General features: G+C 50.3%; 11 protein-coding genes across 13 annotated transcripts; 6 read left to right on the top strand and 5 right to left on the bottom strand.

Annotated features, from left to right (window-relative positions):
- Nucleotides 1-25,822: 25,822 nt before the first annotated feature.
- Nucleotides 25,823-29,553, bottom strand: LOC131212313 (5-hydroxytryptamine receptor 1-like). Its single transcript, XM_058206124.1, has 2 exons — nt 29,525-29,553; nt 25,823-27,230 (listed from the first exon to the last, which is right to left on the bottom strand). Exons 1-2 carry the CDS (start codon nt 29,551-29,553, stop codon nt 25,823-25,825), a joined length of 1,437 nt encoding a protein of 478 aa, XP_058062107.1.
- Nucleotides 29,554-31,300: 1,747 nt separating this feature from the next.
- Nucleotides 31,301-33,004, bottom strand: LOC131212302 (uncharacterized). Its single transcript, XM_058206109.1, has 2 exons — nt 31,752-33,004; nt 31,301-31,688 (listed from the first exon to the last, which is right to left on the bottom strand). The coding sequence occupies exons 1-2, from the start codon at nt 33,002-33,004 to the stop codon at nt 31,301-31,303; spliced, it is 1,641 nt and encodes a 546-aa protein (XP_058062092.1).
- Nucleotides 33,005-75,146: 42,142 nt separating this feature from the next.
- On the bottom strand, nt 75,147-79,828 carry LOC131212298 (protein Daple-like). Its single transcript, XM_058206104.1, has 7 exons — nt 79,795-79,828; nt 79,522-79,614; nt 78,868-79,172; nt 78,465-78,735; nt 77,438-77,973; nt 77,280-77,344; nt 75,147-75,393 (listed from the first exon to the last, which is right to left on the bottom strand). Exons 1-7 carry the CDS (start codon nt 79,826-79,828, stop codon nt 75,147-75,149), a joined length of 1,551 nt encoding a protein of 516 aa, XP_058062087.1.
- A 106-nt stretch (nt 79,829-79,934) lies between these two features.
- LOC131211187 (protein chibby homolog 1) lies at nt 79,935-80,312 on the top strand. Its single transcript, XM_058204560.1, has one exon. The coding sequence runs from the start codon at nt 79,935-79,937 to the stop codon at nt 80,310-80,312; it is 378 nt and encodes a 125-aa protein (XP_058060543.1).
- A 4,081-nt stretch (nt 80,313-84,393) lies between these two features.
- LOC131209878 (fibroblast growth factor receptor-like 1) lies at nt 84,394-91,517 on the top strand. The gene is made up of 5 exons (XM_058203030.1): nt 84,394-84,819; nt 89,910-90,157; nt 90,256-90,365; nt 90,451-90,682; nt 90,759-91,517. Exons 2-5 carry the CDS (start codon nt 90,031-90,033, stop codon nt 91,400-91,402), a joined length of 1,113 nt encoding a protein of 370 aa, XP_058059013.1. The 5' UTR covers nt 84,394-84,819; nt 89,910-90,030; the 3' UTR covers nt 91,403-91,517.
- A 431-nt stretch (nt 91,518-91,948) lies between these two features.
- LOC131209436 (uncharacterized) lies at nt 91,949-96,215 on the top strand. Of its 2 annotated transcripts, none has more exons than XM_058202508.1 (4): nt 91,949-92,294; nt 92,373-95,470; nt 95,540-95,752; nt 95,837-96,215. In XM_058202508.1, exons 1-4 carry the CDS (start codon nt 92,045-92,047, stop codon nt 95,915-95,917), a joined length of 3,642 nt encoding a protein of 1,213 aa, XP_058058491.1. In that variant the 5' UTR covers nt 91,949-92,044; the 3' UTR covers nt 95,918-96,215. The 2 variants fall into 2 exon arrangements, with proteins under 2 accessions (XP_058058491.1, XP_058058490.1); XM_058202507.1 differs by having other exon boundaries at nt 91,949-92,303.
- Nucleotides 96,216-98,451: 2,236 nt separating this feature from the next.
- Nucleotides 98,452-105,833, bottom strand: LOC131209837 (ankyrin repeat domain-containing protein 50). Its single transcript, XM_058202982.1, has 8 exons — nt 105,747-105,833; nt 101,808-105,689; nt 100,390-101,743; nt 99,960-100,265; nt 99,550-99,863; nt 99,284-99,476; nt 98,884-99,199; nt 98,452-98,816 (listed from the first exon to the last, which is right to left on the bottom strand). Exons 1-8 carry the CDS (start codon nt 105,831-105,833, stop codon nt 98,627-98,629), a joined length of 6,642 nt encoding a protein of 2,213 aa, XP_058058965.1. The 3' UTR covers nt 98,452-98,626.
- Nucleotides 105,834-117,076: 11,243 nt separating this feature from the next.
- On the top strand, nt 117,077-120,075 carry LOC131209279 (sodium-coupled monocarboxylate transporter 2-like). The gene is made up of 5 exons (XM_058202308.1): nt 117,077-117,574; nt 118,021-118,521; nt 118,590-118,949; nt 119,018-119,680; nt 119,755-120,075. Exons 1-5 carry the CDS (start codon nt 117,372-117,374, stop codon nt 119,843-119,845), a joined length of 1,818 nt encoding a protein of 605 aa, XP_058058291.1. The 5' UTR covers nt 117,077-117,371; the 3' UTR covers nt 119,846-120,075.
- Nucleotides 120,076-123,392: 3,317 nt separating this feature from the next.
- On the top strand, nt 123,393-126,932 carry LOC131210410 (protein pygopus). The gene is made up of 2 exons (XM_058203652.1): nt 123,393-125,953; nt 126,056-126,932. Exons 1-2 carry the CDS (start codon nt 123,393-123,395, stop codon nt 126,174-126,176), a joined length of 2,682 nt encoding a protein of 893 aa, XP_058059635.1. The 3' UTR covers nt 126,177-126,932.
- Nucleotides 126,933-129,107: 2,175 nt separating this feature from the next.
- On the bottom strand, nt 129,108-133,966 carry LOC131210997 (tubulin polyglutamylase TTLL13-like). The gene is made up of 6 exons (XM_058204332.1): nt 133,578-133,966; nt 132,031-132,096; nt 131,212-131,505; nt 130,895-131,152; nt 129,724-130,798; nt 129,108-129,644 (listed from the first exon to the last, which is right to left on the bottom strand). Exons 1-6 carry the CDS (start codon nt 133,964-133,966, stop codon nt 129,108-129,110), a joined length of 2,619 nt encoding a protein of 872 aa, XP_058060315.1.
- Nucleotides 133,967-136,424: 2,458 nt separating this feature from the next.
- On the top strand, nt 136,425-139,006 carry LOC131210274 (zinc transporter ZIP3). Of its 2 annotated transcripts, none has more exons than XM_058203499.1 (3): nt 136,425-136,559; nt 137,481-138,132; nt 138,200-139,006. In XM_058203499.1, exons 2-3 carry the CDS (start codon nt 137,636-137,638, stop codon nt 138,807-138,809), a joined length of 1,107 nt encoding a protein of 368 aa, XP_058059482.1. In that variant the 5' UTR covers nt 136,425-136,559; nt 137,481-137,635; the 3' UTR covers nt 138,810-139,006. The 2 variants fall into 2 exon arrangements, with proteins under 2 accessions (XP_058059482.1, XP_058059483.1); XM_058203500.1 differs by having other exon boundaries at nt 136,542-136,596.
- The last annotated feature ends 1,453 nt before the right edge of the window (nt 139,007-140,459 follow it).

Below are 140,459 nucleotides of genomic sequence, written 5' to 3'. Positions count from 1 at the left end.
AGCGACGGGGACGGGGACTCGGGCTCAGCATAATTCATCGAGATAATTGTATTATTCTTTCCCACTGGTGCGCCCACGCTGGGGTGTAGTTATATTTTTTTTCTGTTGCTCCCTTCTGTTTATTTCATTTCGCTCCCATTCCGTCCCGATTTACATCCCAGCGTACCAGCCATTTGCATGCAGCAGCAGCACCAGCCTCCGGCGATGGAACCATCGTCTTTTATTTCAAACAAACACAGGGCCACCGGAACCGGATTTTGGGTTCGTTTTGCGGACAAAAGCGTGCCGCGAAGGTACACACGCAAATGCATCATCGTCACGAGTCGCAGAGAGATGCACCGCAGGCCGAGTGCCGTAAACGGATTCACATTGCGCAGACCGGAGCAAATGGCATTTTTTGCCCGGGATCCACACAAAAGCCTGCCAACTGCCATTCGGTTGATGCAACGGGCACCGGAAGCAGGCAAACGAAAAATGCTAATTTGCGACCCACCGGTGACTGTCACCCTTGGGCGGCAGCAGCAGCACCGTAAACATTATCACACAGGGGGGAGAGAGAGAGAGAAATATGAACAGCCACCCATCATCGTCCCGACGTCACGCGTTCGCCCTGGGAGTGAAGTGCTTCCTCGACCCGGAAACTCAAGCTCCATTCATCAGCGCCGGTGTGCAGGAAATGTGTCAAACGCTGGAATTTATGCTCCCCGTCGTTGTCGGTGGTCGTTGCCACGGATCGGTCGGGCTTTTGGGGCGGTGGGAAATGGAAATTTACAACGATGATAGGTAAATGAGCAAACGTCATGGCGCGAAATGCTTCATTCTTTTGTGTCGCCCAGATCCCGAGGTCCCGAGGTACGAAAAGTGGGTTACCGCCATGACGACGATGGTGCGTCACGAAGGATGAAATACGAGCTGCCATTTTGTGGACTGTGAATTGAGCTTGTTTATGTTTTCCTAACAAAAAATGTACAACATAAAGCTCTTTTGGCGAATCATCGAATCATCGTAAACCTTAAATAGTGCATCGTACCGGATTTCAGTTCGGAAACTTTACAGGCTTCCACTCTGAACATTCTTCTACACACACGAACGACCGCAGCAAACCATCAAATATGTTTGTGTCAAATCACAAACTACACCTCGAACATGTGTACGCTCATCAACGAAGCAAAACCTGGTTCCTCAACAGGTTGCTAGTAACGATTTTCTGAGAACTGCGCGAACCGTGCACCGTGGACTGCTGACCGACCATCAATAATTACTCCACCAATGATAGTTTCAACAATTGCATTTGAATGAGTAATGTGCACAACGATGCATGGTGCCCGTAATTAAACAATGTAATCGGATCATACCGGAAGCTGCCCATCGCGCGCTGCATCACCGATGGGCACGGTGCATAACACGAGTGCCGGGACTACGGCACTAATGCTACTAATGGAACTAGCTTATGATGATAGGCGAAGTGAACCGCCTTCCGATGGATGCTGTCCGGTTCCGCAAACGCCGTTACTGCAGCGATATCCTTGGTAGCGGGTCTCATTGCATCAAGCAAATTGCGTTGCGGGTCCTCGTTATGTGACGACACGTTTTAAAATGGCCCAATTAAGCTGCTGGCCGTAACAGCTACGGGTGCTTAGTTGTGAATTTTAGTCAAATAAATAACCAAAGTGTATGCAAAGGGTAGCTAGATAAGTTTCCTAGAAACCATTGAAAAATAGCTACGTACATCGTGCGAATCCATCTCCAGATAATCATCTGAAAACTCGTTTGTATCAATTATCGGTATGCATTGTAAATTACGGTGCCAACTTTCGAAGTGATGGAGCTTTCCGTGTGGCAATGGTCGGAAGTAACACAGTGGCGTAACCACTCCGTTGCGAGCATGTCTCTGTGACGGTAGATTAGATGCACTTTGCAGATAGTGTAGGCCGAGTGCTGAAACTACAAACACGAAAAGCTGTAATCACGAAAAAAGCTGGTGGTGAAACCTCTTTGAGAAGATTACGGAGCCCGATTTCGAACGGTAATTAGCGTGGCTCGAGCTAGCGAACATGGGTCTTGAATAATAACTGATTTTCTCAATACGCCTAATTAACGAGTGCCACTGGCCACGAGCCATCGCAACATTGTAACGGCACGAACGCGTCGCGGCTTTTCAAACTCACACGCCGAGATCTCTGAATATCTGACAATTTCCACGAAACGGCTCTAATTAGGGCCGTTTTATCATTTGTACCGTGCACATCCGGTGCACCGCTCACTGCAGTCGCCCACTGTCCATTGACTCTTTTTCGGTAGCCAGTATTGACGCCTCATGGAATCACTTTGGGGGATGATCAACGGCCGGTCGGCAGACACGGAAAGTGAAGCCACCCGGAAAACGATTTCGGAAAAGTTTTCTAATTAGTCGCATTCCGCATCCATTCGGTGGGCAGCCTCGCGGATAGCGGTGTCAACCGCTAGATTTGTGGCCACGAACCAGCTCGAAACTCCGAACACCATTCGCCACCATTTACATTGGCCTGGGCACCGAAAGGATGTGTCTGGACCGGTTACCCCAGTGCCGGGCAGACAATGGAGAAACAGTACCACTGTTTACCGCCCAGTGAATGGCACAGCATCCGACGCTTGAGACCCAAAAACTTAATCCTATCCCAACCGACCGACGACGGTCAGGATCGGTCGGAATGCAGGACGTCCCTTGGCGGGTACTTGTCGGCCAGTCGTGGACAGGGCACGGAAATGGCATAATAAATCAGCTGAACCGACGAGCAATGGTTCTTCTTCTGCTTAGCTCGTCGATCTGTGGTTACGGTGGTAGAACCACGGTACAGCAAGTGTTCACATGCCGTTGGTATCATAACCGTGACATGTGTACCACACGGCTGTGGCAAAACGATCCTGGGATCAATCTACCGCTGAAACTAATTTGAAACTATTGTTTTCCTTGTGCAGCTCACGTTGTTCACTCGCCCATCACTTTGTTTCTGTCAGGTCAGGTAGAACAAATATTTAAAATATCATAAAATACGAGGCATATTCAATTAAAGTTTAACTCTTCCTGGAAAGTAAAATTATGCTGCAAATGAAAGAGCAATAAGGCCACATTGGATTACCTACTATAACCAATTTGAAGCAGAACCTTTTTTCCAGGAATTTGATTAAAGGATAATGTTAGTTTTCTATCCATCGCAGAAGCGCATCCCGAAATGGCGCAACATTTTGCATGGTTGTTATTATTGTTTGACACACTAAAATGTATAACCACAGCTCGTTCCCTTTACGTGAAAAGGCGATCGTAAAAACTCAAAGAATGCAAATGTCAATCGTTCAACCATCATTTGCTAAACCATTCCAGGCGATGAAGCTTAATTGCCGGTGTGTTTGCCGGTAACTTTATTTTATACTCCCTTTTTACATCTTCCGGTTGAGTTTGCATTTGCACTTAGTGGTTCCATTTTGTTACGCTTCCATGTTCAGTGTGGCTTCCACTGTTGCTACAGTGACTGTAGCTGGCTCCAGAATCTGACAGATAAGGGTAATTGCTTTGTGGCCCCAAAACCTTGCGGCTCCGTCGCCATCCAACCATTTTACGAAGTGTGAGATTTAATGGCATTTTTTCTGCTTGTTTAATTACACTTTAGGTTGCAAAGGCTGCCTGCAAGGAAGCTTCACTGCGCAGCCTGAATGATTTCGTGATATTTCGGCTATTTAAGGTGGTTCAAAAATAGGATCGTGGCTTCTAGAATTGGGTGGGTCTCCGAGGTGTTCCGAGGACCGTCTTCCAATGTTGAATCTTTGTTGCTTACAGCTCCATTGAAACGTGTCGGTTGGGAGTGTAGCACGACATGTCAAACAGCCGCTGCCTTCGCCCGATCCCGCCACACTTCCACCGCCATTTTCACGCACCATGAATATTTCATAGCCGTAAAGGCGCCACGTGCACGTGCGAATGGCACTGGTTCGTGTTTTATTATTGTTTCTCTTTTTTAGTCATCCAACCTTTTATGGAAGCTCGTCCAGGGGCTGATGTATTTAAAAAATTCATAAGTCTGGCCCCCCACAACCGGTGCCACATTTATCGTCGGCAATTGCGTTGGCAAATAATTTTCGCAATGATGCGTGCCGGGCGCTAGGAGTGCCGGAAAAAATGGCGGCAAATCGGCCACTGCTCCGTGAGAGTGATTTCCGGTGCCGATCGGGGAAGTCGAACCGCGTTCCCAGCCGCCGGAACACATTTTAACTGTCACACACGCTTTCATTTTCACTTTTTCCCACTTAACGACCCAGCCGGCTGACAGTGGGCATCGGCTTAAAGCTGTGCGTGCTTCCGTGGCTTCGTTGATGCTGTGGCTCCCGGTGGATCCGGAGAAAGCCTGCGGATCGATGATTCGCCCCGGAGTTTTGCCCAAACGATAATTGCCCGACAGTTTGAAAGTATCTTAAAATAAACCCATCTACGCTGGCAGCATCGTAAGGACTGGTCCTGGGTCCTTCACCGGTGTCCTTGAATAAAAACAAACTCCCCAAAGGATGTCTCGCTCCCAGAGCGTTGCCGGCCCGACGAAATCAAAACGTTCGTTAAAATCTAAATACAAATTACACCCGTAGATATGGGCCACACGACATTTGCCACAGCTGCTGCCGATGCTCACCGACGTCAGTCGCCACCCGACCGGGAACCATTTGTGCGAGGGAACCGTTTGGCAAGAAAAGCAATATCCTTCGAATGGCAAACTGCAGCCGTGCCGCCGTGCCGCGTGTATCCCTGCTGCGAGCCGCTGTGCGAGTGTACCGTTTCCGATTTTCCGTTCCGGCCAAATTTCGAAGCCCGAACATAATTTACATTGCAAATGAAGCAATGTTAAAGCCCGACAGCCGAACATTCGACGTGAAACACACATTTGGGGAGCTCAAAGTATTCGGTGGCTCCGGGGAACGATATTCCGCAGGACGGCGCATCGCTTCCAAGCATCTTTCCCGTCCACTTTAAGGAAGGTTGATAACGATCTTTGGTACTGTTTGTTTTCCACCGGGCACCGCTAACGAATGTGGCCCAAAGTGACGCGCGTAAGTAGGAACGAACGAAACCGTAAGAAAATGGGCTAAAAACCCGCCAGCGATAAAACAGAGCTCGTCGGATCGGCTGACAAAAAGTATCTTCCCTACGGCTGATCACGCTGATTGATCGTTACGATTGTTGGTTTTCCATTTCGGAAGTTACCGCCGAGAAACGTCTGCACCGTGTACGTCCCCCGGTTTGCTGGGCTGTGGGCTCGTAAATCAAACGAGTACTGACATCTCAATACCGTTTGATGGATTGGTAATTTAACTGGGTCAATCACCAGCCACTGCCGTTACCGTTTGGTGTTGTTTTTCCTTCTGCCGTCTTGCCATCGTTTTCCATTTTCCAGAGGTACGGTGCCGGTTTTTATTTGGCTTCGTTGTGGCGCGAATCGAAATGGAAACAAACATGCAAAGTGCCTAAACCACATCAAAGTCGCGAATATCTCACGTCACTCAGCTCGGCCATTAATGACCAGCCGAAGAGCATTACCGGCGGTGTTTTATGCCTCCAATGACACTCCAATGGGCTTCAGTATTCTTCTAAAACAGTGCAAGAAGATTACCCTGAGGTTGAAGGGAAACCCCTAAAAGTTAATCGTATAAAATACAATAAGGAATACCCTTCAAACCTCTTTCTTATCTACCTCAAATCCGGAAGATGATCTCTCCTCATAATCCGCCAGTTCGAGGCCACGCAGCCGCTCTGGAAGTTAAATAAAAGGACCGACATCTCTGGCGCGTTGACAGCACCCATTTAGAATGTGGTGCATAAGAAAAAAATGTTTTAGCAACACACAGGCGACAAAAAAAACGAAAACTCAGCCAAGTCCACCAATAATCCACTGACACCAAACCGATCCTGTGTCATGCTGGCTTTTTTTTGTACCATGCTTTCAGCAACTCAACGTGCCAACGCGTGATACAACAGCCATGAGCGTGCAAAAGGGGTTCTAAGCTTGGCTTTCAACACACCGTCCGCGCACAGAAAGGGTGGCCCAGAAGAAGGACGTTGGGTGGTTGATTATGCCCCGTGCGTGAAAGCGTCAAAAATCCTTCTCCGATCGATTAAACTCCTAGTCGCCGAGTCATGCCGGAAAACGGAGCACCTGTGGGTTGCGCGGCCCGTTAATGGTTTGAGGACGGGAAAAAAGGCGACTCCGACCAGCCGGCCAGCAGGCCAGAAGTCATCCAAGCGTGAACGGGAAACCGACAGAAAAAAAGCAAACTCCGCACCGAACAAGGCTATTGACCAAGCCATTGACAAGCGCGAGCGCGAGGAAGGAAGCGAAAAAGCGGTCGTTGAATTTCGATTTACGCCCCGACGAACAGCGCGACCAGGCAACTGTCAGCCTGGTCACCGGCGGCCGCGTTTCCGATCGTGGTGCCGTACATGAAAGGGCCGGTTGACAGGATGTACGAAACTTCCTTTCACTTGTTGGGGTTTCGACGGCGACAGCCCGCTAGTTTCTCGCTCGCAGCCCAACACACAAAGCTTGCTCCACACGTGGCCGGAACAGTTGCCGGTTCTGTCGGGACAACTCACCTCAGGCTTCTACCAGGCAGCAGCCGAACATGTCAATGAAAAATGATGTTTCAAATCTTGCCTTCCCTTTATGTGGGGCGCACGGTACAGCATAAAGCGGCGTTCCAACTTCAAAAGGAAAAATAACCCCTTGCGCTACATGCGGGCAGGTGCCACTGTGGACGCTGTTTCGTTCCGCTGCTGCCTGATGACGCTTTTCTCGTTGACGAAAACAAATTGTCATAATCGAATCGATCCGAAATCGAAGTGCGGTTTTTCCCCCCCCTGGCCGCCTTCACACCACACCTTATCGGGCCCCCTCTTTTTGGGGTTTTCAGGTATTATAAATGGTGGCAGCTCAACACGCAACGCAAAAAATGGAAGTGTTTCAGGAAATTGGATTTGATTGATTGGCAGCGATGCGATCGATCCGGCACCGGCACTGAGATACTAAAACGGTGCTTTCAAGTTGTAATTCGCAAATGGGTGGTTTAATCACGCGTTTTCGGCGTGTTTTCTATTTAAATTGGACCGATGGCTAGCAGCAAGGCCATCAGGATGCGTCAGTTATTTCATTTATTTGTACGGCTCTTGAGTGACGCTTACTGATAAATGAAGTGGACTCTGAAAACCGGATCTGGTAGCCATTTAATGGCAAATTTTTGGTTCCAACATTGAATTTAAAATTCTGTCACTACTCAAACACCCAGAACGTTACAGCCTAAAAGCAATTTATTCCACTCACAGATCGCTTGCCAAGTTGTTTAATGTGTTTGACAGATGTATCTACCCGTTTTTTTGGCGTAAATTAATAAATAGAAGGCAAATTCTGGCATTTACTAGCACCGTATTAATTGCTTTAACCTTCTCTGGGCAAAATTTAGGCTCCGATGATGATTGGCGTTGGCAATCAAATTAAATAACAGTTTATCGCTGGCCATCGTAAGCGACAGGTTTTGTGCCTGGAACGATGATATGATGGGATTAGTTTTGTTTCATGTTCTTCCATTCCAATGTCACTCCGCCGACACATGCTAAGCACCAGTTGATCCTTCCCGGGGCCCGGGCCAAGCGCCAAAGGTGCAATTACTGTGTCACAGGAGGCAACGCGCCGGCACGTGTGGCCGGCGCGGTGCACTGTAACATTACAACTTTGTTGCGAGGTTGACCGAACTTTCACCGGAGGGTGGCACCGGGTGACAAAGCTAGTGCGCCACTCGAAACGATGTGTTGCTGGGGCCGCGGGGGCGGTCGGGCGAGCCAGAAATCGAGTTTGCTGCCGTCCGGCACCCACCGAGTTCCGTACGAAATTCAATTTGACTCACTTAACCCACCGGTTAGCATCAAATGTCATGGTTGCTAAAGTTTCGCCCGGTTCCGGTGGCCCGGCACTACACGTCCGGTTTCGAGTTACTGGCTTCCCGTTATTTTAGACCACCGGCGTAGCCACCGTATGTTTCCTGTCGCCTCCCATGAGGTGACCCCTTCGAGGTAGCAGGAGAAAGTAAAGTGCGACTTTTTGCCACTTGTGTTCCTGCGAATGTCCTCAAAGCCGACAGCTACAAGCGCTGAGGAGGAGGATAATTGAATCGAAAAGGAGTTCGCTACATCTCAGTAATCATTTCGCTGTTTCAACCAAACATCGTCATATGCATATGTCACATCGCCCAACATCTTCGCTCTTCTTCACATTTTACTGGTGATCATCGGAACCTGCATTAATTAAATGTTTCCGCACCACCGAGGCCAGCTTACGAATAATTCAAATATTAAGGGAAAAAAACAATGTCTTTTCACTCTGGAAGATGAATTCCGTCCGTTTCAATTGCATCTCCTGTGCGGTACAGAAATTGCGACTCTCTCGGACGAGGCAACCATTCCCGGTATTGCACTCGACAGTGACTACAACGGGGGTGAAACATGAGAGGCAAAAAACCGGATAACACCGCTGCACGGCGAATGCAACGGCACTCTGGTGCAGGCCTGTGCATCTGAGTCTGAATCGCTGCAGGTTCATGTTAGTGTCACTCGCAATGACAGTGGAATGCGCCAAGGAATCAAGTGCATACTTTGCACCACTAGTGCCGAGTGGGACTTTGCACACTCACTGTTTATCTTTTGATGAAGATTTGTGAATCGCCTCCAAGATTTGCTAGGTAACGAGGATCCTGGCGATGATACGGAGAAACGTTCCGTGTCGCGTTCATGAAGGGATGAAATTAATCATTTGTTCGCGTTGAAATTATGCACCATGCGCACTTGGCGGGTGGAGCATTTCATGATGCGTTTTATTAGTTTTCCCGTTTGTATGTAAGTACTCTGTTCGTAGCCATCCATTTAGATAAACGTAAGTAAAAATCGTTCTGCTTTATCTGTGCTGTTTAAGCAGTGAATTAATTGTCCATTTGTGTCAAGAGCATTTTTAGTTCATAGTTAAACTTCCAAATAGTGCTGCATTCCGATACATTTGAAAAATTATCGAAAGAAAATATGGTACACCAACTATTATGATGCCAATCTGGACTCGACCAACAAACGCGGGCTGTTTGATTCGCAATATTATAAACACATCCAAAACGGCCCCCTCGACGTGCAACTAATTTGAATAACAACAATGGAGACAATCATTGATGAACCAAGTTAGCCGAACAGAAACAATGAAACGAATCGACTACAGCAGTCCCTCGGGTCCATAATCATCGCTATCATCATCAGCATGGGCCATGTGGCACCAATCGCAATTCAAACGTGCAGCTTCGAGAGTTGAACAGAAGCAATGGAACCCCAACATCATCCGACAGCCCATGATCCATCGTGCGCCGGGCTGACATTTTCTTCATTTCCCTCTCGAGAGGGCTGACCCACATTGACTGCCTGCCGGCGCTGGGCACACAGCCCCTAGGACCATCCCGGGCAGCCGGGCCCAATCGCGCGCTCACCAGCCGTTGTTATGTTTTTGCAAAATGAATATGTTCAAAATTGAATTGAAATCTAATTTTAAAATTTGTTCCCTTTCTCTCGCCAGCCATCTTTCACAGGCCAGCCAGGGGCCTGTTCGTGGCCCACGGCCAGCACGGGATGCTTTGGTGAACATTTGCCCGACAAACTCGCTGGGGCCTCGCTGGGGTGTGCGGGGATGAATTTCCCGACCGCCAGCCTACGCCAAGCACGGCTCGGCACTACGCTTGGCTCTCGCCGGGTTCGATGGGAAATTCAATTGCCTTCCGATCGAACCCGGCCGACGACTGCCGTGCTGCGATTGTGATGTTTCTTGTCTCAGCATGGCGGCCTTGTCCCGGTGTGATGGCGGTCCCACTCGAGATGTGGGTGCCGTACGATGGGCGATTGGGAGGACGAATCCAGAGCGAAAAAAACACCGAACGAAACCATACAAATCGGACGCGAACCACCGATCGCTGTCACCCAGCCGGACGGCTTACATGAACCCATTTACTATTCGATTCGATGTGAGTTTGCCAATAGCAAAGACCGATGTTGAGTAACGAAACTGGGCAGCTAATTAAAAGTGACAAAAGATGTCGGTAAATTTACTTTCTTGCCCGGAGTTGAACGCTGAATGGTGTTTGATGTTTACTTTAAGCACAATTTTCGAACAGCTTCACCACGATGACTTGACATGACTGGGTATAGTAAATTGTGCAGAACGTTCACTTTAATACGGAAAATGCGGACACTCACGATGAAGGAGCGAGGACTTGCGTTTTTTTTGTTCGCTTGCACCCACCTTTGAGCATTCGCATCGTAGCGTGAACCATGCAGGAGATTTCTTATTGTCGCGTAGTGATGCTTGGATGAGCATGAAAGTGTATGGAATGTTATGGCAGGTGTACAGGTAAACCCACAGGTGCTGGATTCACAGCCACTGCTGTGGAATTGGAAACCCAAAGCGTGGGACAACCTGCACCTTGAGCCAGTGCCAGTGTCAAGCCCACTTGTCGCATTCCTTTCAGATTGCATGAAACGAGAAGTGTCCTTACGAGCATAATGGACTTGAGAGATTCTGAACCACATCAAGATAAGTTGCCGAAACGCGAAGGATTAATGTAACTGTCTGCGAACGTAACGGTACCGAACGGAACAAGGTTTTGAAAAAAAATCTCCATTTAGTTAAATTGAGCCAAACTCGAAACTCTACAAACAAAGGAATGCAGAACAAGTAGACCTCAAGTGAAAAGGCCCAAAAAGGTAGTTAAGTGGACGATTCAATGAAAACCCACTACGAGTGTTGATAACAATCACCTCCCTTCGACACCTTCCCTGTGGCGAACTTTCCTGACGCTAGTTGCCGCCGACGAAATCCATTACTCAGTTCGATATTATCAGTAAAAGTGTTTGGCGAAGCTCAAGCGCGTTGCAAACGATTTTCGCCAAATTATCTCCACTTAAGCCGTCACTGAAACGTCTCTCATTTCCGCTATCGGGCCTTCCGATGCCCCGGCTACCTACGATGATGCCTAGTTTTGAAAGCATTTCCCGGTCCGCTGAACTTCCGCCAGGTTTTCGCCCGCCTCCGCTTTTCTTTCGAGAAAATCGACCGCTCACGAACGCTGCTTAGTGGCACCGGCAGTGGGGAAAAGGAAAGTCCATCCACGATCGGCGGTTCGCGCCCGAAAGACCCATTTCAATTAAGACGTTAACCATTTTGGGGGAACTTTTCGGGCAAGGAACTGTGTGTGGCAATGGCAATAAGTGCTTATTCAATCTAAAGAAGCACAAAAAAGAAGCACGGACATTGGTGGAGCCCCAAAGTGTCGAACCAAATGGAAAGGAGCGGCGCGCGATCGGCGTAAATGGAAAGTGTAACAAAAATAAAACTGAAATCGTTTGCAAAATTGTTGATTGTAACAACAAGATACGGGCGGTGAGGAACTGGCTGGTTTCAACAAATGGCCGATAAATATAATCGCACGAAATGGCTCCCCGTTCCTGTCGCCAACCCACTGCTGTCTGTTGTTGATGGTAGAAGCTCCGCGTCGAGCTCGTCTTCCCTTCGTTGCAGTCGACGAAACAAAAGTGAAACGTTATTTTTAAGGACGCTATCTATAAGGAATGAATAGGCATTCTGGTGCCTCACTCAATTGGTCTTTGAAACGGTCCAGTTAACGATTTACAAGAAGCGGAATGCTCGAATGGTATATTAATGTTTTTCATGACATTTTAAAATAACAAACTTTTTCGGGACAGAAGACCCCTAGAGAGAAGAAGCTTAAAAATAAATACTGTATTGCGAATAGTATCAAATTATCTGTCTGCCAGCTTGGGGTTAGCTTTTGAATGGAGGCGCATGGTAGCCGGTAAAATAGCATAAGAAACTACTGAAACTGGTACAATCATTGTGCTCACAAACAAACCAGATAACGCTAAAATACTTGACCTCGATTCTGAATTGAGCTTACATTGCATGGCCAATGAAATAAAGATATTAGCTTCGATGATCTAGTAAAACAAGACGACCTACGCCGAGTAACCAACGTAATTGAATATATCCATTCTTCGAAGAAATGTAGCGGTACGACTCTTGAAGCAATCATTGATAACTACTAATATTAGCTTCTTGCTTCCAATGCTTCCCTTGGGTGGCCACTGCAGTTCATTGCGTGAATAAATCATTTTTGACAGTATTGATTTCCTTTTGCCTAGCGATTGAACTTCCGCCCTGAAGTCCGTCGCTCGCTCTGAAGGCGGGTTGGTATTTCTTGGCCCGTGAGTGAATATAATGTCAATGTTATCGTTCAGCGAGCTTGACACAATGAACGACGGAGCTAGTGCACCGGTGCCGTAGTATCGGTTGGCGCTCGTTCACTAGTGAATCCGGAAAATTGAGGGGATGAGTGGGGAATGGAGAAATCTTTAAAGGTACGGCTTAAAGAGTTACTTTCTCCACCTTCGTGACGCACCGTTAGATGATTTGGATGAGCAGATACATACTTTTCGACGCACCCGGTTCTTCCCAGAATCGTGTCAATCCGTTTTGTCCTGCTTTTTACCTGAATGGTGGCGAGGACGAGCGACGCTAACGAGTGTAGTGCTCGATTCGCTTAAGCAAAACGATTCACGGCCAACAGAGAGCGGAACAAAGAATTGAAATCCTAACCGTAGGATACGATTGCAAACCTAACCAGCTGGGATTTGCAACCGGAAATGCGTTCCACGCTACAGCGACCTTTCCTGACGCGCAAGCATTTCGACAATGTGCTCCGCTTCCCCCTTTCCGGGAAGGAGCCGTGAAGGATTGGAAGACTGACACATTCTTTTTACTTTCTATCGCCATCACCTGCCACTGCGTGCTTTGTACGAGTTTTGCCTTCTACGCAGCGACGGATTACAATCCGAAGGCGAAAAGTAATCGATACGAAGCGTGTGTCTTGAGAACGTCGTCGCATTCCGCCTCGTAGCTCCCCGTTTTCTAGACATTCTGCCGTTCCGCTTGGAAATGGACGACGGCCCACCGTTAGCTCCTTGCTGCAAAGCGGACACGTCAATTTGCGTCGAGCATTTGAACGATGTTTCTACGGCCATGATTTATGGATTTCAGTTCTCCACACTAATCCTTACGTACACATTCGACCCGACAGGGCCGGCCAGCCATTTAACGTGCTCCCGGTGGCACCCTTCTCAGCGAACGGCGATGACTCCTTTTTTTCCTGCCGACGGAAGGCCACGCTTTTCCATGTTTCCTTCCTTGGGTCGCTTAAAGCTTTTCGCCTTCTTCAAACTTTCGACATTAATCTTTCCCTGTGGTCCCCCGTTTTTTGCACGCTTCCGCATGTATGTATGTACGCCGCGTGTTCGATGTGTGTTCGGAGATTTTACGACTGTTTTCGGAGCTTGCCAGGGTCAGGCTGCTCCAGTGATTAATGGTTGGTGAAACGGAAATGTCCCACACACGAGACGCAAACTGCAATCTGCGACCCAATAATGGGTTGTGCGTGGGCAATCCTGGTGTAACCGGTGTCGGGACGAAAGTTTTCCCCGCATAGCAACCTTTTTGGCGACTTGCAATTCGACTGTCGTTCATTAAACGTGATGTGTAAATGGTGACGATAATCGGCGCCATGGTCCGCTTTCATTAATGATTCGTTAGGAGCGTTTGCAGCCAACCATAAATCAGGTGGATAGTTTTATGAGATTTCATTAATTAAATATGCGCTCGATATTGCAGAGTTTGAGCAGCATCTACAAAAAATTGCAATTTTCTGTTTCTTTTAATTTGCCTTTCACGTGGATGAACTTCGTTGATTGGTCGCTGTTTTCCCAGAATCAACTCTATTAAAGGCACTAAAAGTAAGCAGGTCATTATTTAATGGCTTTCGGGAACTCGGGTCTCATTTAATATTCGCCGAATTTACAATCCCAATGCATTGTTAGCCAAAATTTAACAAAAGCATGATATGTTGCTGATAAAACTCTTCCTGTTATACAGACCTTTGTTAAGGACACTTCCTTCAAAGCGCCCGGTGCAGCTCTTTTCGTAAACTGCCCCAACGAAGATGTTGGGATTAGTGTGAAGATCACTTAGGCTGGCCACTCGGGCTCTCCTCGAAGCCCACTCGACGGGCCATCCAGTCATCGGTTTCTCATGCCCTCACCAAAACGAATGGATGGAACTCCAGGCCCGAGGCCTCGAATTTCCTTAAAGATCGTCCCTTGCCTTGGCCGACCAGTGGTCATCATTATCCGTCGCCCTGGAGTGCCCTTTTGTCCCTTTCGGTATGTTTATGCACTCGTGCGGCCTCATCTAACGGCCCAGCTCCACCGCCGTATCCGTGCCGATAGGTGTTTGCTTTGTCACAGTCGAGCAGGAAAAATTGAAACACTTGCGGCAAAGCACCGTTCCCTAGAATTCCTGCCTGGCCGTAGGTCCTTAGCAAACCGACCGGACGGCCAACGCTTGTTGGGCTAATGTTTGGACAAAAGACGTTACGCAAACATCCTAGCTGGGTGCTAGCTGTTATTGTTTTTCTTCCCTCGTTCTCACTCCGTCGGGATTTTTTGTATCTTTCTCGCTCTCCAGAACCATTTGGTGCGCTCTGCTGTTGGTTCAGGCAGTTAACGAGCTGCAAGAAAATCGGACACACATAGGGTCTCGATTCTTTTGACGGGGCTTACGATACGGAAAGGGCTCGACGCGTGAGATTCGTGGTAACAGAAGCCTAACCGACCGACTGTTGCGTCAAGCCAAGGCTGAGCTCGTTCCGAGAACCGTGTCTTAAAGTATACTTCGATTTTCTTCGTGGTTTTCTGCAAATAACAAGCGTAAGATTGCTAATTTTCACTTCACTAATGCGACTTTTCAAACTTTACAAACCGACTTTCAATTGAAAACCGAGGCTCATTTCTTCATACATTCACAAGCTGGATTGGATTAAGCAAATTAGGTTCATGTTCCGGTTGGCACTTCGGGTAACTTCGGCCACTTTGGAAGCACGGAGGCCACGGTACTTTGGCCGCTTATCCTGATTACTAATCAGCATCACAAAACGGAGCCTGCTCGTTATCACTTATCGTCTGCGGAGCAAACTAGGAGCAAATAAGCGAGCAGCGCGTTGTACCGTCGCCCCGTCTGACGCACAGCTTCCGGGACTCATTAGCCTGCGGTGTGAACTTCCGGTCGGAGAAAATCGAGCGCAAGTGAACCACATCTTCCGAGTGAGCTCGTCTTCGGTGATGCCGTGCACTCGGTGCAGTGTACTGATCGCGATGGGGCCCAGCTCCATCATCCATTCCCCCGGGTGGCTCGGGAGAAGCTGTTGCGCTGCGGTGCTCCATGGTCAACAGGAAACGGATACAAAGCGGCAACACTTCCGGTCACCGTTCCCCCCCCGCCTCGGTGGAGTGCGAGATAAATTATTTGTACGTGCGACGAATTTATGATTCTCCAAAGTCAGCCCGCCAGAACGACCGGGTCGATTGATTGGGACGAGGGATTTGGCTGCCCACAGCTGCCATCCGTCCCGGGCAGGGATCGGGCCATCCCGGTCGGAAGCACACGTGCCGGCCGGAGGCGGATTAGACGGCATTGTTAGTCAGTAGCAGCACCGGCCGGTTAATGGCGGAAAGGCTCCGCAGGAAGCTATCATGCGGAAGCTATCATTTTCACACATCCGGCCCGGGTATCTTTCCCGGGAGCGGCTGGCCGACCGGCCGGCTCGGTTGCGGTCATCAACTGCTAGTGTTTGCGGAAAACCGACGCTCAGCGAAGCGGAGATTTTGACGTTTTTCTCGCGCGATACAGAACACTCTCCCCCATCGGCAGCGGACAAGGGGTGCCCAATTATGGTAATGACAGTGGCGCGAGTGGACTGAGGCCTGTTTTCTAGTGTGGATCCATCGGCTAGCCCGGGCATCGGGCTATCAAGCATTTTGATAAATGGCTGCTAAATTATTACACCGAGTGGCCCCGTGGGAGGCCATTACGGGCCATAGATTGGTGCCCAATTTATGGGTGCTCCATTTCACGTTCGCTCCAATTAATGATGACTTTGATTTGATGCCCGATATCCTGCCGTGCCCGCACGGCCGAACGGCCGGCTGCGGCTGCGAAAGTCGTAAAGCGAAGTAATGAGATTTTTAATTTTCATGACCAAACTTTCTGCCGGATGTTATCGACGGCAGCTTTATTGGGCCCCATTCCGAAAGTGCAAGGCTACTCGTAAACGCGGCTCACCCCGGACCGGCCCATTTCTAATCAACAGGCCTTCGGCCACAAACAGGACCCTATCGGCCTCTGGGGTCGATTGAGTTGACGTTGGCCATGGCGCGAAGGATAGGACTCTGAATGGGCTGTCGTAACAGTTGCTCGTGATTGGCCCACCAGAGGGTGAAGCACGCACACTCACAGCAGTGACACTGGCAAGCACTCCGGAGTCACCGAGAGCACGTCTACCATTGCCGTGGCGTTGGCTGTGGGTCAACGGGATTGGGTTGATTGTATCAAACATACATCCACCTTCCGACCGCGGAAGGCTCCGCTGCAAGTGCAGACCGGCAGGCTGTTTACACCTCACTTCGGACGCTGGAACGTGCGCAAGTGTCGGTAAACATTATCAGCAACATCATCATGCTGCAACGTACTGCACCCACTCGGGTGGTGCCATTGAGTGCCCGATTATCTTACGCCCAAATGCGCTCGTCCTTGCCCGGCAGGGTGACCGGCGTAATGGGGTAATGGGGACTGGAGTGTGAAAGCAAATTTGACCGACCTCGACCCATACCCGCGCAAGTGCAACCTAGCCCAAAGTGCCCCGGGACCAACCAAAGTCGTAGCTGCTCAGTGAAGCCCCTTTCGAGCCCTTGGAAATGGGGCCACTTTCTTTCCGAAACCATTAATTGATTGGGAATGCAGATGAGTGGGTACTGAAGGACTAAAAGGACAAATTGGTATCGACTAACGGAGCAATCAATCGCAGAACCGCACGCACACAACGTCTATTTAAATTAATTCCAATGCACGGGAGGCTAGCAATTGCATCCCATCTTCGTCCGTGCGGTTCTGTGAGGGAAGGAGCACCCTCCGCATGCAAAACACACGACAAACTGGACGATACAAAATTTGATTCATATCGCTTAGGGTTTGGGGTTTCAGCTTCATCCTTCCGGCGAGGCCGACGGGCTGAAGCTAAACGTTACAAGCAGCTTATGTTGGCTTCCATCCGTAGCGTCAGATTTATGGCTATTGATTCGAACCAGAAAGACACTTCCTTCCCGCTCCTAGCATCCAGGCGTCAGCCTTTGATCCAATATTTTGCTCCCAATTTGGGTGCCGTTCTGTTCCGGCCAAACGAGAGAACTCTCCCAAGTGGTGCAACATGTTGCCCGTTTGTGTCGCTGAATATTTTATTAGCCACACACACCGGACCGGGGTGGGTGTTCCTCCGGTGGGCCACGCCAAATCCGTCCCCCGGAACCGGTCCGACTACAGCCCGTTTGTCGTTGTTTGTTTGTGTGCGGCGCTGGCCGGAGGAACTCGAATCGAACTCGTACAATATTCTTTTATTCGCTACATGTGGATTGGGGTATGTGCAGCATCAGCTATCGATTGAGGCCACAGGGCGGGCGGGAATGGTGTGGGCCGGTCTGATTGCCGTAGCTAAAAATATCCCGGCATTGGGTCTCGATGCGCTTATGATTCAATTGCCGGGTGTGTTTTATTTTTATGTTTTGGGCTGGAGTAGTTCTCACTCTTCCCTGGGCTCGTTTTCCGTTGGTGTTTGTGGTGGATTGTGGCGGATAGTTACTGTGGTGTTTCCTTTCGCAGCCCCATCGATACGGCTGTGCCTTCGGAGGCGTTCGGGGCTCCGAATCAATCTCATCAATCATGTAGAATCCATTTTCTGACTGCAAATCCATTCGAGAGCGTTTATAATCATGCTCATCCAGTTGCATCAATTAAAGTGAAACATTGTCTGCGCCCGGGACGGACTGAATCTCAGCTCAGATATCCTCCGTCTTCCGCTGAGTGACCATCTTCGAACAAACAACCCGCTTGGAGGCGGTGGCAATTACGTTCGCTCGTTGTGATTACCGGGCAAGGGCACAGCAAACATTAGCACAATCAATTTACATGCTCCGTAGGGGCCTCTATCGCACAACAAACCGCTCGGGCAGCGACCGGGCAGCCAACACGGCACGAAAATGGCAATTAGAAGCGTTTCCTAATTAGCCATCATGTCGAATAATCATCACAATCAATACGAGTGCGCGCGCGTCGTTGCAACATCCCTGGACTCCACAGATGTGTCAGCTTCGTGCTTTGCTTGCTCCGCACCCTGGACAACGATGGATGGCAGCGTGGATAACATCCTGGATCCGATTGTCGCTTGGGTCCGGTAACAGTGAGTGCGAATCAATGGCTTCCCTGCATACACACCCATTTATCATTTATCATCCAGTCATTGGAACTGCAGCCTCAATAACGATGGCAGCTGGTCGATAGATTTCCATTCCGGAAGCGCACATCATGCGATGCTGTAATGCATGCTTCTATCGGAACCGACTATTCAAACCCTCTCGAAGGCTCCGAAACGGGCAAAACTTGTTCCCGCTGCGCCATTCAAGCGCCGCCGAGATGCTGACAAAATTCGTGGCTCACGACGAATCACCGCAATGGTTTACCGTTTTCATTAAAATTCATTTAAAATCACTTGCCACCGGCCAACCGGGCTGCTGTTTACATTACGCCGCTCACGGGGACATTTTGCACGCTGCACGTCCGTGTCCTAATTTTGCGTGTCCCTTTGGCCGCCGAAGAGTGCCCAAATGTAAGCAAATCCAACATAGCGGGGTGATATTTGTCAAACAATCGAGAGTCGGTCACCTGTCCTGTGGGACCAGCTCCGCTGTGCAAACGCTTGATGAGGCTCGGGCGATTCCAAAACGATTATTGGGGCGACAGTTTGACGACGTACTTGTGCCGGGCCTCGGTAAGCAAACATGACAGAGCGTCTGGGGAAACTTAGTTACGGATTACGCAGATGATTCCAACACTAAATACGTTGCCATTTAGGGCTAACACATGCAACAGTGGCTGTTGTTGCTGGACAATTACGACAACGAAGGATGGTGTGTACTAATTAATGTTGGGCTTAAACACTAAATTTAAACTTAAAATATGTATGATTTATGTTAACCATTTCAGTGTATCTCCAATTTATTTTCCTTCGCAACAAGAAGGGACCCTGATTTCGGGGTTGCCCTAAAAAAAAGCAACAAGCAGTGCTAATAAAACTTCAACCCATTTCCTTCCATGCCGGTCGGAGCCGGAAAAGCCACGATAGCTTGTCCGGTGAGTTGTAAGCTATGTGAAATATATTTCCCACACCAACAACCTCCCCGTTTCATTGGGCTGAATGCCGGTGGCCAAAATGCCGGTGGCCAGCAGCATAGCAAGTGCCGCGGTGCAGCATAAAACTGGCTGGCGAACCAGCATGAACCTCCTTCGGTTGGAGTTTAAAATAGCTAAAAGAGAACAGAAAAGCGTGCACGAAACAGTATCGGTCCTGGGCGGCGTCGTGGCCGTTTCTGCCGGATGTTTCTAGTTCACCCACGTCCCGGTTGCATCCTGGCCACTCGCATTGGCTTCATTCGAGGCCACCTGGGGCGTCGCGTTTCCCAACAGTCCATGAGTGAGTGCGAAACCGGTACCAGAGTCCAAAAGAGTTTCATATTTTTGTCCCGCTGTGTTTTTGATCGTCCGCGGAAAATGGCCCCACACCTGATGCGGGGTGAAAAGACTAAAATACCACACGTATGTTGCGCTTTTTGGGGCGCTCTCCTGCAGTGCTCCAGGTTGTTTCTATTCTTATTTTTAGACAGCATGCGGTGGGACTAGAAGATACGGAATTCAACGAATTTCCATGAGATAGCTTCTTGGAGCAATGGAGGTTATAAAAGGTTAACAAAAGGGTTGCTGCAAAGAATTTTACAACTTTGATGCACCTTGCAGCTGTCGGAGCCGTGTACGAGGAAGAGGAAAGATCGTTTGTTCAGCAAGCACTTGTAGAAGTCTAAAACACGCATGTTGCTTGACTGCACAGACAAAATCCGATTGTTTTCAATTAAAATTATTATTCAATACAAAAATCATTATTAAAAGGGCATTATCATGAGTGAACCCTATTCATGGCTTACAAAAGAAAGAACAGTCCCTTCAAACTGAATAACAACTAGTAACCCCGGAAAATGCCAATGAAAGAAACGGACATAATAAACAAGAGTTCCAAAAGTAATATTTAAAATTATTAAAATCAAATATATTAACCATTATTATTAAGCTTAAAGCATTCGTCCATCGCCCTATGATTGATTTTTAAAAATTGTAGAACGAACTGAAAGTTCCTCACTTAGTGCCTCGGCGCAGGTCGATGCGTTCCCGACCGATCGAACATCGTTCTGGGCCAAACACCATGAGATCGGCGTTATCCACTTTCCCGTGCCAGCATAATCGGTGATATAAAGAATGGAAGGAAAAGTTCTCGAATCGCACACAGAGAGCAACGGTGGCCACCGCGGCCGTGGCACGTAACGAGCCCACGGTAATCCAATTACAAGGCACAAAGAAAATTATCACCCAACGTGAGCCTCCGGGGCCGAGGCTTTCGGGGACCGCAGGTGAAAATGTCCCACGTCCCGTGACCGAAGGACCCGAACCGGTAAGATAGCTCCGATAACAAAGGGGCGAAAGATACCCGTGGTGGCCTTGCAAACTTTGGCTCCTGCCAAACTCCTCCACCGAAGGCCCATTTTATGCCAGAAAGGCCGGCATTCGGCCCATGGATGGAAACGGTGGAAAATCCATTTAATCCACTTCGTCACGCTTTTCGGAGGCGGACGCCCGGCCCACAGCATTGTCAACGATCGACGGTCAGAACAGAACGCGGCACGAAGTTTTTGATTGAAACCCTTGCCGTGTATAAAAGGACTCTTTTTTGGGGGGGACAACTCCTTCACTAACGAGTCCTTGGTAGCGGAGGTGCACCAGGGCGGCGATTAGAAGTCCGGGCTATTATTTTCCCGTGCTTTTATTTGTGTTCGCGCTACCTTGACCGTCCGATTTAGTTACGGGTAGCGATCACACTTTGACGAAGGAAAAACAATCCATTCCGGTCCGGGCTTTTGCTAAAACCGTTCCGAAGATGGCGTAATGAGAAGGTAGCATTATTTCGGCCCAACGGCAGACACGACAGTGCCCTTCTAAATGCATTATTAAACGTTACGGTGCTGCCGTGTTGTCGCCATCCAGGAGCCTCTATTGTTGTGGATGATGTGAAATATGAACCAGCGGAACCGGCAACCTCCATCAGCAACGTCGGGAAAAGTGTTTTTCTTTTTGCATAATTCAATGCCGATGGCATGGATGGAGTAAGAATAGGAGAGAAACTGGCGGGCTTAATCATTCTGCTGTTTGGTTTAATCATGAAACGCGCAAAAAAAGGATGACACCAAAGTGATGGTTTCGGCAGCAAGGGAAGTGACAGAGACTGTCCCAAAAAGCTTTCCGCAGTAGAGCACAAAAAGGCCAACCGTCAGAAAGGAGCCAAATCCTCATTTCAGTTTTAAAGTCTGCCATCTATTCGCCGTCTCCGTGTGGCGCCGACAATTTTGGAAAGTGCTTTTCTCATCGGCGCGTTCCGAAGGTGCCGCCCCCCTCCTGGGCCCGGGCGCGTGTGTTCCATTGTTTCGTGAAACAATCGTGAAATTAGTCTGGGGCTCTGCAAGAATGAATTTGCACGATCGTGATAGGAAAATTAAGCAAACACGAAATAATCGGGGTTCGGTGTACGAAAAGTCCGGCGAAAGTAAATTTTGGACCCACCAGTGTGGGATTATCGGTGTTAGGTCTTACGTCATGGAATCGTTGTAACTGAAAGTGACTCTGAAAGTGACGTGCCCGACTGAGAGAATGTTACGTAATGAGTTGAAAAGGGCGCAACAGCGTGCTCAACTCTTATTTCAAGCCAGTGAACGACTCAAAACAGTGGATCAAAATTGTGATTGGATTGCGGCTGGAACTCAATCATTCTCTTTATTATACGTGCGACCTTTTCTGTTCAAATCACCCAATTCACTCGAATTAGTATAATCAATTTCATTATCAACATCACCTTGCATCATTACGAACATATTGTGCGGCCTCTAATGTACCTTTCTTGTAGCAATTTGGTGCCTGTGGCATCCATCACCGAATGACCCGGGCGCAGCCAAAAGCCTCTATTCCGGTGGCAGTATAACGAATAATGTGGTCTCCTTAAACCGATCGTATAACATGACACCCCGAGATGACACCCCGAGAACCATCAATTTTGTTGTTTCTTCCGGATGCTTGGGAAGGGCTTAGTAATTCGCCAAAAATCCATCATCCACCCAAATCGTGCCATCATTTTACGAACGGTGGCCGGAAGGATGTGACAGATGAGCAAACAAATGACCACGCTCCGTGTGCACGCATAAAACCAACCTTTGGGAGGCCTAGCAATGTTAGGCTTGATCCTTTCTATGCCAAACAATCTATTTGAGGATCTGTACAAATGATTCACCGTCCGGCAGTTCACTGCAGTTAGGCAGATTCCCGTAAGAGCCACAGATTAGAAGCATCTGTCTCGGGCGCATTTGCCATATTTGTCAACAGCTCAACAGGGACTAAAAAAATATGTTACCATAGCCCTGTGCAAATGAAAGCAAAACAAAGAGGAAAACAACTAAACGGGGGTGTGTCATCTCGATCGTTTGTTTTGCTATTTTCATTTCCCACGAATCGGAGCATATTTCGAAAGTCGGTGTATGGAGAAACGGCATAATTTTCCCAACAATACCTATGGTCAAATCCAGATGGCCAACCCTAAGCAAGAAAATAGGACCAAAATGCTGGTCCAATAAATTTTGCATCCTCTTTTAAACCGTTGTTTTCCCAAAACACCAACAACAAGATCCGTTGGTAAAATTCATGACTTCTCCAATGGAGGCGCCTGGTCTTTGTTTGATTGCATTTCATGAAACATTAAAACATAATCCCCACAAAACACTATACAAAACATTCATCAAGTAAATCAAACCGTACATTTTTCAATAAAATCATTCGCCACTTCAAATAATAAAAAAGTGATCCCGTTCATTAGCCGCACCGTGAAAGTTGATGATCATGAGGATGATTTATGGTGGTAGCTTCGGTTGGCGTTGTTGACGCTACTTGCATCGCTGGCAAGTTTGAAGTTTGGCCCCGGCACCTCTTGGAAGCACTCACTTTCTCACCACATAAGATGATTGATTAGCCAACCATCGTTCCAGCTTCTTCGGTCCATTCTAAGCTCCGTGCTCGAGAAGTGTACGACCAAATAACGTATCCGGTAGCTTATCGTCAGTATGACCAGCCCGTTGTAGCCGCATACGCATACGCTCGCTACAGCAGACGCACCTCTTTTAAACAACTTTCACTGCGGTCTTACCTAGCCACTCGGTGTGCGTGGTCCGGCGTTAGGGGCTGTGATATATTAATTTGGATTTAAGCATCCAATTTCAAGCCACTTCCCATGGGATGATTGAAAATTGCACTCCACAGTTCCGCACGGAGCGCCCCCGGACGGGTTTGTGATGAAAAATGCACATCAGTCTACGGCCCGTACGTATCGAAAGACCCGTAGGGATTCAGACCGTAGCAGCTACATGAACCAATCGGGGCTGTTCGTACTTACCGTCTAATACCGCGCTGCACGGAATTTCTTTCTTCAGCTTCTGCCACATTCAATCCGATACGGCCCCAACGGCCACGTGTTCAGCTACAAATTTCAGTTTTTAATTAGCTCTTCCTCAAATCGTTCGCCATTTGCCGGCACAAAAGTAGCATTACAGTTCCCCGTAGCGTCGATTGAACGGCGCCGCATTGCGGGTTCTAGTTGATATTTTTATGTTTAGTTATCTCCGGCCTCGCGACAGTTACCGTAGCAATAGGAGCAGTAATAGTGTTTATTATAAAACCAACCAGACTTTTGTGTTTAACACACGGCCGGTACGGCCGCGTCCCTGGCGCTTGAGTCGTTCCACGTGTATTAGTTTACTACGTTCCCTTTCGCTTCACTCGCTTCTGTCTCATCTCATTGCCTTCGCAAGCACCACATTGATCGGGGTACGCCACATAGAGAGCTACCGGGCGCTGGTTCCCCCCTACAGAGATAACAAAGTTCGAAAAAAGCTCCGTTAAGGTATACGAGTAGCAGTCGAGCCATTAGTTGCGATATCCTAGATAGTCTTCCCCACGTTCGCATCCCTATTCCAATACACTAGTGATTCTGTAGCAGAAGTTCCGATAGGAAGGAGGAAAACCAACGTCACAGTAGAAAACGGGGCAAACAACTCAACTCGTCACGGCACGGCACGGTGTAAATAATCGATCTGATGTGTCATCACACGGCTTCCTCCGGCTTGGGGGGGCGATTAACAATAAATTTTGGGACTAGTTTTTTGCTTGGTAACGATTAGCGATAGTTTTGTAAATAGTGCTCACCTAAAACGCCGACCGTTCCGCTCAAAAATAAACCCATGTTTTACGAGCGACACTAGACGGTCGCAATAGTCACAATAAACTCTCGTCCCTACGTGTGCCACTGGGTAAGAGGACCTGCTGGCCAAACCCGACAACCCGGAATGGCTTTGGTGGTTCGTTCTTTCCTGTACTTTACTAGTTGCCTTAGGACACTACATTCAAAACGGAACAACATAAAACACGAATCCTAACAGACTGTGTACGTGTGTATGTGTGATGTTTCCCGCAGTCCCGAGAAACCGAAGGATTCCAATGGGCCACCACGCTTCGTCGAGGCCTTTTTTCTAACCAATAGTAATTGTTCGTATTTTAATTTGTTTCTCTTATAGTCTTGTAGTCATTGCGGTTCCTGCGCTGCAACCCGAAACGATGCATCGAGAACCGGTCACTGAATATGCGCTATGTTTGATTTCACCGTTCCTTTCCTTGTATGTTTTTGTTTTGCCAGACTTTAGATTGCGGTTTCCGGTACCATTTCAATGACGTAGCCTCTCCTATTGCCGCCGCCACTCTATTGACACTGAAATTCGATTATTTTCACTACTTTAGGTGAGCTTCGGAGGGGCGCCACACGGTCCGACACCAAGTACTAAGCTTAAGCTAACGATTTCACTACGCGCTTGCTACAGCACTCTACGACTAAATATCGTTCCACGTCCACTGGGGAGCTGACGGGGTTGCTTACTGACGAAGCCTACTGCGGCCTAGTTGCCTACGAGTATATGAGAATGTTTTTACCGATTGACGCCCAGATTACGTGATTGTATTCGGCGACTGTTTCATACGATTTGTGCACCCATATCTTCACCTTATATTTACAACCAATTATGGGCCCTGCGAGGATACTGGGCGGCTCCGGTGGATGAGTAATCATTAATTTAATAATTACCTTAACGCGCACGCACACACCACCCACCTATATGTCTCATGGAAACCTAACACTCGCACGGCAACGAGTCCGTCGTTCTTCTATTTGTCTTACGGTAACCGGTGACCCCGTTACCGGGACAGTCCTGTCAGTGATCCTGTCCGTACGATATTTGTATAGTTAGCTTACTTCACTCCGCCGCACGGTTAGAACATCGATACTGTACGCTAGGGTTGCATTGCAATCACATGGAACTACGGGCGGACTTGCCAGGGACAGGACTCCCGGCTTAGCGGCGGCGGAGAAGTTAGAGGAAACTTTCGCGCGCCGTGTGCTGGCCCTCGTTTTCGAGCACGAACCGCTGTGAGCCCGGCTCCCCGTACTGGCTGTGGTAGAAGTCCTCGCGCATCAGGATGTTCAGGTTGGAGCAACGGAAGTACAGGATCTCCTGGAACGGCTTCCGGAAGTCGCGGTTCAGCGTGGCGTAGATGATCGGGTTGAGCAGCGAGTTGGCGTACCCGAGCCACAGGAAGAACGACGACAGCGTCGGGTAGTCGTCGTCCATCAGTGGCCGCACCAGCGCAAGGATGAAAAACGGCAGCCAGCAGATGGTGAACGCGGACATGATTATGCCGAGCGTGGTGGACGCTTTCCGCTCTTTGGCCAGCTGAAACCGGAGCTTCTTCTGGTGCGGCGATCCACCCCCGGCCAGGGCCGCTCCGGTGTGTGTCGCCGGCAGGGCGGGCATGATGGGCTCCGGGGGCTTCAGCGTGGTGGCCGTCGTCGTTTTGTCCACCGCCAGGCTGTGCTCGAGCCGCGTTTGGGCCCGCTTCTCGTCCTTCACTATTCGCCGGGCCGCCCGGAAGATCTGGTAGTACACGAACAGCATGACGGCGAGCGGAATGTAGAAGGAGCCGAGCGTGGCGTAGATCTGGTAGCCGACGTCCTCGCACACGGCGCAGAACGGCCGCCGGTCCGGCCCGTCGCCGATCGTGTGCTTGTTGCCGAGGATCAGGAGCGGCGGCAGTGAGATGCAGGCGGCCGCCAGCCACACCAGCGCCACGCAGAGCATCATGCGGCGGGGCGTGCGCTTGACCCCGTACTCGAGCGGCTTCGTGATCGCCCAGTACCGGTCGACCGAGATGGCGCACAGGTTGAGGATGGACGCGGTGCACGACAGCACGTCGAACGACACCCAGATATCACAGAAAACGCGCCCAAAGTTCCACTCGCCGAGCACCTCGTACATGAGGGCGGGCGGCATCACCAGGCAGGCCACGCACAGGTCCGACACGGCCAGCGACACGAGCAGGTAGTTGCAGGGCCGGCGCAACTTCCGCACCAGGCAGACGGCCACGCAGACCAGGATGTTGCCGACGATGGTGCCGAATATCACAGCCAGCAGCACGACGCAGATGATCACCTTGCGCAGCGTGTCCAGGTCGAGCTCGTGGTCGGTGGCGGTGGCGGCGTTCGCCAGCGTCGACGACAGGACCGTCGCTACCGTCGGGTGGGCGAGCTCGCCGCCCAGCCCGGCCCCCAGGCCGGCCCCGATCGACGCCGCCGGGTCGGCCGCCTCGATCTCGCCACCGCCGGTGAACCCCTGGCCGTAGCCATGGCCACCGGGGGTCGTCTGGTTCGCCAGCAACACGGCGAACGGCGTCGGAATGGTGCCGGGGCCGAGTGTCCTGGCCAGCAGCTCCCGGGGCGAGGCACTCCCGAACACGGGGGACGTCGCCGACGACGGTGTCGTCGTGGTCGTCGCTGTCGTCGAGAGCAGCAGCAGCGTGGACTGCGCCGAACTCCACTCCACCGGCAAGCCGGACGCTAGGTGGCGCTGCTGCTGCCGATGGATCTGAAAGTCTGGCGAGGGCTGCTGCGCGTGTTGGAGGTGCGGTCGTGCCCGGTCAGCAACTCCAGTATCATCCACGAGCTGCGAAACGGCTAGAACATCCATGCAATTTTTATATCGGCGCTAGTGCATCACTTTCGGTCAAACGCCACAAACGCTAGAAACCAACTGTCTAAAGCCTAGAGCCCAGCCCATCGGGCGGGACGGGTAGGCGAATGTCTGCCCCTTAACCGTTTCATCTTCCACTGGTGACACTTTACGCGAAGTCTTTGAACGAAGTCCAACACACAGTCAATAAAGTCACGGGACGCTACACTTGATTGGGAGTGCGTTGATCCTGACGCCGCCTCGGTTTCCGGTCATCCGTTCGGTGATATGTATATTGACTCTCCGTGTCGCTCTCTCCCTCCCTCGCTTTGGTGTGACTCCGTTCCCGTTTAATTACTCCCAAAGCCGCAAACACCGACACGCTGATGGGGCCACGGAAAAACCACTCCGGCGCCGACATTTATCGAGGGCCGAACCACCACCGGATCCATCGTCGGCACTAGTAGTGACGCAGGTCCTGTCACCGACAGGCATGGCTGGACATTTATTGCCGTCAATTGGGAACAACACTTTGGCGGTCTGGCGGGCGGGCACGGGGGAGGTACGAGGGCCGAAAACACTCACGACCCGGACCCGGACACTTCAACGCTCAACGTTCGTTCGTCCGCTTCCTGGTTTTAATCTAACGCCATGTCACGGCCGGCTAGCGAGCATCCTCCCGTCCACGGACCACGGACCGGACCCGATGCGAGACCCAAACTTCGATGGGGTTTACTCCGAAATGATTGATTACCGTAGGGTAGATTTGGACGATGCCGATCCGTGAGACGCGCGATGAGGTCACGCGTAGCCTGTGGCCATGTTGAAGTGGGTCGCTGACGCACCGCTGAGACATTAGTTGAATCTGTGGCACCTGAAACGACAACCAGAGAGCAAGATTATGAAATGTGGTTCCCGTTTCCCGAAGGGCTGGAGTTACATCGGTTTGGTTCGATAATGCTAAGCAGAAAACCTGAACCACTCGACCCCCCGTTGAGACCTGTTGAGGTGGAAAAACTTTTGCCCACTTCACCGATGTGCACCGATGGCGCTCTCAAGGCAAACCGTAAACATATTTATGCTGTTCTCGGATAAAGTGCACTTGTTCCAAGTTGTTCCATTGATTACCAGTCAAATCACCAGTTAACTTGAGAACGGGGATCCGATTTGAGCAGTCGTTGATTCGGCTCGTCTCGTTTTCACCCAAGTCAAGGGAACAGAAGGCGAAAATGACGGTGGAAAATTGGGAGGAAAATAATAAAATCTCAAAGAATCACTAGTATTTTCCAACTATTTTCAGCAGTAGTGAAAATATAATATTAAAATGATGTTCAACTCGAACAAAAATATGAATGCTAAACGCGTAACTACAAATCGTTTATAGGTTTTAAATTGTTTGTTTTGACGTATTTCTTTTCGTAATTCTTTGAAAAGATCCACACATTCCATGTGTTCTCTACGCGCGCATAACACGCCTACGGTTCGGCCGCAAATTCTCCCCAATATTAGCATATTGTAGAACTTAGTGGGGTTCGAATCGTTTGATCCTTGCTCGTCCAATGGACTCGTAAATATTTTGCAGACTTTCCACAGGGAATTTTAAGCCCATTTCCCTGCGGAAGGCGTCAACCGCCGGTAAGGTGGGAGTGTGCGTCGAAAAGAGCTTTTCCCAAAACTGTACCCTGAATGTCCTTTCCGAGTGCGATGGCTTTGATATTTCAAGGTTACTGTATTGCTAGAGACTCTTTTTCGATGTGTCTCGGATTCTGTTAAAGTAACATTTTATTCAAAGAAAACATACTATTGACAACTTGTGGAAGTTACGTAAAAAAAATTATTCCTCTTGTAAAGCAAACCGTACACCAAGCCAAGTTTTCGTAAAAAATAGAGCACTGTAAGCCCAGCAATGTAAAAATATGATATTCGGAAAGAACCAAGGACGGTGAGTTCGCCGCATGTGACAGGAATTGCGTACGAAATGATTTAATCATTTCTCTGACCGGTTTTCCAATATGCGATGGAGCGTCACCATGTAACAAAGTCACCTCATATTTATCATATCATATTAACCATATCAGCAAATTCGAACGATCCCTCATCGTACTATGTTGTTGCTAATGAGTTGTTTATACGCAGGGGTCCGATTCGCAAACACTGCCCGAATTAATCTGCTCGAAACATATTAGCGTAATGAACTTTCAATCCCCACCGTGTGATAAATAAGCAGGCTGTTGATAACCAATTCCTGCGAAATGTTCGATTATCCGAGCCGGTTCGACATGTAAATGATTCATAAAAATGATTGAACGCAAACAGATTATATTGAAACATTTTTAACGCAACGGAGCTCCACCGATACCGCACCGCTTAATACGCGCATTGGCCAATTATGGACACTAAAAGCATCTTTGTGGTATAGGCACAAAGAAATCTTCAAAAATAAAACAAGGTACTTTAATTATGACCATGGTTCAACTCAACACTTTCCCCAACATACCATCAAACGATAAAACGAAGCTGATAGCCACGGCGCCAATCGTAAAATATTGCTCGCCCCGTGCCCTACACTAAACGCTAATTGATTCGGGCAAATAAATCCCACCACATAGATCAGATAAAGGTTGCAAAAGGCTTTCTTTTATGACTGCTGCTGCGGTTATCCCGTTCGATTTTTTTATGGTAACTCCCACCCAAACCAATATCGGTACCATAAATCATCGCAAAACGTACACAACAAACAACCCTTTGCCGTAAATCATTTACGCAAAAATCGAGCCCCCTCTCATGGAGTGTGCGTGTCAATTGCCCTTTGAAGCCCATTGCAGAGCGTGTAAAAGTGATGTTCGATTCACGTTTCTTTTATATCCGCTCTAACGCTTCCACGAGTTGGATCCCGCCAGCTTGTAAAACGTGATTGAATGGACCACGTGGCCGGTACGATTCGTCATATCCATTCCCTTGCTAACGAAACCGCCCCGGTTGCTAAATATACCAGCTGTGCAGCCGTTGATATTTATTGCTGTTGAATTTAAAATTTCAAATCTCTTTCCGCACAATGGAGCGAAGTGTGGCCGGACTCGGAACGGGCCAACGAAGAGGAAACCCAACAGGCAAATCCTGCGGCCCGGCTAGCCCCCCAACCGGAAGCTCTGTAGCTCTGAATATCGCCTTTTGTTTGCCCCACAATGAATCATGTATCCGTTTTCAGGCCAGTCTGCTCGTTAAACCGCTGGCCATTGTTTCCATATTTTCCGGCCGTTTTTTGCTTCCCCCGCAGCTGGTCCGTGCATTTTAAATGCCCGTTCGCTCGCAATTTCGTTTCACATTTTCACAGGCGCAAAGTGCCGTGCATTCACAGAAAAAGAAGTGGTACTGCTAGTAGTAGTAGCAGGAGCTATGAAAATGTGAACCACCGGATCCGGCTGGGTGCAATAAATGTTCGCGCGCTGCAATTGCTCTCGCTTCCGGCTGCACTGTATCCACCGATGGCCGGCTTGGCATCACATTTTCCCCCAGCTTACAGGGCAGGTGAAAAGGCAGTTCATAAAACACTTCCTTTTGACCGGGTGCCACGAACGGCACCCGGTTCACCCCGGTTCGGCCACCATCGTCCAGGCGGCCGAGATTGGCAAACTGCAACCATTTATCGCCACCACACCAATGGGTGGTTCTCGCGCACTTTTTATTTCACCATTACCGTTGCCTTTGATGATGATTTTGCCACCGTCGTGCCTGCGGAGAGTACTTGACAGCGAACGAGTAATCGGCTTTGGAGCTGCGGTATTTGGCCAATCCTTGCACGTGGGAAATTTAGTAGAAATATTAGTGTGTCACCCGAATGAAGCGCTACTGCAACGAGTCACCCGTCAACTCCACCGAGCGCTTCCGGCCGAGTGAGTCCCTGGTGAGCTTGCGGGCGAGTTCGACAAAAAACGCAACCCGCTCGTCGGGCAGCGAACGGTTCACGTGCTGACCGATGGCGAGCAGCACCGGTTCCAGCTGTTCCAGCTGGTTCTGCGCGCATAAGGCCCGGGCATAGGTCAGCTGCCCAATCAGCTGCCACAGGTGACTGCCGCAATCGATCGCTTCGTCGGCAATCCGGTTGCCCATGACCTTCACATCGTCCAGCCAGCCGTTCCGCAGGTGCAGCCGAGCCATTTCGTGGTCCAGAAAGCAGCGCTCGATCGGATACTCGGCGCGTTGGTGGCGACTCTCCAGCTCCGCCAGTTTGGCCCTGAAAGCGATGCGAAACCAATGGGCTTCCAACCAAGGACTCCAGCCCGCCAGCCGAACTTACTTGTACCGCAGGAACCCACGATCCGGTGCGGTTGGATCGCGGTACGTCGAAGCATCACCGAAAACGGGCACCACCACGATCGACTCCTTGGCCGGTGGGACGGCGAACAGTAGCGGGAGTCTTTCGTCCGGGGCTGAGTCCATCAGGCTCGGTGGAATGCGTAACCCGTCCACGACGGCCAGACCGGCCAGGTTGCACACCTCCCGCACCAGCTTGCCCTTCTCCGGGAGCACTCGTCGTGGGGTGATCTTGTAGAAGTCACGCAACACTTCACCGACGAACCGGAACAGCTGCGAGTCCTGGCCACGGTCCCGTAGTTCGTGCATACGATCGAACTGCCCGTAGACGGCCCGGTACGCTCGGTAGCGGTACTTGAGCAGTTGGTCGATCTCATACCACTGCCGCCGGTTGTTCTCCGCCGGCCCGAATCGTCCGTAACGCTGGCTGTACATCGGGAAGCACGCTTGGGATTGCTTCACCTGGGTCGATATCTTCCCGTAGCAGTCCTCAACCAGTGCCGCCATCGCCCGGGAACTGGCTTTGGTCTGCGGCAGGTTCATAACACTCCCGTACCGCCCATCGGCCCGTAACTCCCGGATGAACGTCCACGTTTCCCAGCCACGTCCGAGATAGAGTTGGCCGAGAATTTGGGCGTTTTTCGCCCGTCGGGCCCGTTCGCGGATCGGTGGTTCCCGCTGGACCAACTCCTGCACACTGACCGCATCACACTCACCGGCTTCCGCTAGCACCTGCCACCGTGGACGCCCATCGGACGCTTCCCGCAACGCAAGCTGTTCGGCGGCCACCGCCGGAAACCGATGCCGATACTCCAACAACGAAGCCTGGCCTGCTTGCTCCCCGAGCGTATGGTCAAACGTTGAACGGCCGAGGTTCAGGGCGGCTTCAAAGTCCCGGTGCCGATGGCCTCCGGTGGGTCTCTGGCTGCGGTGCCCGTTAGCCGCGGCCACCAGATGGCGCTCGAGTTCAGCAGCATCGTACAGGGCTTGGCAATGCACCAGCGTGCCAGGATAGTTCCGCGGCTCGGCCAGCGTCTCCAGTGCCCGGGTCGGACCGGAAGCCGCCAGCTCGGCTCGTGCCTTCTCGACCCGCACCCGCTCCCGTGCGTCGCCATCGGACGGTGCGGCTTGCAGGGCTTCGGCCAGATCGTCGATGGCCCCGTTCACCTGCCCGAACCGGAGCCGGTGGACGGCGGTGTCCCGGGACACTTGCCACGAAAGTTCCACTGTTGACATTCTTCGGAATTTTACTTCGCCACCGACGTTGCCGCTTTTTGCTCCGATTGCCGTTCAATGCCAACTGGCGAGCCAATGGTTGCTGCGATGGTTTGAAGTACGATGAGAGCGGTGAGCCTACTGCAGTGGCTACCAACTTTATCTAAGATTTATTGGCCACGAAGTCGAGTAATCCCCCCGGGCTTACCAGTTACCAGGGGTTAATTATTCCAAACCCCAGCACCAACGCGACGATGAAGTTTGCGACAGGCCACCGGCGGTGACCAGCCTAGAAAGCTTCTCCAGGACCTAGAGACCAAACTGCTCGATTAAAATCCATACTTTTCGTAGGAATAGTGGTGGCCTATCTTAATTCTGGGTAGTTATGAAAAATTGAAGCTAGACTTTGATTGAGGGTTTGGTAGTGACAGCATCAAGGGTTTTGGTGCTGCTGTGACTTAAAATAGAAAATGCGAACGTTTCAGAAGCGTTTTCGTCAGCACGCACGGGGGCACGCTGCCCCACTAACTTGGCCCCGGTAGCCGAGTGAAAATGAAAGCGCATCCAAGTTTCGACCCCGAGTTGCACTTTTCCTGGCACTGCTCGGCTCTTTCGTTGATTGACTGATTTTCCACAGGACTGACGGCACGATTGCGTGCAGCGCGCATACCTAATGCCGGACGATGGAATTGCCATCGTTATCTCCGATCGGTGATTGGAAACAGGCCTCGTAGATGGGCGATTAGTGCGACCGTGCGTCAATCAGACAAGCGACTGCAACGGTCCGCGGCCCTATCGATCGCCCCCGAGGAACCTGGAGCGCATTAAATTATTAACTTCACCCTTGAACCGCGAACCGACGTGCATCGTGTAACGACGAAAGCGCCGGGCCCACAATTACAGAGACCACAACAGTGCACACGGGCAGGCGGTAGGCGATTGATTTCGGAACCGTTAGCCCTAGACCGCCGGTAACAGTGCGTCAATAACGATGTTGATGCTGATCGCATTGATGATGAGCGGCTCCCGACGATGATGCTGAGTAGATTATCGATGGAATTAAAATTATATCGGCAGCTTACGGTGCGCCCCGTTCTTTTGGCCACCATTCGGGCACACTCACGCACGGTTACGCACACATGAATATTGGCCGGTGCACCAGTGGTGTGCAATTAAAAACGCATTACCTCCACCCGAGACCGAAGCGTATGAAAGCCTTCCGAATTTTCCGAAGCATTTTCGCGCCGTGTTCTTCGAGTCCAGCGAGTGGCCAACCGAGCTTTTGGGGCTCGTCTGAGTGTGCGTGTATGTGTGCGAGTCGAGGGGGGGGGGTGGTAATGTGATTGTGATTACAGTCCTGCAACTTCCTGTGCCCGTGATGGGTCGCCATTAAATTTGATCCACTTCCGATTATGTGCCGGCCATTATCGGAAGCGTCGGAAGCAAACTGAAAGGATAATCATGGCCTCGATCGACGCGTGTCCTGAGCCTGACCCTGTCCCTGTTTGAGCTTCTTTCCGTCGTGCCGCGTACCTCCCATCGTCGCGGGTCACGTTTTTCTTCCGCAGATGATTAATTCCCAACCCATTTTTGGCCATTAACGGTGACCGGCTGCGGAAGAGATTAAGCGTAGCCGCGTGTTTTGTGGAAAATAATTTCCAACCCGGCTCCGGGTCCGGCTCCGGGTCTCTTATGTGCGCACCGCCCCAGTGTGTCGTTAATGCGCATAATAAAAAGACGAACGATCGATGCCGCCAGAAATGAAACATTATCGATTGACCGCCGGACCCGACGGGCGGGTATTTTGGTCAAGTTCAAAATCGCTAACACGGCCCGAGATTCGGTGCTCTCGCGAATGGCTTGAGCTTTCTGCTGACAATGGATGTGCTTCCGGATTGGCACGGGATCTCTGTTGCGAGCTCCCAACTTGGGCTATCTATTCCTGGTGGGAAGATTTTACGAAAGGACAAGGATACGCCAAGGTCTCGACAAGGTTTCTTGCCAGCCAAAAACTTTGCACCATCATCATCGGCACAGTCCGGGGAAAATGCAATTTCATGGGATTTCATCAGGATTCTCCTCCCAAACACGTATCGGAAACTAGATTTTGGCCTCTTTTTCCTTCCTTCACGTTAGTATACAGTTACCGATGGCTATAATGTTCCGCGCACTTTTTGGGAGGAAACGGGAGGGACGCCCGACCGAGAGCGGTGGTCGTACCGAAACTCCGTCCTGGCACCGGGTCCACCTCTTGAGCGGACCACGGCAAGTAAAGTGCACTGCTAACGGTCAATTATGGCGAAGCGAAAAATAAATCTGGGTCAAGTGTTCTGTTTTGGAACCGTTCCTGCTTTCAACAGCATTATTATATCTATCTGTTTCCCACTGTTTCTCTCTCTCTCGCACACACATTTTGGGGTCGTTTATTCTCTCCAAATTCTATTCGTGCTGGTCGTTGCACGAAAATGCCAAGGGCAAGCCCTTGAGAAGTTTTAGTATGATCACGAGTGTGGCTCCAAATTTCGGTTATTTGCGGCATGCGGGCTCCATTATAAAACTCTCCACGTTCGTTGTAAAACACCACTTTTACAGCGTGTAGCAACATGCAGTAGCAGGTTGGCTTGGTGTTAAATCTACTGGAATTAAAGAGGACGCAATAAAACGCTCCCCAGAAATGTGTCCGCAGAAATCCGGATTGCCGTTTTTCGTTTGTTGTCCCGTACTGTTATTGTTGGTCTCCTTCCGGTAATTGAAAAATAACGCTGTCCAAAAGGCAAAATCAAACCCAAGCTGTCAGGAGCAATTCGGTCGTCAATGTTATTGTTCATAAACCGATTTCTAACGTTTTTTTTTTTCTTTATTCCCGAACTGGCTTTTGCGCGCGCACAAACCGTAACCGTAATTTAATTTCATCACTCCATTTGCCAATATTTCAGGCAAATTTGTTTCTTCACTTCTCTTGCAGCGCATTAATTTCGTCTCAATCGCCGGCTGTTTTGTCAATTTAAAGCCCCGCTCGACAATCGTTAGTTTTCGATTGACGTTCCCCAGCGCCGGTGGACATCGTCTGCACCGGGCGTGTCCTTTTTTCCGTCCATTTGATCGTACGATTTGTTTCTTGGCCGTGTTCGGGGCGTCTCGCTGCTCACTCTGCTCACTTCAATCGGCAATACCCAAAAGGGAAGCAAACCCGATTTCACGCCTGGTAAGAGTTTCCGTTTATTTCGTCCGGATAATCGCCACCATCCGGAACCGGGTTTACGCTCACTTTGCACTCGACTTTGCTAACGAACGATACTTTATTTTGCTGCCATCTCCGTTCGCCAGACTAGACAGACTCGTGTTGATATCGGAACTAGCACCAAAAAAAACGAAACGAAACGTTGCACAGTCAAGGGATTTGGTACCGTTTCGCTGAAGGAACATAAACTATCGCGTTGACTCGATCAATCGCTTCGACAAAAAATAAATACAATAAAAAGGTAACCATCGAGCGTAATGCAACCGTGAAATGCGCTCTTCCAAAGAAACCCATTGCTGTAACTCTGACCATTCGAGCCAAAGTGTAGTAACGGGAAGAAAAACTAATAGAAACTGCACCGGATACTGGTTGGTTCTTGAACAGGCAGTTCTGTTTCGCTATGCTTAGCCATGCCACTGAACGGTGAATGGTGAATTCTTTTCCCCAAGATTCTTGCGTAGTACAGTGCTAGATATTCAAACGGGAAGCATATTTTCTATTACTTTTTTTTCATCGTCATTTTAATCTATTAAGACAAGAAGGATAAGGAGATTAAGAGATCTACGGCAGTTCTCCTTTCTCGAGGTATTGTATACTGAAAATTGCTCCCCCTTCTGACTGGGCTTGTTACCAAGATGTCGCTTTCAATTGTAGTTCTGCGATATCGATGCTAACGTTTTCTTTTCAACGCCTCAATCCGATTGAATAACTTGTTTCACTTCATCCTGCTGAATCGCCTTGCCAGTGGGGTCGTTTTTGTGGCCCCGCCATGAAACCTGCTGGGCTTTTCCGGAACCGTGACGGTAACCAGATGGTTCGGCAGACAACTGTAGGACAAAATACAGTTATGGGCGATGGAACGAATCCTGCATCAATCATTAATTGAGTTTCTATTTTTATTCCCGCCCATTTCCGCTCTTCCGGAAGTCCTTTCCCTGTGCCCCGTAAATCTTTTGCCCCACCGGCGGATGTAATGAAAGGCTTGAAAGCTTCGTCAAACGTCACGCCGGACCGGGCCGAGGACTTTGCCAGCGAACCGAAACTATCCATTATCCACTTGCATGCCACTTCTTATCCATCAGCCGGTCGAGAGGAAAATGGGCATACTTGACGGGGCTCGAGAGCTTTTATACCATCAAATCATTCGTCGAACTTGGCCGGCTTCACAAATCACCGGGATCACCAATCAACTCGTACTCCTAATTCAAGCCAACCGCAACGCGAAAGAGAGGGTTCTTCGTTTTTCTATGACGAAAAGTCAATATTTATCATCGAACGAGCATTTATGCTCGAACGGGTTTTAACACACCCATCGATCCAGATCGCAGTCACTCAGACTAAATGTGCCCTCTGCCGGAAGCACCTTCATGCTGATTATTTCTAATGTTTTACGAAAGAAATGCCATTACGAATAATGCAATCTTTTGTTAGTCATATTATTTTATTGATGCGCGACGTTCTCAGGCAATCGTACTTGCAATTTTCACACCGAGAGTATGCAATAGGAAAATCAATAATCTTGACCGTGCAAAACCGGGTACCAGAATGAAAATAGGCAAATGCCTTACGAACAGATACTTTATCATCACAATTGACAGTCACTCCGTTCGGACACCCACCGCCGGTCGAGATCGATCCCCAACCCGGGGATACATCCTGTGGTTCTCATGCTGGTTGGCAGCGAGTGCAGAGAGGCCGGTGGTTTAACTGGATCGAATCGGCCACTCACAAACGCAGCTAACCAAGGGTCCGTTTAGTTGGTCAGTTATGACGGTTGAATGGACTACTTAGGAACCGTTCAGCCGGTAAACGGCTCCCGCCACTGAGTTCATTACGGGCGCTGGTGATGTGTGAAATTCGTCCTTTGTGAGGAATTTATGTTTGAGCCAGGAGCAGAACTTACAAGACGCTCCTTTCTGCATCCCTCCCAGTCGGACGCCTTTCTTAGAAATCAAACCCAGCCGTATGGTACTGCGTTCTCCGACAACGGAAATGTACGGTTCCATTGGAAAGGACAATCGGATCGCGATTGTCCGGCCGTCGAAGTGCCTTTGGCAGATTTTTGTTACCCTCATCGTGGCAGGATAATCGTTGCAGGTAAGCGAAAATAATGCTCAGTACGGTAGGGTAAACATCGTTCAGTGGCAAACCGAAACTGGAAACGTAGAACTTCGATGACGCAACACTCGGTACCTGCGTCAACACACCGTTCGTGGTGTGATTAATATTTTAATCCAGATCTTCTGCGCGCCGAAATAAGCCATGCCTGCTTTCTGGCACTCCGACCTCCCAAGCGGTGCCATTTTATGGAACATTCGGTATCTTTCCAGCCTGCTCCCTGTTCTCAAAATATTTGAACCCACGGGCGAATGGGGGGAAGTGATTAATAAATTGTTTGCATTTGTCAAGGGTAATCCACTGGCAAATCCAGCGTCGAACGAATAGGCGCAGACTAGTGGAAGAGACCTAATCAATAACACTCGCTTCACTGATTTAGCCGATGACATCAGTGTCATCGGGACCATCAGCAGCGGCGGCGATGGCAGCAGCAGCACCACAGCACCCCCAGCCCACACTTTGTCATCGCTTCCACCCCGTTCGCAGTGCTGGAGACGTTCCGTCCGCCCGCTGATTAATTACGCGCAACGACCTCCCAAAAAGGGGGACCGATTAATATTCCGCTTTCATCTCACGCGAGTGACAGCGCGAAATATTTCACCGAACGGTACAAATCGGCGCACCAAAAGCCACTGCCAGCGGTGCGTGAAATATGTCTTAACTTGTAAACACGAGTCCCCGGAACAACCCGGAAGCCGGTGCGGTTGTCCAGCGAACAGCCGAACCCGAGACGGCCAGGCGCAACGCAACAGGAAGCTCATTTCGGTACGTCCAATTAAACTGACATAATTTAATTAAAAGAGATTATGAATAAATTAAACTAAACACCGCACAGCCCGTTCAGCCGTCCGGAAAATGATCCAAGCCGGGTGGTGTCCAAGCCGGTCTCCACAGTAGAGGACCGTGTGTCATCGACGCCATGTTACGTCGCCCGGTGTCAGGCCTCTGTCGTGTGAGAAACGAAACCGCGACACTCCTCGGCACCTGAGTGAAAGATGCAAAACGCGCCAAAGAACGTCGCGCCCAAGACGATCACCGACTACAGTCCGCAGCCCAAAGGGTGGATGCGTTTCGCGACCAAGAGGCTGCCAACTAAACGTCATCGGATTTACGGTGACATTAATCAGCGAAGTTGGTGCGGTTGCGGCCGGCTGGGTGCCCGTGGTGCTTGGCCCAACCCGTTCAACACCGTCACCGAGTCCAGTCGGTGTGCAGCGAAACCTAATTTATGGCCGCAACAGACGCACGATAGCATACAAGCGTGGGTGGAATCGCGAAGTGGTCATTCCGACTAAAAATACAACATCGCCGTAGTTCTATGGTTGGCGAACGAAAAAAAAAAACCAACTGCTGACACGATGTTCAAATATTTTTATACGTTAAGAAGCCGCCTTTTCCCCCAGCCGCGGTCGGATGGCACTACGAAACTTATCCATCGATCATTTCTCGGACCGGAGCAGCATAAACACTGGTGAAACTGGTCCAAAACCCTGACTGAGCCGCGCATGCAGGAACTCGCCGAGCACTCGCCACTTGACAGCATCTGACCGCATCGCTCTCTGACTCTCCGGGGCCCGACTTTGGCATAGTTTTGCTAAGTGCAACCCCTGGCCACGTCCCCGCCAACCTCCGGGAGGGGACCACTTCGTCGGTGGCGAAAGACCCGATCGCCGTCACCGGTCTGGGGCTTGATATATTAATGCACCGTCTAAAAATACCGACCTGCTGTCAGTCGGCACCGGCCCCACCAAGCATACGTACCGCGTGCGAATGCGATTGCAGTCTGCAACATGTCACATCCCATATTCGGTTCGGCAACTCGAAAACAGAACACTGGCCCCGTTGGCCACCGATGCGCTCGATTCCAACATGCTCCGATTCCGATATTCAATTTTGCAACGGGATGTCGGACGGACGGTTGCTCTCGTCTAGGAGGCGGCCCCCGAAAGCCTGGGTTACTACGATGGCATCGGTCCGCTACCGGCATCCGATCGAAACGATGGATTGTCAAAATTGATGGTTGGCTCGCATCGTAAACAACAACGTTTCGAGCATCAGCCACTCTGGCCGGTGGCGAAGGAAATAGAAAAAGCGTATTTTGCGAATTTAAATCACCGGTCGTACATGTCGAACGGACGTTGACGTATCTTCAAATCGGAACTGAAACCAGCGCTTATTGTTGAATCCAGCGGAATACCTCCCATAGAACTCGGTGCAGTGCAGTGCGTTGCTTGAAACTAATCACTCTCTAACTACTAACTGCTGGTAAGTAACCAATAACTCTGTGGTGGAATATTTTTGGGTTCGCAATTTAAATAACTACACTTCCTGCGGCACACTGTACGAATTGATCAAAATTTAATTAATGTGCGCCACGGAAACTTTCGCTTCAAAATTCCATCGGTTACACGGGCAACATTGTACGCGTAGCAGTCGTCGCAGTCGCAGAGCATACTTGGTTCTTAAAATAGCATCAAACGGTCTCAAAACCCAAAAAGTATTTCAATAACATCGGCATGCTCGTACTTCTGGTTTGTGTATGGGTAACAATGTTTGGCAAGCCAAGAAAAGACCTCAGGAATATAGGAGGAGGCTGTTCCCACAGGAAGCGGATAAGTTAAACTGGCGTTTGGTTTTAAATCCTAAAATGTCAACCACTCAACACCACCGTCGAATCCGGTAGGGGCTCAGGCGCCGTTGCGGTACAATTAATACTAATTAAAATACCACTAACACAGCCTGGGTCTTCCCCTCACGGACAATAAATCTGCCGGGCCTTTCACAGGGCCCCGGGAAAGTGTCTGCTCCGGTCGCTTGACAAAACTCACGGAGCACCTGGATGTGTCGCACCAAATTGATGGTGGTAAAACATTTGTTTTATCGATGCAAGGCCCCAGGGTACGCGCGGGCATTCGAGTGTGCAAATTTAATTAGTCACCAACCGGTACCTTCCGCAAATCAGATGATCAGACTCTGCCGGTACGAAGAGACGAAGCCGGGCGATGCAAGCGCAGGCCGTGAGACGAGTAAGGTGTGGCCCCAAAATGCAGCAAACCAGTGGCATGAACGGTGCAGCGGTGCAGTGTACCGCAAGTGCACTTAATGGACTGCAAATAGACTGTAAAGTAATTAATCGAAACCGCGCGACCAACAAGCGGCGGTACCAGGACACAGGTGTGCCCTTTTCAACGCTGAACGTCTTACAGCTCGGTTGAGGTGAACCGCCACCGTTCGGTGGCGAGCATCACGGTGGGACCTCCATAATATTTTGAATGCCGCGAATGAGCGCATTTCGTAGCGAAATACTAGGACACACATCCTGAGACGCTCGTTCAACGATTTCTTCCATGTATTGATTTTAACATGAAGATATATTTAAACTGAAGAAGTATGTCAATATATTGCCGTCAATCAGTGGCATATCATTATCAACAATGACCGTTCATATATCCATAAAATTGATTGAAGATTACTTTTAAGCAGCTCACATTCTCACAAAGGTAATCTCGTTTGACCTCCTTAAAATCTACTTTAAAAAATGGAAACTCTGGTCCTTTAAATGTTCTCTATGCCTCTGGTAAATGTTCTGCCAAACATTCTAATAACAATTACCAGGGTCCTAGTGCCCAGGGTCTAATACCAGGGTCCTAGTGTCGAACGCCAGATCAGATATTGCCCATTATTTTGGCATCCGTTTGAAGCATTCCCAGACAACAATCTGTTGGCCCAACGAACATCCTGTCCATCTTATCCCTCCACCTTACAGAATTTGTGAAATGTATCCCAATGATTCCCATTGTTTGCGCCTGCCAAACCCTGGCGGCTCCTGTCCGTCGGGTGATCCACCGAGCCACCGACCTGGAATAGGTTTATTTGCGAAGCCGAAGACTTCTCCGCGCTGTTGCCGCGTATCGGCTGCTTGTTTTGACGAATTGTGGCTTCTTTAATGTGTACGCTTTTCCACTTCATCACCCCCCGGAGCGGTACCACTCGTCGCCGGTTTCTCGCCGCAGTCGGCATTACGCAAACGAACCTGAAATGATTGACCGAAAGACGAGAAAAAGACCCCATTCCGGAGAATGGTTTGGTAAACCATCGGCGGGAAAACGCAAAAATGCCTCGAGCCTCGGCGAGCGGCAAGATTCGTTCGTTCGTTTCCCGGGAGATCAAACTTTGGTGGCCGCTGCCACTTGCTAAGCTCAGTTGTTTTCCTTCCAGCTTGTTCACCAATGCCGCGCCCAGGAACCGCGGGTCGCTCAAAAGTCATTATCCAAAAGCAATTCGTCGTGCCGGTTGAGCCGAGCCGAGAAGGTAATTTTGAACAAAGTTCAGTAATGAACCGAGGCGCGTCGTGAAAAATGCGAATCCCACAACCCAGCCACCAGCCTAACGTTGCAGGTTGTTGTTGTTGTGCAGCAGCAGCAGCAGCATCAACAACACAACTTTTCGTCACGCTCGGCAAACATTTTCGCCGACCTTCTCGATCTTGTTTTGTTTTAATCATTTTTCAGAAAGTCATCAAACCGTACCGTCGGTCGGAAATGAAATTGGAAAAGCGCTCCAGTGCGGCAAAAATAAATGGCCACCGGTCCGGACGCCAAAACAAGCCGGCGGCTCACCGCGAAATGGTTCCGTAATGAAGCGAAGCATGTACGGAAAATATGATTTATTGTTTCGCGCACACAAAACGAATTAGCGCTGGGCCACGGCCACGGCGTCGCAGCGTAGCGCCGATTCAGGTAGGGCTCGGGAAGTGTGTTACTGTTGCCGTGTCATGTTGAAAGCTGGAAAAGTTGCTAGGCGGCGCAATGACTGCGAACTTCTTGAGTAACTGCGTGACAGGAGTTTGTGGGCGGAAGAAAACGTGAGCCGCCCCAGGTAATCTGGAACGCGGCTAAAACTCAACGCTGAATTTGTTCTACGCACAGTTACGATATGAAATCGGGAAAAAGGGGATTGAAAAAGAAAAGGCGGATTATCCTGCTGCTAACAAACAAAATTTGCGATTGTTTTAGTCCGCTACAAGTTACTAATGTTGTTTTCAATGATCCTTCACATGATGCACTGGCGATTGAAAATCCTATCGAAATTTTTCGCCGACAAAGCTGAGGACTGAGGGCCATATCAATGAGGGCTCTCAAAAAATATCGTTTGAATTCAATTTACGTGGGCTCCGGGCGGTTGGCCAGTTACCAACCAGGAAGCGATTCTATCACACCGTGCAGCCAATCGATTGGTTGCCATCCATTCCGTCGGTGGCATACGGGTGTTCCATTTTTGCCCCACGCGATCCCAGGACACACATTGGTACGGGAAAACCTCAAAACCTAGCACTCAACAGGGCAGTTTACACAAAAAGTGCACAATTTCACTACCAGCGCATCACTTCCCACACAAAAAGGCACCACAATCGCCCGAAAACGAGCGCTCAGCGGCCGCGGCTTATTTTTTATCACTTTAAACCATGGTTGGTGCCGGTCAGAAGCATATCCTGGGGAAAACATGCATCAAGTCCGTTCGGTACCTAATGGAAGCTCGCTCTCTGTCTGTCTCCCGAGAAACAGGACACTGCAGTTGACGCAAGCCAACGAATGGGAACTATGTGCGAGAGTGTCTGTGAGCGCGTGTGTGGGCATGTGGAACGTCACCAAAACCCGGCAACCTCCTGGAGAACGTTATATACGAGTGGCCAGATCGGTAGAACAGCGAAAACAGTTCGCAGCTGGCTGGTGGTTCGCCGGAAAGACGAGAATTTAGATCTTCCGGCGCTGGCATCCTTTTTCGTCACGCCACGCCGTGGTTGTCATCCGGGGAAGAACACTGGCTGTGGGCAGATTGTGGAGGGATTCAATAAGACGACAACCCAATCAAAAACTCGATCATAAAGCATCGACACATAAACTGCTTGTTATTGCATTGGCTAACTGTCGGAGCGCATCCTCCCGATGCACAATAGGAGCAATCGGAGCCGGTGGCGACAATGCGCAAGAAACTGGCGGATGGAATCAGGAAAACTGGTTCGCACTACCGTCCCGACGCTTGCCGTGACCGATTGGTTTCATTCCGTTCGCTTGGCATTCAACCTTCTAGTGGAAATTCGGAAACCTTTTAAAATTAACTGTTAGCCATCGTTGCTTAGCCGATCGTAAATGAGGCATAAAAACGTGCATTCTTGTCGAATATTTCGGAAAAGTTCCAAACGGTAACGTCCTTCGTATTATTTAATGGGACAACATTGCATTCACTGAAATGTAATGCGTACCATAATCTCGTTCTTCCCATGCCAAGATTCCATTACCGTTGCATTAGTCGAACATCGTTGTAAAAATCAATAAATTCCGGAAGCTCCGGCTGCGACCTGCCTGGGAACGTTGCGCTGCTAAAACCTGGGAAAGCAAGTGCACTCGTTAAGTCTGCCAAGCACCAATTCAGCCCTCGCCAGAACGTGCTTAGGGTGATTAGTGTACGCAATAAATTTGTTGTACAAGCCGCACGGCAGCCGAGGCCGAGGTTCATATTTTAGCGCAGTACGACTACGGCATCGAGAAAAATATGTGCATGCCACTAATCTGGGATTACAGCCTCGTAATTAATTGATTCTCGGAATTGCAACGTACGGCCAACACGGCGATAATTCTTGCCGTGGTGCAGTTCTTTTTCAGCACGTATTTGTGTCGTGTGCTTCTTGAATGGCAATGTTTAGTAAGTTCGCAATTGCTTCACATCGTGATGTATTCAGCTCGTCAGGATTAGCCGCAACTTTCTACCGTCACTGCCGTACGTTTGTAAGGAATGATGGTTTCACATCCATCAGCCTGGACTCCGCGGTGACGCCTCCGTTTCTTTCACAACTCCACAGTGAAGGCTTAGCGCGAAAGCGCAAATAGTCCCACCCAGGGAACTGCCGGGTGGTTGGCTAGCAAACAGCAATCAGTGAATGAAATTCACTGAACATAATTACGCCAGCAAACCGAATACTTCAAGTCCTGCCGCGGCCACCGGCGCCAGTCGCTCGCTAATGGAATAATCAACGGAGAATTAAGTTAGTTTTCTTCGCTCGGGCCGCGCGCCTCGTTACATGGACGATCCTTCAGGCCAAGTGTAATACTCCGCCAGGCGCTACCAAGGCCAAGGCCCCAACGAGTGCTGGCAATTGCTTCCAGCAGCAGGGAATTTTCTCATAATATTCCTTCCCACAGTGACATTCCGGGCCCCATCATCCGGTTCAGCGAGTGGACCAAAGTCCAGACCCGACCGGTGGCGATTTGTGACCGTAAGTCGTTCGTATTTTCGTTCTCGTACCCCGTGCCGACGCACGGGCAGTCGTTAATAACTTGTAATGAATTTTCTAAGGAAATTAATTAAGAAAGTAAAACGAAGCGCTACTCAAACCGAGAGTGCCAAGAAGCGTCTGGCCGGTTCTAGGCAAAGTAGGTGCTCTCGCGGGAAATAGAATCCACCCTGAACGAATGGGATGCAGCTTTTTAAGGATATTTAACAAACTATTATTTATATTCAATCAATTTTTTCATCATCATCATTCAAATACAGTTGAGAAACTACAGTCGAGCAAAACTTTTTATCTTTCTCAGACGTTTTGAAGGAAGTTTTCTAATGCCACTCGAAACTGGCCTTAATTTGACTTAAAATTTCGCGTGATAGTTGGTGGTACCGAACTTTTCGCTTCCTGTCGACAGAGTGAAACAATTCCAATCCTTTCCCGGTGCACCGTTGAAAGTTAACTGCACCGTTGCCAATGTCGTCGTCAGGATGGCTCCGGAATACCAATGATCTTCGCGTTCTCCCATCGGAAACGGTGCTGCTGCGAATGGGACGGAATTAAATGTTTTCTGTAAACGCGACGAGTTGCTCGTTAATTACCGGCACAGAGCTTTCTCAAAAGACGTAGAGAAGCCATTACTTTTGAATGGATGTAAACATTATATTTGAGAATTTCATTTTTGATCGTTTCAATTTCGAACATTCTGTTTGCATTTTAAAAGCAGTTCAGTCCACAATATTTTGGTTTCAGTTAGATTCCAAAGAACTATTTAAGCCTTCCAATCATAATCCGAACGTAAACAACGTATAATCTGCCACTGGGTACTGTCGTGACTTGGACCAGCAATAGGCGAAAGCATGCGACAGCGGCCAATCGGTTGGGTGTGCGGTGTAATGATACAATAAAATAATAGTTCCACCATTAGACCGGCCATAAGTTTAGTGGCCGCTCGTAACCGCCCACCGGAGACCACTCGCAAACATTGCACAATCTCGGCTCCCATATTAGGGGGTAAATTAACCGGACCGGCGACCCACTCACGTCCGACCGGAACGGCGGGCCCCATATTCCCGGAAGGGGTGCGATAGAACGACATCTAATCTAATTTTCCTCCCTGTAAGTTCCACCGTATCGCCGGTGCTTGAAAAACCGGAATGGCCGGGCCCCACTTTCCCATTCCAGACGCTTGGCCGAGGTCTCCGCTCCCGGCTCGCGACTGCAAATTACAAACATGCAACGTGCAACTTCACATTTGCATACCAATAGACCGGTCGGTGGTCGGAACGGTGAAAGCAATGCACACGCGAAGGTTGCAGCCCAAAAATGGGCCCTCTGCTCCCCGGTCAAAGACCAACCTGCCTCCAGTTTGCCTAGTAAAGGCGGAACGCGAAGGCCACCTCACCGAGCATGGTGTGTCAGCGCTGATGTGCGATTGCCTGCCTCATGATGTCTGGGGCACAGTAGCACAGTATCGTCGCCACCGTGTCAAGGGTTAATAAGTCTCCTTTTTTTGCTTTCTGCATGTCACCATTTATGAGCAATTTTCTCGTTTTTCAAACGGCACAGAAACGAAAGGTCACGGTTTAATGCGGTTTCTTAAAGCATCAAAAGAACGCGAGCGAAGCAAACCCGGGACGAATCTAGCACGAGCCACGTTTAATCGATAACCGTTTCCGGGACGGACTCCGGTCACAGTAAACGCGACTAAGGGGATGTGATGAAGAAAATGGTTAACCTTAGGCGAAAGGATAAAATTACCCTCCTTGCGGCGAGGCGACCCGGCATTCGGTTTGCACTGTTTTAGAGACAATCTCGTTACGGTTCACGGCGGAAATGGTCGGCCTGAGTCCCGGCCCCGGGCGAGGATACGCCAACAAACCAATTTGAGCCCACCATGCCACGACTTCGCCGCGCGTTATTCGAACAACATCGAGCAGGTTGACGGTGTGTAGGTTGAGAAAATCAATGGACTTTGGCTAAAAATAAGTCTGTTCAACGATAGTTTTATAGGCCAGGAAGCGATTCCTTCTGCAAAGTGTGAACGTACTCGCGGAATTCGTTAACGATATCCAACGTTCATTCGAGCTGTTTGAATTTTTTTACTCTACACTAACTGGTTCTCAACGAGCAGCATTGGATAGCAATAACAATCATCCGACAGAGGAAATGCTGCTTTCAACATGAATGCCAGACGCATTTTGCCCACCACAAAACCCGGACCGGTCACTGGAATGGATGCGTGCGGGCCTCGCATCACACTAACCTACAAACCACCGAACGTCCTTGCAACGCCAGAGCATGGCACACGCGGTGCCATATCAGCAACGTCAACACATCCTCCGTCGGAAGCGACTTTTTCCCAGCCTTTTTCCTCGCACTGGTATCGCTGCCAAATTCCAATGTCGGCTTCCCACGGCCACATATGGGGTGGGCAAGCATTTGAAACGCATCGGGGTAGCGCAATTAAATAAATAATCTCACGTCCCGTCCGCCAGCGATTCGATCAACTTCGCGGCCCCACGATGGACTCTGTTCCGTCTGTTTGTTTATCGATTTTATAGCTCTCTCCATGCGCACTGCAAGCCCGCGGCGCGAACATCCTCAGCAGGCGGCGGCGGCTGCCGATCGTACGTTACTGTCGAGGACTGTTTGACTAATGTTTTCATTGGCGCGAGAGTTGGCCGCTGCCAGCGACGGACAAAATGTTGCAAACCGAGACAGTGTGCAACGCCTCAGAATGTGTTCGCTTGAGCGGTTTACATTTCGTGGGCTTTTGTTTATGGCAAAATCTTGGCAGTGAGTGAAGGATCGCACCGAGATACACACGCGCCGGCGTTCGCCGGTGCCAAGCGAATCCTTTGGCAGCCCCGCCGGGGGAACGATTCAGAATTTGCACACGATTTGCCAGAGATAGTAATGGTCGGTACTTTGTTGCGGACGCCAATGGATGCTGTGAAATTAGCAAAGTTGATTAAAAAAGAGCACCACAAATAAACCATTTACAGTCAATCATTTCGATCTGTTCAGGAGTGCTCCTTAAAGCTTGCAGGGAGCAATAGTTGAGCTAAAGTAAAATTAGTGTGTACACAACGCTTGAAAAATGGAAATTTTTCTTTGAACGCAACACTTATCATATTTACGATCCCATCCATTTGTCGTTCAGCGGCGCAACTGTTCGATCGTTAAGTCGTTTATCTCAATTATGTCAGAAGCAGGAGCAGATGGCAAACGAACCTACCTGCCGTGTTTGCACCAAACGGATCTCGACTGTTGTTCAGAAACGATGGGAAAAAAAATGTGGACCTGCTAATTGAATTTATCGACCGATAGTCACGTGCGTGGCGAAAAGTCAATATCGCGAAACACGAATCAACAACCCGCAGGAAAAGGATTATCAAAATAAAGCAGTGGATTTTCCGAAGAGCAGAAGTTCGTTAAAACGCACCCACACACGGACGGGGGAAGCATAATTTACGGGAATTCAATTATGGAACCGTGTCAGCGTTATTGTTCTCGGTGGGCCAACCCGCCGATCATAATCACCCGCCCGCGGTACGGGGCCCGAGAGGTCGGGTCGGGTACGGGATGTTTCAATTGGATAAATGCGATAAGAAGCAGATAGCACACGGAAAGGGATTTGTCTCTGCTTGTCCTGACAGCAAATGGCACTCGGGAGGCAGTGACGCAACATGATCGATCCATCAATGGTTGGCAATCGATCAAACGGCGTGCTTGAAGCGGCTATAAAGCAACCGCGACCCGCGCATTCATCTCGGCGGCGGCAGCGGCGGCCTACAGTTATGCTACGCTCGCGGACGTTTGCCATTTTATGTTCTCTCCGAGGACTCTCAAGGCCCGCGCAAATCAAGCTTCAAGCTTTTGCTTGGCACAAAAGTGAAAATTCAATTATGCAGCTGTTTTCATGTTGTTTGCCGTTTTATCGCCTTTTGCTCCCAAACAGCGCAGACGAGGCCGCCTCAACCTCAATTGTGCGCCGGCGGGCTCCCGGCTTTTCTGCTCCTGTTGCGTTCCTGTTGCGGGATGCGTTCCATAAACGTTTTATGCAAATGCAGTTCATCCTTTTATTAGACTATTGAGCGACAACGTGCAGGTAGGTGACTCGGGCCACACGACACGACCATCTAACACAACCACTCATACAGTGCCTGCGAATTTATAAAACATGCAAACGATTGAGATTTGTGGCTAAATTTGAACCATTTCCAAATAGATGATTGGCGTTTCTAATCGATAAAAAAATTGATAAACCAATAAATGCTAGAAACCGGACGTCCTTTTTCGCACGTCACTGTGCCGTCGGGATCCTGCGAACGGTGCGTGTATAAAATGCAGAGCCGATGAATAGGCAATTTGTTGGTTTATGAGAATTTTACCGCCTTGTAATGCCATGCAAATCAGAGTTTGAATACATTTGCCCGTACCAAATGCTGATATCGCCTCGCTCCTGCTCACTCACCGCCGGCCAGTTCGCCTGTAGGCTCGGGGTAGCGCACACGTTTGCCATCGATTCCGGTGCGTTGCGCACCGGGGACTATGCATAGAGAACCCTTTCGCCCAACAACGAAGGCATTATATTAGATTTAACGAGTTTTCATTCCTTGAAGCACCCGCGTCGGTTGTCGGGCGAGCGTGAAGCGTAGACAAGGATTAAGAGCTAGGCAATGATTGCCGGTGGCAAATAGGTTGCCCCAGGAACGGTGGTATTCAGAGTAGTTGTTGAAAGGCTCGACAAGGCTCAGGGCAAGAGCTGAGTTATTTGGATCTGTATTAACTGAGCACCGCTTCTAGATGCTCCCTGTAAACTACCGGCAGCGCTTTTCACTATAAACACCCACCCGTATAGAGTCGTGCATGTCGAGCTCCCGGCTCTGGTTGGTAATTCAAGAAGGGGCGATAATTAAAATCACGGTGAAAACTGTTAGTGTTGAGGTAACACGCTCACCTTTGTGAAGTTGCTTGCTCTACATTTGTGGGCTCGGCACGCGAAGGAGTTGCGGAATAAACGAAGATGATTTTATTGAGAGGACGTCTCACTATTCCGGGTGTACGCCTATTTGCTTGGGAAAATTAATAATTTACATTTTAATCATCCTTTGAAGTTGTGAGCTGAATTGGATGAATGCTAAGTTACGTTGCGTGCAAAACTGTCACTCTCTCTCTCTCTTTCTCTTTCTTTTTCCGCATCGTGCCAATTACGGCACGCTATCAAATTCCTTTTGTCCACAAACCTTTTTATTTCAATCAGCAGAATTTCGCGTCCGTTACGAAATGAATGAGCCTGCTAAAGGATGCTAATTGCACCTCCGCTAACTTTTCAATCGGTCTCATTAAAATTAAATCAAAACCGATCCACCAGCGCGGCCTGGTTCAATGATCGATCGAACGTAAAGTTCGAGTTTCCCATTTCGCACCGCATAGCATTAACCGGAAGGGGCACCGAAGAATAAAAAAGACCCTGCCAAAGTTCTTCCACCGATCGGCGACGATGTTGCCGTGTCTCGAAACACAACAATGTTTCCTCGTCGGGCGTTATTGTGAAGCAGTATAAGGGACATAGAGAGAGAGAGAGCAAAAAAACCCTAAGCATAAAAGCACTTTACACCAAAGTTTGGCCGCAACCTCAGCGCGCCGGAGATGCTTTTTGCAAACCGAGCTACCCGAGAAATGTCTGGCCATTACACGGGGCCCGGCAGCCCCAGTCATTGCACTTCGCTTTCCCGCAAGGAGCAGCGCACCCATGAAGTTGATGTTGAGCGTGGTTATGAAAATTAATAATCAACGTATACTCGTGAAACACGCAAGAAGCTGGGAAAGTGAAAGCCAGTTCCCGCCTCAAACGGCAAACCCAGCACCCAAGAGTGCAGGATTCAGGCAGGACTTTACGGTCGCACCGTATAACGAGGGACAGATACCGCGCGAACGAGACACAGAGCCAGCGCCTCGCGCGAACGTTCCTGCAGAAGGTGAAGGACACAAAAAAATGGTGTGAAAAAAAGCACCAACACTCCCGGAATGCCTTCCGGTAATAAATTGAAAAACTTTGTCCCACCGCCGGGGCCCGATCTCCTTGGGCACGTGTACGTGCGAGGAAAGCAAAAATTATGTTCCAACGGCCGACAAGCACCGACTTGACACCGACTGCAAGCCGAGATCGGAGTTCCCTCGGGTTCGGCACGGGGCGCCACTCCACCCAGGTGGTCACTTTTGCTGGCCTTTGCGTTATGGTACAAAATTAAAAGCGAGTCCCTGCCACGAATTGCACCATGCTTATGTACGGTCGTGTTTTGCCTCGCTGCCGGTTAAAAGGATTGACCGCTGACGAGCTGGCCCCGCCACACATTGGCACGCGGGATGAAAGGGATGAATATTTATGATGCCGAGTGAAAGGTGAGCGTGTGGCATCGAAACGGGAACCCCTATTATCGCGATGAATAAATTGAGCTCGGGTTGCGGTGCTGCACCTGGCCGGTGGGCAGCGGCCGAGCATAAGATGAAACAACATTTCCTTCTTCTGCCACTTAGCAAAGCACTGCGCCATCGGTGGGTCGTTGAATTAAGAACCTTGATCACCAAGTAGTAAAACACGATTTCCAGAAATCTGGCCCACGTTTGGCCAGAACTTATTTGGTTTTGCGTGCCGTGCATGGCGAAAAACAATGTTTTGTCTTTCAAAAATCTCCAACTTTGGGGAAATGGAAAATTGGTACGGAAAAATCGTGTCACTCTTGGTGGATGTCCAATTTCAATTTAACATTCCAGCGCCATGGGTGGATGACATCGTTTACCAATCTTTATGTTTATGCCCAAACCATTATCCACCACCATCAAAAGCACGGAATTCACTGTGCGGTTCTGTCATTCGGCGGAACATTCACGCATCCCCGTTCAACGGGGCGTTTCAAAAATGCCTTTTTGTGGAATCGGCTTCAGCATGGCCGCGGCTCCCAGCAGGACACTGTGACATTCCTGGAACAGAGAGGTGACACTCGTCAGCCACGATGAGCCATCCGCTGGTTGTCGCCGACAAAGCCAAAACTGGGCCCCGTTCGTTGACAGACAGTAACATAATAACTGTGAAAGCCCTAGAACGTGGACACAACAATCCAACCACGATGAGACAGAACCAAAATGGCGAGATCAAAAAACGGAAACGAATAAAAAAAGGTTTGGTGCGAATTAACGCACGAGAAATAAAATAATAATTTTAATGTTTGCGGAAATGGAGACGTTGAGCCCGGGGCCGGGCCCGGGTGCCGACTGCAACTCGTTAATGGAACACCCGGCCAAATGGTGCTGCCAGAATGCGAAGGAATGCTGAACCCCTCAGGCAGACAGCCAACAGGCGGCACCAAAACGGACGCGTTCCGGTCCGTTTCAATCTGGGCGAAATGGGAACCGCCGCCGGTTCCATGAATTAATCGTAAAAGCTATTAATTTCCGGTGGCTGCTGCCAGGACGACACTTCAGAATTATTGCGCCATCGGAGAGGCGCTCTGCTTTCCGTGTTGAATTTAAAACAATCCACAAAAAAACAAACGGCACCGCACGCACGGCACAGAATGTCGACCGAACGATACGACGAAGCAAAAATTGGCCAACGCCATACAACGCCGAGCAGCTCCGATCTTGACGAATCGCTGCAATCAACGCCGAAATGGAAATAAGTTCGCAAGTTCTATTAATCAAAACGAGGCGGGGTTCGAGAAATATTCCAAAAATATTCGCATCTCTCAGACCTTTCTCGAGGCGGGCCATCATTTTATTTTTGGCCAACGGCGATCCTCCTCTAGGTTCGCGCGGAAGGCTCCATCATTATCAGGCGCGCAAAGAAAAATACGACGGAATAAATTGAAACCTTCCCTTCCCGCAGGCAAACGGAACGCGAGCTTTTTATTCACTTAAAAAGCTATTTTTTAACGTTGGCCCGCCGTTTCCATAAACGATGAGAACTGGGAAAAGGTTAAGCAAACATCAATTAATCATATTTTTACAGTACGTGCGCCACACGATCCCCAAGCTGACCCTCAGGCTTACGAACAGGCGACGGGTTACTGTCCCAATGATTGACTGCTGCGCAAGGGGGTATGGGATTAAGTACGACGTGGTCGAAATCGGAGAAAAAACGGACACCCATCAGTAAAACCTCTTCCCGGCCACATTTCCGTTCGGCCGAGGCGCGTCGTGGTGGAAATAAGAACCTCCTTCTCACACCGACGGGAATAGATTAATTTTCCACAATATCCTGGTTCTCCATCTGCAATCCGCTTGCCCTTCGAATAACGTGCCGGAACGTACCAGGTCCGGTTTGAAAGCTCGTCAAGGGAGTTCGTGCCTTCGTCGACAAATTGCGAAGCAGCTCATAATAAAAGGGGTTAGTTTGGGCCGTCGTTATTCATATTGCTTTTAAACGCCGGCCGATATTCATACTGCTACCGCTGCCTGGCGAATCCGTACAAGGTCGAACCGGTTTGCAAAAAGCCAAAGGCACCAGCATGTCCTTTTTGTGTCATCGCACCCTCGGCTGTGACGGCGCCAAAGGTAAGTCCTTGGCCCCCGGGAAGACCCTTTTTCCGCTTTTCTTACACCTGCACCACAATGCGGGCTTAGCTTCGGGATTGGCCATTTTCCGATAGGAGTCGTGCCAATGGGTGCCGTGCCGCCCCCGGGAAGATGGGAAAACCCTTTTATTTGCCCCTTCGGGTCGCTTTTGACGTATCGCAAAGGTCAGGAAAAGTCCGTCCATCGTCGAAATTCCGTCGGCCCGGGGAAGGAATTTCATATTTTCATTCACTTTTTTGCCTCAAAAATGCGCAATGCTTCGGTTTGGACGCGCCGAGATAAGCGAAGAATACGCGCAAACTTTCGACCTTTTGTGGTCCTTCGTTTTTCGGCGTTTCGTTATCTTTCGCCCAGGCGACCGAATCGGATCGGAATGTTTTTTTTGTTGACTTTCTTGTTGAAGAAAACCATGGCCCGGAATATGATGCTAGTTGGTGAGTTGTTGGCCAACTTTTTCTGATCATTCCCCTTTCGCCATTCGATTTGCGTGACCACCGCCTGCTCCGAGCCCCCGGAACTATGGGAAAAGTATGGCAACAGGGTGAACTTCTTATCTTATCACACTTTGACACATGCCGCCGGATGCTGGGAAGACAAACTTTCTGTTCGACCCCCGAGTGAGTAACTGTTATCGTTTGGCAGAAAGTTTGACAAAGTCCAAAAGGGGCGCTGCCATGTGGCCCAATTGGCCACCATTAAAATAACATGTGGCATTTATCTGGGAATGATTTTTGGCTACGCGCATTTGGGACGTCTAGGTAAAGAAAGCCCAAACACACTTCTAGACGCAACGTAGCGGAATTGAAGTAAATTCAACGAACCGCCAAAATACAGGATCCAACTTTCAATTGCAATGTGCCTATTGGCAAGAGCCAAATCTACGAAAACTCAATTCAAAAGTACCTCAATTAAAACGCCACGCTAACGGCATGGAAGTGTTTAGCTGAAACAGAGTCAAGTAGCGGCTTACGAGTGATTGCAGCGATACAATTAGCACCCCTCCGCCTTTCACGGACGCACACAACAATGGGATAACCCCGCCGAGCGCTGGCTGGCCGAAAGTTTGGAGCACCAAACATCAAACCAGTCGCAAGCCACAGGCACTCTAGGCTACAGACTCTACCCACCAAAGTTTGCCCACAACCACCGCCCGAAAACTCCAATCGGACAGGATTTAGTGCATCGTAAAGCAGCAGCTGGGTGTAGTAAAAGTTTTCCATTTTCCAAACACCCATTAACCCCCATTGGAAATGGCCGATGGGGCTCCGGAACGCTACTACGTTCGCACTAACGAGGTTCTCCGGCAGAAGCTACTCCGGCCGACGTTCCGGACTCCAGCCGAGCACGATGGAGAGCATTTCAATAAACAGTAACTGGTTATGGGGCTGGGCATACCGAGAGGTCGATACACTGTACCGTGGATCTGATGGAACTGATAAAAGTTCCTGAGCCGTCTTTAATGCATCCCTAATTACACCGGGGGCAACCGCAAACCCGGCAGGCGTACACGATGCACTCAGGAGCACCAGGACTGGCCAGGACGATCCACAGTGATAAGGGCCCACGATAAGCGGGCGGGCCCGGGAGCCGTTTTTCCTGCCCATTTGCCGTCCTGCTGTTTTGGTGCCACCGAAAAAGCCACCCCAAATACCATGTTCAACCCAGGTACGGGCGCTTGCAACAAAAGCCAGGAAAATGGCCGTTACAAATTTGGTTCAACATGGATCGCGGCGTCGTACCCGGCGACGGAGCGACCCATTGCTGGCGCTGCATTTCCGTAGCAGTTGGGTTCGCCCGCACCGAACCACAGGGAGCTATCATGGACATCCACGTGGACGTGGACACCGGCTGTTGCGGCCTAAGAACATACAGATACAGCGAATTCAAACCCGGTATGTTTGACAAACGGGCGGGCAGGAAGAAAGAAAACCAACAATTACGGTGGGACCGTCGTCGGGGCGAGATGGACAAACCCAAACGGAACAAGTCAGCAAATTACCCGCACACCCAGCAAGAAATTGCGTGAGAATTTTCAATAGCGGCCAAGCGGTGACATGGCACAGCACTCGGAAATTCCTCCGATGACTCCTGGCTTAGGCTGTCCACACCACTTCCGGTGACGTGCAGCAGGACGAGTGGGTCGATGTGCAGTGGCTCGAAAAATACCTGACGTGCTGCTGGCGCCCCCCTGGCGAATGGCGACCGGTCTGCAAAGCTCCATCGAGACGGAAGTAGTTTCGAAGTGGGAAAAAAAGAAAATTCATTTCCCACGCCACGAAGGTGCACTCGAGCGCATTGGCCATGCTACGCGAATCGTAATGTCACTAGCGAACGGCGAGCGGTGGAATTTCGAAATGGAACGAAGGAATGGGTCCGTCGGCGCGAATCGCGAGGACTGTGGACCATTGGCATCGAAAGCGAAGGTAATGTTCTTCAAATAACGGGTAGGTAATGAAAAACAAAGAAAATTAAGCAAACGATGTAGCAATACGCTTAATGCCACAGTTTCACCGTAAGTATCAATCTCAAGTAAGTGGAATGACAGGCGATGGCTTGCCTGTAACGATGAAGTCACAGGCACAGTATAAAAAAAAACAAATAGCAAAATGAATCTCCTCACATTTTTTAGTTAGTGAAATGAGTATTAATATAACAACGAATAATTTAAAATCAGCTTAAAGGTAACGGTAGAAACCCAATAAAACGAAAACCTCTTAAAATGCATTCGCACATTCACACATTATTGTACAATCGAAGTTGATTATACATTTCCCCAAAATTTATGGAAAACAGAGAACTATTTAATTTGATGTTCTAGCTAGAAACAAACCGTAAAACAGTGTGTTCCGTTTCCATAGGACATTCAGCCGATGATGATGATGATGATTTATTATGACATTTATTACAGCATTTTAGGGAATTTTTGGCCCATCAAACACCGACATGCATCCATCATATCCGCCATCCATCACCATCTGGCCAACTGCAACCTACCGACACTTACATCGTACCGCAACCACGAATTACGCCGCCCTCGTCACATGCCGCCCAGACCAGTCCAGACGGCAGAAAGGATTGGAAACTTTTTCCACCGCAAACCTTTTAATTATGTGCGACAACCTTTCGTGTCGGATGGACCGGGGCAACCGGGACGACCGTGCGCGCGACGTTTATGGTCGTAATAGACGACTGCATGATGCAACCGACGAAAGTGCTGCTCACAGCTGCTGCACGGGACGCCAGGTCCGTCGGTTGAACGGTCCAACGTACCGTGATAATGTTGGGCTTGATTGACGTTTCATAGGAGACCACAGAACGTTCCAATGGCACAACGGCAAGCCGGTGCGTGTCCGACTCTGGCTTGGGGCTTGGGAAGCGTGATCATGTAATTGGTGGCTTCTAGAAAGCCACGTGGTCCTTGCATCGGTCATTGTGCCACACCAATGAGAATGGTGTATCGATGAAGCCAACTATCGACCGGCAATAGACGCACTAAAGCGTAATTGTACTCAAAACGGAGCGGGTTTTGAGAGACGAAAAGGATGTCCTTTTTTCGAATAATTGCTCCAAATCTAGGGCAAACAAACAGCAGAAAGTGCTGATAACCAAAAACATAATTATGAACCAGATGAAACGAACAGTTGAATAGGTAGGTACGGCGAGTGCAAAAGTGGGTTATCTCGGCACGGCCAGCATACAGCAATCAAGCAGCACACTTTCATCACACAATCTCATCAAACGGCAGCTTATTATTACCACCAACGCGATACCGCACTGCACGCCAAACCCCTTCCGGTGGTGGCGTCTCTTTTTCGCCGTGCAATGCTGCCTCTATGCTCCATCCATCATGCTGCGGCGGTGGCCACCGCTGCACCGACACCGACCGGGCATCACGAACGCCACAAGCCACGGCGAGGTTAGTGAAACAATGCTGCTGCCGTTAGATTGCGACGTCCGTCCTTCCGGTTTCGATTCAATCGCCGACTGCGGTCCGCGGGCCAGGGGTGCAATTTCGCATAAAAAAGATTGCATCACCACCAGCGTTCGGTCTTTCGGAGGCGTGTGAGTGCCGTGAGTAGTATCATTGTGGCGGCATCATCAACACCACTGTAATCCGCCGATGCAGGCGATGCGCTTTGTTGCAGCCCGCCACCCGCCGGGCGACCGGGCGTGTCACTCGTGATTGATCTGCCAGAAAAAAAAGTGCCGTTCCAACGTTCACTGACTTCCCGGACGGCTGTGTTCGTGGATGGTAAACATTCTGCCTTTCCGCCATTAATTCTTCGGTGCTAGGTCCAAACATTTGCATACGGATGCATTGGGTTTGTCGATTGGATGCATTAGATTATGTTTTGTCATTTCCCGGTACGTTTTCCGCATTTTCCCGTTCACGTACGATGGTGCCAGCTACAATTCTTCACATGCCGTGCCAATGTAATTATTATCTGTCGGCTCGAATGGAGCCGGAAGACGTGCGGTGCACTGCAACGTGCCCCGCTGAATCAGAACAAGGCGGTTGAGCCGGATGTACGTTGCCAGCGGCATTTGCAATGGTCCGTGTGATTTAAGAGCACGAACGCTGTCTGAAGTTTACGCTGCAACACTCCTCGTTTTTATGATTCAATTTTCTTTTCGGTTCTACGCTACGAGGGTTTCGGCTGGATGCTTCACGGTACCAAGACTACGGGAGCCCCATTCACACCGAACATACCATTTAAAGCTGGCAACGACGAATAGCACGTGAACCTTGTTCCAAAACCATTTCAATTCGAGTTGCATAAAACTACTTGTTAGGGGGCCCCATGAGAATGGATGGGCAAAAATGTTCTGCGTTTGATCGTTCAGTGTTTCTATGCCCAATCAATGTCGTCTCAATATTTGTCGTCTAGGGAATTTAGAGGAAAAAGTCATAACAAATCTCGTAATCGTGTGGCAACCGACCCGTCCTGCTATTCACGTAACAGTTCCAAACGGCCAGAAGTACTACTGAAGCAGTAACGGTGCTGCATTTGGATGTCAGGGATTTGACGAGGCCGTTAGTGACATAACGTTGCTTTTTGTGGCAACTCGAAACACTACCACACTGACCGACCACTGACCATACACGTTCTGTTTTGCGAAGGGCAAAAAAGGAACGATCAATTAACGTCAACAGTGACTGCCGTGCCTAGGAAAAATGGATGGAAAAATGCCTACCAGTTTAGGCATTTCCCAATAGGAACCTACAATGAATGTGGTACAAAACCTATGAGCAGAAACAAAAACTATCGCGCATTGTGTTGGAAGCCAATGGAAAGGGGGATAATTGTGCATGGATAAACCACATAAAAGGGTCTAACGTAGAATATCAATTAGTTTTAGCTCGCGCTAAATAGCATTCTTTATAACAAAAGGGATAATCATTATTCCATCGATCTTTTCGATTCATTTTATCATGATTTGGTATTCTACCCTCGAATGATGAGGGAATGCGACGCAGCAGTTTTGTATCCAATAAAACTAGGAAAACGTAGGAAATGAGTCTCAAACCGGTGTTTGGAATGCACGTCATTTTATTCATGCCAAACGCTATGATGCAGGATGTTCCAATTATCACGGAAACGGGCGTCATAACATTAATTTACATTTCATTTTAAAATGTGAGCATTATCGTTATTGTACTTCTCAATTGGTTGATCTACTTGAAGCCGACACGATAAAATGCCCCTCAGGCTACACAAACTTCAGTCGACCAAGTGAAACGCAGTTCTTTTCGCAGTTCTCCAATCCACTATCAATATGCCAGGCATAAGTGCGAACAGCCTGGCAAATGACGATGCTGCGGTCACCACTCGACTGGCCACTCAATCTCTCTCTCGTGGGAAAATCAATTTCGGCTTCGACCCAGCTTCCCAAACTTGAGCGATCCGCCAGAATACCTGCCTGTGTTAGTGACACCTGGCTGACAAAAAGGCAAATTCTCGGCTACCAATTTGTGCTGCCAGTGGCAAGAGGACGCGGGCGAAGCCCAGCATGGTGCAGCATAAATGCTGACAACGAGAGATTTCGAACAATAAACGTTCGCCACGGTGCGCCGGCCGCCTGCAGTACGAGGGGCGAAAAATCGATGAAATAAAGCATTCAAGTCCGGACCAAGCTCACGCCGTGCCGCCAGTGACCGAGAAAGCGACCAAATCGTGGGCCGACAGTCTTTCCCGCTGCTCGTGAGTGATTCATCCGTCAATTTTCGCAGAAAATAGGATTGGTCGTTAATTCAGTTGAAACCACTACGGCGGCTCCACTTAAAGCTGGCTTCACCCGAAACCCCAATTTGCGATGCTTTTCGGGGGCTTACGTATAGTTTTTTTTCTATGTATTTGTCGGCCGCCAGAATTATTTGAGATTCCCAAAAAAATCGACTCTTTATCGCATCGCTCCGAGGGTCGAGAGCCAATTTAATTGAATCATTCCTTTCGCGGTGGACTTCGGCAAACAGAAAAGACGGGATCTCCATCGATGGCCAACCCTTGCTGTGCTCGATGTTTCTCCCTGTCGGCTATTTAATTATCGACCCTTTCCAACCGCGGCAATTAACATTAAGAAAAATACAAATTCATAATCAAAACAAGCCCCCCCAGCGAGGACTTCATCTTCTGACGGGCGAACCCTTCGCACCACCAAAGCCCCACGGGCAGGGAAAATGGCGGTTTCCTAATTTTACCGTTTCGGAAACGAGCATTTTCCGTTCCACGCCAAACCCTTGCCTGGATCGGCGTCGATTGGTTGGTGGGTGAGGTGTTGTCCTAAGATTCTTGTCACCGCGTGCCGCATGGGTGTTGCGATAATTTTCCAATTTCCTCCACGACGGTTTCCGAAGGATTATTTAAATCCCATCCGTTCCGTCGGGTCGCAAAATTGCTGAATATTAATAAGTCTAAATCGGTTACCGTTAGGCGGTTTGAATCCCTGATCCGGAGGCGGTGAACATGGAATTATCATAATACGGGACGCTCCAAAATAGACCGCCTGGGGACGCCAAATGCTGTAAACTGTTTGTTGTCCATTATTGCTGCCTTCGAAGGTAAGCAAATCCTTTCCCAGATTAATTGTTTTGCATTTTCCTAAACCTCGAAAGCCAGGCACAAACAGTCCAACGCTGGTGGCGTAAGGCAAGCCATCCGTCACGATCGAACGGATCGAGGTAGTACATACGCGTCCGAGTCGATTTCCAGAGGGAAAATTTGATTATCGACATAATTATGAATACAGATAAATGGAACGAAAATAGCAAACTCATTACCCCGAACGGGCGCAGAACCCGAGGGGGGGTCAAACAAATATTTGGTTGCTTCATTAAATGCAAATACGCTGTGCGAGAAACATGAAACTCGACGCGATTCAGATTTGAATTTAATTAAATTAGCTCATCGAGCAGCGGGCCATTTTCAGCGCCCATCTGCGCACGAAATCCGAAACCCGCCACAGCGGGGACACCAGCCAACAGGGTCCTCTCGTGTGCTTTCCAATTACGCTGATTGCGGTAACTGCTGACCATTAGGGTCCCTCGGGAAAGCACGCATTTTCCCAACCCAGGAGGACATAGGCAACCCCTTTGCAGGAGGAACAAAAAAAACATCGCATCCCAACAGAGCCTCGACAGGTGCTGGCCGGGATGGAGCGGCCCATGGCTGACCCCCCGATGGCCAGCAGGCTTCGGTGGCGTCACAGCGATTAGCCCGAACAAATGGCGCGTAATTTGAGCCACAATTATCGGGGCCAACCGTGGATCGGGCCCGACTTATGGGCCATCTGAAAACAATTAGCAGCGGTGCAAATGTCAGCCGAGCTTAACGGCGAGCGAGAAATGCGATCACAAACCGCGAATCCGAACAGGCAATGGTATGCCATTACTATCGATTCAGAAATCAGAAAAATACCCACCGATAAGAGATCCGATTTCGTAGCCTCGTGAAGAATAACCCCGGCGGGGCCTAGCTCGTGGCCACCATTCTGCCCGATTAGATCGAGCAGTTAGTGGGCAGTAACGCAAAGGTAATTGCTTAACATCACCGTCAGCTCCACTAAAACCGCTTTAAACCGCTTCCCATTTCCGTGGCGAGAAAACGGAAAACTCCACAATGAGCCCTCCATTGCCCCCTGCGGCTCAGGACCTCAACAACTGGAGGGGCTCTATCAACCGGACCGATCTTGTCCAAGCCACGGCGAAAATCCTTCATCTTTGCGGTCCCGCAGCGGACGAGTGAAACGGGGTGACAAATCACGTTCAGCGATAAACGGCCACGGTGTCCAGCTTTTGCATTAATTTGCACCAACAAATCCTTTCACGATTAGGACACGGCATCCCCGCGAGCCTAGGGCTCGCCGGGCGGACGCTCGGATAAAATATTATCCTTCTGGTTCGCCCGGCCCCACACCGTGGGCAGTGATTATGCGTGCCTTGCGGCGCTGTGCTACGCCGCACAGCGTGGGCACAGAGCCCTGCCTCGAAAACTGTCACCGGAGTGGTTCACCGATTTGACGGCAGATAATCAAGAGCGGCCGGGGACCCCGGGACCCACGTCACTGCCGGAGCCACAGGGGAACCGTCATAGTAATCATCATTACTGACACCATTGGACGGTGATCCCGCTTCACTTCCCCTTCACCTCGGGGCCGATGACCGGGGCCGTCTTATCACAATCATGCTTTCATCATCATTATCCTGCGCTCGTCAACCCACTCGGCTCGGAGCTTTTCGGCGGCATAGCTGCCCGGTGCCGAGTGTTAGCCTCTACCCACTTATGCTCTCCGAAGGGCCACCCCTTTCGGCACATGGTTCTGGGTGTCCCGTTGGGGTTGCTTTTAGGTATCGTGAACCATTAGGCAGCCGCCCGAGGACTAGCACCTCACGAAAACAGGTGGAAAGACTGTTGCTTCCCAAATGTAAGGAAAACACGTGCTTGGCATACGAGCAAGCTTTTGTAAGCGATCCATTGCTTTGCAAAACTTGCACCGGTTTGAGTTGAGTTTACGTAAGGAATTTCTCTAAATTAATGGTTGTTAATATTGAATCCTTCTTCACTGCACCTTTTTTCGTTGAGAATCATTTCAACGTTTATCAACGAACGGCAAGCATACGGAGTTTTACTACCCTGTCAGCCTATTGATTATCTGTCGCACCCGGAACTTTGACCGAGTTCACCAGGCAGGGCGTGTAGCTGCGCAAAAGTATGTCACAAGGACTGCAATCCCCGCCCAAAGTGAACCGGTCCCGTCGGTGAATATTAATCAACTTAATATTCGATCATTTATTTATCTGCTGCTGGATCAGCCCCTCGGCTGGATGTGTCGCCTGTCGGCGGCCCCTTTTCGATGCCGGGAAACCGGGAAACCCAACACGAACACATGCGCACTCGGTGGGCGATTCGATAGATCCCGAGGCCCCGAAAATGAGGTGAAAAAATGGCTTCCGAACATTTCCCATTCGATGCCGGTTCTGGTCGAGGAGCAAAAAAAAAGACCGACCTCTAATTATATCATCTCCGCCAAGGGGTCCGGTCCAGTCGAAATGAAATGAAAACACTGCCCCGTCGGGGGCTGTATTTCAATTATTGCTATGCTTTTTGTAGGCGACACACTTGTCAGGTCGTGTCCTGCCCTCGAACGGGTCAAGCAGTTTTGGGGGGGGCTCGTTTTGAGTCAGATTTGTTCTAGAGCGACCAGAGTGACTTTTTCTGATTGAAAAGTGGCTCATGTTTTATGTCAGTGCTCAATTGAAGCAAATAAAATGAATCGCAAGGAATTGGGAATTTACTAAGCAATTTTAAGCAAACATTTCACCCAGTGCTACGATGTTATCCAAATTTAATCAAAACCGACCACTTGCGAACCTCAGTTTTCCACTGGCGCGTACTTGTGGGCTTTACAAACCCTTCCTAACGCCGGGTGTTTTCTACCACAAAAGTGAGAGCGTTGAACAATTTTCGAGTGCTTCCCCAACTGTACCGTTTGCCTTTTTTTAATTCTTATTTAATTTATCCACCAACCGTGAACGAAGCTCTCATTTCGGTTGCCTGGTCGTAAAACTTTGCCCCTCGTACCGCTGTCGCGTTCGGTACACAAAGACAAACTTCTTGTAGGTTGCACTACAAACTGTGAGTCTTAAGCCAAACTTTTCTCCGCCGGCCGCTTCGGGCTGGCCCAAAAACTGCATACCATTGTAAGCTCCAACGCACCGACACTTGACGGTTGATGGTTGATGGTGCCCTCTAGCTGACGGTCGATTTTAGCCGAACCGAGCCGACAACGAGTGAAACGTCCCAAACACTCCACTCTGTTTGGGCAATACTGGCAAAAGAAGCCATAAAACATGTTTGTCCAAAACTTTCGAGACCACTCGCAAGTGCGAAAATGGTTCTCAAACAGCCAGAAGTTTGGTTGAAGCACATACGGCACCGGTTCGGTGGGACCTTTCCTTTTTGGAAAGTGGCACTGTTGGAAGTTGCCAGTTCGCAAACATTGGCAGCTAAAAATTTCATTCAGCGTGGGGAAGTCATTCATTAGTAGGATTAAATAAACGAACCGAACAATGGTTCCAGGTTCCCTGAGTCCAAAGTTGCTGTTCTGGATGGTCGTTTTTTTGGGACCATAGAACGAATCCTTCCGGTGGAGTGAGCCACATAAATATCGTCTGCAACTGCACCGGCTACGGCCAGCGAGCGTGCGTGTAATGTCATTTGAAATTATTTCTGTTTCCTCTCAGGAACATCCTATCGCAGGGACCCCCACGTGCTCGTTGAGCCCACCGAGGCACGATGCCGGCGGCACGACTTTCGTGTGACGAGCATGATGCAATATGCGATGCAATTTATAAGCAACGATCGTGACCAAAACCTATTACCGGCCGACCGCGGAGGCGAAGGGTTTGAGAACAGCGGCAGAACAGAGCCCCCGGCCAGTTTTCGGCCTAACGATTCGAAACCGGAACCAGAAACCAACGTGGGCCACCAGCGGGCGGAAGGTGAACATTACTTAAAGTGCCGTGCACTGTGAGCACCGAACCAGTTGTGACAGTTACATTATTCTGAACAAATGGGCGTCACGGTGCCCGCCGGTGGACAGGTTTTTCATTTCCTTATCAACAACGCAACGGGTTACGGGCGCCCATTTGCTCACTTGCGTGCCGACCAATTTTAGTCGGAAAACCCACACAGCCCACAAACCCATTTACCGACCGGTGGTTTTGTGGCGGGCTTACCTGGTGGTTAGGGATGTTTGCTGTACTACTTCCGCTATCCGTCAATTAGGGCCCCACCGATCGATTCCTGGCCGTCAAATCGGTAACATGCTTTCGTTTCCTTTTTCCACCAACGCACCACCGGAACCACAAACACCACCAACAATCGTTTACACTTTCTTGCCCCTTTCTTTTGCCCAATAAACCCAACGGAACGGAACGACTTCCGGTGCCGACTACGGGGTTGTGCACTGTGCCCAACACTTTGCAACGGCCCACACTCACTCACTGCCGAGGATGAAGACAACTGGCTGGAAATAAGTAAACGGACGACACACGGTCACCCCGGGGGACGATTTGACGGATTCACGACACAATTTCAACCGGCCAAGCCAAACGGCCACTCGGCCAATCGATACTTTTTCCGGTTTCCGGTACACGCTCCATCCTTGTCCGCCCGAAACGCTGGTTCGAACTGCTCCGCAGTCTCCCGCCAGGATCGGCACGTGATGGAAACTTCGGAACACGGCGAGAAATGGCTTCCCGCGGTAACGGAGGCTGCGGATAGTTTTCCCAGCACTCGGGAAGCGTTTATTTTCACGGTCTTCTTCACATTCACACCCGCGATGGCCGGAGGTGATTGGTGGATGCAGTGGAAGGATGAAACCGCAAGGGTGCCCACTAGCAACCGTTTAATCCGGATTCGATGATAGTGTTAATTCTTTTTCTTGCTTTTCTTTCCATTTTCACATGTTCACAAGTACGCTCTTCAGCGCGATTAAGAGCATGTGCGGCGCGCAGTGAAATGTGGTGCTATGTCGTTTGCGCCATCACCATTTTGCTCTTCACTCAGCTCTCTCTCTCTCTCTCTCTTTCGCGAACGCACCTTCGGCAGCTCACTGGACACCGTGATCACGCACGCACGAATCGCGCACCGTGCGATGGAAGCGACCATTCGTCTGGCGACGAGAGCAAATGCCAACTGAGATGAAAATGCGGTGGGAAAATTCAACCCAGCGCTCGGTCCGTCCGAAAAGCTCCCCTTTCGCTGCTCGGTCACCCACCGCACGCACGGAGTAACTCAGCAGCCGAGCAGAGAGCGTGAGTGCCGTGAGGCCGCGAAACTGCAGCTCAACTGGTTTACGGCGGGAAACGCGAAGGTTCATCAATAAATACGGTATGAGTTTTGTTAGTAATGTTTTCCGTTGAGCCGACTTTCAAACCAAAACAAAACTAAGAAAGAAAAAAAGTGGTTCAACTGCACCGATTCAACGGGGAAAACACTGTCTTGTAATCCGCAGCTAAAAGGAACATTCAATCGCAGAGATTAATGGACGCGAAATGGCCCGAATGCTAAATCTGCATCAGAAAGCAAATAAAATCATTCGCCCGTTTTGTCAGTCAAACATCGACGACGTCCGCCAAAAAAGGGCAACAATAAACATACTCTTTTATGCATGCATTTTTGGTCGCCGTCGAGACCTTTCCGATAATGTGTTTTGATTCGTGGTGAATGTTTTCGTGTGATTTATCCATTCCGTTGCCTACCGGTGGCACTGTGATTCCCCTTTCGTCCGCGACGGTTCGTTCGAGAATTATTCAGGGCCATTTCCAGTGGTCCAGGGGCCCGGCGTTGGGCCTGGGCAATGTCGGAGCACGGTCCGAGCCGCCTACATCTGCTGCTGATAAAACAAAACCGTACAGTAAAATCAACATGATCTAATGCTCGGTACGGTACCATCATTTGCCGTTCCTTTCTTATGTTAACAAACGTGCGTGCTCGACGCCCGAGACATCCATCGATCTTTGGCCGCGCACGGACGCTCCTCGCTCCGCCGGTACAGGACCCGGCATAGGGCCCGTATGTTACCAAAGGTTACCGTGTGAGGTAGTAAAGAAAATAAACGGATGGGCCGAGAAAATATCTTATGCAGTGTTGTTGCTGTCGGCCGCCGAGAAGAACATCATGCAGCCATCCATCTGATCCCCTTTCCCGTACCTTGCTCTCGTCGCCTGGTGAGTCAGAAGGCCTCTCTTGTAGCGAGTTGTTTGGTCACTTTGGTGCTGGTTTTTTAGCAGGAAAAAACCCCTTTCAGCTCTGATTAGGCCTCAGCTTACATCTTCATTGCCCATCGACGTAGTAAAGCCTCTCGTCGTGCATTTTGCCCGCACTGTTTTCGGTTCGAGTAAAAAAAAAGTAGAATCTTGATAGTGGCCATTACCATCGCCCGGCGAGTATCAATTCGTCCTGAATGATCTGGAAAAGTGAGTCGGCACCAAATGAAAATTCTTTGGTATTTTTAAAACCGACCGACCGACCCAATCCCACTGCGAATGGATCATGATACTTTGAATGGATCAATGATACTATTTGCACATGTTCTTTTTTTCAATACGAAAGGACGTCGAATTAAGTTTTGAGCAATGCGTGTGTACACACCCTTTAGCATTTGGTTTATGATGCTTAGGGGAACTGGTTTAAGTTACATTATTTTTAAAACCATTAAAATAATTTTTATTTTTTCCCAAATTGTGAATAGCGTTTTTTTGGTCGAAGTGCTACGGCAGGTCCTGTCTACGATAACAATTCTTTCATCCCAAATTTGTGATGTTCCTTTAGGTTTAGTCAAATATTTTTGTCTCCAAGCCCAGTCTCCACTTATATTGCAATCGGCTTCGTATTATGGTCACATTTTTGCTCAATCCTGAATCCTGAATTATTCTTTTTTCCTTGCGCATCGACCGATAAGTGCATCAGAAAAGTGAGCACCTATTGTTGTTTCTGGAACGGCTTAGTTTCTTATTGATTACTTCGTAAGCCGTGCAATAAAATCACCGACTAAGCCGATTACGTGCCGGGAGCGCGTGTAACCGTGGCAAAGTGGGCGAATACCGAAAAATATGCCGCAATAATCGAACACGAAAGCGAAAACAAGTATAAAAGCACCCCATCTTTACAATGCACAAACTTTTCTCATATTCTCCTGGCGATAACACTAGGACCCGAAATGGTAAGGACAGCGACCGAGGCATTACCGATCGCAGCGGATCCTGCTTCACCGAAAGCGAACCGATGCCCGCACGCAGAGGTACGAGATCCATTCGTCGTGGTAAAGTTTCACCATTTATTGTTGTAATAAACCCATCAGACCTACATGCGGGATGAAAACCTTTTCGCAGACGCATCGATTCACCCGAGAAGGGGCCACGGGAACCGGAAGATAATAATATTCATTTGGGAACTAATACTTCATCCTGGCGCGCCGGGCACGATATATCTATCGAGCGTTTTCGCAATCCTTCTCGCTAAGCAAACGGCCCCCCGTCGGTCCCTAAGCGGTCGTTGGAAGCAAAGGATAACGAAGGCTTCCGCAAACCGTAACCGTATTTTACGGCGTTAGGTTGCGCAAAGCTCAGCTAAAGCTTTCGATATTTTAACGCGAACGCGACTCTTAACTACCTTAAAGAGCAGCAGTTACGAACATGATTTAGTATGCATTAATAATTCACTCTCACTAGCAGTGGAGCGTGGCGTGGCGTCATACGCTGTTCTCAGATGCCAAATAAATGCTTTCCATTCTTGTGTTGGGGCACACATTAATCTATTTAAAGCATCCATATTCCCCTACTTACCATTGTTACGATCAGCAAAGTTCGGCAACTTGGTAACCCGTTCAAAACCGGCCATATCCAACTATGGGGTCGCAAACAAAAAACTCATCAATAATGTATTTAATCTCTCCGTGGTCGGTAATGTGCAACCACCAGCATATGATGCTCCGCTGTTGCTCGTCCGATGATTGCTGTTGTATTTTATTAGATTTAGCTGCGCTCTTGAAGCCTCCGGCGTTTCCGGGGTCCTCAAAAGGCCGTGGTGATGACGCAAACGTAGGTGCCACACATCTGCTAGCCACGATGGTGGGTAAAGCGTATGAAAAATTACCACGTCGACGTTTTTGTTTTCTTTCTTTTTCGCGTATGTCGTGCCAAAACGCGAAACATCGCGGCCAGTGTGGCATCGGCTGCAGAATATGTTGTTATCGTTTGATGGTATCGGGTGATTATGATTGATGGATGGATCACTTTCACCACCAATGACGGGTTGTTTCATATTTTATTAGCTCCACCGGCCATCCTTCAGTCGCCGAACATGCCTCGCGAGGTTTGTTTTTGGGGATTACCCACATGCGGACCAGCAAGCTGTTCGGTGTTTGAAGTTTTGGAGTTTTCTCCAAAGTCATCGAAGGTTAGATTTAAAAATACGTTCTCGCAAGGTCTAGGTGACGTTTTGCAGAAGGTCCTTGCTTTCATTTATGGCTAACTGATTTTCTGTGAATCGAAAACATGTTAAATTATTCGTTCGATGCCCGGCAATATATGAAAAAAACGAAAGTTAAACGGTACATTAATTTCGAAAAAAAAAACCGGAGAATCCATAAAACACTTTCTTTCAGCGAAACTGTCGAGCACGGAAACTGTACAATAAATCATGCTGACACCATGCTCCATGTCTGCTCGCATCATTCAAAATATGTTTCTGACCGATTTTTTAAACGTTGTTTTACGAATGCCAACCCGTTCTCAACCCTCAACCAGCGTGAAACCTGTGTCTAGACCAGAGAGCACCAGAATAATGGCACCGAAGTTGTTGTCGCAGTGTAAAAAACGTTGCCCGCGAGCGTTGCTGCCGGTTTTTATTTAATCACTTCACAAACGAAACCGGAACGGCAACCAGAGGCGAGCACCATATTCTTGACAAAAGTTTATCAATTTCGCGATTCACGACCATTTTGTTGCCCTTTTTTTAGGACCCTCTTTCGGTAGCACTTCCCCACCACCAAGATCTACACCATCGTTTATCACCAACCAAGCGACAACGTTACACATTTTAAAATTCATGAAAAAGCATCAGCAGCGCCTCGAGAAAGTTGCTATCTGCGTTTGGGCGATACAAACGGTGCGCTGTAAGGCTGCGCCATTGTGCCGTGCGCTGATTGCATTATTATGTTGAACGCGATTTATGGTTGCATTTTTGTGTTTGCCACATTTTAGCGCCAGAAGGGCTGAAAGTGTGTTTGGTCGAGGGGTACACATTTTGTGTACAAACTTGTGTTACGAAAACATTGTAATTTTTGCAACCCATTTTCGAAAGGTGTGAACTTTTTCATTCATCTTGTTTCAGTGTTTGAAATAAATGATGATTACAACTCCCGAGATTTAGCTCTTTACAGTGAACACTCTGAACGGCACGGCGAAAAGCACTAAATCGAATCAAGATTTTGGACCATGTTTTCCGCATCTTCGTTCTGCTCACGTAAATGCTGCTCCTTTCGGCAGCCCCTGTTGATAAACGGTATTAAACAAACAATTACTTGCGCTGGCGAAACTATCATTAAATTCTGATTACCGATTTGATTCACGTACCGAGCTCACTTCGGCGATACGCGATTTCTCATAATGTTCAATTACTTGCAAGTGAACGTGGAAAGAAACAAAAAACGGGAGTCTTCTCTGAAAGCACCTCTCGCCACCGATCCCATAGGGCGGTGAAGTTTGTGAAACTTTAGAACCCACCCAGACCCAGACCGACGGTACTGCACCCTTCCGATGGTCTTGCATGCTTGCCTCTGTACCCTCTGTGCGGCAGTCATTTTTTGCAACTATTCAACACCGCCCGAAACGCAACCCGCCTGATTGTTAATTCAATGCACATAATCTGTAAACTTTCCACATTTCCACACGCCCCTTTGCCGGGCAGTCGGCCCGGTGTTCACTTGCACTACGTACACGGCTGGCCGGCCGGCCGGAAGTCGGAAGTAATCGTTCTCTTTTCGGTCCCATGCGAGTGTGCGGTACGGCCAGGATCGCCCAACGTCCCCGCTTTCTAAACCATGGCGAACTGATTGTGGATTCAACGACGTCGCTTCAAACTTTGACTTGCGAAGGGTTGCCCGGTTCTTCGTACTGGTTCGATCACTTACTCAACGGCGCTGTAGTTACGGAAGCCGTTTCCCACTCGGTTCGTCCCGTGGTACTTTGCGGGCCGTTTTCCAGCGTCTCGCAAAGTTAACCTGAAGCGAAACGCCCGGGTGCTGCGGTTGGTCGATTTTCTTCCCATTGTGCATCTCCCGACGGCGATATTAGCTGGTATAACGTTACACCGAAAGCCTCGATAGTCTCGGTGGCCCAGTGGCCCCACCCCTAGGAGAGACGATCGCATCCCAGGAAGCCATCCTTCCCGCCGGAGGTGGCCAAGCCGCCAAACAAACATAGATTACCTTGGAGTGCAATTCATTGTATGTCTTCTGCGTCCCGGGAGGTCCTTCGCTACGGAGGAAAACTATGGCACCAAGTGCAGTACGTGTAAGTGTAAGTTTTCCACGTTCCGCCACGGAGGGAAAACATTGCCTTCCGCGCCGGCTGACTCCTGTGAAATAATGTCCTCGGCGTTGTCAGATATCACTTTCGAGCGTGCACGTGGTTGGCGAGATGGCTTTGGCTTTTAAGCCAATTCATCGCTTCGCGGAGAGACCTTGGGCCGGCGCATCCTGAAACGGCATCGTGCAAGACAACCACGTGAGAGGAATTTTGTTGCATGGTCAATTCCCATACGATGGTTTGCCAAAATGGTGAACAGAAGAGTTAATATAAAATATTTTCTCCGCCAGTGAGCATCGGCACCGGATCCGGACGTGAAATTTCTTCACCAATCTAAACGAATCATTTACATAATTTATGCAAAATCGCCTGACTTACGAAAGTTCTTTCGTCTACGAGAACTGGTAAAACCAAACTCGAATTCTACAATTTTATTGAGTCCCAAGATTCAAATTCATAGTATCCAACTTATTTACAACAAACAGTTCGGTGGATACTCTTAAAAGCAATTAATTTTAGTTTCGTGTCTTGCGAATATCATTTGTAATCTCGATCGATTAGGAACAAATGCTAGCGAAACACGAGAATGCCAAACCGTCCACATCGTGCCACTTTCCAAACGGCCAACATCCTGCCGGGGCATCCTGCGAGTGGCCAACTCTAGGAAAACGTAGTATCAAATAGAAATCAACCGAATTTATGGCAAACCGGTGCCGGTGCATTAAAAGTGCTCCGGACCAAATTTATCGTCCACCGGCCGTGCCATCTCCGTCGGTGTCAGCGTTTATCTTGCATCTTTGGTCCACGGTCTTGGAAGGATGCAGGAACTGCACGGAATGCGCGAGAAAAACCACAATGTTGAAGTTTCCGCACCGCAAGGCTGAACGTTCGCGCTGCCGGAAAACCCTATGCGGCCATCCGTCCCGCCGTCACTGTAGTGTCGATGGCGACGTGGATTCCATTTCACGAGACAGAGCGATGCGGTGACCTACGGTGCCAGATGGCAGATTAGCTGATTGCCTCCGGTGCCGGCCACAGGATCCACCCAGACATCCTGGCACCCGTCCCGAGAGAAGCATATTTCGCCCGCCAGCGACCGCCACCGGAGCGCGCAACCAAATCATCCATCTTTCCGATCCAACATCGGCCACACAAAAGGATGGGCATCACCGCACAACCTTCAACTACACCGACCGAGGCAGACTGAAAGTTATAATTAGTTTTGAGTTTCAGTCACAACACTGACTACGCACGCTTGGAGTGCCGATGTGGCATGTGGAGCAACCGCATCGATGGGTCCGCATCGACATCAATGTCAGCGTGACTAGCATCAGCGACACGGAAGCTGCCGATTCCGGACTTCTCCTTCGTTTGATTGAACCCCGCCAAGCGTCGCATATTTTAATTTTGGCGGTGATTAACCGATTATACGGTGTAGACCTTCGAAAGAATTTCGATGTACGATAAACAGATTGCTCCTACGAAACTTTTGCTCATTATTTCATCAATCAGCGCATGACAGGTGCACATGTTGCGGTTTGTCGACGGGGCAACTTATTTACCAGGCTAATTCCCAGCATTATGTACGTCGAGGGCCTTATGTAACAATCTGTCAAACGTAGGGTGATGATTTGTCATTCGTCTTTTGATTCTTTTTTTGCCGTTCCGTATATTGCCATTATTTTGCTGCTTCTACACATCACATCTGATTGTAGCTGGTGTAATATTATAGTTTACTGTTATGCAAAACAAATCCAAACCAACCAATTTTGACCTGTATTAATAATATCGATACGATAAAATAACTTCAAACATTTTCATTTAATCAAGCGAGTTTCCCGGGAATCGACCACGCATTCCGCAAGCTTCTTAAGCTTCTCATAATACCGGCAAGCAGCGGCTGAGAAATTGCTTCTCATGTCCTCGCGGTCGGAGGTGCGAAATGCACCGCTTTACTGTCGATACTATCAACACCAAGCAAAATGGTTACCACGGGCCCAGAAGAGGACACTTTGGTCATGGGCTTCTTCAAAAACACTCGAATGAAAACTTTTGTATTGGGTACCATTGTCGCTTTATGGCTCAATTTCCCTACCAAAAGCGCAAGACGTCGCCAAGGACGATTCTCGTAAAGTTTGTCATCCTTTCGACTTTGCCTCAGAATAATAAATTCGAATTTGCCTCTACACTTTCTTCTTCTAGTGTCAGTGGAAGTTGTTGGGTTAGTGAAGTGGCAAAATTTAATGACTACGCCCAATGGATTCCAAACAGCAGTTGTTTGGCCAACGCGCCAACGAACGACAATTTACGTACGCCCAACTTTCCGACTGACTTTGGATTTTGTTCTACAAATTTTGCGCTCTGTTTTCCCGACCTTGAGGAGGACGCTTTTCTTTCGACTTCTGGGAAGATACTGTTACCCTTTGTGTGAAGAAACAACATTCCAATGACACTTCACAGGCCACTCGCGGAGTAGTGCAAATGTGTTCACGAACGTTTATTAGTGAAAGTCACAAGCTTGGCCGTTATCCTATCACTGGCTTGCGTCCCACCTTAAGGTAACATAAATGAATAAATTCTTCCATCCAACTCAATGTCTTGGCCCACTACCCGACGAAGAGTGGGATCGATCTTAAGAAGCTATTGCATCATTCCAGCTGACTAGTTCCATCTAAGACTTACAGATCTACTGCCGTTGCCGGGCCTAACAACTAGTAATTTACTCCACCACGCTGATTGGTGCTCGGAGGGCCAACAACGTCGGGGAAAATACTTTCAGTTTTGCCTTTTTCCACAACTTCGCCATCGACTTCACAGTGGTTGGCTCGGTGACGGAAACCGAACTTCGGGCACCTTTCCGGTCGCCCTAATTGTGTCCATAAATACCAACATTTTATGATTCATTTCCAACCAAGGTACCAAGGGCCAAGGAGTTCCCACGCCGGCAGACACTCTTCCATCCGAGGCCACAGTAGTAAACAGGCCATTTTATTCTTGCCCAATCGGCCATTCTACTGATTGCACCCGACCGTCTGATCCGATCCACCGCAAATGGTGGCAGCGTTCGTTTTCACTCACCCGGCAAAACATCATTTCGGTTCCGATTACGTCTAATTATGGTTATTGGATCGATGCGGACTTCCTATTCACCGATCCGGGGTAGGGGCAAAGAAGTTACCGCCGAGTTGAGGTGCTCCGAACGCCTTTGTTTTCTGCGGGTCCGTGGCTGATTGAATACTGCATCGTTCCGCTTCGGCGAACTGCTCCACTTCGTGGTTCCGAATTTCCCAACTAACGTCACTCCTCAGCGAGCGTTATGCATCACAAAGTAACAGCCACTCTGGCAAGATTACGTCGCGGCCGTCGAGGCACCGACTGGAGCACCGGAAGGTGACCCCACCGAGGACGATGCCATTAGGAGCTGATCCTTTAATTGATTGTTTTCCGCCGTCAGCTTGCAATTTTCTCGGCGCATCGCTTCCATCTTCCGCTGCAGTTCGTCCGTCACCGTCAGCATCTCCCGCTTCCAGCGCTCCTTCAGCTGCTCGTTGTTGGCCAGCAGCCGCTGCAGGTCCGTCTCCCGGGCGCTGCATATCCTGCACTCCCGGAAACACACACGCGCGCGCGCGGATAGCGACATAAAAAGATAGTTAGTAGAGGGCAACAGGACCGGAGATGAGTCGAATTACAATCACGACCTGCAACGGCCGAGACCAAGCACTGTAGGAGTACGGATGGCTCGACCGAGTACGAACACGGAAAGCATGAAGCAGCACAAAAAAAAACGAAAGGATCCAATTTACTTCAGCCCACTACGGGCGATGCGCCTTCCGGTCGCAGTCGTGCCCGTGGCGCAATCGATAATACATCATATTATTGACCGCGCTCTTGGACCCGGGTGGAACGTCGGCTAATTACCGGGCGGCTTTGGCCGGTCCATGGAAGGCTTTGAAAGAAAGGTGCCATGCTAAAGAATTAATTACGAGCACTTAGTGTCCGTGTGGGAATGGAATCCGCTCGCTTCGCCACACCGAAATGGGCGTTTCCTCCGGGGCAGCAGTGTCGTTAGGAGGCATCAATGTTGAACCATTGATTGACACTCTACCGGCCACCGGGGACGGAGATAGGACTCACCGGTAACCTATCTTGTGTAGAGCAATAAACGAAAATTAAACCAAGCTCCATCAAACCAAGCTTTATGGATCAAACCATCAATATTTGCTCAATCAGTGCCAGTCGCTGGTTTTCAACTAGTCTTTAGTACTACAGAACCGAACCTATTTCCAAGTGAACGTTATCGGCTAATGTAACCATGTGACGGTTGCCACTTATGAAAGGTACTGCCACCATTTCTTTTACTTCTTTTTGAATAATGTTCTAGAACGCCTTATTTCTCGCTTTAAACAGCGATTTGCATAAATCACTTTATCGAACGCTGTTCAGGTATGATGGAAAATCTTTTCTACACCAAATCGAGCTAAGGAATGATCGCATTTTAAAATCTTAATTACATTTACAAACATCGATACAGTGACCACGGAAAACCCCCGAACGCAACGAATAAACTACCGAAATATGCCGAAAAGCAGGAGCACTTGAAGAAATTACGTTTTGTATTCCGGGAACCATGCTTGGCAAAAATCAGTTAAAAATTGAATGAAAACAGCGGCAATAATCGATCGAATTGAAGCTCGGAAACGATCCCAATAATAAACCAAAAGAAAACGATTCCAATGAAACGAGCCGCTCGGTCGTGCAAAGTTTGTCGAGAAAAAGGCATGAACCAATATTCTGTATTTGATGTATCCATTGCCTGATTGAAGAAAGTAAATAAACAAAACCGACAAATGTGTTTCAAGACATTTATAAATAAACCAAGAGATAATCAAAATATGTTGCCAATGTTGGTCGATATTGTAAACATTAGAGGAAACCTTTTTGAAACAAAATCTGAAACCCAATTTCTCTCCGAAAAATTCGTGTATCAAAAATATAGCGGCAGTTCGTCGTCGTGGCGCAGCGGGACTACCTCCAAAATACCATCAAATCAGAAAATAATATTAGAACGACATTTTCCACAACCAATAGCCGGTGCCTTCATCGGCTACGTACCCCGGAAGCGATTCACCGTAATGGCATTCGAGCAAGAAAGTGACTCGAAAATCAAAGAAAAAGAAAAACAAATCCAATATTCTCTCGAAAGCTTCTGCAACAGTGCATCTCTTCTGCCCGCGGCCCGTCCGAGCGAACGGTGGCGGCGCCATTGTTCTAGGATATGCATTTTCATCGGTTTTTCGTGCCAAACTTCTGACTGCTTTGCCATTCCAGATGCGCGCCCCGAATCGATCATCAGCGATGCAGAGAAAATGGGGTGGACAGAAAAGAAAATCCATCCAAACCGACCGGAAAATGGAAAGCCCGTCGGAGGGCAAAAATCCGCATGGAAAATTGAACCAATTTCGTCCGCGTCTCACTCACTCACCGATTGGTTTCCTTCTCCTTGGCCATCGTTTTCTGGAGTGCCTCCACTTTGAGCTCCATTTCGATCTACGGGGCGTGGATGGGGGCGAGAAAATGAGTGACAGTTTTGAGGAGCCGCTGCGGCGGCCTGATGGGTAAGGAACCCATAATAGGACTTACAATCATCTTCGAGGCCGCCCGAAGATCGGCGTCAAGATTTTGGTTCGTCTGCAGCGTCGACCGGAACTTCTCCTCCACCGTGCGGGCCCTCGTTTCCGCCTGCACCGTCCGCTGCTGCTGCACCTCGAGTAGGGCCCGTGCGTGGTCGAGCGCCTGCTCGGAGGTGGCCAGCCGTGCTTCGTAGCCACCGCGAAGGCCGGCCAGCTCGTGCTCCACCTTCCGGGCCGCTTCCTCCATCACTTGGCCGATGGTGGACGCGAGGAAGTCACACTCGGCCCGCGCATCCTGCTCGCGCCGCTGCACGCTGCTCTTCTCCTCGAGGGCACTGTCCGCGATCTGGAGGGCTTCCTGCACTTTCGTGAGGGCGAGCGTTTCCCTGTTCATGTGTCGCTTCGCCAGCTCGTTGGCCTTGTCCAGCAGCGCCTCCAGGTCGGCCTTTTCGCGCATCGTCCGCTCGAGGGTGGCCCGAGTCTCTCCGCTAGCCGCCCGCAACTCGTCGACCACCTTCGCCAGTGCTTCCGCTTCCCCTCGGTGCGCTACAGGAGAAGTGAGAGAAGAACCCGCCGCCGTCGTAAGTGTACCAAAAAAATTCCTTAATTGATTGGGTGCCCAAAAAAGTGTCGTGGCTTTTTTCAAACTTTTTGAGTGGAGTCTAGGTTGTCGGCAGCAGAGCAACAGCCGTGACTGCATTAATGATCGAATCGAATTAACTCTTACTGCGGCCGAATTGCGAAGGGCTTAACAGCCCTACTTTGTCTATTGAATTGCATCTTTTTAAGCAAAAAAAGATGTTATAAAAATGTTTTCTCGAAACCGCTTATCGGAAGACTCAATTCCTAGTTCCGCCTTTCCCGAGTACGTTCAAGCACCTTTAAGGGATCGAAACGAAAGCGAAATTGGAAGAAAAGTGTACGCCGGTGAAGACCCACGCGACTGCCGCCGTTATTAGCATATCATTGGCCAGGCGCGAGAAAATATCAAATCTCCCCGGGATTTCCATTTCAATCCAGCCAACCCCCGGTCCCACCTTTCACACTCTCCTCGAGCGCCGCAATCCGCTCAACAGTGCCCGTCGTCTCCTGCTGTAGGTGGCGATTTTCGGTGATTTTTTCATCCAACGCACCGCGCACACGGGCCAGATTCTGCTCGAGCAGCTGCACGGCGGCCGCGTACTGGTGTCGTGCGGATAGTATACTTTTAGGTTGTTTCAGTTGCCGCCGATACTCGCCGATCTCCAGCTCCAGGATGCGGATGGTTCGCTGCGAGCTCTTCCACAGGCTTTCGAGCGTGTCCTTTTCCTAAGCCACCGACCGGGCGGAGGCCGGGCGTGGGGATCAACCGAAGGCCGGATCGGTGTTAGTGAGCAATCGCCGGGTGGAATCGAATTTGTGGGGCTTTCGGGAAACAGGCCGCCCACCGGCGTCACCTACCTCTTTGATCAGCCGAAGTTGGTTCTGCTGGTTTCGGATCACCTCGTCACTGACGCGCTTGTAATCCGACTCACCGAATCGGGTGCCGCGAACGGTTCCGGCTTCCGGTTCCGGAGCGCAATCGTTTCCCTGCTCCGACGCGGGCTCCTGCTGAAGGAGCTGCTCGAGCGTCACCCGGATACGGTCGTGTTCGAGCCGATAGGCGCCAATCGTCCGCTCGATTCCACGGTACTGTTCGTTGAAGTGCTTCAGTAAATCACATTTTTCACGACCATCACCCGCAGCGGCAGCAGCAACAGCAGACCCTACCGACGGAGCGGCCGCCGCCAACATCACACCACATCGATCGATGTCGGATGCTCGGGTTCTCTTCTCGAACAGTTCCGCGAATTTACTCCGAGCGGTTTAGTGCAGCTTTTGGGATGATTACAGCGTTACTTATGCCAGACGCTCAGCCAAAGTGCTGGCTCAGACTGGTGGGAAATGGCCGCGCCTAACGAACGAACACTGACGACGCGTTGTACCACGCTGCAGAAGGACGCTGTGGAGAATTTGTTTGCGCCCCTTCCGTTACCATGGCAACGGCGTGCGTTGTCGACGGAACGGACCTTGTGGTTGCTACGGTGAATTGTGGTTGCTAAACAGCAAACCCACGGTTGCTGTACCGTCGGTGTCGCAACGGTTGGTGGTTTAAAACTATTCCTGATATTACTAGCTTTTCACACAATTTCTTCGTCTTCAGCCGCACTGTCGGGTTTATTTATTACTACGAAACATAATGTTCCAAACTATCCAGGGGAAAATGGTGCAATCGGGACGATTCATGATCTTTCTCTCACTTGAATAAAAGTTGCTAGGCAACCCTGCAATTCACGCAACAGTGGCACCCTAAAAGGGAGAACGTCAACGAGCAGTAACATAGCGAACTCGCATTGGTAGCCGTCAAACGTTTTACAGTCATTCACCCAACTTCATTCGAAGGGTAAGCAAAACAGTGCGAACGATAGCAGAAAAAGTGAGTAAATGCGAGTGTCTCATCTAGTAATTCAAGCTGCCCATCACGCACCATGCCAATTTTCGCAAAGAAGTTCGCCCCCAAACTGGTTCCGCCGCGTGTTCGACGTCTGAACATCGGGTGTCCACCAGCGGCCGAAGATCTCGATGATTTCCGGACAATCACACTCAATCTGGTGGACCGACAGCTCTGCTTTATCGACGGTATCTGGATGAATGGACTTCAGCCGGCTGCAACCGGAGGATTACCGTCTGCCACCGGTGGCCCGATCGGTAACGCATCTGCACACTCCACTGACGATATGCTGCGGATGAGGCGTCGCATCAAGAGCCTGGAACAGGAGAACAATCTTTTGCAGGTGAAGCTGGATGTGTTAGTCGACCTGCTGACGGAGAACGTGATTGAGTTGAATGAAGTCAAAAACCAGTAACCGTGGCCAGGTTAAGGTGTGATTTATCAGTAAAACTTTACTGTGTCTTTGTTTAGTTTACAGTTCATCATTACATCAATCAACTTTAAGGTATTTCATATTAACTGTATATGATGGAAAATAACTATAGCGACATTCGTAGGCTACCCTTTCGTAGACATCAGAACACACATTAACTTTACCTTTGCCTTTATTATAGTCAAGTATGTGCAAGTTAAATTAGTCAGGCAAAAAATTAAAACGATCAAATAATGTAATCACATTAAAAAGCGTTAATAATTTCACCGAATTATAATACCAGCCGACCCGTAAGTACCAACAGGCAAAACATCAACATGGGGTTAAATATCAGTCAGGGCCAGCGGAACCACTCGCGGATGCCCGGAGAATTAATCATTTATCCCACGCGTGCCCTAGCGACATGCTTTTAAAACAGCTTTTTCCACCGCTAGACATGAAACATATGCATGCGCGATATGTTTTTCAGTTACCTGCGGCATAATGGAGCAAAAAATCGAAACCTTCGCCGCAACCATGCGCATGGGGCTGGCGGTTCCAGGACCGCGATGCCAAACGCCAGAAAAACACTCCCTGCGGTTGGCGTTAATGTGTAGAGGGCGGCCAGAAGATGAGAAAAATCAGCCAAAAAAATGTATGCTTAACTTCCGAAAATTGGCACCACCGGAGGCCGTCACGCTTCCGGACCAACGGTGGCTCCCAATGGAGTCCCAATTTTGGACTCTAAAACCAACACAAAAAAAGCCAGCGAACGCAAGTTGAAGCACCTTTTACGCTTTCCATACGAACTGCGTCCGGATGGCTTGCATTCGAGGGCAAAAACTTTCTTTCCTTTTATTTATTAATTTATACTCCTATATTTCCCAGTCCCCCTGTGGCTGGCGAGCAGTTCCAGGAGTTCCGGGGTTTTTCGTGCGGCTTAACCGTGCGCAGTAACGCAGTGTGTCTTAGCAGCACTGGGGGTCGACTGGTCAACGCTCGTGGGTTGAAAATGTTTTGCCATCCGTGCCACGTCCCAAAAGGGACTACCAGGGCGTAGAGGACTTTTTTACCGGTGACCCAATCCCTACCGGCCAGATGATGCTGATGCCAGCTGTGGAGCCGTAGCATTTGAACAGCCTTCCTTGGTGGCAACCCGAACAATGTTGCAACAAAGTGGGCACCACCGGCAAAAGAAAAAGATGAAACCCGGCTTTGGCAACCTCATCCGGTGACGGTATCACGCCGGAAGGCCACGATTATAACGGTCAAACCGAGCATAAAGGTCGCCACGTGGGTCTCGGGGGATTGATTTGATTAGACTACACCGCCAACGACCAGCGACCAGGCAGTTAGTAGGAAGATGGCCGAAAAAACTTTACCGAAAAAAAAGTAAAGGCCACTCTAAAGCATGTTCCTCAGGGTTCCGGTTGGTCCCGGTGGAGACTAAAGAAAGGTCCCGATAATCGAACGATGGGCCACCACCGACATATTGTGGCCATATTATCCTTCGTACCGGAGCCGGAGGCCCAAAGGCACACAGGACAGGATGTGGACCAGATTTGTTTGATTTGCCTACGACAAATGGCAATTTCCAATGGCAAATGGTATCTCCCGATGGGGACTGCTGAGCACTCGACCCAGCGACGACACAACGCACGCCACCCGAAAGCAAAGAGCCTAATGCTGCCGGTGCTACCCGACTGCCATAAGTCAGTGGGCTAGAATGGGACACAGAAACCGGAAAACCCTTCGCAGCATGCCGCGCAGTGCACAGTGACTGCAACCCGCCGAACTAGAGGAAACCAATCGAATGTTCCAACTCTTCTCTTGCTGCCTGCCTTGCTTGCCAACTCTACCGCATCCGAGTTGGTCCATGTACGGTAGGTCCCAGTCATCGAATTGAAATTCCCAAAAAGCTCAGGAAGTAATCTCCAGCTGGCACAGATGTCTGCAAATCGCACTCCAATAAAGCTCGTGTGGTGAGTCCTATAATAGCTCCAGCGTGCCTATGCGCCCGGTGTCCATACAGCTAGTGCCGAAACATGTAGTGCCACAACAAGCACTGTGGGCCGGGCAGGTAAAAAGGAATTTTCCTGTCATGTTTTTTTTTCTCGGAAACCGAAACAAAGTTATGCCAGGAAATGAAACCATTCGCCGTTCGTTCCCCGAAAAAAAAGGAAGGAAAATATCGTTGATGAAGATTACTCGGCTTGTGTTTTGGACCAACAGTTCCAGTTCCCGAAAATGGATCCCGTTAGCGATCATGTGGTGTAATGACCGGTGGGAGCGCTTAAAACTCCCATCAACTCCAACCGGCGCGGACGGAACGGCAGTGAACCCTTTCCTAATGGAACCATTACGGGGCGGGGCCCTTAACGAGAAAAGTGTGCCCCTTAAGCACACTAATCAGTTCTGGAACGAGCCAGAAGAAATGAATATCGTTCCGGGAAGGCATTAATTAGCGCAACGGCATGGCTGCCGATTGGCGGAACTCGAATCCTAATCATGCGCCCCGAGCCGACAGCCGGAAAGCGTGGAACGTTCCCATCATCCGTCCCCCGTTTTTGCTATCTGCTGCTACCACAGACCGTAAATCTGTTTCGGTTGGCGTTTCCGATTCCGATCTTCCGGCTGCGAGTGCCGAAACAGGTCGTTTTAGTTATTCCCAGAAAACGGTTTAATTTGTTGTTAATTTTATAAGTTCTTCTTATTTTTTCAATTGGTTGCAGACATTATGATACGACGAATTGCTGTTTACAACACAATCGATTGCATTTGCCACGTGCCCGCCAAGCGCCGCTGCCCTCCGCCAGTTAATGTGCACCCTCGACCCTCGGGGCTTGCCATCAATCAGGTTGTCACACCATTCACCGTTCACCCAAATCAGAAACACGGCCACCAGCATGATGTTCCATGAGTGGTCAATTCAATGGCACCGCAGCTGTGAGGTTAAAGGCCGGGTTCGCCTTCCAGCACCGTGTGCCGATCGTAAAAAGTATCGCAATGTTTGTTTGTAAGCACCCAACGCGAAAACCCAAAATTGATAACCGCTCCGGAAAATGGGTATCCATAAATGAAAGTAAATACACGCGCGTTCCCAGCCCGAGTGTGGCGTGGAAATTCCAGGTACAAGCAAAGGGGTCCCGGTTAGGGGTAAACAAACAACGGGGCATGTTTATTTTTCAGCACTCGTTACGGTTCTCCACTATCAATCTATGAGAAACTACCCTTTCGACCTTGTTGCTGTTTTACCTCGATTGAGCATGTTTTTTTTTATACATTTACGTTAAAGTACTGTAAAAACATTGCACAGTTATTTGCGTTTGCATCCAACCGTGGCACTCTGAGTAATCCGATGAGTATCGTCTCGTCCTTAATGTTGGTGCAATGGACAGTAGTTCAAACGAAGCTGGTTTGTGATTAAAGATAGGCCATAGAAAGATGGGACAAGTTAAAAATCAGTTGCCGATTTAACGAATTTTCCGCACACGGTCGCCTAGTGTTTGCGCAGCGTCTGATTCACGCCAAACCGAGTACAGACGATCGCCGCGTCGATGTTTACATTGTACGAGGATCACATTCACAGAATGCGCGCGATTGTGTTTGTGCGTGCGGAGTATTATTTATCAGCGGCCAGTGGCGATGTGCCCGACAGATAGGAGCGCATCCTACATCGCCACGCACTGTGCGAGATGTGTCCGGTCATAACAGCTAATTTTATGTTACTCAAACGAGCGAACCTTTCATTATTCTGGCGGTGCCAAAAAATGGTTATATAAAACTAAACCGTACGGAGCAAAAAGAGATCGCGCCGTCCGCTTGGCTGCGAACGCAATGCTTATCGAAGGCAAACCTTATCACTTTGCCCCTTTTTTTGGCCACCCGCTCAACCCACAGTCCACGGGCCACAGGTGGATGAAGTCTCGGGCCACCCCCTGGAAGAGGGGGCAGGCGAATGGTGAGTGACCCCGCCCGGCCTCCGCCACGGGCAACCATTTCCAGTCAATAACAATAAAGTGGTGCGATACGGTGTGTTTACACATTTTTCAGTCTAATTTTAACCGTCGATCCGTGCGGACACCGGACGGTGGTTGTTGCCCTCGAGCTCGAGCGGTGCAGCCAGTTTCGAGCGTGCGTGCCATTTTTTTGCGCTTTGTGCCGGATTGTGCATGGTTTTTATTATTAAATCATACCCTTCCATTGGGTGACGTAGTGTAGCTGACACGAAGGATCAACGCGAGACAGCCACGGTGTAACGCGATTTAGTGAAAATCGGTCCCGAGAGGCGAGTGAAAATATTCTCCAGAGGCCCTTGACAGCCTTGAGCCGTCCCGGAGTGACATCTGCCGGTGACATCATCAAATATTCACATCATTGGCCAAGGAAACCTGATCCTGGCTGTGTCCGTAGTGCCATCGTGCTCGGATGCATGGTTTAGCGAGCCACAGCAACGTTCAAACGACGGACAAGGACGGATTATTCGGAGCCATTCTGCCAACGGCCACAGGTATTAACAATATATTAGGGAACGCATCCCGGGGTATAAGCAAATGTGGACGAAGCTATGAAACTGCCGCTGACCCGCTCGGGAGCCAGTGGAGATCGATCTGGCCGGCCGATAGCCATCGTCCATCGGTAAACTGAAACGGTAGCAACTACAAGCCCCGGGGACATTGTAGTAGCGTCAGCAAACCGCTTCGAATGTACGCAATAATTGAAGCACCACGAACGCAACTTCCTCGACACGCGAAGAAGTTGTTGGTTGGCCCGCTGCTATCTTGAAACGGCAAGGAAGTGTGGAACCCCCCGTCAGACCCACAGCCCGCCCGCGGCGTTTGGTCCCACGGTGCACGCGACGTGGAACTCGATTCCGCGTTGCGTTGCTTATCAGCCGGTGGCAGTTGGACAGTGTGTTATCAGCTTCTGGCGGGCCCTACCGCTTATCAAGCGATTTACCTTCGGGTCGGCCGCAATAAAACCTCACCGGTGAAGCCAATCAGGTCGAATAAAGCATAGAATGCCTTTTGGGCAGCGTGCCATAAACTGGAGGACATTTTATTCACCTTTAAGCGCCGGCCGGGGGAAGCACTTCTCTGGTGGAACAGTAAAACTTATTGCGTTTTCCAGTTTATTGCCCTTAATCACCGACACCGGTGGATGGTGGCTTTGGTGGCATTCGATATCGGCCGATATAAAGGGTTAAGAACGGCAGGGTACTTGAAACAGATATTAATGTGTTGGGTCTCGGTATTATTTTAATGGTTTCCGATGAAAATTAGTCGCCCTGACGCACTGAAACGGTTGCGAATCGAGCGTTAGTAAGATGCATGACGGATATGGAAAAGAGTCTTAATAAATCTTAATTTTTACGAATATTATATTTATTTCTTTAAGATGATCGCACCGGAACCTTAAGACGATCAAGCCGAGAAATTGTTCGCTTAATCGTAATGGTGTCAGAGATGCAGATTTATTCAAAATTTAACTTCAAATATGTTGTGCACGTTAAATCAAAGTAAAGAACAACTACTCAAGCAATTGAAGCCAAGCTGGCCATTCTCCACAGTAGTTGTGTACCTTCGTTATCGGGAAATCGAGTGGTGTGTGTCGCTGGACCTAGCCTCGTTAGCTGACCGCATGCCAGTCGACAGCTGCTTCCACTGACCCTGCCACTGGCAACCAGAGACCAGCTACTAAATAAGAAGTTACTCGTTCGAATCAGTATTTCTACAGCAAAAAAAAACACAACAAAAGGAAAGTCTTGACGATCAACTTCCAGCTTGCCTTGCCAGTGCCGGTTTCTGCCGCAGACAATGTTGCACCTCTCACTGCTCTTGCCTTCACCCATTACAGCTGACTCCTTCGGGCCCGGCATAAATGATGCCCGGCGCCAGCATCGGCGTCCCGGTGCGAACAATAAATGCACATAATTAAATAAATTAAAGTTTGAATAAACGAACGCACTGCCAGTGGCAGGGCCTTCGTAATCCCGGCCACCCCACCGGAAAAGGGAACCGAGCGGATTGGATTGGATCGAGATTGCGGAAAGGAAAAATTGTATCCTTTTCTTGGGACTTGCATACACACCGATGCATACTCCGGAAGGGAAGGTTGCATTGCATAATTCATGGCACAGTCAAAGCCGGGAACCGGGTTGCCCTTTTCTCCCGGTCGGGTTACCATCCGGAATGCACGTCGACAATCTCAGCAGCAAAGACATTAGCAACTGTTTAACTTCTTCCATTATGTTGCTGACACTTCTGTCTGCGCCACTTTACAGCGCCACTTGCGCTCATCTATCCGTGCCGGCGTTTTTGATCTGCTCTCGAGCTGATTCCTCTTTGGATAGAGGTTCGTCCTTTTTTCTCGTTTTGATCCTCGTGCGCCAGTAAGTGTTGCGTTGCGTTATTTGCATAAACTGCGGAGCTGCGCTTGAGTTTTGCCAAGGACGAAACTTTGTCACGCACAAACTTGAACCCAACCGGCAAGGGGCAAGAAACGGACTGGAAATGGTGTTTTACAAAACAAATATTAGCTTTCGATTTTTGCTTCCCGTTCGAAAGCGATTATCGGTGTTAATTTGTCCGACAATCACGTAAAGTGCTTCTCATTCCGCTCTCTAGAAACGTTTGCCAGCCTCCTTGCAAGACGTTCGGTAAGCGGCTTAAGATTAGGTGAGCCTAGGTAAGGTTTCCCAACTCCAGGACAACGACGCCATGTCAATGGCTCCTCGTAAGATGTAACGGTGATTCATAACCGCCACTCCAGGTGACGGTCTTTAAAAGATTAGAAACTCTACCAAATGCCAATGGGACGGGCGCTGGGCTGCTCCCGGCTAGGTTCACCACCAAACGGACCAACAGTGCCCAATACTTCGGTCCCGATTCGGAGAAAGAAATATACCCGTACCGACCGGAAAAAAAGACCGGGTTTCCTTTTCAGAACGGCGTACCGAACGTGTTGGCATCACTCCAGCCCGGTTGGGCTCGTTCTTTCCTTTCGACTGGATGGAATTAGCTAATTCAAATTCTTGCAAAATCACCGAAACGCTAACGGGCGGCCTCTACGGCCACCATTGTATGGCACTAATGTTACTCGCGTAGCGCAAGATGCTGATACTTGTGTTCCGTTCTCCTTCGTTCGGCGCTTGAACCGAGTGATTCCCCATATTTTATTCACATCGGTGCGTATCGTTGGAAAGGTCTTACTTCTGACGCTCGCAGTCAAAACTTTGCCCAGGGCCCCGGCCCAACGTAGCAGAAGGTGGCTGCCAAAGGTCGTGATGTGTTGGCGCAACAACATTCAAGCAAACTTCAAAGGCTTTGCGGAGGCCACGTGCGGGCGTATGTTATGGCGCAACTGTACCATTAAAAGGTAAGCAAAAAGAGTACGTCAGATATGTGAAGGAACCGTTTCTTTTGCCCCGAAAATTGCTACAGACCAGGCGAGCGCTGTGAAGAGTAGTCCCGGTTGCCTCGTCGACTGCCGGCAGCTGTTGGTCAGTAGGTTGAAACTTTGTGATTTATGATTTAGCGCCAACGCTAATAAGCACGGCGGAACATGGGGAAAACATGTTACATGTGGAACGTTACGCATTGTGCACCGACCGGAAACGGCACACGCTTAAATCTGTAGCCCTAATCGGATCTTATCGGTTCAGCAAGTCGATTAAAGCCACACCTTTCGAAGCCGAGGGTGCCCGGAGGCCCGGGTCTGGCCGAGTACTCTCAGGCCCCCCGCGGATGGAGCCGCCTGGTTGGCCGTAGGTTCCTGGAAAATGATTTGCCCCTTACAATGGAAACAAAAGGCCTTCCTTTGTGCTGCGTATCTGCTCCGTCACTTTCCTATAAAACGAACCCATAAACCAGCGCTCCGGTGAGCAAGTTCTTGGAAAACTTCATTGTGCTTCGCATAGGTTGGAATCTCCGCATGGGGACGGTTATTACGGTCTTACTTCAAAGCAGCGTTCGAGATTTTAATCATTTTGCTTTCATTATGCAAACTTTTTAATGGAAAACTTATCCCACCGAGTAAGTCCACCCAAACAATAACAACACTTTCGGATTACGAAGTGATCGATTTTATTTGCGTGTTCAAACAAAAATGACTGGATTTACTGTTTGTTGTGCTCTCTTTAGCTTTAAAACCACAAACTGCATCTTAATCGAATGCTCGCCGCTCATAAACTGGACGAGTGGTGGTTGAAATCTGGACAACGGAAGACAATGCCAGCTGCTCGAGTTAAGAAGGATGAATAACCCACCCAGCAAATGCGAGATTATACAAATGCAGGCTGCCCGCTGTACGCTTCTCGTAGCACAACCGTTTCTTTTCGGTCACTCGCCTATTTGTTGTTCCTTGGGCTTTTTTTCGTGCCACCGACTTCAGCATCCTTTTTCTTAAGACCCTTTCCTTCGAAGCCCGTCCCGTGAAAATCCGCGGTCCAGGAAAGCGCGAAAAGCCGGCGAATTGTATAAATAATGATTTGCAAAAGGACTTTCCTCTCGAGTGCCGAGGTCCTGGCCCACGGAAGACGGTGGTGGTCCTGCCGACGGGGAACCGGGCTGCGAGCAGCAAACAAGCGCTTGATTTATGGACCACCACCGCCCAAGTCCGAGTGGCTCAAGTGCAAGAAAAGCCCTCTCGCACCCTCCGGCGGCCGCAGCGATCTGGCCGGTTTCACATCTGTGCACGGAACGAACGCAAAAGGACAGGTTTTATCGCGTTTCTCGCGGTGTCCATTCTTCCCCAAGCTCATTGCAAGAGGACCACGACCAAAGTGCAATAAAAGCAATCGTTTTCCCTTTTCCATTCACTTCAACTGCGTGTGTTTTCTCTCGCCATCTTAAAGAAAATGCTGTTGCAAATGAATTTACTCGCATTACTCGAATGAAAAATAATGGTACTCGGACTCGAGTTGCAGAATTACGCGGGACCGTTCGCCGTTGTCGGAAAATGTAATCTTCGCGGGTGATTTGTGCCGTGGAGATGAGATGTTATTGGTTGGACGTTATTGGTTTGTTAATGTGTTTGAACGTGGAGCGGAAACGATAACTTTATCCATCGCTTCCGCTTTTTCCACCATCCTACAATTTGTTTCACTATCGTTTGCTTATATTTTAGTCACATTATTTATCTTTCGATTTCTTTGTTCAACTCAAACCAGTTACACATTAGGATGAGGTCCACCAGTGTCAATATCCTTGCGAAATATCCTCGTAGATCGTCCCTTTCAAAATTCTTGTCCACTTTGAACGGTTTCGTCCCTCGGAAGGGCTTGCCTCCCAATGGACACACCACCACCAAAGAAATCATAAGCCACCAACGGCGATTGTCCGAAGACGTGTCGGTGTCCGTGACATCCGGATTCTTTTGCGCGCGATTATCCTATTGCTGCAAAGATGTGAAACGGATGCAAGTTGTTTACCTTTCGCACGCACCGATGATTGAGTGATAAATGGTGCATGCCCCCCATTGATTCCGCTGCCTCGGGAACAGCTGTGAAGCTGTGGTTGGCCGTTTCTCAGGGCCGCCCCCGACGATGGATTAATGTGACCAGTCCGGTTTTCAGCTAGACCCTCTTTCCTACCTTTGCAGACCACCACCGAAAACGGTCACTCTGCCCACACGCCCTGACCATCGTCCTGCGGTGGATTACCCGGATCGATGGTTGAAAGATGTATGAACTGCAAACGCCATTTCCACGTCAAGCGAGACCATGAATCGAGCGTGCGGCTTTCGACCACCGTTCACCGGCAGTGCGGTTGCGGTCGTAGCACTGCTACTGCTCCCTCTGGTGCTGCTGAACGTCAGCGCGTCACGGCCATCATCGTCCGACAACGAAAGTAGGTAGCGCGGACCCCTCAATCCGCAATCCGTTCGAAGCTTACGATGACACTCTCTTCTACTGTTTTTTTTTTTTTCTTTCTCCACCTGGCGATAGTCCCCAAGCTACAGCAGTGTCCTGCCGGCAGCGAAACTCGCCTCAAGTGTGGCATCAAGGAGCACCACGCGGAACACATGAACGCGTCCGATGTGCGGTGGTTCTTTAAGGTAACGCGAGGGGGGGTCTTCGCTGGGGGAAGTAGTCGCATGCCTAACCGAGTTTTTTCTGACCGAAACACACGCCCTTCGTCAGCCGTGCGGAGGAGGACTTCAGCGAACGGCCTGTGACCGCACGGCGATGCTGGACGATCTCCACTGGCGTCCATTTGATTGCGACAATAAACCGTGCCGCGTGACGCTCGCCCTCCAAAACGTGTCCGAGGCGCACGCCGGACTCTACCGTTGCACTATCTATCCGTACCGCACGGACAATCACACGCAGCTGGACATCCAGCTCGTGCGTACCTTCGAATTGGTCGTCATAAGTAAGTCCAATAACGCGGTGCCGCGCTAGTGCAGGCCATAAACGGCGGTGGTTCCTAATGCTATGACCGTCCCCAGAGTCGCTGCTCGATGAGTCGATACCGGCGCCGGAACTGTTGGGCAACCTGCCCGCCAATACGACGGCCATCGTCGACACACCGATCGTGCTGCAGTGCCGAGTGCTCAGCAAGGTGCCACCCACCATCAAGTGGTTCCGGCGGATCAACAAACGGCTCGGCGAGCACAACTTCAATCAGAACAAATCGATCCGCTATCTAGAGAACTTCTACGAGCTGCTCCCGTCGGCCGGTGAAAAGCTGCTGGCCAACGACGTTTACCTCAGCAAGCTGATCCTCTACAATGCGTCCGAACGCGACATCGGCATCTACGTGTGCGTCGGCATCAATTACGTTGGCGTCAGTATGGCCGACGCGTACGTCAATCTGCTGCACCCGAACGGAGCCCCGGTGGAGCAGTCGGCCGGTGGCTACGTGGGGCTGATGGTGCTTTTCCTCATACCGATTGGCCTGGCCGTGCTGCCCCTGCTTGCCTGGGCAGCGCTCAACGTTCTACGCACGAAGCACAACTCGGAGCACAAAGCACTTGCCAATGTGTCCGTTTATGAACCGAACGGCGTGGTGCGGCTGAAACGTTCCACCACGGCCACCGTTTCTGCCGGAAATGGACAAGAGCATGTTTATGAAAAGATTACCATAAGGTAGTTGGATAGCAAGTGCAATCACGTGCAAATTTTAACATGTAATGTCTCGATGATGACCAAGTGCCAGAGTTTTGAATAGTACTTAACGAATCTTTGTAAATGTATGTAAATAAACTTGTGTCAATTGATTGAAAGTCATTCGATCAAATATTTTCAATCTCTCTAATTACATGTTGTTGCCTGGCAAAAATGCGATAAAATATACGCCGATAATCAGCGAAGTGAAACCGATTAACGGTAATTTTTTTAAAATAACTAGCCCCATAAGTACGGTTAGAATCTCATAGGTGGCGCTGCTGTACTTGCTTGAATCGTGGCATCATGCAACGAATTTGCTTGTAAGTTGTCAGTGTTTTCAACATCAACTACTGTCAGTTGTTTCGAGCGGCGTTAATAGAAAAGAACGAAGAACGGAACGATGCGCAATTTGTGACGCCAATATTTTTCTACATTTTACAACTGCTAAGAGCGTTATTTTTATAATTTTACAATCCCGTATAACGAACCCAGTGCGGCACATTGCAAGTGACATCAATTGTGTGGAATTTCCTCGATTACAAGCAACGTGTGACCAACCGACGCCAACCCCAATTCCATCGGACTGGCTTATGTTTTGTTGTGACGTCTTCTTTGGAAAACAAAAATGCCGCCAACAGCCAGTATCAGTGTTGATAGTGAAAGCCCTCCGGCAGCGGTCCCGAACGTCCGGCGTTCGGTTCGTGTCTCAAGAAAAAGTGCCAAACCTTCCATTGAAAGTGCTACGGTAACTGGGCGAGATCGACGGCGTAATAAAACCGGAAAAAGCAATGCGCAAAAGTCGAGCATCGGAAATGAAAATTCAGCTCAGACTCCGAACGCACGCTCTCCGACCCCAGCACTAACGAACGCAAGTGGTACGAAAGGTAGAAAACGGTTCACACGAGGTTTTATTTAAAGTAACACAACTTACACCCACTGTCCTATTTCCACAGATTTGCATCTACTAAGTCCTTCATTAGAGTTCGTTGGTCCGCACCACATGCAGACGCGATACATTAAGCAAAGAAAAAAATCCATATGCCCCAACCGCAGCATGGTCATTGCGCAACGAAACATAACCACACGGACAAAGCCCAAGAAGCGGATCGAGAACAATGACGATTTGTTGGCCAAAGCTGCGCAATCCATCGCCATAAAGGAATGCGTAGTCCTGTTGTCCGATGTGATGCGAGAAAATGTGAAGGAAGCGCCTCTCCCACACACACGGCGTTCACGAACATTCGAAGCAACTGCCAGTCTAGATATGGAAGGATCGCTTAGCTCTCCACTGAATGGAAGGTCGAAGCGCAAACACACAACCACTAAGACGACGACGGTTGACTCAGTGGTATCGCCTCCGAAGAAGTCTTCAATCGGCGATGCGTCGGATGTGGAACTAACGGAAGCAACAAAATTACCAAGTGAAACAAAACAAAATTCCATCGTTGCAACAGACAAACTCACTCGGATGAAGGGAAAGAATCCTTTTAATATAATAACCATTTCTGTGAAACGAGTTGCAGCCTCTCTAACGGAAAAGGAACTACAAACACTGCAGCATCCCACAAACTCGGTGAGAGAAAGTGAAACAAGCTATTCCGCTGTTGAGACGGATACCCTTACAAAAAATCGCTCAACAATCGCTTCCAAATCGAGTGTATCGTCTGAAACCGACCTAGAACCCAAGCGGAGCACTGTAAATTCCGTCACGACCGACGACGAAACCTCACATCGTGACAACCAACCAGCGCTGGCCAAGGTGACGAAGCCCTTCGATTCCTCCCGCAAGACTGCTGCGCGACGCGTAAAGTTTGGAAAAGTTCCCACCTTGCCGCTAGTGGAGGAGGACGAAAACGAGCATGATGTGTACGATTTCCTCAACTCCAGTCAAATTGGCCAAGCGGATGATACGACAAATGGTACCAAAAGTGGAACCTCCCGAATGAAGCAAACGAAAAAAAAGAAGGAAAAATCGGCGAAGCCTTCTCGTAAAAAGCCCGATGTGACTCGTCTGCAAAAGAAAAAACAACCCAATCCATTGGGAACCAATGCACGGCAGATAGCGCAATTGGTGAAAAAGATCGGTGGTGGGCCAGTTAAAGCGCATCCCGAACCTGTTGGATACGTCGTTAACCTGCACCTTACTGAGTCCCCTCAGGAAGTTGTTATACCTTCGTCTCCTGTTCGGCAAGCAGATCCAGTTTCGACCGTCTTTCTACAGCCTTCGTCTCCCAAGCGTGCGTTAAATCCAGCAGTAGAGCGGCTTAGGCATTCATCTACGGCTCAACTCGCAACTTCCACTCCAATCACTGGTGACATTAACTGCCTGGAGACGACATCGAATATTTCACAGGCGAACGATGGGTCGCCGTGGCGAATGCAGGACCAAGACATTGTGCCTCTACGAAGCGTACACGTTTCACGCAATCGTGATTTGTTACGGTCGTATGAAAACGGCACAACTACTTCACCAGTCCGCCACGTGACCGAGCGGCGAAAGACTAACCGACAACAGAGTACGGGGGAAAAGGCTTCCCTTGCTAGCCCTGCCCAGGACCTGGAGGATCGCGGCGAACCACTATCATTATACATCGCCGAGGTGGAGCGAGTGCACAGCGAATTGAAGGCGATCAGCGCAATGAGCGAGAGGCTGATCGGTGTGATGCGCAGATACGAGAACAACACGGACGGAAGAAACATCTCGGAAGCACGGCAAAAACTGCGAAAATGGTACACCCGGTCGATGCAATCGTTTAACCGCTCGAAAAACATCGTTAATCGGATCATTAGCTGCCCATCTCCGTTGTCACACGAGCAGCAGAAAACTGTAGAAACATTCAACCAAAGCACCGACAAGTTCCACTCAATGCTTGAAGAGCTGCGCGATGCGACGAATCATTCGAATGGTGAAAATATGTCTCCACCTGGTCAGGCGTTGCCGGTCGGAACGGCCGACGCGGTCTCGAAAACATCGAAAGCTCCAGCCGATGTCATTGAGCTTCCCGAACGTGGTCACATAACTGTGAGAAATCCACTGAAGCAGTTAAATTTCTTACCGTTACCGCAGACCAACAGTCCCCTCTTGTCCCCACTGGCGAAAACACATAACACCCCTAAAACTCCCCTTCGCCGGGAGTTGCAATTCGAAACGCCGCCCTTTTCGGAAGGAACTCGACCGTCGGAAAAGCACGTGATGGAAAACGATGAGAACGACGCTTCAGTTATGGATGATCATCATGATGCGAGTGATCCCCCTGAACCAATCGATGCCATACCGCTGGCGACGCTGCCCACATTGGCAGGCATCGTGCATTCACCGGCAAAGGATAGTATCTCAAACTTGTTCGGTTTCTCAGATGATTCCTTCGACCAACGTTCGATTGCGACGCCAGAGTCCAGAGCGCTCAATGTTTCGATCAAAACTCTGAAGAAACGCTTGAATAACATCAAGCAGCTTCTACCCGAGCAACGGATCACCCAACGGAGGCGTGCAGCAGTCGTAAAACCGCACGGACCAACGCGGTTCCCCTCCGTGGGTACGTTGCGTGTTTTTGCCAGTCCTGCAAAGCGGCCCCAAACTTTAATTGGGTTCGCGGCATCAACACCCCGGATAGCTGTCGAAGAGACTTCTATCGATGACCGTTCGGAAGCGCAGGTTTCGCTTCCGATTCCAATGGACAAATTGAGTGAAACGTTGAAAAACCGCTTGAACGACATGGCGCAACAGCCCGGTTCGCCCGGATCGCCATTCTTCCGGCAGCGTCCACTCGAACGACCATTAAATCGTAAGGCATTCCGAAGTCCCGGAAAGTGTCCGGCAGCATCGTCTACCTTGCAAACTTCAACACCGCGTCCTCCCGAAGCGGGGGAGCCGAAACCGAGCAGTTCTCGTGACGCAGCAGTACCTGCCGCAGCCAGCGATGATCACGAACCACCTAACGTATCGGCAATCGAAGCGAATGAAGCACAAGCGGAGGCAGAAAATAACCGGAACAATGAGACCCCTTCAGTCGTTCTTTTCGAGGCACCTGACGACGGGTTTGATCGTTCAGTAAGAAAGCTTGTTTTTTTGGTTTTGTGTTTTGGAAGTACTTTCAATGTAACGATCGCCATTTTGCAGACACTTCAACGAACGTACACGCGCATTCCGCGCCGGAGACGTGCAAAGAATATTTACCTCGCCAACCTGGGACTGGACGACGATGACGACGACTCAGAGGCGGAACAATGGTGCGGTGTAAGCTCGGACTCAGAGGCGGAAACAAAAGGCAGAAAGAAAAAAGGGCAACGGAAGCAGCAACGTAAGCCCCGAAAGAAGAAACCGGTGGAAGAGGTAATGTTTGAGTTAGTTGGTCAAAAGTAACCAAATAGCCTTATTTGACTTACTTTGGTTGTTTTTTTTTTACATATTCTTCAGACAGAGGAGTTCAAAACCTTTGTTCAAGAGTTCAACAGCATGTGCGAAGATGTGGAGCGCTTCGAAGTGATTATCGAATGATAACCACGCACCGGATACGCGACATTACGATTAATCTTCCTTTCTACGAAATGGGTCACCAGCACAAACCGTTGGACTATTTTTCCCGGTCGGCCGCGCTTGGTGTGGTTTTTATTTCCAAAACTTTGTTTTTTAAAAATAATATTTTATTTACTAACTGTACGAGAGTATGAGATGCGCTATTTCTACAGGTCATAATGCGCTATAGTCTATAGAAATCAATCCTTGAAGGATATTTCGCATCTTTTGCTATTATTCAGACGAACGATGTAAATTACAAAATAAAAATGGTGTTGTCTTTTGAACTAACAAAACTTGGGATACTTTTGAATTAATGTATGTCTACTCACCCAATTGAGGCCAGAGTGGCGCAATCGCGGGAGGGAATTCAAAATCAACGCAAGGTTTTCAACGCTACCGTCGTTCTTTGTCGCTTTTTATTCTTTCGTTTTACACTACGTTTGCTTCACTTGTTAATAGGTTCACTATCAATTACATTGAAATAAAAGGAATTATTCGTGGTATATTACTATCCTCATCCGGCGTCATCTGTCCGCCCGTTTCTCTCCTCGAGAACTGCTCAGGGAGTTGAGCCCTGCGAGATGCCCAAACTGAATAAGCAGAAAAACAAACGAACCGAACTGCGCAAGGCACCTAAAACGGGCACCCTGAGGACAGGAGAAAGAGAAACAATAAATAATTATAAACTAACGCAAACAGGCAGAGAGGTTTCCTCCTCTGCGTGATCCGTATTACAATCCGGAGAAAGACCAATAACCTACAGATTAAACAAAATCACACATTTTGAAGTTGAACTCAATGGCAGTGCGCGGAACGCTTGCTCAGTTCTCTCTGTCCCTTTCTTTAGCTTAAAACGAAGGTCCTGGCACTGGCTAATGGTAAAAAAAACTGGCAATCGCAGTGCGAAAGTACCATCACTCTTTAGTCGATCGTTCTTAATCCTCCTATTTTAATCTTCGCAATGGGCATTCAAATAAAGTAGTCTGAAAAGCGTCTAAACCCTCTTTGCACGTGCACTTGCACTTTGCACTTTTGCTGTAAAAAATATATCTCGACTAGAATCAATAAATTATGTACTTTTGCCACGCTCGGGTGCCTGTGCTATCCTGTGCCGTTCCCCATCGGCCACAGATCGATTCTAGTACGTCCTTTGTTCTATTTTATACTGTATCCATTCGTTAGTAAACTCATTTGCCGTGAATGTAAGACTGTGGGACCGGAAGAGGGAACATAAATTCTACTCCTCAATCATTACCGTCTCCTAGGTTGGGAGGATGTTCTTAAATACTTTGAGATTTGCCTCACGCAAGTTGAGTTCTGATTTCTTGCTGCTTCAAGTCACAGTGCATGAATGAATTGTCTTGTTTATAATACTTCGCCGTGGCTTTCCGTATCCGACGGTTTCACGTAATCTCTAGCACGAGTACGTGCGCGTCGTCAGCCTCACTCGGTGGTGTGCTGCTATAGGTGCGATCTTTTATCCGTACTGTAATATAATATTTGTAATAACTTCTTAGTTCGTGGCCAGCACTCTATCAATTGCCACACCATTATGGTTTGGTACTATTTTTGTTTTCAACAACCCTGGTTTCTGATGTAAGATTAAAGTGTGTTAGCTTGTTAGCGTTTGTTTCCATTTTGTTTTCTCTTTCTACAGCTATTTCCATTCATCGGTTTTGATGGAACGGTGTGAATGTTTATCACGCCTTAAGGGGGATCCGTTGCGCAAGGCCATTCATGTAATCCTCTTGTAATCCTCTTGTAATCCTCTTGTAATCCTCTTGTAATCCTCATGTAATCCTCTCTCCATCATCGGTCTGTGTTGGTGGCCGACCCGTACAAAACATAAGCACTCTGAAGTGTAAGTAGAAAACACAACCCGTGTGCGGGACTTGCGATACCATCAAGGGCAACTAAGATTGTCATGGCATAAAAAATAATGGCCTCTTCTAAGCTTCGCAGACCGACAGTCAGTAACTAACGGCGTGCAAAAATCGCTGTCAAAAATAGTTCATTGTTGTAAATCACGCTTTTCTACCACACAGTCATTGGATCATTTTAATAACTAACGTTAGCTTTCTGTAAAGAAATGCGCCTGAGTAAAAAAAGCCAAACAAAACTAATCCTACAGTAGTGCACCGGGTCGCTTGCAAAGGGTCAATGTGCCGTTTGTAATAGTCTTCTCGCTGGTGATCTGTTCTGCTACCGAAACGGAATAAAAAAGGGACTAAGGCTGAAATCTCAAACAAAATTCACACGCCTCTGTGTGAATCATCGGTTTCCGGTCTAATAGTAGACTATTTGTTGAAATCGATCCGTTCCATTTACATTGCTTTATTTAACCTTCCCCTCAACGATATATCAGTTGTCTTTCTGTTCCAACGTAAATGTCTGAGAAAATCTGCCATCTTTAATACATCCTGTAATATCCACGTCATAAAATGGATACCAAGAGGTTCCCCCATGAGAGGAACCACAGACTTTTGCGCTCAGTAGCAACAGATGTCGTTCCCGGCGTTTCAGTATTGCATTGCTTTTGCGAATTATTCTCACTCGGCATCGTCGTCCTATTGCACATTCCGTTTCTCGGAAAACATCCGAAAAACCCACAAAAAGTGCTCATCAAACTATTATCCCTGTTTGTGTGCAACAACTGTGTGTCAGCGTCAGTTGTTTCGTTTAGCAAGATTACATTTGGCTTTCTTTGCGCCACTGGAACGTACCCGACTTTACGCCGATGCTCGACGAACCCTGATTGTTGCCACTGCTCGACAGCATGTTGTTGGTGCGGCGTATCAGCTGTGCAGCCGAATCGATCCGATTCCGTATCAAGCGCATCGCCGGATTCGTCGTGATTCCGCTTCGTTTCGATGATTTCCTGCAGAAACAAACCAAATATGACGTTACGTACTGCGTTCACCCACTCGGTGTACTAGGGCACTTACCCTCCACCACCTCCACCGGCAGCCGCTCCACCCTGCTGATGGACACCTTCCTTCTGATTGTTGCCCAGTATGATGCGCATGTGAGTGTCGCGTGCAAAGTGGTTGTCGTGCGGGTTTACGATCGTACTGTTGTTCGAGAGGCTGATGTTCATCTCCTCGAACTGTTTGCCGAGAAGTGCCAGCGAGGAAGGTGGTTGGTTCTGGCCCGGCGAACTAATTTCGCTACTCGGAGAGTGCGGTGGCGTGGCATAGAGTGGCGACATACAGCCCAAATCGAACAGATCGGCATCGTTCGGGTTCATGCGAATGTTGGATGCTGAAGGGTTTCCCGCGCCAATCACACAAAACAAATTTATCAATGAACTTGCGCGACCTCAGCACCATTTTCTTGCTTTCTTACCTATATTAGCATGGTACTCATCAACATTTGGTAGTACCTGGGAATGTTTCTTGCTTCCAAACTTGCCACCGGCTACCGATTGCTGGTGGGCATTATGGTGCGGTTGGTGCTGCTGTTGGACGATGTGATGCGATTTGGAGTTATGATGGCGCGAATGCTTCTGCAGCTGCTGGGTAAACGACATCGGTACTTGCTGCAGCGAAATGGATTTAGAGTTATGAAATTAGCAAAAACGATACACACCCAAACACACTCTGAACTCTAACCTCATTGCTGCTGCCGGTCGATTGACTAGAAATAACGCTTTTGCGCTTCTGAAGGCTACTCGTATCCGAGTGCATTGTGTTTTCATAGAAATTGTTGTTCTGTGCCGACGAACCGGTCGTGTTGGAGGCATTCGGGGAGGGGCTCGGATTCTGCATGGCACCACCGGTTGCTCCCGCCGCCGTCGGCATCAATAGACCGGGGTTGCTCGGGTAGCAGCCGGACGACGGTGACGGATTGTGTATCGAGTTGCACGGTGGCAGCTCATCGGGAGATTTCAGATTCAAGTGCACCATCTTACCACAGTCCAGATCATCTAGAGCGAGATGTAGGAAAGAAAGCCAATTAAGAAATTGAAAAACTTACAATCCACCAACATCATCATTCGGTGGCCTCTGGATGAGAGACTAACTTTTGGTAAAATTTTCCAAAATTCGTAGAACATTGTTGCGGTTCGACTTGGCCGCCAGCTTGATCGGTGTTCGACCACAATGATCCGATTTGTAGGGGTTCGCACCGTACTTGAGCAGATAGCTGACACACTTTTCGTGGCCCTCCTGGGCGGAAATGCCTAGGGCCGTTGCACCCTGCTTGCATGCATGATCTGGCACAGCACCGTAGTACAGTAGCAGCTGCATCACCTCGTGGTTACCCTGCCAGGCGCACGAGTGGAGTGGCGTTCTCGATTCCAAATCCATCGCGTTCACGTTGGCGTTGCCTAAGATGGTAGAATTCAAACATTAGACTTACGACGGACGACTGAAGCACCAGCGACTGCTTCTCCGTTATGTTAACAATGTATGCACGTATCTCCAATAACCATCACATATTTAGTTGCTTACCTAACGTTATCAACAACTTGACCATTTCCGCGTGACCCTGCCAGGCGGATACATGGAGCGCGGTGCGACCCTCACTGTCTGGAATGTTGGCATCGGCGTTCGAGTACTCGAGCAGGAACTTCACGGCCTTCAGCTTGTTGTCCAGTGCCAGAATGTAGAGCGTGGTGCGCGAATCGGCATCCTTCGAGTTAATGTCACACCCGTATTTCAGCAGGGTCTGTATGCACTCAAAGTGCTCCTCGAGGCAGGCCAACCGGAATGCGGTTTTACCATCGTGTGCCCTCTGATCAATGCACAGTCGGTGGATGTTGAGGATCGCTTCGATCACCGCATTGTGCCCTTCCTGAGCGGCCAGATGTAAGGCCGCCTTGCCCTCGTTATCACACTCATCGATCTTCGCCCCGGACTCTAGCAGCTGCACGCAAATGTCACCGTACCCCTCGAAGGCCGCATAATGCAATGGTGTCCACCCCGCGTTATCCCGGTGTGTTTCGTCTAAGCCCCGATCGAGCAGCTGGCGCACCGTTTCGAGATTGCCTTGCGCAGCCGCCACACTAAGCACCGTGCGGCCCTCCGAGTCCATGCAATCGATTCCACAGCCCCAGAAGAGCAGCAGCTTGACAACGTTCGCGTGACCAGAGGTGCAAGCGGCCCAAAGCGGCGTCCGGCCCATATTGTCCGCCATATCCGGATCGGCGCCGTTCTCCAGTAGCAGCTCACAGATTTCGGCGTTACCCTCGAACGAGCTGACCAACAGCGGCGACATTCCCTCATTATCCGTCTGATCCGTGTTCGCGCCGTACTCGAGCAGTGTCGAGATCACCCGACTGTATCCGGAACTGCCACAGAGCGCTGCCACGCACAGTGCATTCCTACCATCCAGATCCGTATGGTTCACTTCCGCTCCGTTCTCCAGCAGAATCTCCACGATATCGTAATGGCCCATGTACGACGCGGCAATCAGCGACGTACGACCTTGCTTATCGATCGAGTTCACGTTCGCCCCGGCCTCGATAAGGATCTTTACGATGTCCTCGTTGCCGCTCCAGGCGGCCGCTCTCAACGCCGTCCGACCCTCCTTGTCAGCCCGGTCGATCGCGCAGACACCGGTTTCGATCAGCAACTTCACCACCTCCGTGTGGCCACCCCACGATGCCGATCTCAACGGTGTCCACCCGTCACGATCGGCATGGTTCACGTCAATCATCCGATATCGGCCCGTCCCGTCCTTGAGGGGCTGTTTGTACGTCAGCAGTAGCTTCACGATCTCCTGATGCCCATTCCGTGCCGCAATGTTCAGCGCCGTCTGTCCGTTCAGATCTTCAATCTCCAGATCGATCGGATCCTTGCAGGCCTAAAACCGGAAAAGAAACATCAATTTTCACTGTCCGTGTCGCACTTGAGCGCGAGCTACTTACATTTAGGGCGCGCTCCAGTAGCGTGTGATTTCCCTCGTTGGCCAGAATGTGTATCAATGCCTTCCCCTTGTGCATCTCACCCTCAAACATGTCGCACTGGAAGCCACTGCCGATGCGATCATTCTGAATGTCCGACTTGGAATCCCCGAGAGCACTGCTACCTCCATCGCCACCAGCGATCGATGGACCACCACTGTAGCGCTGTCTCGATAGTCCACCGGAAGCCCCACCATCACCAGCTCTGCCGCCCGCAAAGCCCATCGCCGGGACGCTGCCCATTCCCCCGCCACCATTGCCGTCCTCCAGGTTGATCGACTTCTGTAGCTCCTGCTGGCAGCTCTTCTCGCTCGATATCAGCAGCTCCGCCAGCTCGGAATCAATGTTTTGGCTCCGGTCCGACAGCACCGGCGAATGGATGGCCGATGATTCGCAAGACAGCTGCGTGTCCGCGTTGTTGATGCCGGTTTCGATCAGCAGCTTCAGCACCTTGCAGTCGGTCGGTAGATTTGGTTTGAAGAAATCGTTCAAAAACATCATAAACTCGTCGTTCAGCTGTCCGTTCAGGAACCGGTCGAGCATGTGCTTGGTGCGCACCGACAGGTTCACGTCGTGCCGGCACTCGTCTTCACACATCGCGCAGCAGTTCAGCAGGTTGGTGTAGAAGCAGTCGCTCAGGTTCGACTTCGTCTCGAGCAGTATCAGCAACAGATCGAGATCGACGCTTCGGCTCGTCAGATACTCGCCCGTCTTGATCAGATGGTACAGGTAGAGGCGCAGCTTGTTCGGGCAGATCTGGTCCGCCACGACGGTGTAGTACATCGACACCATCACGTGGCCCTCGTTCAGGTCGCACAGGAACTTCTTCGTGCTGAACTTCACATCGATCAGCCAGTCGCAGAACGAGTTGTGGAAGATGCGCACCGCGCTGGCGTTGGTCGGGCTGTACTCGACGATGTTGCGCATCAGCTCGAGCCGCCGCTCAAAGTCCTCCATCTCGAGCGTGTAGTTGTGCGTGCGGAGACAGTTGTAGATGAACAGCTTGTCGACGTAGCTGTTACACACGAGCAGCACGTTCAGGATCGGCCGGATCTTGTTGTACTGCTTCTTGTTGAACGACTTCTGGCAGATGTACAGATAGAGGCCGTTCAGCGTGCACGGTATCAGCTTAATTTCGCGGAACGTGAAAAAGTTCTCCCGTATGCCGTTCAACACCTTGTACAGATACAGCAAGCAGCCGTTCGATTTGATGTACAGCTGGTTCAGACTTTCGATGATGTCTTTGGTCAGATTGATGCCCCGGAAGTCCGTGTTTAGCCGGTTGATGATGTACTGCTGGACGTCCTTGACCACGTGCGATTTGCGCAGGTCGTCCAGGGTAAGCTTCTTGAATCCGGTGAACAGTTTGGTAATGTTTTTGTTCTGCTTTTTTGCCGTGCACACCATAAACAGCCATTTCGGCATCAGGTGGATGTGGTTGGCGAGCAGCTCCGCAATGTTGCGGCTCTTTGACGCCTGTTTGCCCTTGAGCGTTGAGATCAGATTACCGTCTTGCAGATAATTCTCATCGATTGAATCGATCAGCAGCAGCAGCGCGTTGCGCGGCGGACACAGCTCCAACAGTGGGAACAGGATCGCCTTCTTGAAGCAATCGTCCGGATTCTTCTCGATGCTGTCCACCGTCAGTGATTCGAAGATGTCCGGATTGCTGAGCAGCATCTCGTAGTACCCGTCCGCTATGATTTGGCGACAGTTTTTCGACTTTGGTAGCGGTGGCGGGATGCTCGTTTCCATCGCCTTCGTCGGGAGCAAAGAGTCCAACTGCTCACCCGCCGTCCGGTCCACGTGTTCCTCCCTGCCGTTGTGCTGCTCATTCACATCCGCCACCTCATCATCGTCGAGACCTTGTTTAAAATCCGCGATGTCACCTTCAGCGATGGCCTCCCCACCGCCCTCAAGGATCGTGTCCTCTTCCGCGCCACCGCCTTCGCTGCTTTCCTTGTCGGGAAACTCTTTCGGTTCCGGCCCTTTCCCTGTCGGTGAAACCTTCTTAGGGCTGCGGATCGTGCTACCTATCGCTATCGGTATCTTCGACACTTTACCACCCCGTCCCGGACTCATCGTTTTCTCGACCGCCTTGCCATCGTCACCATCCTCGTCCTTCTGCTCATCGGCTGCCATTTCCTCCTCGATCGTACCGCCACCGAGTGTCTTTCCTGCTGGCGGCGGGTGCGTTTTGTACGGATAGTTCGCATGCTCCCGATCGCGCCCAAAACTTTCGACCGGTTCCGACTGCTGGCGGGACACTTTCTTCCGCCCGGAGGCGCAAAACTCGGCCACCCGTTCGTTGATTTTTAGCTCCGTCCGAATGGCAGCTTCCAGCTCGCGGTCAACCGTTTCAGACAGTTCATCGGTGGCAGGCGGCTGTGGCGGTTCGTTTCTCTGCTGATCCGCCTCCGGTAGGCAGTCGTTACTGGTGTTGACCGGTTCGACCACTTCGGCCACCGGTTCGTCTCCCAGTGCCGAGCCGTCACCAGCGGACAGATTTGTCACTTCGTGCTGGGCTCCGGCTCCCGGGTCGCTGCTGTGCACAAAACTGGAGTGGCTTAAAATCTGCAGAATGATACTGCGGATAAACATGCTGAGACTGTGGCATTCCGGGCTCTGGGAGTTGACGAAATAGCACGCCAACAGGCGACGATTCAGCATCCCTTTTGTGCCGGACGTACCCTCAATGATGTCGTTGCAGATCGAAGTTTTCCCCGAGCCGTTCGAACCAAGCACCAGATATCCCAGCGACGGTGGGCTACCATCCACGCCCCGAAGACCGCCCGCTGACGGTGGCGGTGGTGGAGGTGCCTGGGTTGCGGCGGCAACGGTTGGTGCATCCGGCGCTGCTCTGCCAAAAAATCCACCGGCCGCACCCGTTGAAGGTGTCGCGACGCTGGCGCCATCTGTTGCACCGCCGCCCGGAACCGGTGGTACGGGCTTTTTCGCAATTCTTTGCTCCAAACACATTGCGATCTTCTTCAGTACCCACTCCCGGTTCAGGTGCGCACTGATGACCGGCTGATCCAACGATCCATCTCCCCCGAGGCCACTACCATTTCCTTCCCGGTTCCCGCTTGCACCACGCTTCTTTCGTTCCGTCTGCAACGCCGACAGCGGCGGTGCCGATGGTTTCGGCACACCGTCTCCACCGTCATCGGACAGCTGTTGCTGTTGTTGCTGCTGCTGCTGCAGTTGCTGCTCGTTGTCTTCCTGCGACCGTTGCTCGGTCGAACGACCCCGGTTAAGATTCGTTAGCATCTCGAGCTTCTCGTTGCACCGGGCCTCCAGTTCATTCAGCGATTCATGCACGTCGAAATCCAGATTGTTATCCTCCTCCTTCTGGCCGGCCAGCGATTTGTAGCCGGTGCCCACGAGCCCCCCGGCCGCCCCAGTAGCGCCCAGGTCCTCCGCCACGGTGCCACCGTTATTGTTGACGTTGCGCTGCACCAGGTCGGCAAAGTGTTCCTTGCGCGCGAGGTAGGAAAAGTTGGAACTCTGGTACGAGGTTTTGTGCAGTTCAATCTTTTTGTGCATCTGCGTCGTGTCCTTCAGAAAGTCCCGTATCCGCCGGTCCTCCAGCTCGGCGTTGATGATCTTCGCGTCGTGCTCGTTTGTCTCGGTCCGATCCACAAGACGGCCAACGACCGGCGGCCCTGTAGTGCCGTTCCCATTCGTGGTCATCGCCATCGGTGCCGTCGTTCCGTTGTTGAGCACCTTCAGAGGACGATCGGATTTTTTCAACGGTGTCGCGTACAGCATGTCCTTACTGTTGAGTGCCAGATTGTTTTGCAGTTTGTTTCCCCCGCCACCATCACCGCCTCCTGCAGCTCCGTTCTCCGTGGCCATGGCGATGCTGGCCGTCGAGTGTTCGTCAGGCATTCTCGTGCCAACCGGGACGCTACCGGCAGCGCCACCGTTTCCGTTCCTTAGCGCTTCCTCACGGCACGGAAGGTTCTCATAAATGTCATCTGTGTCCATGTTCGGCACACGCAGCCCTGGCCCTGCTTAATGGGCCACTGCTAGCGCCCCGAGCGCGCAGGTTTTGCTTTTATGGCCACGTTACTTCATTCGTGTCCGTGGCACGTTACCGTTTTGATGAACGATTGGCCGTCCTAAAAACTGATGGTCTGCTGGCGGTGAAGGCGCCCCAAGGTTCTAGAAAGTGTTGCTCTCTTTCGCTTCGAGAGGCTAGAGGCCACTCGCGGGGTGATCAATTGTCGACAAAACGTCTCCGTCGCCGTGACCGGTCTTCAATCCTGAGCCGTCACCACGGCCAGACAGTCGGCACGCACGAACGGGTGGTGGTAGGACGGGGTCACTGGGTCGTCGGTTTCGATTTAACCCGAACTGTTGGCTCCCCGTCCTCATCTTCCTATCGTCGCAAGCCGTCACTCCATCGTTCTTTCACCCGCACCGGCCCACTGGTGGCTCCTCTCGTATCCGCTCGCAGGCTAATATGGGTCTTCTGCGCGTTACATAAACACGCCGTCGCTATTCGAACTATTGCAGCAATGCTGGCCGGCGCGGATACCCGACAGCCTCGTTGTACGGATCGCGTCAGATCGGGCACTGCACCGTCACTCTCGCTGCACGCACCGCTACTCTGACACCGCCATCGGCCTGCGTTCTTCCCCGGAACGGTGATGCGCCAACGACGGCACGGAGACAGTCTAAAAATAGAAGAAAAAGGAGAAAAGTCACCAAAACAGCGCTCGAAGGAAAGCACACAAGACTCCATTTTTTTTCGTTATTTTCATTCATTCGCATCAAAAGCTAACACGTGCGGTGCGTGACCGCTTGCGGGGCAGCATCGCCGCTGCCGCCGTCATCATGATCGAAATTTATGTTTTCTCTCCTTGATGATGTTGGTGATGATGGCGGCGATGCGGTGCCCCGATGCAGGGAGCGCAGCACCATTGACGACCGCGGGGCCAAACCAACCGAATCGATGTAATCGTATTTCTCATAGGAAATTGCGGATTGGCCCCTGGGTTGGCAGTGACGGGCTGCCACTAGCGTTCGTGCATTGCTAAGGACGACGGCGGCGGACCATGCCGGCTACTTGATGTGTTCGCGGCTCATGCTCTACTCAAAATAGATTCCATCCACTCGTAATCGAATACCGGGAGGGGCCGCCGGTGGTGATCAATATCCGCCGTTCCTCCGCCGGGCCGCATTGATCTTCGAATATTTTGCCTTCACGTTCAACCACCCACCACCCTTGACTGCTCGAGCCATAGTTCATAGTTTTCCGCTCCGATCCGGTCGGCCCCACGGCTGGCGGCGGCGGCGGCGGCGATGTAATAAAGTAATGGATTTGGGGGTTGCCGCAATCGCTTTAGAATGGATGGGCGAAGATGATCTCATTCGTGGGTGCGATTTGGGGTTTGTTTAAAACCATGCCGCTTTTGAGTATGACACACAAGCGCACACACGACGCAAAACGTCGAACTCTGTGAGACCCTTTTTCCTTCCGTTCCGGAAAGGGACGGACGGGAGGGACGGGAAACTTTGGCACTGTCGGCCGGGTGGGCGAATTTAAACGGATTGACGTCGATTGTGAATTTCAAACACTCTGCGTTTCGTGCCAATTAATGTCGGTGAGTACTGCTCCGTGAGTAGCACGCAGTCGCGGGCCTCGAAGTAAAACTCAGGAATACTAATGATCGATTCATATGCTACGATGAACGAGATCGATATGGGGAGAAAAACAGTATACAAAGGCATTCGGAACATTCGCTAAGATTATCATGCGCAATGTAGTTGTGGTTGAGGTTAATCGAACGTTCGTCGAACGTTTCGTTAGAATAATTCAAATCTCCTCCTTAAAGTCTTGAAGAAGACGAAGAAAAGACCGAAGGCCGACAACTCCCGCTCTGTTACAGTGTTGTGAAAGGTCGTTTATCAAAACATTTCGATAGCTAATACTTAACCCAGTTTCCATTCGGCAGTCTAGAATCGTCCGCCATATGGCCGCAGTTCTCCCTATAGCCTGCTGGCGGCGGGTATTGTTACTGGGCCGGTCCTGGTGCCCCGGTGGTGGTAATAATCAACCCATTGCGAAACATAAAGAGAAAATATTAACGCGCCCGTTGAAAGCCATTCCCCCGGCGGGCCGGTATCGGCCAACGGTTTCTTCTCGACAACGCAGCAGAAGATGTGCTAATGGCGCTGAGAGCAGCGCGATGGAACCACGCCGCGTGCTTCGGTTGCTTATTTGTGGACTGTGTCGTCCGCCCGTCAGCTGGAAAATAAATTTAGACATAACCCCACCCTGCGGGGGGCCAAAACCGAGCGGGGACATGCTGCCGGTGCGGACAGCAGTAGCCCCGCGGTCGGGTGCGGCCGGATGATTTGTGAAGCCACGACTCGGAGAGGTCTGCCACATTGTGTGTGGTTAACCCTTTAACTTGCCAGCTACAGGAACGCACGGGCCTCAGTGTGCACAATTAAATGTTATAGATTGTCCAAAACTTGCGCCTCCGTTTGGGGGTCCATCTTTTGACCTACGAAACGGACCCAGCGTTCTTCTGACCGGCTGTCACCCGATATGATGGACGCAGAGAGAGCATGCTTCGCCGCAGCTGGGTGTCCGTGTGTTTGGCTTTCTCGCTGCAGTGGCCATCGAAAACAAGCAAACGGGGAGCGAGGAGTCAAAAATAAACCATCTATTAAGGAAAATTAACGAACTCCTCCCAGGGCACGATGGGGCGCAGCGGCCGACAACTTAGCGCCTTTTCTTTGCCTCAAAACGTTTACTTGAACTGTGAGAATAGAACTGTGTTAAAAAGTAATAGAATATTGATTGCGCAATATTAGTAATTGCGTCCTAGAAGCAAACAAACACACACCGGGTTTCCGCGATCACCGAAGATCATGTGATTCAATTCGTTTGCACACCAAAGGAAGGCGGTTGAGAATAACCGTGTTGGCCCCGCCAGGCAATGCAATATGTTTCGAATTTAAGTGGTTCACCCGGTTCCTCTCGAACGTGTGAAAGACACATTTCATACGACGGCCACCGGATGAGCCGGGTGTAGTTTAGGCCCGCCCAGGTCCGGGTAGCTTCTACTTCCTTTGTTCCGACGGAAGAGCACTTTCTTAATATCGAGACCACCACCACTTGGCGCCCTCATGCGCCAAGCCGTTAGAACCCGAGTCGTCCAGGGCCGGTTGTTGCCGCTGGGCGTGCATTTATCGCCCTACCCGCACTCGGGCGAAATGACCCAATTTGCTCGCGGCCACGGACCTCAACTATCGCCGTGGCGAAGTGGCCGGCCGACCGGGCTGGTAGATGGTTGCATCGTAAAACGATCGCTCCTTCGTATCGCGATCAGTTCCTTTCGATCTTAACCCGTGCTTGCTGCTGCTGCTGCTGCTAGTGAAGAGGGGCACAGTGAAGGCCATTAATGTCTCGCCATTAAGTGTCGAAAATATCTTTAACTACCCACGATCATATCTTCGTTCAAAGTGCGCCTTACAGGGTGGGCTGTGCTCAAGGAGCACCATCGGCCAAGTTTGGTTGAATAAAACAAACCATTTTGGGTGAAATTTTGATTGCAGCCAAAAGACGTATTATTTTTTACTGACTGTACTGATGCCATTCACGCACCATGTTTCGGTACAATCTATGAGAAAAAAAAAATCACCTAGCCGAGAATCAAAATCCCGAATAAAATATGAGCTCCAAGATTACACATTGAAAACATCACATCATCACGAGCTCTCCTGGTGACCAATGAGCGTATAAAATTGAACGGCGGCCCTATTTGCTGCAATGTTTGCATTTCATCTTAAGTCCGAATGCTATTTTCGAACACGCCCGGATGACGCCGACATGTGCTGCATATTCCACGCAATATTCACTAGTTTCACCGCCGTGCGAACGATGAGAAAGTTTCCGCTTCATTAGAAGGGAACGTTTTGAGCATGTTTTTATTTTTTCCCGAAAATCCATGATCTCATCATCATGCCACAGGCTCACTTATCGCCGTTAATTTATTTATTTTTTGGCTGCCGTAATGTGACCAACCGAAAACATGTCACGCATTCGTTCACTCCAACATCGACCCATTTGTTACTAGAGCTTGGCCAGTGTTTTTGGCGATCCACGACGACGTTCTAATCGACCATTCCGTGGCTTTTACTGCAACGATGAGATGATGCCATACTGTCGCCGCTGCCTTCGATTAGAAGAATTCTTGTCGCCAAAAAAAATGGCACCATCATGTACCACGACGTACTACGCCCAGTTTTTCCAGCCGCAAAAAGCAACGGAAACCATGACACGGTTGACTTCTTCAACGAGATTATGCAAGGCGACGATGGCGTTGATCGATGGCTTTCGTAGGCCGACGGTGAAGGTGGCAAAAAGTAGCTACAACCATCGGTAGGTTGAATATTAAGGGCGCAACGGCACACGCGAGGACGAGGCTAAAACGCATCCGAAAAATTGTGGAGCAACATTCAAGGGGCCCCATTGGTACGGCTCGCGGCCACAACAGGTCATAACCTGCGAAGCACGAGGGCACATTTTACACCTGCGGGGCCCGTGGCTAAAACCTTTTACCGCACCAGTTTCGTAACATCGTGTGTGACCGCTTTTAGACCTTCGGTGCGACCCGTAGTTCCTCCTGCTTTTAGAGGCTAAGGTCGCCCTGCTGATTCACACTCAGCCGCCACCCGGACGAAAACAGGTTCAATTAGTGGCACTTTGCGCCGCGGGCCCTTTCGAAGGACCAAACCAAACGGCGGAGCAGAATATTCGCTCGGCCACGAAGCACTAAACACCACACCGCCTGCTTCGTTATATTGTTTCGTTAGAGCCCAACGGCCGAAAATCTATCATCAATGTCAAATTTATTAACGTTGCAGCAATTCTCCTGACAAGTTCCTGAATCCGGGACGGACAGGAACAGTTTCTAAATTTGCATGTTTGGTAATTAAAAAAACGGATACACCCACGCCCACAGAGGATGTCCTTCGAATGCGGTCGGTGTCGTAAGCGCCTACGATCCGGGCATTGCTTCGAGAGCACACCCTTCGACGGTGCGCCTCCGTGCGGCCACCGAAGCCGATGACATCAGACGTGCCTGCAGTGCAGAGCGCGAGAGATGAAGAGCATCGAAAGGCGCAACCTGCGGGTTCTAGGAAGTAACGTAAAAAATCGATCCCATCCTCTGTCTGCGAGGGATGATGGATCTTTCGCTGTTCAAAAACAAGGACACGTGCCCTAGTATTGTCACAGGGCCCCGATAGGCGTCCGCGAAATCGGTTTAAATCCGCGTGTGGGTTCGCCAGTATCGGCCGACGCCCGCGGCAGACCTTGAGCATGCCAAATTGACACCCCATTGGGGCAACGTCGTTTTTTTTCAAGCACCATCAAATCTTCCAACGCACGTTTTGCACACTCACTTTCGATGCGGGCGCACCACGCTGGAATTTGTCCTTCCTTCCTTCTCGACCACCGGATGGAGCACAACACACGAGCGCGAACGACACGAGCTTTTAATGACCGGACCCAGGCGGGTGTAGCATAAAAATGTGTTTGCTGAAGATGAAAAATAATCGATCGAACTGCGAAACCCGCAAGTGTTGGGTTCTCGGGAAGGGGATGATGAACTTCAACCTTTCTCCGACGGTGGCCGATGACTGCAAACACGTCGGCGGTGACGTCCAAACTTTTGGCCAGGGTTCTGCTGTCAGGGCCACACACACACACACACACAGAATCCCGTGTTTCGCTTCCTTCTTTTTCACTCGCCAGGATATGCCAGGAGAACAAACAAAGCATTAGACAGCGGATAGGCGGCGCGACGGCACGATTTAATCCACGGCGCGGCGAGCTCCTTCGCTGTTTGTGTAAGTGTGTGTTTGAGGGAGAGAGAGAAATGAAACCGGAAGGATATGAGAGAAAGCTTGCGATAGCCTCTCCGCAGGGCGAGCGAATTCCGCTCTTCTCGGTACGAGACAGACACCCGCCGATGAGCGTAAAGGACGACAAGTAGGGTACGATTCAAAGGCACGGCCAGACCGCGTTACCATTATATGTGCAAATCACTTCATTACTTCGCGACGCTTCCATTGTCCCCCCGATGGGTGGTCCCATTCCCAAACCTTGGGCCTAAAAGATTGCTTTCATTTTGGCAACGTGCCCCATCGTCTACTGAAATCGGAGGGTGGGGAAGATGAGCCATCACTCCCGCAGCGGATATGCAAACTTCCGGTGTCAAATTTGTATGCAAACGAGATCCGGCCCGTTCGAATGCACCCGCATGGCTCGTTAGCGGCGCGTCGTCGTTAACAACTCGCAAACACGTGTCCATTTCTCACCCGACAAGCGGACCAATTTTATTCCAATTCGTCAGCGGAGCATTGATAGGTGCGATCAGCATCCTAAGGTGTTCAAACGGACGTATGGAAGTCACAACTAAATTTGCCACAACCGATTGGAAGCACAGCAAGCTGTAGGCTTCTTGTGCAAATTGGACTCAGAAGAACCATCAATCGCTTCGATGGATGGTGATCGTTCGTTGAATGCATTAAAGCAGCATCCGGTGCCCCGGACTCTGTACGTCAGCCGGCCATTGACAGACATGGCATTCCATTCAATTTAAAAGAGGTCTTCCCGACCAGTGGTTCCCAAGCTGCCAATCGGTGTTGGAAACGAATTGAAGAAATATCTTTTACCCCAAAGCCTTTGGCTCAATTTTGCGTAGTTTGATGACATTGTAAAAAAGTACTACCAATAAATTGTAGATTATAAACTGTTTACCCCATTTATAGACGAATTGTTCGAAAACACAAGCAGGATGGCTACCGAGGAGTTCGGTTATCGAATGCATCTCCCCTCAACTCAGTGTGGCCTTATCTTCGCATATTTTTTGTTTTGCTTCTTATCGACCCTCTGTGACTCTCCCATGGCGTAGCGGCATACAGAGCAGAGGGTTCCGGAAGCACATCAAAAATGCACGCGAGGCGCAGCGAGTAGAGCAAAAAACCGGGCCGTCATAAACGACGCGCAACCCCTTTTGAGGTGGACGAGATGAGCGCATTGTGCTGTGGGCAAGGGGCCGCTTCCGCTGCCATTTTAGCGTCCCCTTTGGCTAAGGTGTTACACAAATTTGCATTCAAATCAACTTACCCAAAGTCGGGCGACTTCGCGGTAGCGCCGTAGCTATTGTTTTATTATGCCCGAGTCCCGATCCGGCCGTCTCCTTTCTTGTGATTGCGTATGTTGCCCAACGCAGCGGTGAAGAAGCGCCTGCAATGAGGACTGGCGATGGTACTGGGTTAACGCTACAATACTACCACAACAGTGACCCAGCTGGATGCACTTTTGGTGCAACAATGCAGCGCTCACGGTAAGCTTCACACACTTCACGCACCGGGTTTGTCGGGGTTCAGGCTTTGGGTTTCCCTTACCGTGCACCACAATTCACATGTTTCTTTTCACTGCCCTGTAAATGGATGGCGAAAGAAGAGCATTACAGTAGACGGAGAACAAATATCAACCCACGCTGGCTCCAGTGGCACAAAATAGGTTCCCGCTATGTGTAACGATTTGAACGATGAACGAATCACAATTAGCAAACAAAGCACAGGAGAACAACAACTAGGAACTTGTTCTCGGTAGGGCGCTGCTGCCAAAAGGGTTTCGCAATCGAGCCAGCAGGCACTGCAACCCGTTGTGACACAACATCCTGAAAGGGATTACGTTTGACGTTTTCGTGTTAAATTTCCTTTCGATCGAACCTTGCACATTGGCTGCCCGGAACCGAAAACACCCAACGCTGGAAGAAAACAAAACCCTCGGCACGCACCCTGGCCCTCGTACGCACACTCGCGCACTCGCTTCCAGCGGTTCTCGCACGGCGGCGAGGCACGCACGCGCACGCACTCACACGCAACTCCGCGGCCAAGGGAGCACGCGCTCTCCTTCGCCATCCCTTTCGCTCTGCGGGGCTTTTTGTTTGGGCTGCTCCATGCTCCGGCGTCCTCGGAGATGCACCTCTCGCCGTACGCGCTCTCTTTCTCTCCAATGAGGACACGCAAAAATCGATCACAATCGGCCTTTTCGACTGTGGAAAACTCCGTTCAGCTACTTACTATTGTTTTTCTTAAGCCTACGACGGAGGCGACGTATGCGGTCTAACGAGTTTCCGTTCCAAATTTATGCTATCTTTCTAGCTACGGTACAAGTGCACTGCCTTCCACACGCAACCCGTTCTGCACAGTTAATTCCCTCCCGACGGTAAAACGGCGTCTGCGTTGAGTTCCTGCGAGGACCACTTTGACAACCACTTTACGGTGCGGAGAGAGCGAAGAGCGCAAAGTTTCTCTCCGTTCGAGTTTGAGCCTGTGCTCGCTGACAGCTGTCACAGTGAATCTAGTACTCCGAAATGACATATTTTGAAATCGGAAGACGATAAACAACTATTGCAGTTGAACTAGTTTTCTTTCGCGCTTACACGCTTAAACCGGAAAAATAGTTCTTCTGGCGAAAGAACTGCATAAGTGAGGTTTATGCAGGTTTTTGTGGCGTTCACACAGGAGAAAGTGTTGCAGCTTTCTTTTAATCTAATTATTTTTGGGTTTTTTGTTTTCAAACAATTAGAGTCCCGTTAGTTTGTCCGTGAAATTTGTCCATATGTTTTGAAACGATACGCAAGAATGGCCACCAGATTATTTCACATCTATGTCTTGCGGAATTCCGTTGATAATACAGCTACGTCAGACTTGCCGACGACAAGGGAAGTACCTTGCCTCTAGCTTCTTATCACAATGTTAAACACGATGAGCAACAATCCAATTATTCACAGGATTGATTCTGAGTAAGACATCTTGTGATTATTTTTTGTGTCCTCACGTAATTATTGTTCGATGTGAATGACATAAATTGAATGGTCTTTGAGCAGTATAAGAACATCACAGTAATCAAAATGTTATCATCTAAACATTTCAAACAATGTCAAATGACAAATTTATGGTACCGATTTATACGTTGCGCAACCAGCAAACCGCAAAAGACATCAATCGCGCGACAATCTCATTCGAAGCGATAGGCAGATAGGATGACCCAGCTTCCTGGGTCATTATCGAGAGTGGCTACCGAAAACGAACCGCATGATGACCCCGTGTAGCAAATTTACATTATTCTATTTAGAGGGGTCGTAGCTTGAAGATCATTCACTTCAATGAAGCGCAATCAAACAAGCTTCAACGCAAATGTACACAAACCGAACGGAAATGGCATCAAAAACCGGGGCCAATTGATAGCACCAAACGGTAGCAAATAGATCATGAGCTTCCCGGGTGTGCAATTCCAAAGTTCAAGCTCGTGTAAAATGTTGCGCCAAATTGAACTGGCAAAACGCTAACCAGTGAATAATTAACGGTTGATCCCTGATTGACATGCCTGAAGATACCCACGACCAAACAGAATGCTGTCGAAAATGCGCTAGGTGAGAGGCGTTTGATTGATGTATCAGGACGGAGTGTGTTTACGCAAATGGAAACTTTGCGGTGCACATTTTGTAAATACTTGCTTGAGAAAGTTCAACCAAACCGGGGAAGTTGAGCCTGGTGTGGCAACGATCCTGTGGCTCCTCGCCGGAGCGGACCCCGAAGCCATACCAATAGGCCGAAATGAGGGCCTCGGCTCTCTGCCGGTGGTTGTAAGGTGGTTGCACTTTTGTTTTACGCCATCCTTTTTCTCGATGTTCAGTCTCGGGGTTGTTGCACGATTGCCCGACCGATGATATCCATTACAACGTGTTCGGGCTCGTCTAGTGTACCCGTGGTACTCGTTTGGTGCATAAAAACGACAAACCAACGGCGAATAGGTTCATATTATACATTGTAAGAGGGAACAAGTAGGTTATAAAGCTAGTGAGAGTTTGTTTTACCAATAGAAAGTCGATAACAGATTACAAAACTTTATGGTTAATAAACACGTGTATGATTTATTAGGGTGCTTCTTTTGTTCTTTTCCAGTTCGCCATAGAACTGTCTTATTCTAAGCAACGCTAATTTCAAGTGATACGATGTAGCTCATCATAGATTATCGCCATCTTAAGTGATAGTCTGGAAACGATTCAAAAGCCTCAAGCTTCAAGTTGCAATAAATTAGTCCGCATTAGGCTGTTCCTTCCCAGAAAGTCCTCCCGGGAGTAATTATCAGTTATAACGCACTCACCGATCCCTCCCCGGGGACTCATCTTGGGGACTATTTACATTTAATCGTTTTTCGAAACCCCAAGCCTCTAGCCACAGCCCAACCAGCCGCAGCCGTTAACCGGATCCCGGTGCACTGCATCCACACCACTACCACACTAGGGGCAAAGCCTACGAAAACGAGGTACTACGAAAAACCGAGTGCCTAGTTAACGGCAATACGTGTTGTGTGATCGACCGGCACGGTTCTGCCGTGGTGAACCCCGATTCTGCTAGGATCGAACCCCGGTTTGGCAAGGATCCTGTTCCGTGTTTATTAGGCTTATTCGGAGCTGAAACGTATATTAATAATTTTGTGACCCCCCAAACGGCTAGACATCGGCGCCAAGAATCGGTCGCCAGAATCCCACATGGCGCCCAGACTGACGGAGCAATTTACCGAAGCGTCGATGAAAGAAACACTAACACACCGCACACCATTTAAGAAGTGATCCTTCTCTAGGGACATTGTCCTCCTTCGGCACGGGATTTAATTGTCATCAATTAGTGTTGCGCGCGGACAAGAGTGATTAGTCAGACTACGCGCAAGCGTTCATCTCTCTAGTTGCAATCCGATCACTTTGCCGTTATAAAGCATTCCGGCAAGGCAAGATTATCGGTCAGATCCAGATTGCCGTGCACTCTTATCGTTCGCTTCTTGTCGCAACGTGTCGCGAAAGGATCAGTCAGCGTTGTTCGGCATTCCTTTACCTCGTTCGAAACGCGTGTAGCCGATTGCCGGGTAGACGAGAAGTTTCGGCCCAGGGCGAGAAGTAAGGGCGTCCGGAATTTCGGAATCCCTGTCGTTTTTCTACCACTTTAGCTCGTGAGGATGATCAAGTGCCGTCCATTTGCTTCTTGTTAACGGTGGCAAGACAACCCAAGTGGTCACACCTAAGTGTGATCGTAAATGACGGCCAGGCCACTAGAAAGTGCCATCCCGCGCTATCAGTAGAACCTTTCGGAGCCACTTATGACACGGGTCCGGCCGGCGACTGCGGTGACGATTATTCCGGAGCTTCCTGCCGGGTGTCGGAAGGCAAGCGAAAGAACGCGAACGCGAGCGAAACGAGCAACAACGAAAAAAGAAGGAATAGTACCCAACACTTGAATCGTTATCGGTCTGACTAGCAGGAGCCGGACCTCTAGCTACAACAGTGCCTTAAGGATTGTGGCGTCCGGCCATTCAGTCGGAGCGAAGCCATCGAACGGACGACAGGACGACTTGGGAGCAGTTGAGGCAGAGTTACAGTGATAGTGTAAAAACGCAACGCACAACGGCCGTACCAGAACGACACCACAATGGTGAAATCCATTTCGGAGAACCCGCAGGGTCAGTTCTCGGTGGAGGACTACACGGTGTTTGCGTTCATGCTTGCCGTCTCCACCGCCATCGGGGTGTACTTTGGGGTTTTCCAGCGGAAGAAAAACCAAACCACCGAAGAGTACCTGCTGGGCGGACGAAAGATGAAGACGTTCCCGATTGCGATATCTTTGATCGCCAGGTAAGTCGCGTCCGGTAACGGTCGAGTGTGTATTACGCTAGGATTATTGGGCAGGCGTTCAATGAGTCACTAAAAATAGCGACCCCCAACGTGTCTATGTCTATTTTCGTGCCACTATCTGGAGTACTTTAAGTTAGTGAATTACGTTATGGAGCCAAGACGTGTCTCAATTGTTTGGGCATAGAGATGATCTTAGCGCGATAAATACCACCAATGTTGTTGGTTTAGAATTTCCACGTACAATTTCCGCGTGAAAACGAGTGACACAAATGTCTGCAAATGTGTATAAAATATTAACCTTCCTTTCAACGGAGCCAGGACTGCCCAATGATGCATTTGCGATTTTTTAATTTTCAAACGTATTTTTAAATATTCTGAGCATTTTGCTTTCCATCTATCTTTTCAACACACTGATTGCTATCCTTTGCTCCTGCTCCTTCGTACAGTCAGCTGTCCGGGGTTTCCATAATGTCGGTTCCGGCGGAAATGTACTCATACGGTGCGCAGTACTGGATTATTGCACCGACAATGCTGATCATCACGCTGATCATCAACTATATCTTCGTGCCGGTGTTCTACAGTAACCAGATCACCAACTGCTACCAGTACCTGGAGGATCGCTTCAGCCCGGCGGTGAAACAGTTCGTCACGTTTACGTACGTCCTTAACATCTATCTGGTGTTGCCAATCTTCATCTTCATACCGGCGCTAGCATTCTCGCAAGTCAGCTCCATCAACATCCATCTGATCAACGGGATCGTGTGTGGGGTGTGCATTTTCTACACGATGCTCGGCGGCATCAAGGCTGTGGTGTGGACCGACGTGGTACAGGGAATGATCATGTTTGTGTCCTGCTTCCTGGTGGTAATCATCGGTGTGGTGAAGATTGGGGGTCTGTCCACGGTATTCGACCGTGCCGATGCTGGTGATCGAATGGAAATTTTCGAGTAAGTTAATCTTGAAACTGGAAGCAAGATCTCCGACTCCTAACCGCACCACGACGATCCTTTCGCAGTATGACGCTCGACACGACCACAAGGCAGACATTTTGGACCGCCAGCATTGGAAATATTTTCCTGTGGACCGGCTACCTAGGCCTCAGCCAGAGCTGTGTGCAGCGGATAGTGGCCGTACCGAGCATGCAACACGCCCGGTCCGCCCTGTGGATCTTCTGCATCGGTTTCATCATCATAACGTCGCTGAACTGCTTCACTGGAATCGTAATGTTTGCCAAGTACTTTGACTGTGACCCCATCAAAGTCGGATTGGTGCAGAAGGCCGACAAGTTGCTGCCGTTCTTCGTGCAGGATGTCGTCGGCAATCTGAAAGGCATGCCGGGCGTGTTCATCTCCTGTGTCTTTAGCGCTGGTTTGAGGTAGGTTCTATGGCTGGGTGTGGTTTGCACCAATCATACATGGCAACAACTAAGACGTATCTTCGCAGCACGATGTCGGCCAACCTAAACTCCCTGGCAGGTCTCATCTACGAGGATTACATTAAGCCGTTCAAGCTGTTCAAGCACACGGATGCCTCGGCCAACATGACCATGAAGTTACTAATTTTCGTGAGCGGTGTGTACTGCATTGCGATGGGTTTGATCGTGGAGCAGTTTGGCCATTTGCTGCAGATGGTCGTAACGATCGCCAGTGTCACACAGGGAGCGGTGATGGGCATATTCTGCCTCGGTATGCTGTGGCCGTGGGCGAACAAGCACGGTGCTCTCTGGGGATCGGCATCGAGCGTCATTGTCGTATCGTGGATTATCTCCGGTGCCCAGATGGCTATCAGCAGCAAGCAACTCGCCTACCCGCCGAAGCCGACCAGTGTTGAGAATTGCTACGAGTACGGATTCAATGTTACGGCGGACGATTTCCCGCCGCACTCGTCGTCCCAGGGCAGTGGCGAGTTCTCGATCTACAACATCTCGTTCGTGTGGTACTCGACCGTTGGCACGCTAATCGTGTTCCTGGTGGGCATCCCGGTGAGCTACCTAACCGGATCGCAGGATATGCGCAACTTTAAGCCAAAACTCATTGCGCCACTCGCACAGTGGATGCTTCCGGCAGAAGTTCGGCAGAGTGACTTTTCGCTCAAGGAAGAAAATTGGTAAGTTTTGCCGTTCATCCAGTTTCTTAGCGAACAACGGACAGAACAGAACACAATGTTATCTTCCTTTGCAGCAAATCCAACACGGCGACCGTCAACACGTGGACATTCACGTCTAATGAACACCAGAAATACAAGGAACGAGTGATCGAGCAATCACTGTGAAATAGTACATCCCGATGCTGGCGCCTTTCACCTAACCGATACGGCAGCTGTGCGGTGCAATTCGAATCAGGCGGCGGACAAGGAGCGCCAAGTTAGCTTCGAAGTGTCGGACACGCCACCGCCAAGTATTAATGTAGTAAACTAATGATTTTTAGGACGGTGTTAAATGAGTTGTCGTCTCATTGCCGCTTGTTTGTAGCGAAATAAAAATGTAGTGTGTACCGAATGTACCATACAAGAGACACATTCTTTTCGAAATGAGAAACAATTAAGAAGGGAAAGCGCGTCGGCAGTACGGTAATTATTTTCATTTCTTTGAACTTTTCTGCCAACGCTCGTTTCAAATCGGCCCGGCGGCTTTCGCCCCGATTCCGGCGAACCAAATCGGGCGAAGGCGAAACCTGCGTTAGCCCATCTGACAACCAGTCGCCATCGTTCGAGCGAAAGGAGAAGAGAAGCGAGCGAACGCACGTAAAATAGGTTCCGAGTTTACGATACACAAACTGTCGGTGATGTCCGGTTGTGGCGTGGGCATTCATGGTGCAAAGTGTTGCAGTATTAGGCACGAGGCGGCGATGAGGCACTCGGGCTAGGTTCGGCGCAAGGAAGTGTTTCCCGAAAGTGTGCACCGCGCCACCCGTAATGGTCGCACGGTCCTAGGCGAAACGGGAACGAGTCCTACAGCGGAGCGAGTGTACGTATTTGTGTGTGCGTGCGTGCGATTGTGTGTGGCAAGTGTGGTAAGAAGGATAAAACGGGATTGTGGTCGGGCACGGACAGGAACGCAAAAAGGACGTTCCCTTTGGTACGCGAACGGGCGAGCTGGAACGATAAGAGCAGGAAGAAAAAATAAGAACCGAAAAAAGAAAACGTCGTGCAAAGAGTCACGGTCGCCGAGCGGTGGAAAGCGTTGCCCACTGCCGGTGTCGCGGCAGCCCCGCGGTGCGTGATTCATAGTGACGATACAGAGACAGCACCGGTGACGGCCATTGGCGTGAATTGAGGTGCTTGCCGTGCGTGATTCCCTCGCACGGTCTCGCTGCGCTGGCTAGTTGGCGTGTGTATCCGCATGCCTTCCGATGGTGCGACGGTGTGCGTGCATACGCGCCTCGGGGCCGCGTTCGTAGTGGTGTGAGCACGGCGGCGATTTGGAAGCGCGAAGAAGAAAACACACGGCCGTCAACGCGACGCACACAGGAACGGGCTGTGGAAGAATAATAGTAACCAAAAACACAAAAAAAAACGGCGGTGAAGATTATTCGATAAATTTTGGACCGAAAGCAAGAAAAACAAAAGGTTGCCGCCCGGGGAACCATTTGCAGCTGTAGAGTCGGTCGGATTTGGAACACGGCGAAACGCAAACACAACGGTAATGCGACGGATGAACGAACGCGCACCGTAAACATTATCCCCAAGCAGCAACAGCAACATAGCCGTCGCCGTGCATAATTGTTTTGACGGAAGCAAATCGCATCCAGGCCGCGCGGCATCGCACAGCATCTTGGTCACCGTCGCTCGTAATCATCGCGGCTGCCCGATTTAATAATAGAGCGACTTTTCTTCCGAAATCACAGCGCAAGAAGCGCGCTCGGAGGCGGGACGAGAGTGCATGCACCGCGGTCTGCCACGGTTGGGAGGTAGCGAGTGGTTCGCTAGCTGGCTGGCTGGTGCGTACGTGCGTACGATTTGTCCGGCTGAGATCGAATCCCGGAAACGAAATCACCTTCCATCGCGAAGGATGCAGTTGCCGTAAGTGTGACACCGAGACCAAGGAAACGAAAACGCTCAAGGGCCTCCGTGCGGACCGGGTTTTCTTCGGCCATGCACGGCGGGGGAGAGCAGATGAAAGTGAAACAGAAAGCCAAATAGTTCAATTTCGTGTACGTTTACGATTATTAAAAAAAACGCCAAAACGTAAAACGAAACACACGGCCGAAACATACGAGACGACGGGCGGGGTAGGGTGGCGACGGGCCGAACCTGCAGTTATCCCTTTCTCGCTCCTTCGCGAACCAAGGCTGAGAGAGGGTACGGTGGCGAGACAGAGCGATCCGCGGGCTCGCTTGTCGTGTTGTCTATCTACGCCTTTCTGATTTTGTATGTGTTTTTTCTCCTTCTTTTACCCTCGAAGGTACACAGCAAGCTCGGTGAAATGTTAGGTTAGCTTTTGACATTTCCCCAAAAGAATGTTCTTCTGCGTTGGGTTGCTGTGATGGGTATCAAGTTGTGTTACGTCGTGTTGTAACAAACTAGGAACGAGTGATGAGCGTTGAAAAGAACGAGATTTCGTGCATCTTTACGATGCGGCCAACAATTGTCATCATTGTGTAGACTCGCGAATATTTTGCTCGCAGTTTGTCACACACGCCTTTGACAGATCCCACCCTGCGAAGCAGCACGCGACAGCGCGTTGTGTATGGTTGCTTTTAATTGTTTACAGTGTTAGAGCACTACACTGACGACCGAGAGGGCGATTTATGCAAAACAATCCAATGTAACATTCACTGCGTATGATGAAGTGCATCAGCCGTGGCATGCTCCGGATGTTTTGGCGATGTGTTTTGCAATGATGATGTTGCTGAAATGTGAGTCGCTCAAACGGGCACGTTTCATGTAGCCGGTTTGGTGAATGATAACGTCCTCCATCGGCGTTGATAATGGTTCATCCACATTGCTTTTGATGATAATTTGCAGAGCAAAAATCATGTTGACCGATTATTTGGAAGAAGGTAGTGCAATGGCGTGAGAAAATGCTACGCTCCCCGAGGCCTTTCAAGCTGTTTGACGTTGAATACCCAAACTTGTACTAGCATTATTTTGGAAAAAATTAACATCAATCTTTGTTCTTCCATTTCAGATACTCTCCCGAGAGCCGGTTGCTTGACAAACTTTAAACGCCTCGCATTGTGGTCTGAGCTGAATGCAAGAAGAGAACAGCAACCATTGGATTAGTGACATCGGACTTATTGAAAGGGAGTGCTACGGCAATCGTAGGAATCGCTCGCAGATTTTGGAAGTGCAAGGATAAAAGCGACGAACGCGATCTTCGTTCAAGAAGGAAACAAAACCGCAGCATGAGCGCTTCTTTGGAACTTTATTTTAGGAGCCGGTACAGCATTATTGCACTTGCACCAGGTGCTGCTTTGCCTTCGTACGTTCGCCGAAATGGATTCCCTCACGCAAAGGATGCGCTAATTTTCCCACCGAAAAGATGAATCGTATCGTCGCGTGACTGGTAACGAGTAATCACTTACTGTACGGTACGGTTACTCGCTGTTGTCCCGCAAACATGTGTGCAGCACAGTGTTGTGTTTATTGTGTAAACTGGATCGTGTATAGATCAAACTAGGAGCTAAGTTGGAGCGTGTTTGTGTGGTTGTACGTGTGATAGAAACGAGAACATACGAAAACAGCAGCGGGTAAATCCCTGCCCACGTACGGGCTGCAAACGAGATACATCCTTTTGGAAGTCCTCAAACGGTTGTAAGTGTTTCCGACGCGCTGTGCAGTGCGGTAGCCATCGTCATCGTGTTTCTGGTGGTGTAGTATGACACACAACCTTGGCATGGCGTCGTATCGGTTGCCAGGACCCGGACTGTGTCCGCCAGATTTCAAGTCGCCCTCCGAGTCGCCTCAGTTACCGATCGCCGCACCCAGCAATCCGAAGAAGCGAAGAAAAACGTCAAATGCCGCGAACGCGAATGCCGTTACGACGCAGCCCACGCCGACGCCCTCACCGCAAGATCTCCTGCCTCCGCCGCCCACAGGCTATGGCGATACAATCGTGGCCTCGAATCCGTTCGACGACACCCCGCCACCATCGGCTGCCGGGCCTCATCTGGGACACATGGGACACCCGCACGGTGGCCACGGCGGTCCCGGTGTTCCCGGCCCAATGATGGGCCATATGGGTGGCGGTGGAATGGTTGGACACGGCGGCGGACCGATGGGCCCCATGAACCACATGGGACCGATGCACGCCCACCATATGGGTGGACCACCGATGGGTGGTGGACATCCGCACGGAGGACCCCCGCACGGCCACGCACCCCACGGTGGTCCAATGGGTGGTGGAGGAGGCGGTGGTGGTCACGGTGGAGGCGGCATGCCACCACACGGTATGCCCCCGCACGGGATGGGCCACGGTCCGGGCCATGGTCCCGGCCATGGAGGATCTCCACATCCCGGAATGGGGCCAGGAGGTCCACACGGAGGGCCACCGGGTGGAGGAATGGTAGGTCCCGGCGGACCGCAAGGGCCACCGATGCGTGGCATGAGTCCAATGGGGCTAGGCAACCACCCCGGAATGGGTCACCCCGGGATGCACATGAACGCGGGTGGAGGTATGGGCCAAATGGTCGGCGCAGGAATGGGACCGCACGCGATGGCACGAGGAGGAGGCGGCATGAGCCCGATGGGCACGATGCCCGGCGCCCAGATGGGAGGATTGAGTCCGATGGGAGCGGCGGCCGTTGCCATGAACCAGAGCATGTCGCCGATGGGACCGATGGGTGGTCTTTCGCCCATGAGCCAGCAGCAGCAGCAGCAGATGGGCGCCAAATCCGTCGGAAGTCCGATGAGTGGAGGAAACATCGGGAGCCCGATGAACTCGGTGCCGGGCATGGGGTCACCGCACGGGCCGGGTGGTGGCCAGGGAGGTATGCTCGGGAGCCCGATGAACACGAGTGGTGGCCACATGAGCAACGGCCCGATGGGGCCACCGATGAACAGTCCGCTCGGGAACGGGCCACCGAACCATGTGCCACTCGGGCCCAACTCGGCCGGTCACCAACAAAGTCAACAGCAGCAACCACCGGTGGGCGGCGTGTCCGCGGCCAACGTGACCGTCGGTGGCCAGACGTCACCGAACGTGGTGGTGAGCGGGGCGGGCGGTGTCGGTGGCGTAGGCATGAACAGTAGCAGTAGCAGAATGAACCTACCGAATGGTGCAATGACAAATCAGCAATCAGGGAATCTAAATCAATTACCTCATCAACTCGGACCGATGGGCGGTGCGAATCAGCAGCAAGGCGGTGGAGGAGGAATGGGAGGAGCAGGCGGACCGCAGCAGAGTAGCAGTAGCCAGGGGCAGGGACCGAACATCAACAATCAAGGACCGCAACAGCAGCAGCAGCAGCAGCAAAGTGGTGGTCAATCGTCGTCGCAGCAGTCGCAACCGTTGCAACCTCATCCACCGTCGCATGGCGGAGTCGGCGGCGGCAGCGGCGGTGCCGCGGGTCAACATCAACTACCCCTCCCGCAACAGTCACCGCATGCCCAGCATCACAGTCAGGGTGGGCCCGGAGGGGGTGGTGCGCCAGGACAGCAGCAGATGAATGCTATGGTTGGTGGGCCGATGGGTGGCGCGGGTGGCGGCATGATGGGTGGCGTGAACTCGATGGGCGGCGGCGGAATGAATCATCACCACTCTCCGCATCATCATCACCACCACCACCATCATCACCATCCCGGTGGACACCATCATCCGGGGAACCACCAGCAGAACCCGTTGGGGATGGGAGGCGGCGGTGGACCACCCAACAATATGCACCACCACATGGGCGGAGTAGGCGGCGGCGGCATGCCACCGCACGGAGGTATGGGCCCGGGACCGGGCCATAGACCACCGTCGATGCACCCCGGCGGAGGAGGTGTCGGTGGAGGAATGCTGGGACCAGGTGGAATGATGGGCGGCCCTCCGATGGGCGGTGGTCCGATGGGCGGAGGCGGTGGACATATGGGTGGCGGCATGGGTGGAATGGGCGGAAGTCCCATGGCGTCACCCCACATGATGGGTCCGGGCCCGATGGGCGGAGGTGGTGGTGGCGGGATGCCACCGATGGGCGGTCCGATGGGAGGAGGACCGGGCCTGGGACCACCGGGAAATGGCCCGAACGGGCCGAACCATCACCACCACATGGGCATGTTCGGACCGAAACCGATGCCTGTGACATCCGGCAAGCTTTATCCGCCCGATCAGTCGAAAGTGTTTAACCCGCAAAACCCAAACGCCCCGCCCATCTACCCCTGCGGAGGGTGCCACAAAGAAGTGCATGACAACGATCAAGGCATCCTGTGTGAATCGGGTTGCAACTTTTGGTTTCATCGGTAAGTTGAGCGTTGTCTAGCGTAGAGCCATTCGAAGGCAAAGTCCATCCGTTGGGGATCCGTTTTGCTCATGCTGTGTCTTTCTCTGCCGTGCGTTTGCAGGACGTGCAGTGGACTGACGGAGGCCGCCTTCAACCTGATACACGCCGAAGTGTACGCCGAGTGGTGCTGCGACAAGTGTTTAAACTCCAAAAACATACCGCTGGTCAAGTTCAAACCATAGTAGAGGCACCCGCAGCGAAGCGCATAAGCCAGCCCCGTGCCTAGCGCCGATCCACTCGCGCCCGACGACTCGCCAAGGACTCGCTGCGCGGCACTTCTCCTTTCCTTCACACCTGTCATGCGTATCATGAAATCAGTTTCTCGTTCAACGAACAAACACGAATTCCGGGTTTTCTTGTATTGTATATATTTTGTGTTCTCCGTTGGGAAAAACTGATCACGAAAGTGTGTGAAGTCAGGTTTTTTAAGGATTGTGATTTTGTTCTTTCCAAGTGACGAAAGATTCGACTGGTGGCTGATTTTAGATTTGGGACAGTTTCCCCTCTAGTCTATCGCGTAATGAATCCGTGCCGTATGTTTGGCCGTTTGGCCGAGCCGGCCGGCCGTGTTAATATTAGCCAATTTCTTTCTGGCCGACCATTGGTTAAATGGTCGGGCATCGGCCACATTGACGCCCTTAGAGTGAGAATGACAAGTGTACCGAAAGCCCTCTCAGCGAAGGAAGTGCGGTACTCTACCTGACGAACCAAGCATTAGCTCAGGAGTAGAAAAAACAGACGACGAATTTTTGTAATCGAGGGGCATGCAGAGTTGTTTCACTTTGTTTACAATTTTAAACCCATTTTGCTATGTTTCGCATATCAACTCAATGACTGGGAGAAGGAAAGAAAGAGAAATCCGGTGCAGTAGGGAACGAGCGAATCCACGGATGCGATGGGTTGATAGCAGCGTGTATTAAGTAATAAAAGAAATCAAAAATGGCCTTCTCAAATATAATGCATATATATAAATATATATATATATATATAACTATATAATTTAATTTTGGTGCTTAAGAATAAAGCCAAGACGTTGTATAAAGATAAACCAGACAGAGACAGAGCACACAAGCGAAAGAGGATGAGGTCGGCAAGTCGTGTCGCCGTTTTGTTTGAAAAATGTCGTAAAGAGGAACAGCCGGCTTTCATTTGGCGTTCGGAGGACTATAGATACCTGGCCACAGGTAAACCGACTCCCTTCTAACTACCACAGCCCACGTGAGCAGCAAGCAAAGAACAGATGCAAGCAAAGAAAAACAAAAACGAAAGAAAAACACACAAATGCCAGCGGGGAAGCACTTAGGCGCACTGGAAACGATGAGAAATTTTAAAAACAGTTTTAAAAGAACTAGCAACTTAAGTGAACATATTTAAATTATTTAACGCGAGCGGCATGTGAGTGCGAACGTGAGGTTAATGGCGTGAACGGAGACAAACGTGTGAAATCGGATGGCCGAATGAATGTGTGAAATAGGAAATAGGATAAGTGGCACAGCGAGAGGGGAAAGGACACATTTAATGTATAAAGAGTATTGAGGGACAGTGGAACATGTTGCCTGCTTCTTGGTTGTACGAGACGAGTGAAGCAGTAGTGGGAGCGCAAGGCGGCACTAAGGAATGCACCGAAGAGAAGCGTATTCGTAAATCTCGAAGGCTATAGATGAACGATGCTCAATGATCGGAAAAACTCAATCCACATTTCCGTACACTAATAACCACCAAGAGGGCAAGAAAAGTGTATAGATCATCACGGAGACAAAGCGAAAAGGAGATCACCATGGCACACCATCACGACATTAGATGTGTCCCACTGTCTGAAGGCAAGAACGAAACCATTGGAATTTGAAATAGTTGGCAATAGCTGTGCTCATGTTTCTGTTCCTTCCACGCGCCAAGAACATTATTTGGTTTCAATTTTCACAACTCCGAATTACGTTACCCCTTTGGTTGGGCATACCGGATCGACCATTTGTACGCAAAAGAACATCGTAGATTTCTAATTAAAGTTGAGCAAATCTGTTTGAACCCAAAGAAAAGGAAACAGTTGACACTCTGCTGTTCGTGATTCGGCATCCAACCAGGTGGTGGTTGGGTGCCAATGTGTCCGTGATCGTGACTCCTGGACGCTGAAACTAGCAATAATTGAACACAAAAATAGATGAACCTCTTTTGGTTGCACTTTCCCATTGCCATTGGACTGCGATCTTCGAGGAACGGTGATCGTTCGTGCAGAGCATTAGTCGTTTTGTGTTGACTGAGATTTGCTCCTGTGTCCAGAGCTGGGGTGGTCAGGTTGTGGTCACCTTCTTAACTCCTCACCATCCTGAGTGCTCCACGAGTACGTTGGGCTGGTTTGTTGCCGCCTTCCCCTTCCGGAGTACTGATTAATTACGTAGTGGGAAGTAACTGAAGTCACAGAGTGTAGCAGAAAAAGGAAACGGGGCAAGGGATGACCAGCAGGAAGGTACAACAGCAAAACAAAAACCTGCTTATAATTGTAATATGTTTAGTTAATTCTTTTTTTTTACTAAAATAATCAGCAAGAGCAGCTGGCACAGCGATGAAAGGTGAAAACGTTGGCATAAAAAAACAAAGCAAAAAGCATAGAAAAGCTCACTAGCAAACGGGGAGCAGCGTGTGCAGAGACCGAAAGAAGCGAAAGATTGTTCAATTTACCGTGTACATATAGATGCTAATGATTATTATTTGTTATTCTTTTATTAATGAATAAACATTAAATTTTTAATCAAATCGTACGCTAGAGACAGACAGTGGATGTTGTGAGGAGGTCGGAAAGAGGACCAGCAGCAGTCCGCAACCTATTGGAACAACGTTTAACACACCATCCATTGTTGCACAGTCACTTTCGTGTATTCTCGATTTAATCTCCTGTGGACAATGCGGCTTAAACGGACCGCCAGCCTCCGCTGGGACCCGTGCTCTAGTGGATCATCCAGCACAGGGGCTCCATCCAGCCGGTGGAGCAGCGAACACCATCGGTTACGATCAGGAAAGCCAGAGCGGTAGTATGTCCGGGATGCCACTAGCAGTACCAACGGCCGCGGCTGCCCGTCCGTTGCACGGCCCGGTACGGTGCCGTGCCGGAGTCAATACTAGATGATTTTGTCCGAAGTGTAGTACTGGCGCGACTCGAGACTGTGGCGCTTCACAACGTTCGTCACCTGGCGGGCCATAGTCGACTTGGTGCTGCGGTAGTTGGTCGGCTGTGTGGCCAGCAGATAGGGCAGTGGCGGCCGGCTCGGGACCGGCACCTCGCTGCACTGCATCCACGAGGTTACGTCGTTGATGGCGACCAGACTTTTGATCTGCAGTTTCTGCAGCTGATTTGGTTGCGCACTGCCCGAGGCCGGCTGGTGCTGCAGGGAGTGGTAGCTACCGTTCGGCGGGTTCGCAAGACTTGGCAGGCAGGTGGTAGTGGCCGTCGTGGTAGTACTGCCGCTGGGGTAGCCCGCGGCAGCCGACCCGGCCACGGTGCTGGTGCTGTGGATGGTCGACTGCGTGTGGATCGATTGTGGCGACGATTCCGACTGCTGCAGGTGATCGTTGGCGATCAGCTTGGCGTACGTTTCCTTGTACTTGCGCCGGTCCGAGTCCGTCAGCAGCTTATTGCGGTGGAAGTTGATGTACATCTGGAAAAAACGGAGAACGGAGGCATTTGATGAGAGATGGGAAGCGGCCAGCTTTGCGAAACACGCATGCGATACGTACGCTCTGCACCAGGCCACAGGTCCGGATGAGGAAGTCGCGCTGCCCAAGCAGTGCCATCCGCTCGCGCTCCTCGAAGTCAGCGATCTGGTCCGGCGTGTAGTCGTCGTGTTTCTTCGTCACCTTCGGTATCTTTCGCTTGCGGAACTTTTTCTTGGCTGCGAGCGCCCCGACTGCCCCAGCGGCATCCTCGCCCGTGCAGAGCCCCGCGGTTTTCTGAAGCTTCCGATTGTGCTTGTGCAGTATGGCCTGGTTCAGGCGGAAGCGCTCCTCCAGCTCGATGCGCTGCTGTTTGGCACACTCTTCGCGCCGCTTGCTGGCCGCCGTCTCGTTGTACACCGAGGCGTGGCTTTGCGCGATGAAGAACTGCAGGTAGCGGTTCGGGTCCCCGGGAGCCGGCAGGATGCGCCGGTAGCCGCCGAGATGCGTTTCCTCCCAGTTGATCTGCTCGGCCCACGGTCCCGTACCGTCCTCACCGTACAGCTCCTCGTCATTGTCCGGTCCCGCCGCCCCCGGTTCCTTCGGGGCCGCCGTCGCCGTCTGTTTCGCACAGTCCCGCAATCGCTGCAGCAAGCGGTTCTGGATGCGCCGCTTGTCTTCCTCCAGCACGCGCTTCTTCACCTCGCCGTTTAGGTTGAGCATCGTGAACGTGTCGCGGATGAGCGCCTCCTTGATCTCCTTGTCGATCGCCTCGTCGGTGTGGAACGATGGCGAGTGGTTCACCTCCAGCACGTACGGTTTCAGCTTGTGGTCGATGAGGATGTCGAAGCCCAGGATCTCGAAGCACGCCTGGATGATGTCGTGCGTCGGGAAGCTGGCCGTGTACGTGTGCTTCAGCATCGGCCAGGCGCTCATGACCGTTTTCACGATCACGTCGTCGATGTTGCTCCACAGCTCCGCGATGTCGTACCCCTCCGCCGTCAGGATGCGATTGAGCGTGGAAAAACGCCGCTTCGAGCCGGCCTCGTCATCGTTAGAGAACGTCCGGCTGTACTTGTTGACCGAGTAGTTCGTCAGGTGCATGAAGTTGTTCGATGCGTTCGTCACGCACGGTTCCTTGTACTTGTACGTGGCGAACCTTGGCGCGGTCATGGACCAAAGAGGGAGGAAAACGAGGAAACGTTCTGGTGAAGGGCACCGGGGCATCCTAAGCGCTAAGCAGCCCAGTACTCACCTCGCCAGACCCTCGTTGTACACGAAGATCCGCAGTGGATCGGTCGACGTGATCAGCGTGTAAACGCGCAGATCAAACTTGTAGCCGTCGATCAGCAGCGGTTTCGTGATGTACACCTGGCAGATCATTCGATCCTTCGGGCTGATCTCCTTCAGGTTCTTCGTCAGGAAGATGCCTTTCCCCTGCGAGCCCTGGTCCGGCTTGAGGATGAACGTTTTGCTACGGTGCGTCCGGCTGTAGGCGATCGCGTCGCCCAAGCTGCAATTTGGTCGCGTTAGAGTACGCGTTTCGCTGCAGACACCGCGGGGAATACTTACTCCGCCGGGAAGCACCAGGTTTTCGGAAAGATCTGATAGTCGATCGGGAACAGCTTCAGCATGCGGTTCAGATTGCGCGCCAGCAGATCCTTGCGGCAGATCTCGAACATCCCCGGGAAGTGGTTCACCTTCTGGAAGCGGCGCATGTCCCGGCAAAAGTCCACCCCGACGAACGAATCGGTCCAGCAGACGTTCCACAGGTCCGACTCGCCGACTATCCGGTAGCCGAGCCGCTTGCAGACCCGCGAGATGATGTCGTAGCGGCAGTTGAGTATGGAAATACTGATCGGTAGTCTGGTCGGCGATGGCGTCACCCGGTGGACCGGTGGGAAAGAGACAAACAAAGAACGAGAAGGCGAAAGGCGAAAGATAGGCGACAGGTAGAGTGTTGTGTGGGTGATGAAAGGATAATGTGTGTTTTTGTGCCAGTTGGCGAAAGGTTTCCGGCCGGTCTCGAAAGCCCGGTACATGTGGGGGACAGGCGATAGATTGAAGCACCGATGCTGCGGCCCGGAAGGAATGCGGGAAGGTGGACTTGATGAGACCCAAGTGCACTGTACGCCAACTAGAGGCCGAAGGACGGCCGTACCACTGGCGGGGAAAGCAAGCGGTCTGGCACCGGTCCAAGTACCAAGTTGGCGGTGCTCAGGTCCCAACTCCAGCTTTGTCCCGGCTTTGCGTGGGCTTTTGCCGATCGGCCGTTAGTACAACTTTACAGCTAATGTTTCCGTTTTGCAATGTTGCGTTGCGCTGGTTGATGAGTAATGGCGGGGAGTAACTGAATGGGATTCGACCGGGGGATTCGTGGTACGGGCTTACGTTTTCTTCGCCTTCTTGAGTCTATGTACAAGGCGCGCATTGCGGTCGAGACCACCTCTACAACAACTGCGCAATGGACGGAGCGCGACAGACGCGGTGACGGAAAGGGAAAAAAGAAGAAGAAAAACTATTGTACACAAAACCACATCGTTGGAGAACCTTTCCGTTGGAGATCTCAGGAAGGTGAGTTTGGAGGACAGATCGACCCGGTGACAAGAGGTGCTGAGGGCCTTACTACGCTACTACAGGCATGGGCACCGTGCTGCAGCCAACGATACTGGAGGGTCCACACTAGAGTCTACGGAGCTACGACACCCAACTCACACTGCACCTGAAGGCGCAATGCGGCGCCACAGCAACAAGCGGTCCGGCAAAAGTGCAACTCCAGCCCCGAACTCTCGCTGGCGTGTGGTGGGCCCATTTACTAAACCGAGCCCAGCCTAAGCATTGGTTTCATTCCGAAAAAGCCCCGCAAATTAAGCACCACTGCCTAAGCGGTGATGGGTCCTAAATTTAGCCCTCCCCAGGACAGCGGAGCGAAGTTCCAAATTGGGAATCTCGTGCGGTCCGAAAATAACCGCATAATAATAAGTTACGGTGCGGCCACTGGGGCTCGACTTTTCGTGTGCGCCGGTACAGTAAGACCACCCCGGCAACCCTCCGCCCGGCAACCCGGAACACCCGGTTGATGGTTGGTGCTCACTTGAAAGTTTTTGCCTCGGCATGGCCCGATAGGTGGGTCGCGAACGTGAAGCAACAAATAATCAACCAAACGGTTCGTTCGCAACCGGATCCCTTCGAGGCGCAGTGGTCCGCTGGTTGCCTTGGCAGTTTGCTTGCGAAGGCCCACACTGTTTGGGAAGTGACGTGAACCGCGCCACCCCTTCCACGCTTGGGGGGGGGGCCGTACTTTCATTATGGGGCCCCGTAGTCTGGGGCCGTACGCGACAAGCGGCGGCCAACATTATGCCTCGGATTCGCTATCGATTTATGCAATCTACTGGGTGGTAGCGCTTTCCCTTCGCCGTGGCGGATATGCACCGCCATCTTTGTTATCGTTTTACCGCAACGCGCGCTCGTACCGAGTCCTCCGGCCCGATGCTGGCCGGCTAGACGATCTCGGACAGGAACGAAAGGTGGCGGCAGTCCCGAGAAAGGCCACCATGCGCCGGTGCTGCTTACGGGGACGGGGAGCTACCCCAAGTCGAAACTGGAGCAAACTACCACCTCCGCCGGTTCCGCTTTGGCCATCCATCAAAGCGCCCGGTTCTGTGGCCTCTTTTAAAGAACGAGGGCCTTAGTTCTCTTGGCCCCCGGCCCACCCCGTTTGTCGGTTCGCTGGAGCCCAGTAACGTCGAGTGTAGAAGCCAAGCAGCATGTAGTGTCTGTGGGAGCATCCCTTTCGGTTCCGTAAGCAGCATTCTACTTCTAGCGCCTAGGTCTACGTAGTCGAGGCATGCTGCGCCCGTTAGCGGTAAAAGCGATGTTACAAAAGTCCTAATTGAAAGCAGGAAACCGCTCAGTTCGTCGTCCGCCCCGGTACTCACTTTGCATCCTTCTTACTGTCATCATCCCCGTGGTGATGATGGTGGTGATGATGGTGGTGGTGGTGATGATGGCAGAGGTTCTTGGAGTTTTTCGAGGCCGACTCGCCACCACAGTACACCCCGTAGGTGCGATTGTGCACCCGCAGCAGTCCTTGCTGCTGGCCCGGATGTTGCTGCTGGCAGCTCAACTGGCCACCGCTGGCAGCGCCGCACTCTGTGACGCTTTTCGACGAGAACGACGTCTCGGTGGTGTCCATCTCCGACTCGGTGTCGGAGCTGGTCCCCGATTCCGCCGTGCCGGACGACGTCTCCTCGTTCGAGTCCACTTCGTCGCTGGAGCATTTCGGCTCGACGCTCAGCTTCGGTTTGTTGTAATGGCGGTTAATCATGTTTTGGGCCGCGGGGTGTGAGTCGCTCGGACCTGGTCGGCTACTTGCACATGGGAAACACGGAACAGTCGCAAAAACAACGCACCTCTCACGCTACGATCCGTGCCGGATGTCGGATTTACTCTCCAAAGGCTTCCAAACGAAACTTAGCCCCGAAAATTGTGAATCCACCGAACGCTTTGGCTGGCAAAGTAGGCCGCACCAACCGCACACTCTTCCAGGCGATGGTACCTATGATCGAGACCGACAGGGAGCGAAACTTGGGCCGCGTCCGTACGATCCGCATCGAATCGCCGCTCGGCAGTGACTGAAGCGACCGAAAGTTAAAATGGAATCCTAAAAATAGGGCCCCACCGTCTGTTGGGAAAGCCTCCATCGCCCCGATCCCAGCTGGTTGAATACTAACGTCGCGTACGCTACTACACACCCACACACACTTATACTGCCGCGCATAAAAGGATATTTAGCCGAAGGATCCTTCCGCGCTTCTTTCGACATGGTTCGCGTTCCGGTCGTCCCGTCCGTCCGTCGCTAGCGCGTCACCGTTTCGTTCACATTTTATTCACGAAGCGGCAAAAATTTCGCGTAAAGTCCCGGGGGCGCGGCACTGACACCGTCCGTCTGTTGTAGTGAATCAGGCGGGCGGCGAACGGTGTCACGCGGATGGAAAGCGAACGCCCCGCGGCAGACAGTGTACGGGGCGGGCAAGGCAAGGCGAACGCTAGTCACGCTAGGGAGTAGCGTTTCAGGAGGGCCCAGGAGGCGGCGGGTGGTTGCTGGTTGTCTATGAACTTTGCCGGGCGCCCGCAGGACTCTGTGGACGTACCAACGGTTCCGCGGGGTTGGGCTTAACGAAAGAGTGAAACTTCATTACACCGTTCCGGACGTTCAGTTTTCAGTAGCTCCCCGTCAACACGCCGATCCGGTACACGTTCCGCTAGAGGGAGACGCACGATCGAAGTAGAATCGAATCCGGTGCTCTCCTACCCCAATTCCCGAAGCACTTGACCTCCGGTTAACGGTCGACCGCGCCCGAGGGGGGGCAATAGTAGAAAAAGTTGGGCGGCGATCATAAAGTCTTTCGTTTTGACTGAAAAAAGTAATTTCAGCACAGCGTGGCTAGGGTTCCGCGAAAGGGGAGATTTCCGTTGCCGTTGGGGTAAGTTCTTGGTTGAAACGAAGAGTCTCGACGAATTGTAACCCGAAAGAAATGGTACTACATGAGCAACGATAAATGAATCATTCCTGGTCACGATACTGCCAAACGTAAACCACTAATTCGATCATACCTTAGACACATCCCTGACCTGCTTTACGTATTGTGCCCGTTTTTTTTTTTAAATCGCGTTTGATTGTCAAACTGTAGGGCATAAAGATTGATTCTCGGAGGGCACGTGACGCGGTCGCAAAGAACAGCGACGAGCAGCGCTCGGTTGTGGGATCCCTGATTGTAGGAGGATTCGGGCATAAAATGATGCCATCTCGAAGTCGTAAATCGTAGGCTGCCCGTAACGTCATTGGAGTTTCGCAAACATGTTGCATGCGACCGACCGCCGAACGGCGGAAAGACGAGCAAGTTGGACGAAGCAATTAAGTTCGCATGTCCTTTGGAGCCCGATACGGGATCGTATTGTACGCCGAGTTCGTTTCGCTTCGATCGAGTAATTTGTAGCGCCGTCGGTATCGGTGGAATCCACACGGGGAGTACATAAAAGAGACTTAATTAGATCATAAAGTTGTAATAGTTGCCGATGGAAGGGGCCTTACTCATCGTATCGTGGCGCATCCGCCCCGAAGAATCTGGAACGGATCGAAACGCTAGCGACCGTGACCATACCGCAGCACCCGTAGGTCGATTGATAGAGAGGTTCATTAGCATTACACAGACCTGAAACGGTGATGACTGCGAAAAAAGTTGTTATAGAAACATCGAAATAATACAACATTTGCCTTATCGGGCGAAAGACTGTGCCACAGCCCGTTCTGCGGAAGGGTGACCATAAAAATGCCGCACGGAAAGGGTGCTGTGCTAACTGTAGTTCGAGAACGTACCTTTTCTACCTGCGAAATGACGGGTCAATAATTGGGCACTCCATCACAGCTCTGAGTTGTGTTATTTTCCTACGGGAATGCTACCCATCACTCCTGGCAGAAGGGTAAAGTTTCAAATATTTGACATAAAAGAACGTCGGAAGGGTCGTCTGGTGCCGAGGAGCAGCATGTATTTTATTAGGTTCCGAAAGGCCGCAGCGTGGCAACCGGTGCGCCGCGTGGTTCACTGCTAATGAAACGTTTCTTATGGGCCCGCCAAAATAAAGTGAAGCGTTACTACGAAACGCTTGCTAACGGCTCGTAACGCATTGCCTTGCTGGTGTGAGTGAACTTGACACATCGCGGTAACGGCGCAGTTTGTGTTGTTCTGAACGGCACGTTTCAGAGTTTGTTGATTTCCCATGGAGGATGTTGTTTTCGCGATACAATTTACTTTGAGGTACTTTGCACGTTCGCGGATCCAGTGTACTGTGTAGTAGCGTCCGTGTCTCTGGATGGCGAAGTTCGAGTGCAGTCCAAAACCGTGGAAAAGTGGCAAAAGGTTATTACATTTTGCGTTCTTTACCTGTATGCAGAAGGTTTGTGATTTTTATCGTAAAGCGTTTAGAAGCATGCACTGAAGCAGGACGCTGTACTGGCAGAAGGTAGACCGGTCAAATCAAGCTTTCATTTTAATTCGCGTTTGTACTCGAGCTCGAGGCCATCGATTTGCAAAGCCCGCGTGATTTCCCTTTGAGGCCAATCGTAAACAAAGGCCAGATTGCTTCGGCAGGAATGTGTCAAAACATGCGCCTCTTGAAGCGAGCGTGAGTCATCTGACAGCTGCCGAAACGACAGGGTGATTCAAAAAATTCGTTTTTGAATTTTGTAGTTAGATTTTTATCAACATTAACGCTACAATGAGAATAAGATTTTGTGGTAAAAATAACGAGTTTACTTTTCGCGCAGCACCGATAAGGGTTTGCGTAAATAGTGCACGATGTTTTGGCGCTCGTCGTCCCACCGCACACGAGAGTTGAATGCTAACGAATTCACAAAACAGTCGTGCCTCTCGTTAACACATGAGGAGTACATTCGCAAAAACAATCTATTTTCCAGTACTTCGTTCCATTCGCGTAAATACGCCTCGCCTTTCAACGTTCAAGTTGAATCAGTGCTTTTTTGACTGTGTTTGAAACATGATCCAGATTCTGATCCGGGACCTATCGTAGCGCTGTTTGCGGTCTGATTTTTAAAAGGATATTAATTCGTTAACTACCACACTCCAAAACACATTTCTCCGTGAAACAGAGCACACCGCTTGAGCTGAAATCGTCCTAATCACTGTTGGTACGTCCGGGCTCGTATTTTACCTAATCTGCCTAAACATTGACCCCGTTTAGAGCTGAACCTACTCTGCGCCAGCATCGCATCCAGCAATGCAAACAGGTGTAACTAAACCGTTTTATCTTCTGTTTTGCAGATCTGGCCCACTATCTACAGCGGTTAGGTCGCGGACAATAAAACAAAAAGAAGATAAATGAGATAGCCACCCGTGGGCGGATAGCTCGTGAAGTTTAGTTTAGAGCACGGCGTTGGTGCTTGACCGCAAACCGACGCACATTCAGCCATTCCATTATGGACGTTGTGACACCCGGTTTTTCGACGGAACCCGAGCCCCCGGTCGGCATCAGTCGCAATGTGGCCAAACTACTGGCCATCTTTGCGCTCGGTGCGGGCAGCTTTCTTTGCGGTATACTGCCCCTGTTCTGTATGCAGCGTAATCAGGTGCGCTATCCGCGGTTGCTGTCGTTCCTGCTCTGCTTCGGTGCGGGCGTCTTGCTGGCCACGGCCATTGTCCACATGCTGCCAGAGATTCGTTCGTCCCTGGGACAGTACGCAGAGATCGTGTTCTGCGGCGGTTTCTTCTTCATGTATTCGATCGACGAGCTGTTGCACGCCTGTGGCATTGGATCTCACGATCATGGAGAAGGAAGCGCCCAAGCGGTAAGGAACAGAAGCTCGTCGCGCAGGTACAGCGTCGATTCGGAATCGGACACAGCGAGTATGGCCAGTGGTGGTCGGAGCTACGGGACGAACGACGTAACGGAATCACTGCTGAAAAACCAACAAAGGTAATTACGACTTCCTCTGTAGTGAGAACGGGAGAAAATAATTCATCAATCCATTCCATTTCTTCAGAAGTATCTCGGAAAGCCAGCTGGCGCCTGATCAGCGGGTGGAGAACGCCCACCTGCGATCAGTCCTTACATCCACGTCTAGTAGCAGCTTGGTGGCAGCGGCTCGTGACCGACCACCTACCACCGCGAGCGAGGTACAGTTGACGGGAGTTTTCGGATTGCTGCTAGCGCTTAGTCTCCACTCGCTATTGGAGGGCCTTGCGATCGGTGTACAGAATTCAGCCGCGAAAGTACTCCTGCTATTGGGTGCCGTCAGTGCGCACAAGTTCGTCGTAGGATTCGCGCTCGGTGTTGAGCTCTCTACGTACGGCACCCGGCAGCGCTGCTCGCACATTCTGCAGGTGTTGACGTTCTCCCTCGGCTCGGTGGCCGGCATCGGTATGGGCATGGGGCTTGATGGGCTAAACGAAGCGTTGACCAACGTCGTCATGCCGGTCCTGCAAGGGCTAGCCGGTGGAACACTGCTGTACGTCACCGTTAGTGAAGTATTACCGCGGGAACGGCGAAAACGACTGCACATTACCAAGCACGTAGGGCCGTTGCAGCTCGTTGCGGTAGTCCTCGGGTTTTCGCTCATGTCCTTCCTCAGCCTTGTGCTGACCGACGAGTGAAAGATGTGCCCTATTTGTGGTCTGCTGCCTTTTATCCAAACGAGTGTCGTACCTTCGAAGAAGACTTCGCAAAGTGCCTCAATCGATGAGACATTTTATCAACTTACAAAAATAACTTATGGTGTAAGCTGCCAGAAGGAAAGCAATCGATAACGGAGCAAGTGATAACGGAGCAGGAACAGAATAGTATTTTTATAATTTTTAATAAACACATGAAACAGAACTGAAATACTAATTGATCGCAAAATGAATGATTTATTAGAACTCACCATCAGGTTTGGCCTTGGTTGGTCCCACTGTTTATAGGCCTTGCCATTGTTTCCTTATTAATTCCATTTTACGACCATTTCCCTGCCACTGACCCAAATTTCATAACGCGTGGCTGACTGTAGACCGGGGAAATTCCGGTTTCGCTGACCGCAGCAAATAGTGACCAAATGTGACATGGCAATGGCAAATAGTGACTCAAACGTCCTTGTGGGATGCAGGTGAAACGGGATGCCTGGCTTCTGGGAGACGCTCCCACATCGCGACATAGCAAAAACCCCAAATTCCCGCAGTTGCCCGATGAGTATTGATGCACGGGACACGGTGGCAAGCAGTTTTTGGGCGCGCAGAGAGAAAGAAAACGACGAGTCAGCGATTGGCGGCCACAAAATTTTGTTTATTGCCGCTCTTCTTTCTTTCCTGTTATTGTTTGCAGTAAGAGCGATTGGATTCGGTCGGCGGCGGCGATCCGATTCGCGATCGATGCAAATTTTTATCACCCTTGCTTTGCTCGCACCCACCTCGCCACGCCGGCGTTATGGCGGTTGCGGTCGACCGTTTCTCTGCGAGACTTTCGAATATGGACGGGAAATCAGCGTCGCGTCGCGTGCGGTGTGCGGCCCGCGGACGGTGGGCGAAAATGGCGTCTCTTAGTGGTTAGATTTCAAGGCCGCAGGCCGTGTCCAACTCTTCTTCTTCTTCGAACTTTACGATCAACATTTGCAGAAAGTAACAACCATTCTATTTTGTGATGTACTTCTGTAACTTATTTAATTCTCCTTTTCGGCATTTCAATAGTAATACGATGCGATCAGATACGTCCCACTGTGCACCGGTTGATTGACAGTGCCACCGATCAATCACCCATAAGCGTGGTGTACATAATGGGTGAAAAAAAAGGAAGGTGTGCCGTAAGCATACGCAACTTCAACCCGCTCCGGCGAGGGGACCACCACCGGGCACCGTGCCGCGTGCTCCCTTCACGAGGGTACCGCCTCGAAGGAACCGTTTCGTGTCGAAGCGGATGTAGAAAGTCCCCCCACCGAAGCCGCAGCCAGAGTCCCCATCTGACCGAGGAGAGTGTGCCGAGTTACCGAAAAAGTGTGGTCCTCTCGCGCGCCAGAGTTCGACTTCGGTTGAGGATCGAACTGGCCGACACTGTGCTATTGACCGTGGGTGCGTGCGGATCAGTTGCGCGTAACGGAACTTAACCTTAGCGTGGGGAACCACGATCAAGGGCCGAGGAGCGGTGTGACGCGCACGGTACACATAATCAACTGGGTGACGTCGGGGAACTTCAGGCAACCCCGTTCCGCGGGCCAAGCCCGTTTGCTAATGATGTCATTTGCCCGTCGCCTACTTGTCTCGCACGAACCCGTCGTT

This window comes from Anopheles bellator, chromosome 2 (assembly GCF_943735745.2).
Source record: "Anopheles bellator chromosome 2, idAnoBellAS_SP24_06.2, whole genome shotgun sequence".
NCBI lineage: Eukaryota > Metazoa > Arthropoda > Insecta > Diptera > Culicidae > Anopheles > Anopheles bellator.
The sequence above is the reverse complement of the archived record's forward strand: the minus strand, read 5'-3'. Positions and strand labels throughout refer to the sequence as shown.

Bases quoted from the DNA above. Each gene is read 5' to 3' on its own strand.
- LOC131210410 (XM_058203652.1), top strand. From the start codon at position 123,393: ATGACACACAACCTTGGCATGGCGTCGTATCGGTTGCCAGGACCCGGA. The intron at 125,954-126,055 runs GTAAGTTGAGCG...GTGCGTTTGCAG, and splicing joins TGCAACTTTTGGTTTCATCG to GACGTGCAGTGGACTGACGG.
- LOC131210997 (XM_058204332.1), bottom strand. From the start codon at position 133,966: ATGATTAACCGCCATTACAACAAACCGAAGCTGAGCGTCGAGCCGAAA. The intron at 132,097-133,577 runs GTGAGTACCGGG...TCCATTGCGCAG, and splicing joins GACAGTAAGAAGGATGCAAA to TTGTTGTAGAGGTGGTCTCG. The intron at 130,799-130,894 runs GTGAGTACTGGG...GACCGCGCCAAG, and splicing joins TACAACGAGGGTCTGGCGAG to GTTCGCCACGTACAAGTACA.
- LOC131212313 (XM_058206124.1), bottom strand. From the start codon at position 29,553: ATGAGGGATCGTTCGAATTTGCTGATATG. The intron at 27,231-29,524 runs GTTAATATGATA...CGTGTTCGGGAG, and splicing joins CGTTCGAATTTGCTGATATG to TGCCTCGCCCCGGGAGCTGC.
- LOC131212298 (XM_058206104.1), bottom strand. From the start codon at position 79,828: ATGACTGTAAAACGTTTGACGGCTACCAATGCGA. The intron at 77,345-77,437 runs GTAAGTCCTATT...CACGCCCCGTAG, and splicing joins GGGCGGCCTCGAAGATGATT to ATCGAAATGGAGCTCAAAGT. The intron at 75,394-77,279 runs GTGAGTGAGTGA...CCGGGAGTGCAG, and splicing joins AAGGAGAAGGAAACCAATCG to GATATGCAGCGCCCGGGAGA.
- LOC131211187 (XM_058204560.1), top strand. From the start codon at position 79,935: ATGCCAATTTTCGCAAAGAAGTTCGCCCCCAAACTGGTTCCGCCGCGT.
- LOC131209279 (XM_058202308.1), top strand. From the start codon at position 117,372: ATGGTGAAATCCATTTCGGAGAACCCGCAGGGTCAGTTCTCGGTGGAG. The intron at 118,950-119,017 runs GTAGGTTCTATG...GTATCTTCGCAG, and splicing joins GTCTTTAGCGCTGGTTTGAG to CACGATGTCGGCCAACCTAA. The intron at 119,681-119,754 runs GTAAGTTTTGCC...CTTCCTTTGCAG, and splicing joins TCGCTCAAGGAAGAAAATTG to CAAATCCAACACGGCGACCG.
- LOC131209837 (XM_058202982.1), bottom strand. From the start codon at position 105,833: ATGGACACAGATGACATTTATGAGAACCTTCCGTGCCGTGAGGAAGCG. The intron at 100,266-100,389 runs GTAAGCAACTAA...CTACCATCTTAG, and splicing joins CAAGTTGTTGATAACGTTAG to GCAACGCCAACGTGAACGCG. The intron at 99,477-99,549 runs GTTAGAGTTCAG...ATTTCGCTGCAG, and splicing joins CGACCGGCAGCAGCAATGAG to CAAGTACCGATGTCGTTTAC.
- LOC131209878 (XM_058203030.1), top strand. From the start codon at position 90,031: ATGAATCGAGCGTGCGGCTTTCGACCACCGTTCACCGGCAGTGCGGTT. The intron at 90,158-90,255 runs GTAGGTAGCGCG...ACCTGGCGATAG, and splicing joins ATCATCGTCCGACAACGAAA to TCCCCAAGCTACAGCAGTGT. The intron at 90,366-90,450 runs GTAACGCGAGGG...GCCCTTCGTCAG, and splicing joins ATGTGCGGTGGTTCTTTAAG to CCGTGCGGAGGAGGACTTCA.
- LOC131210274 (XM_058203499.1), top strand. From the start codon at position 137,636: ATGGACGTTGTGACACCCGGTTTTTCGACGGAACCCGAGCCCCCGGTC. The intron at 138,133-138,199 runs GTAATTACGACT...CCATTTCTTCAG, and splicing joins CTGCTGAAAAACCAACAAAG to AAGTATCTCGGAAAGCCAGC.
- LOC131209436 (XM_058202507.1), top strand. From the start codon at position 92,045: ATGCCGCCAACAGCCAGTATCAGTGTTGATAGTGAAAGCCCTCCGGCA. The intron at 92,304-92,372 runs GTAGAAAACGGT...CTATTTCCACAG, and splicing joins GAACGCAAGTGGTACGAAAG to ATTTGCATCTACTAAGTCCT. The intron at 95,753-95,836 runs GTAATGTTTGAG...CATATTCTTCAG, and splicing joins AGAAGAAACCGGTGGAAGAG to ACAGAGGAGTTCAAAACCTT.
- LOC131212302 (XM_058206109.1), bottom strand. From the start codon at position 33,004: ATGTCAACAGTGGAACTTTCGTGGCAAGTGTCCCGGGACACCGCCGTC. The intron at 31,689-31,751 runs GTAAGTTCGGCT...CATCGCTTTCAG, and splicing joins CGTGGGTTCCTGCGGTACAA to GGCCAAACTGGCGGAGCTGG.